General features: G+C 38.4%; 3 protein-coding genes and 1 long non-coding RNA gene across 5 annotated transcripts in view; 2 read left to right on the top strand and 2 right to left on the bottom strand.

The window, feature by feature from the left end:
• Positions 1 to 47,076: 47,076 nt before the first annotated feature.
• On the bottom strand, positions 47,077 to 82,106 carry LOC137651354 (uncharacterized). The gene is given in 12 exon segments (XM_068384651.1): positions 47,077 to 47,838; positions 48,378 to 48,638; positions 50,344 to 50,476; positions 51,283 to 51,381; positions 53,147 to 53,208; positions 55,808 to 55,970; positions 57,822 to 57,980; positions 60,225 to 60,398; positions 64,147 to 64,446; positions 76,560 to 76,705; positions 76,708 to 76,865; positions 81,716 to 82,106. Coding segments are annotated over 12 exon segments (2,088 nt in total). The 5' UTR covers positions 81,868 to 82,106; the 3' UTR covers positions 47,077 to 47,557.
• A 4,087-nt stretch (positions 82,107 to 86,193) lies between these two features.
• RanGAP (Ran GTPase activating protein) lies at positions 86,194 to 133,836 on the top strand. Its single transcript, XM_068384650.1, has 12 exons — positions 86,194 to 86,355; positions 89,401 to 89,588; positions 90,280 to 90,414; positions 90,823 to 90,936; positions 91,392 to 91,579; positions 102,125 to 102,275; positions 102,454 to 102,565; positions 104,178 to 104,422; positions 108,350 to 108,535; positions 127,846 to 127,974; positions 129,292 to 129,410; positions 130,707 to 133,836. Exons 1-12 carry the CDS (start codon positions 86,298 to 86,300, stop codon positions 130,771 to 130,773), a joined length of 1,692 nt encoding a protein of 563 aa, XP_068240751.1. The 5' UTR covers positions 86,194 to 86,297; the 3' UTR covers positions 130,774 to 133,836.
• Positions 133,837 to 137,032: 3,196 nt separating this feature from the next.
• The window catches only part of LOC137651351 (uncharacterized), a 17,909-nt gene continuing 10,762 nt past the window's right edge, over positions 137,033 to 144,179 (bottom strand). The window contains exons 2-4 of one of the 2 annotated variants that reach the window (XM_068384648.1): positions 139,484 to 139,693; positions 138,915 to 139,069; positions 137,033 to 138,212 (exon numbers count right to left, since the gene is read on the bottom strand). In XM_068384648.1, coding sequence (XP_068240749.1) covers positions 138,090 to 138,212; positions 138,915 to 139,069; positions 139,484 to 139,693 — 488 coding nt within the window. In that variant the 3' untranslated portion in view covers positions 137,033 to 138,089. The remainder of the gene's footprint in view (positions 138,213 to 138,914; positions 139,070 to 139,483; positions 139,694 to 144,179) is intronic. The other variant, XM_068384649.1, reaches the window with a different exon arrangement.
• Positions 142,019 to 144,179, top strand: part of LOC137651352 (uncharacterized) — a 114,322-nt gene continuing 112,161 nt past the window's right edge. The window contains exon 1 of the long non-coding RNA XR_011046091.1: positions 142,019 to 142,083. This is a non-coding gene — a long non-coding RNA (uncharacterized lncRNA). The remainder of the gene's footprint in view (positions 142,084 to 144,179) is intronic.

Genomic DNA, 144,179 nt, shown 5'->3' with positions numbered 1-144,179 from the left:
TCTTTATAACTCAGTATGTTCATAAGGTACCACTTATTCAAAAGGGGATCCTAATTAATTTGAAATATGGTAAAGTAAGTTTAATAACATTAATTCTATTAAGGGAATCTTAATCACATGAAATGTGGCCCAAGCGAAGTTTAATCATCCATGATTTGACAAGAGAAGATCTAGCTTCTCTTATCTAACAATAGGTTCGATCACTCATCACAAATTAATTAAATGAACCAATATATATATATATATATATAGTATATATATATAGTATATAGTATATATATATATATATACATACATACATATATATACATATATATTAATATATATGTATGTATGTACAGTATATATATATATATATATACTATATATATATATATATATATATATATATATATATATATATATATATATATATATATATATATACTGTATATATATATATATATATATATATATATATATATATGTATTATATATATATATACATATACAGTATATATATATATATATATATATATATATATATATATATATATATATATATGTATATATATATATATATATATATATATATATATATATAATATACTATATATATATATATATATATATATTAAGAGACTCCGGCTCAACCCAAATACACCACTAACGAGTTTCAATAACCCAAAACGTAACAAGAACAGCTGTCACTCTACATAAAACAACAACAGTACTCAAAATCAACAACAAAAATAAAATATAAAAACAATACTTTAAATCAACAACCAGAACAACCTTACCACCCCAACATACAATAACAACAACAAATAGAAAGACAATCAAAATCCACAAGCAAATCCAAAAAAAAAAAGAAAAAAAAAAAACTCTATAAACAGAAAGGTAAGTTCAAAGTCCTCCTACGAGAGAGACCCTTTCTACATCTGGGCGAATGTCCAAGTTACCCTTCAACGGGGCGCGTGGCTCTACTGCTTAGAAAGTGTGGCATCGTCCTATTTTATTGTAGGAGTCACTTACGTAGATTAACGCTTCGCAGGGGAGATGCGTCTGGTGAAGGTCATGGTTTAATAATAATATTACTATTATTATTATTATTAATAATAACTATATATTTATAATAATAATAAAAATGATAACAATATATATTTATAATAATAATAAAAATAATAACAATATATAATATTAATAAAAATAATAATATAATATATATTATTAATAATAAAAATAATAACAATATATATTGATAATAATAAAAATAATAACAATATATATTAATAATCATAATAACAATAATATATAATAATAATCTCAAAAGTATTTCTAATAATAATTGAGAGAGAGAGAGAGAGAGAGAGAGAGAGAGAGAGAGAGAGAGAGAGAGAGAGAGAGAGAGAGAGAGGGGAGAGAGAGAGAGAGAGAGAGAGAGAGAGAGGGGGGGGGGGGATTTTCAATCTATGATCAAGTTCACATTTTGAACAGTAAACAAATTAAATATATTTGAATATAAATTGCCTATGAAAACATAATAACATTTTAAAATTTTGAAAAAAATAAATTCATTTTGAATATAAAATTAAAAATTAATTAAAATTGTGAAATACGATTTACTCAGTATTCTGAAATGTAATTGAAAAGTAACTAAGTTCAGAATGTAATCAAACTGAGCTCATTAATAATTAAAAGATCAACTAAACAAGTTTTAATAAATCAAAATTGTGAAATAAGATTTACTCAGTAAACTGAAATGTAATTGAAACGTAACTAAGTTCAGAATGTAATTAAACTGAACCAATTAATAAGTAAACTGAACTAATTAATAATTAAACTGAACTAATTAATAATTAAACTGAACTGATTAATAATAAAACTGAACTAATTAATAATTAAAAGATCAAGAAAACAAGTTTTAATAAATTAAAATTGTGAAATACGATTAACTCAGTATTCTGAAATGTAATTGAAACGTAACTAAGTCCAGAATGTAATTAAAATTAACTAATTAATAATTAAACTGAACTAATTAATAATTAAAAGATCAAGTAAACAAGTTTTAATAAATCAAAATTGTGAAATAAGATTTACTCTGTATTCTGAAATGTAATTGAAACGTAACTAAGTTCAGAATGTAATTAAACTGAACTAATTAATAAGTAATTAAAAGATCAAGTAAACAAAAGAATTTACACCTTTCCTTTTCCCAAGATTATTCCAAGATCTTGAGAACACGAAGCAATGTTCTGAACAGACTTTCCTATTCCCTCAAGAAATCCTCAAAAAGGTAGGAGGGGGGGGGGGACATCACAGACCCACCCTCTTTCTACATGTCGCCCATCCTTCAACTCGTGATCTGTCAGTGACCATGATATTTGTCACGCCAGGTAACTTACAATGGGCTTGTTTTTACTAATAATCAATTTACTTTTCATACTTATAATAATGTAGATTTAATCATCATATTTATAATCAATTTAATAATCATATTTATAATCAATTTAATAATCATATTTATAATCAATTTACTATTCATACTTACAACAATTTACTTTTCGTACTTAAAATCAATTTACTATTCATACTTAGTCAATTTACTTGTCATACTTAGAGTCTGTTTACTTTTCATACTTACAACCACTTTACTAAGCATGCTTACAATGAATTTAATATTCATACTTTATATCAATTTACTATTTATACTTAAAATAAATTTACTATTCATACATACAATGATTTTACTAATCATATTCAGCATAAACTTACTATTCACATTTATAATCAATTTACTTTTCATACTTACAATCAATTTACTATTCATACTTACAATGATTTTACTATTCATACTTACAATCAATTTACTATCCACATTTATAATAAAATTACTTGTATTTCATACTTACGGTCAATTTACTATTCATACATTGAATTTACTATTCATACTTACGAAGATTTTACTATTCTTACTTACAATCAATCTACCATTCACAATTATAATCAATTTACTATTCACATTTATAATCCATTTTTCTATTCACACTTATAATCAATTTACTTTTCACATTTACAATCAATTCGCTATTCATACTTATAAACAATTTAATATTCATGAGTAAACCACTATCGATTCCCCCCACCCAACCCCCCTTCTGTTAGTAGAAACAATCTCCCCCCCCCCCCTCCCACAGAGGAAAGAAGATACCTGCAAATTAGTGCTGAAGTCTTCCTATATCAGTAGATTACTAGACTAACAGATAAGTAGATACCCCCTAAGTACAATAAGAGAACGAACATTAATCCCTTTTTTTCTCCCTGCCATCACATTGATAATCTTTTCCTTTCCTCTTCAGATGGAAATTTGCAGGAAGAGAAATGAGAAATGATGAGTTTGGAAGATTTCGCTCCAGAATTTCTAATTGGTTTAGAATAGAGACGAAAAGGAATTTTTGGTCGGACAGCTAGCAGTTGTTGGCTGAGTTGAAGTAGCTTCGGTTAAATCTCTCTTTATCTACTTTGTAACTTTTAACTCTTTGAGTGTGTAACTGTAAATGAAATGGAGATGAGAGAGAGAGAGAGAGAGAGAGAGAGAGAGAGAGAGAGAGAGAGAGAGAGAGAGAGAGAGAGAGAGAGAGAGAGAAATATACACGTCTGAATATTTGCTACTAGTGTCTTGTCTTCGCAAAATATAAGAGAGAGAGAGAGAGAGAGAGAGAGAGAGAGAGAGAGAGAGAGAGAGAGAGAGAGAGAGATATATGAACTGCATAACAACTGTAGTACGATTTCTAAATAAACAAATCCATGATGGACAATCTGAAACTGAACAAAATCAAGCATCGTGATTTCAGACTAAAATTACCCAATTTGGGATTTATTTAGTTTGATATAAAGCTGCTTAGAATTTGTTCAGTTTGATATGGTATCATTCGAGCTTTGTTCCATTTCAGCTTCCCAAACACGACGAGATAAAATCTGAACAAACTCCAACTTAGAGGATTACTAAACGAACAAATTTCAGGGCTGAACAATATTCAATTAGATAAGAACAAGGATTTTTAAATGAACAAATTTCAGTGCTGAACAATATTCAATTAGATAAGAACTACAACCTGAACAATCTACAAAAAAAATAAATATAAACCCAGTACAATCTCAAACTGAACAATCACACACCGCCTTCGATTGAACAAAACTGAACAATCACAAATCAAAAATGAACTAACCCACAAAATGAAAACGAATATAAAATCATAGTTCAAGGAAATAATCAATTACGAACAATATCAAATGCAATATGAACAAACATCCAACACCTGCAACAAAACGAAATATGAACAAAATCCCATAACTGAACAAATCCAGAAAGTTAAACAGCAATACACACACGCACACACACACACACACACACATATATATATATATATATATATATATATATATATATATATATATATATATATATATATATGTGTGTGTGTGTGTGTGTGTGTGCATATGTATGTATAGATCTATAAGCCCAAGGGCTCCTAAAAGGAAAGTAGCCCAGTGAGGAAAGGAAATAAGGGAATAGCAAATAAACTATATATAAGTAATGAATAAAAATAAGAATTATTTCAAGATGAGTAACAACGTTAAAATAGATCAGTCAAATACAAACTATAAAACGAGACTTATGTCAAACTAATCAACAGAAAAGCATCTACAAAAAGTTTTAACTTCTGAAGTTCCACTGATTCAACTGCCTGATTAGGGAGAGCATTACACAATCTGGTCACAGCTGGAATAAAACTCCAAGAATAATGTATATTATTGAGTCTTATGATGTAGAATGCATAACTATTAGAATTAACTGCATACCAAGTCCTACTCAAAGGATGTACTGTACAGTCCTAGAAGACCAAGTATAATGGATGAAATGGATTATGAATTTTTTTTAATCAACATGCATAAAGAACTAAATGAATGACGGTGCCAGAGTTTAATATCCAGGTTAAGAATATTTAATTTAATATACAAGTTCTTGATCAAAACATTAAGAAGAGAATTAGCAGCTGAAGAACAGACAGGAAAACAATGCTTAACACAAGGTTCAAAGGTTCAAAGGCCGCTCATGAATGGCAGAGACAAGGGACAGTGACATAGCCCTATCAAGCAGGACAATGCCGTAGAGACTGACCATATTACACATAATCAGCGCCCAAGCCCCCTCTCCACCCACGCTAAAACCAAGGAGGGACAGGCAGTGGCTGCTGATGACTCAACAGATAGACCTATAGGCTCCCCCCAAACCCCCCATCCTTACCTCATAAGGATGGTTAGGATGCAGCGACTAAAGGAACTAACGAGTCTGAGCGGGACTCGAACCCCAGTCTGGCAATCACCAGGCAAGGACGCTACCTCCAGGCCACCACATGAATTAAAGCATTTCCTAAGGATAGACTGATCACAGAAAAAAGTTAAGACTGTCTCAATGAACCAGTTTTTTGTGCTATTGAAGAAGAAACAGTCTGTTTTTCAAAAGTAAATTTCCAATCAAGAATCACGCCTAGAATTTTCCATGGGTTATATATAGTTTGAGAAACATTATCAATGCTGAGATCTAGATGTTGAGGAGATATTGTCCTTGAGTTACAATCATACTTTGAGTTTTTGGGGGGTTCAACTTCATGTCCCATAATTTGCACCATGCACTAAGTCTTAGCTATGTATCTATTAAGGGATTCAGCAACCCCTGATCTACATTCAGGCGATGGAATTGATGCAAAGAGAGTAGCATCAACTACATATGCAACGAGCTTGAGAATAGCATCATCTACATATGCAACGATCTTGTTTTCAAGGTTAAACCACATACCAAACGTATATAGCATGAAAAGTAATGGGCCAAGAACACTACCCTGAGGAACACCAGGTATCACATTCCTATACTCACTACGGTGTCCATCAACAGTCCCGCTTTGCAACGATTTACTAAAAAACCAATTAAGATTTTATGCAAAAACCCACCTATTCCCATCTGTTTAAGTTTGAAAAAAAAAGACCTCGTGATTAACACGGTCAAAGGCAGCACTTAAATCAAGGCCAATCATATGAACTTCCTTACCACAATTGGAGATTGTAAGAAGGGCATCACATGCTCCGAGGCCTTTAATAAAGCCAAACTGCAAATTAGGTGAAGGATGATTATCTTCAGCAAACCTATTTAGACGTTTTACCAAACGACGTTCAAAAGAGTTATACAAACTAAATGATAATCAGCTGGACAAAATCTACCACAAACACATTTGCCTAAGAGAGTAACCTTACAAATTCTCCAACAATTCAAACAGAACCTCTTCTTGCATACTTGCGAAAAATAACAGAGGACTTGGGAGTTAAGAAATCAGTAGTCTTTAAAAAAAGGAAAAAACCAAACATATTCAAGGGGCTTATGCGTGAGGAAAACATCTATTTTTTCTGGGTGGTCACACAACCAAGAACTGACCAGAGAGAGAGAGAGAGAGAGAGAGAGAGAGAGAGAGAGAGAGAATTATTAGTTACAAAAAAGAATATGTAAAGTTAAAGGTCATTGTGAAACTAGACACACTCGCACCACATTTAATTTCTCCTATTTGAAAATAATCTATTATAGATTATACGGAAAGCAAAACGTGACGTATATAATGTGCGGGAATGCAACAGCAAGTTTTCCTTACTTTAAAATACCTCGTTATGGGAAAAGGCTCATTCCTGAAAGTACTGTGTATGTATGTGTGTATATATATATATATATATATATATATATATATATATATATATATATATATATATATATATATATATATATGTATGTGTGTGTGTCTGTGTGTATACATATACATACATATATATATCATATATATATATATATACATATATATATAAAATATTGTTTATACATATATGTATAAATACTATATAATATATATACATATGTGTGAACATACATACATATACGATATATCTGCAGATATTCAGCCACGTATTTTTATCCTCAGTGGCTCGTCAGTTTACTTAAGATAACTAATGTCACTATAACATCGAGCTGACTTGTACACAGAACGTGGAGGGATGACGTGCTGTTAATAAGCAATTGCATAAGGTATGAAACACCTGACCTTTATGCTTGATCCGTCAGAAAGCGTGAATACACCAGTAACAACTGTCTTTTAAGTTTTCTTAAGCCATCCATTCCGCTCTAAATGTTTGAAGATATTCATGTTTCGATTGCATCAAGACCTTTACGCTTGATCCGTCAAAAAGCGTGAATACATCAGTAACAACTGTCTTGTAGTTTGCTCAAGCCACCCATTATGCTCTAAAAATTTGAACATATTCATGCCTCGAGTGTATTAAGATATCATTACCCAACATGACAACATAATCAGCTGTCATATTATCTTAACAGCAGTGATATCAACATGAGAGAGAGAGAGAGAGAGAGAGAGAGAGAGAGAGAGAGAGAGAGAGAGAGAGAGAGAGAGAGAGAGAGAGATGGTCATAAGTAAATGTGTAAATATATCATCTTCTCGTAAAAAAAAAATTCATGAAAAAATTATTCAATACAAACTTAAATATCTAACTTAAACTTTGGTACAGGATAAGACCACAAACAACAACAACAACAACAATAATAATAATAATAATAATAATAATAATAATAATATCACGAGATTATGTCGTAAGTAAATATATCTTCTCTTAAAAGAAACTCATGGAAAAATTATTCAATAAAAACTGACTGAAGTATCTGTCTAACTGAAAATTTGGTAGAGAATAAGACCCCAAATAATAATAATAATAATAATAATAATAATAATAATAATAATAATAATAATAATAATAATAATAATAACAATAACACAACTTGAAAAGAACACTGCGCTATCACCGGCCCAGCTAAAACACTCCTTTAAATCTAGCACTTAATGCCCCGTGCAGCTCATGAGGGCAGCCTTGCACGATGCACACGGTATTGCACGTCGAAAAAAAAGGGTGGAGGACCCACAAAAGCCCACCCTTTCCCTCCCCCCTCACGCCCGCCCACCCCCACCCACCCTTACACTCACCACTTCCCTGTCCTCATTCACTGTAAATGTTCCTCTCTCACTCACTCTCTCCACTCAATACCTATCAACATCCGTTGAATGTTTTCAACATTATTCATTTTCTTATTATATCGAGCGTTTTGCTTTCATATAATAAGGACACTGATCATTCTCTCTCTCTCTCTCTCTCTCTCTCTCTCTCTCTCTCTCTCTCTCTCTCTCTCAGGAAAGAATACTGACCCTACATGCATCTGGCAACCGCACCCAGTCCCCACCACACATCCCAATTAGCTCGAGATAATATGTTAAACTCTCGAATATTCACACACTGAATGACCTTGGAAGCAAAATAAGAAGCCATTCATCTCATATTCATCGGACTTTTTCATTCATAAAATCCCACGATGAAGAATAAACTCGAAAAGAAACTGCTCTAATTATGTGTAATGGCGATATCTAGCATCTTAAGCATCCCACCAGGTTTACCCCCGACACACGTCCAACATCTCTCTCTCTCTCACACACACACAACTACATTTAGATGAAAATCCGAAAACAAGATGCTGGTGTATACTACTTTTCACAACTCATATTGACCTCTGAGACACTTCACGCAACTCTTTCATTCAAGAAGAGGCGTGTGTGGGAAGAATGAAGAAAAAATTCCCACGCTAACCCATATTTTCCCAGGACTTTCAACTCGCGCTGAATGAGGCCGCCTGCCCTGCCCTCTAGTGGGTGGCTCCTAAGTTTCCCAACTTATTTCCTCAGATATCACTGAAAATAAGGGGTTTATGGTTGATTTTACTGCACCAAACTATGTAAAACACTTTTATTTACCCGTATACACCAACAGCCAAGCGATAGAAATCCACTAGACAAAATCAGAGGCGAAATTCCCACCACAAAGCCCCGCGTTCACACGGGAAGTTTGAAAACTTTTTGTTTACGCTCGGGATCAGGGCAGCCTCCCTTACGATTATATGCTCCCATTTAACAACGCCGCGTAACTTACCGCTTAATATCCAGTGCGAAATCATCCAACGTTTATAAAATCACTTAAATTCCACGACACAAACACACAACACAAGCCTACAACTGTAATTCAACCCGATTGTTGAGGGGACCTCACTCATAGGACCGTCCACGACGGAGGTTGAGTGACTGCGTTCCATGTGCTGGGTACGGCGGGGGGGGAGGGTAAGGAGGGACACAGCGAGGGGGAGGAGGGATGTGCTAGTGAGGGAGAGAGGGCACGGGAAGTGGCGACATGGGGGAGATGTGAGAGATAGTCTGGGGGAGTAGAGGAGGATGGGGATGGAGATACGAGGAGTGTCACAGCTACTGTTTGGTGTATACGCATACCTCATTAATACAATTCTACGGCATAATACTAACAGTGTATGACGATGGGACCGGAGAGCCAAGCCACAAGGCCACTCGTCCTGCCATGCCCGGACACGCCAACTGTACATGACATATGCCCATGCGTAAAATTACCAAGAGTTATGGCCCCAAATATTGCTGGCCGCAAGGTATCAGCTCTCGAGCTGCCTCGTCCCGTTCCTTCCCTTTTGGCACGGGCATCGACTTCGCCATCCGTTCGAAACTTTATACTTATCCTAAAGAGAAGCGATAAAACGACATGATATTCAAAATGACTTTACCAAATGCATATATAAGAAAATAATTCCAATTCTGATTCATTCACCTCCATAGAAAAAAGAAAAGAAGAACGAAGTATTCTCAAGCCATTGAGCGTCTGAAGTTTGACAGAAATGCGAGCAATAGCCCGGGAGGAGGAGGGGGTGGAGGGGCCCGCCAGAGAAATTAAAAGAGAAGCAAAGACAATCATGTGCCGTGCATGAGAGACACTCGCATTCCTGAGCAATGAATAACGGAGAGAAAGACACAAATGAATGACAAGACAGTCTGGTAGAAAGAGACATGTCTTTTTCGCCTCCCAGTCTTCAAACAATCGACCACAAAAGCACTGTTCTTTGAAGACAGCGTTTAAGTTCTTAAACAGTTTGAACGAGAGAGAGAGAGAGAGAGAGAGAGAGAGAGAGAGAGAGAGAGAGAGAGAGAGAGAGAGAGAGAGAGAGAGAGAGAGAGAGTTAGAGAGAGAGGAAATCCAATGCTAGTTAAGTGCATTTCAGACAACGCTGCTCGGTTGGCAGTACAGACCTGACTTGAGGTCAGATCATTGCACAGCCGGTAAAGAGTAACATGGGTTTGACAGTAATCATACAAGCCACGCGTGCGCACGCACACATACATACATACACACACACACACACACACACACATATATATATATATATATATATATATACATACATATATATACTGTATATATGTATACATAATTTATATATGCATAATATATATATATATATACATAATATATATATATATGCATATGTATATATATATGTATGTGTATATATATCCAGAATTAACACGAAGAAAGAGAGAAAAAGAGCAACATGGATACGAGAGCCAAGTAAAGTAGAGGATATCCTAACGTAAGAAAAAGAAATAGGCGTGGTCTGGACATGTACTGAGAATGACAGACAAAAGATGGACATTAAGAATAAGAGAATGGGTCCCTAGAGATTGCAAACGAAGAAGGGGAAGGAAGAGAAGACGATGGATTGACGAATTAAGAAAGTTTGCGGGTGTGGACTGGAATAGAAAGACCATAAACAGACGCATGTGGAAGGATATGTCTGAGGCCTTTGTCCTGTAGTGGACTAGTAACGGCTAATGAATACTCTATATATTGTGTGTGTATATATATATATATATATATATATATATATATATATACAGTATATATATATATATATATATACATATATACACACACATATATATATATATATATATATATATATATATATGTGTGTGTGTGTGTGTGTAATAGGTATTATTGTACTGTATTACATGGCAATGTAACCTAGGAAAAAAACTACTTTTTCTTATAAAAAAAAATTACGCTCTCTTCGAAAATGTAAAACTTTACCATATAATATATATATATATATATATATATATATATATATATATATGTGTGTGTGTGTGTGTGTGTGTGTGTGTGTGTGTGTGGGTGTATTTATATTAGTTACCCAATAAACAATAACAAAAACCTTATTCTTCTTCCCACTCCTATAATCAATTACTCTACAATCTGTCAACCAGTACACAACACGTGCCACATCTTTTACCAACTAATATAACTAACTAATCATAAGCCTGAAAAACGTCAGACGGGCCACTAAAAACCTAAGATACCAAAACGTTTAACAAAGCCATCATAAACGTTCAAGAAACTCAATATTTACTAATGTAAAGAACCACGTGTTATCAACAGAGGCGAACAGCTGATGGAAAATATTGACACCTTTCGCAAGTCATCTAATAACATGCGTTGAACTATTGCGGCAGATGTAACACGATATCGTCTAGCTAAGGACTTTTTTAAGTTTCTCTTCTTAGTTTTTTGCGACATTTTATTCAGTTAGTGTGTTTATAATCATTATCTTTGTTATTATTACTCTTACAATTACTGTACTATTAAAATCCTATTATCATTAGTATTCGTATTATTTTTATGAATGTTATCTTAACATTGACATTACTGTATTATCAATACTGTTGTTGATGTTCTATATCTATCTATATATATATATATATATATATATATATATATATATATATATATATATATATATATATATATACAGTATATGTATATATAAATATATATATACACATATATATAACGAATATATATATATATACACATATATAATATATACACATATATATATAACGAATATATATATATATATATATATATATATATATATATATATATTTGTGTGTGTGTGTGAGTGGGTGTACATATAAACATCATCACCATCTTCAGCCGTTGCTAGTTCACTACAGGACAAAGTCCCCAGACATGACCTTCCACTTGCATCTATGCCAGTCCATACACGAAAACTTCCTTAGTTTGTCAACCATCGTCTTCTCTTCCCCCCCCCCCCCCCGCTTCTTTTGCAATCTCTAGGGACCAATTCTGTTATCCCTAATGTTCATCTATTGCCTGTCATTCTCATTATATATATATATATATATATATATATATATATATATATATATATATATATATATATATATATATATATATATATATATATATATGTATATATACACACATATATATAATATATATATACATATATATAATATATATACATAAATACATATATATAATATACATATACATATATATAATATATATATATATATATATATATATATATATATATATATATATATACATATATATATGTATATATGTATATAAAATATTCATGTCGTAAAATCCACAATGACATCTCAATTCCCAAGAAAAATTCACATAACATTAAACATAAAAATGTAATATAGGGAAACCCAAAAAGACTAACACAGTATTATTATTATTTCTTGCTAAGCTACAACCCTAGTTGGAAAAGCAGGATGCTATAAGCCCAGGGGCCCCAACAGGGAAAATAGCCCAGTGAGGAAAGGAAACAAGGAAAAATAAAATACTTTAAGAACAGTAACAACATTAAAATAGACGTTTCCTATACAAACTATAAATAATTAAACAAAACACGAGGAATAGAACCTAAATAGAATAGCGTGGCCGAGTGTACCCTCATGCAAGAGAACTCTAACCCAAGACAGTGGAAGACCATAGTAAAGAGGCTATGGCACTACCCAAGACTTGAGAACAATGGTTTGATTTTGGAGTGTCCTTCTAGAAGAGCTGCTTAATATAGCTAAAGAGTATCTTCTACCCTTACCAAGAGGAAATTTGCCATTGGACAATTACAATGCAGTAGTTAACCCCTTGGGTGAAGAAGAATTGTTTAGTAGTTTCAGTGTTGTCACGTGTATGAGGACAGAGCAGAATCTGTAAAGAATATGCCAGACTATTCGGTGTATGTGTAGGCAATGGTGAAATGAACCGTAACCAGAGAGAATGATCCTATGTAGTGCTGTTTGGCCAGTCAAAGGACCCCATAACTCTCTCTAGTGGTAGTATCTCAACGGGTGGCTGGTGCCCTGGCCAACCTACCACCTATAAACTGCAGTCAACCACTGCAAAATGCTTAAGATAACATGGCAACTTCCCAGGTTCCATTCTTTGAAGTTATAAAGATTGCTCGTGAGCGGCTCTACCGAGAGAATGTTCATTGCATGTCACAAAATGTTCTCGAGATCGAACATACACGCATTTATGCAGGGTACTGAAACGCCCTTTGCAACCATGTTAGGACCAGGGTGAAACAGACGCTAGGTGCTGAGGACTCAGCGGGTAGACTAAAGGCAACCCCTTATGAAGAGAACATGAAATTCAAGAAAACGTGGATAAAATAAACAGAATAAAAGGAAAGGGCGAAAAGAATTCATAGACTTAAAAAATAATGATAATAATTTAAAAGCCATAGAAATTAAGAAAGCATGCATATAATGAAAACATTGAAAAGCACAGAATTGAAGAAAACTTTGAAAAAGAAACAATATTCAAGAAACAATTTTAAAAAGAATGCGTGCATTTAAAATTGCTTGAAAAAAAAAGAAAGAAAATATGTATTAAAAGGAAGGAAAAAAATGCGATAGTTATGTGCAAAAAAAGAAAAAAAGAACCAAACGAAGGGAATGAATTTCATTTTTTTTTTTGCCAAACTCGTATTACATGAAGCCTTAATTGGTATGTATGAGAGACCTAGTGTGAGCCTCCAAACTCATCCCGTTTAAAACATTAAACATTACAGTGAAAACTGATTAAAAAAGATGGTTACTTGATAAAGAAAACGTAAAGAAAAAAAAGTTTGGAATCAAAGACAATATATGGAATTTGGAATAAAAAACAATACACACACACACACACACACACACACATATATATATATATATATATATATATATATATATGTGTATATATATAATATATATATGTATATATATATATATATATACATATATAATATATATATATATATATATATATATATATATATATATATAAATATACATATATATGTGTACATATGTATATATACAGTATATATATATATATATATATATATATATATATACATGTATATATATATATATATATACATATATATATATATATATATATATATATATATATATATATATATATATATATATATATATATATATATATATATATATATATATATATATATATATATATATATATATATATACGGAATTTAGAATCAAAGACAATGTATGCAATTTGGAATCAAAGACAATATATGGAACTTGGAATCAAAGACAATATATGCCACTTGGAGCCATATATAATATATATAACTTGGAATCAAAGACAATATATGGAACTTGGAATAAAAGACAATATATGAAACCCGGAATCATATATAATATATACAACTTGGAATCAAAGAAAATATATTGAACTTGAAATCAAAGACAATATATGGAATATATAACTTTGAATGAAAGGAAACAAAATATAATAAAAATCTTAAAACCACAGCATTTATTCTTATCAATTTCGTTTCCTTACAACCTGCCTATACATTCTTACGTTATTGTTAACATGTAACAAAGACATATTGGCAGGGGTGAAAGATAATAAAAAGAGTGCAGGATTTAAAAGAAATATGATAAAGAGGAAGGATGGAATCATTGACAAATTATAAACCAAAGAGAAAATAGGAGAAAATTAAGTAAAAAAAAGGGGGGGAGGAAATTTGAAGAAGGAAGCATAAGAGAAGAAAAAAAAGATACACAATGAAAACGAAGATAAGTTTGAATTCAAGGGATTTGTACCAGCGATAGGACCCAGGAGGCCATTCATTGTACAGGTGCAACTGGATTGGATTAAATTTATGGATTTTGGTTATATAGCTCAGCGCTCGGCCTTGTGAGGCCATTCAGCTCCCAAGTGCATCTATTTTCCTTGTTGGAACACTTGGGCTTATAGCATCCTGCTTTTCAAACTAGGGTTGTAACTTAGCTATTATTAATAATAATAATAATAATAATAATAATAATAATAATAATAATGCTAATAATAATAGTAATAATAATAATAATAATAATAATAATAATAATAATAATAATAATAATAAAATAATAAAAATAATAATAATAATAATAATAATAATAATAATAATAATAATAATAGGGTCAAATCTTAACGGAGGTGAAGAAGGCTAAAAGGTGAGTGCAGGTAGGACGCTTTGGGTAATGCCTAAAGTGCACCCCTTGAGGATCACTGTAAACACGATTCCATACGGGAGCCGAAAGAACATGGGAAAAGAAAGTATACTTGATGAAAAGGTTGGAGTTTAAGGAAGCATAAGAAAGCAAAGGAAATATAAAAACGAGAAAGTACATTTTAAAACTGAAAGCAATAGAGAGAAATGAAAGAAGACAGTCGAAGAATGCAGACGTGTTGAACATCACAGTTGAAATAAAAATAAGTTTGATTAATAATAATAATAATAATAATAATAATAATAATAATAATAATAATAATAATAATAATGTTTATTGGACAAAAAATATTTACATAGAAAGATTTACAAAAAGAAAAAAAGACTCAGTCCAAGCGCATGTGGAGCAGACCTCTTCGGGCAATAATACAACTGATTGATTGATTTGAGGTTTTCTGGCAATAAAATAAGAAGTTTAGAAAATAATCGTAATAGTTGACTCTAACGATACCTACAGAGAAGAGGGAACACATTACAGAAAACATAAAAACGCCTGAGATGAAGGAATCATTTAGGGTGGAAATTGAATTTTCAGATCGTGGGCCAACTTTAGGCAGGGAAAATCATTTAGCCACCGTAGAAAATCCACCGATTATTTTATATGGTTTGAAATTTACTGTTTTCGTTTTATCAACATCTAAACATGTCGAAATGTTTATCATCCGTTATTCTCTCTCTCTCTCTCTCTCTCTCTCTCTCTCTCTCTCTCTCTCTCTCTCTCTCTCTCTCTCTCTCTCTCTCTCTATTTATAACCCATTAAATCCCTTCTCCTTTAATACACCGTTCGTGACCACCACTCTGATCACTAATACAAAATCTGACATCTGCTTATTTTAGCATTATTATCAAATCGTTATTTTGGGTTTTACATAGTAAACAAAGTCAAGAACAACAGAAAGATAACGGAGGAAATTATAAGAGTAAAAAAAAAAATTTCATGAAAGAACACTTGAAGTAATATTCACATAAATGTATGAAACAGAAGTAAACATTGCTTTTGTATGTTTGTTTCTACGCATTACTTTTTTTTCATTTATCTCTATAATTTCTCTTCTGTAAGTTTTCCTCGACAACAAACGTTATCATTCATATTGTTTTATCTACTCATTTTTCCCTTTGAAAATATATACACTAGAAATAAACTATGGAATCGAAATAAACATACAGAAATAAACACATTGAAACAATGGAAAATGAAAGTGAATTTTGACAAATAGGTAAGTAATCTTTTTATTTGACATTTTAGTAATTTTTCTCCAGTGTTCTTCGTCCTTCAGTTAAAAAAAAATATTTTTTTCTTTTTTTAGACTATAAAATGTAATTATAAAGGAGATTAAGGAATTTATATTTCTCTTAGACAATAAGATATTCTAAAGTTTACAGAATGCATATTTCTCTTTTTAGACGGTAAAATATAATTCTAAAGAAGTTTACAGAATGTATATTTCTCTTTTTAGACGGTAAAATATAATTCTCAAGAAGTTTACAAAATGTATATTTCTCTTTTTAGACGGTAAAATATAATTCTCAAGAAGTTTACAAAATGTATATTTCTCTTTTTAGACGGTAAAATATAATTCTCAAGAACTTTACAGAATGTATATTTCTCTTTTTAGACGGTAAAATATAATTCTAAAGGAGTTAAAATTGTATATTTTTCATTTCAGAATGTAAAACGTCAATCTAAAGGAGTCTAAATTGTATATTTTTCGTTCTGAAGGGGTCTAAATTGTATATATATTTTTTGTTTTACTTAAATTTCATTCGAAAGGAGTTTGAATTGCATAGTTTGCTTTTTAGACTGTAAAATGTTCTAAAGTAGTATAAATTTTAATTTTTTAAAACGGTAAAATGTAGTTCTGAATGTTTTTTAAATTGCACTTTTTTTTCTTTTTAAACAGTAAAATTTTCTAAGAGGTTAAATAATTTTTTTTCTTTTTAGACAGTAAAATTTTCTAAAAGAAGTTAAATAAAAAATTTTCTTTTTAGACTAAAATTTTCTAAAAAAGGTTGTATAAAAAAAAAATTCTTTTTAGACTGTAAAATTTCGTAATGTTAGACTGCACATTGCTATATCAAAGCCATCTCCTAAAAGCTGTGTTGCACTTATACATATATGTCTGTTAATATCAAACTTCCTTTATATAACTTTAACATGATATAGACCACTTTATCGTTTTAAATCATTACAAGATGACTATTTATACTATTTATACTGGCAAATCAAATAAACCTCATATATTATAAGACTTAATAAATGAAATGATCATTAGAATTAATTACAAATCTTGATAAATAATCCCGAGAAATTTAATTCTTCGGATCAAGATTTTTCGAAATCTTGACACAATATTTCGACAACATATTCGTAGTGGACAGGAAAAGAGAGAGAGAGAGAGAGAGAGAGAGAGAGAGAGAGAGAGAGAGAGAGAGAGAGAGAGAGAGAGAGAGAGAGAGTTTTATCATTATACACTCATTTTATTTGAATGTGCTTTCAGAAATCTAGTAATTATTATCAGAGAGAGAGAGAGAGAGAGAGAGAGAGAGAGAGAGAGAGAGAGAGAGAGAGAGAGAGAGAGAGAGAGAGAGAGAGAGAGAGAGAGAGAGAGTTTTGTCATTATTCACTCATTCTATTTGAATGTACTTTAAAAAATCTAGTAATCATTATGAGAGAGAGAGAGAGAGAGAGAGAGAGAGAGAGAGAGAGAGAGAGAGAGAGAGAGAGAGAGAGAGAGAATATTAATCCACAACCCACCCCCCCAACAAAAAAAAATAAAACACTGAGAAGAGATGCAGCTGGAAGTATACTCGACAATTATTTAATTGAAACGATGTTTGTATAAGATTAAAGTTTACACTGCAGAGGAAATGGTGTAAATACAACCGCAAATGTATTTCAGACAAGTCAGTTTGATAAACAAGAAATGGGGAAATAACATAAAAGAGGGAATGAATGAAACGTGATCAAAGACGGAAGAGGGAAGGAGTAAAGATTGGTCATAGGATTTATGAAGATAAAAGATTGGACTTTTGAAGTAAAAAAATTAATTTATGCAGTTAAAAGATTAGATGTATGAAGTTAAAAGATTAGATGTATGAAGTTAAAAGATTAGATGTATGAAGTTGACAAATGAAATGAATGAAGTTAAAAAAAATATGAAGTTAAAAGATTGGACTTTTGAAGTAAAAAAATGGATTTATGAAGTTAAAAGATTAGATGTATGAAGTTAACAAATGAAACGTATGAAGTTAATAAATTTATGAAGTTAAAAAATGACTTAAGAAGTTAAAAGATTAGATGTATGAAGTTAGAAAATTGGATTTATGAAGCAAAAAGATTAAACTTTTGAAGTAAAGAAGTGATTCATGAAGTTAAAGGATTGGATTTATGAAGTTAAAAACTGGATTTATGAAATTAAAAAAATTGGATTTATGAAGTTAAAAGATTGGATTTATGAAGTTAAAAACTGGATTTATGAAATAGAAAAAAAAATTGGATTTATGAAATAGAAAAAAAAATTGGATTTATGAAGTTAAAATATTGAATTTTATGAAGTTAAAAATTGGATTTATGAAATAAAAAGATTGGCTTTATGAAGTTAAAATTAGATTTATGAAATTAAAAACTGAATTTATGAAGTTAAAAGATTGGATTTATTAAGTTAAAAATTGGATTTATGAAGTTAAAAACTGGAATTATACAATTGAAAGATTGAATTTATGAAGTTAAAAATAAGATTTAAGAAGTTAAAAATTAGATTCATGAAGTTAAAAACTGGATTTATGAAGTTAAAAGATTGGATATATGAAATTAAAAATTTAATTTATGAAGTTAAAAACTGGATTTATAAAGTTAAAATCTGGATAAATGAAGTTAAAATATTGGATTTATGAAATTACAAAATTGGATTTCACATAAAAATTGGATTTATGAAGTTAAAAAAAACGTGTAGCAGATAGCTAAAAAGAGGGTGCAGCTAAGGGTCTAAGGGAAGATATAATAATAGGAGAGAGAGAGAGAGAGAGAGAGAGAGAGAGAGAGAGAGAGAGAGAGAGAGAGAGAGAGAGCCCGGATTGCTGCCAAGACGGGTGGCATCTGATTTAATCCTATTAAGTACAAAAAAAAAATAAAAATTCATAATTACGAGAGCCTTCTTGCAAACGGTGACTAACGAGGCTTTAATTAATTACTGTGCTGATAAAAATAACCTAAGGTATTAATGTGATACCCTGCTTTTACACACACACACATACACACACACATATATATATATATATATATATATATATATATATATATATATATATATATATTCACACACACACACACACACACATATATATATATATATATATATATATATATATATATATATATATATATATAAACTTCAGCCGTTGCTATTCCACTTCAGGACAAATGCCTCGGACATGTTATTCCAGTTGCGTCTGTTAATGGTCTTCTACTCCAGTCTATACCTGCAAATTTGCTTAGTTCGTCAATCCATCGTCTTCTCTTCCTTTCCTGCTTCTTTTGTTATTTCTGGGGACCCATTCAGTCATTCTTAATGTACATCTATTATATCATTCTTCTTATATGTCCTGCCCTGTTCATTTCTTCTTCTTACATGTTAGAATATCCTCTACTTTGGTTTGCTCTCGTATCCATGTTGCTCTTTTTCTGTCTCTTAGTGTTATTCACATCGTTATTCTCTCCACAGGTCTTTGAGTTTTAACTAACTTAAGTTTTAAGGCTTTAGTATGGCTCCAAGTTTTTGATGCACAAATTAATACAGGTACGGCCATCTGTTTAAATTCTTTTCTTTTTAGAGAAAGTGGCATTTTACATTTCATAATCTCATTTTGTGTAAAAGCAGATCTAGCAATCAGGAACCATTGACTCTCAAATAAAAAAAAGGTTGAAGTAACCCTTACATCCAAAGTACTGACATGAAATAACAAAGCTAGATTGATATATGGACAGAGAAATGCGTGAATACAGGAAGGACCATCCAATTTTCAACATAGATTTCGAAACAAGCGGTGAGTTTGGTTCATTTTTATTTTTTTTTAAATGAAAAGCACTGATGTGGCCCAAATTCCAATTAAATTAGGGTGTAGAAGCCGTAAAGATATTAATATATAAAAGCCTTTATAGTATATTTTTGGGGTAATACATTACACTGATAGCAAGGAGTGCTCAGATTTGTAAAATATTGCTCAAGGCAATGCCTTAGGAAACACAGATTTCCGTTCGCCAATTTGGATTATATTTTCTTGAATTCACTGGATAATATCATTTTATTCACACCTCAAAGCTGAATGCTACCATACGTATCATGAGTATATTGCAATATATATATATATATATATATATATATATATATATATATATATATATATATATATATATATATCCGCCGTAAGTAGCTCACTGCAGGACAAAGGTCTCAGACATGGCATGCTACTCCCGTCTGTTTATGGTCTTTCTATGCCAGTTTATACCAGCAAATTTTCTTAGCTCGTCAATCCATCGTCTTCTTTTCCTTCCCTTACTTCCTTTGCAATCTCTAGATACCCATTCCGTTATTCTTCTTGTGTATATACATTTATGCATACATATGATACTCTTTTCTATTTTTATTCACGATATCCTATACGAAACAAATCATGCAAACTATGATGATGATGATGATGATGATAATAATAATAAAAACAACCAGATATTTTGTGAACTCTCTACTCAAATAGATAAATAGTAAATAGGCAGAACTTCAGAAGTTCCAACCTAAGTTGATGAGATTGACTCAATTCACGTTTTATAGTTTATATATTTCTTATCTTATTCGCTTTCCTTTCTCTTATTGAATTTATCATTTACTTCTACTCTTTACCCTATTGGGCCACTTTCTCTTTTAAGGCCCTCAGGCTTATAATATTCAGCTTTCCAAAGCAGCATATCTTGAAATAATACTAACAAACCTAAATACAGATATACTACGAAAGTCTTCCATTCGCTATTATGTATAAGAGACAGCTACTTGAAGAAATGGGTTGGTAATTCCCAAACATTACTTTGACTCTTAACCGGGTTTCACTATAAGATTTATTGCATTGCAACATCCGTTGAAAAAAGAAAATTCTTATTTCGAGGTAAATTTGAGTTTTCTGAAAACAAGAATGAAAGATTTTCCGGACCCTTCTCTAAATGACTGGAATTTACGTGAAGGTATATTTTTTATACTTAGAGATTTAGTGTCTTCGTGGTTGAATTATTTTAGATAAATATGTCTTTGAGCTTTGTTTTGGATTTGCTATGATTTATTCGAGTTGTTTTATACTTAATGCTTATATATATTTATATATATATATATATATATATATATATATATATATATATATATATATATATATATATATATATATGTATATATATAATATATATATATATATTATATATATAATATATATATTATATATAATATATACAATATATATATATATATATAAAAGTATATTTATATACTGTATATACATACATACATACATATATATATATATATATATATATATATATATATATATATATATATATATATATATATATATATATATATTTGTGGAGGGGCTCAAGTACAACACTTAACCTGCTATCTATCAAATATATTTAACTCTCTAAAGCGATATTCTCTCTTTCACGAAGACAACGAAAACCTCAAAACAACACTCACTACAGAACGAAAACTTTAACAGCACTAAACAACAAACAACAAACAACAAAACGCTGGATAAAACAAACAATCGACTCGAACCAAAACATCTGATCAAGGACATTTTCTTAATCACGTGTCTCTTCATCCTAATCAGTGTTAACGGGGCGAGTGATAAATGGTAACTCAAATACCAATGCCTCCTTTTTAATCAGATTACGTACCTTGTCAGGCTTTCCCCACTTGACATAATCTAGTATATCACGAAAGTACTTACTTACAGTTCACACACACACACACACACATACATACATACAGTACGTATACTATTCTATCTTATTTCTCTTTCCTCTTGTTTTGTTGAAGTTTTTAATAGTTTATATATGAAAGATTTATTTTATTGTTGTTACTGTTCTTAGAATATTCTATTTTAATGTTGATTAATTCTCTTGTAGTTTATTCATTTCCTTATTTCCTTTCCTCACTGGGCTATTTTCCCTGTTGGAGCCCTTGGGCCAATAGCTTCCTGCTTTTCCAATTAGGGTGTAGCTTGGCATATAATAATAATAATAATAATAATAATAATAATAATAATAATAATAATAATAATAATAACCATCATCATCATCATCTCCTACGCCTATTGACGCAAAGTGCCTCAATAATAATAATAATAATAATAATAATAATAATAATAATAATAACTAATACATCTGGATTTACGAACTTAGATCATATGTCCTAGTGTTAGGACCTGGAGGCCATTCACCACCATACCGTCACAAGATCAAAACCACGCCGTTGTATTGCAAATTAAAAGAGGTTGGACAGCGAGAGGGAATGGAGATATTGAAGGGTAAAAAGTGGGTGCATTTAGGAACAGAAGAATTACAATATATCCCAAACCCCAGATTATGCTTCTTTTGTCACAACAGATTTCTGTAATTATTACTTGTAGTAAATTTTTACCTCCGCCAACTAAGGAGGTTGTTTTCACCCCTGTTTGTGTTCTTGTAATTTGCGTGTTTGTTTGTGAACAGCTTGCTGGCCACAATTTTAATCGCAGAGTAATCAAACTTGCGGGGATTAACTGATATGTAAAAAGCTCGAATTAATTAAATTTTGTAAGGTCATATTCAAAGGTCAAGGTCAAGCAAAATGTCCAATTCACATAATCACCCATAAGTTTGGACATCGTTGTCACAGAGACTTCAAACTTAGTTCATATTTGAGTGTATGAAAATCCACGCCAATTAATATAAATGTTAAGGTCAAAGGTCAAGGTCGAGCAAAAGGTCGAGAAATATGCTGCCGTGGCGGAGGTCTGCACTCTACTGAGTGCCCCTCTAGTTCTTTATATTTTTCTTAATATACCAAAGACAGAAGATAAAGCAATGATGAAATCCTTTCCAGAATTAAAGTCCTAGAACTTTTAAAAGATTACGCAATCACTCCATGGACATACACCACATACAAGCGCTGAAATATACTATATTCTTACTCAATCATACCTAGCAGAAATCCAACGCTAAATACAATGCATAAACTCGTAATCATATCAATACCCCTTCTTCTTCTTCCAAGCTTTATCCTCATTCGAGGTCAGCATTTTAATTAGTCTTTTTTTTATCTCCCTCAATAACGTGTCATTTTTCCCAAACCTCATTTCTCCTTCATATCATCACCAATGTAATCTTTCCATTCAGTCTTAGGTCTTCCTCTCCTTTGTGTTCCATTCACCTCCACATCCACCACTTCTCTTGCCACGTGTTTCTCATCTCTTTACATCAGGTGGTCATACTATTTTAACCTTATCTATTGTATTTTCTTTGATGTACAATTATTGTACCCCTGATATGTTCTTTTCTTTGTACTTTCTTTGACGTTTCATTTACTTTTACTGTACTCCTATTATGTTCATTTCTAACCCTTTCTATTTTAGTTACTCCATTCATCCACCTACAGTAAGCATCCTCATCTCATTTTCGTCCTAATTTCTTCCCTCTACTTTCAGTGGTGCCCTTCCCATCCATATGGCACTGTTGGTCTGCCAGTTACTTCAAACTGCAAACAAATGAATTTTAATAGCTTGAATGAATGCTAGAATGATGTAATAGAACTGGGCCATACAGATAGGCGCTGGAACCGGGGAGGTCCTTCAGCACCAAGGTGCAACTAGGGAAAAGTCCCACGTTGCACTATTTAGGTTTACTAGAAGAGGTTGGCCAGCAAGATAGAGGAAACACTGACGGCACTGTCCACTTATGAAATAACTCTGCACTTGTTTGAACAAGTACAAAGGTATAACAAATTTGACAATTAGATATATTTAAAAATTTTGTTTTTAATGTGCATCAGCGGCAAATAATACATCTCAAAGATTAAATCACCTAAGGACATTGTTCATTTTACTTGAATTTCTTTATTCTATAGAAAATGAGCTTTGTGTAAAGGTGTGAAATTATTACTGGTGTGGAAGTTTCACTGCACAGGAGGTACATCCATGATTCAGTACCTAATTATTATTACTAGCTAAGCTATAACCCTAGTTGGAAAAGAAAAATGCTATAATCCCAGGGGCTCCAACAGGAAATAATAGCCCAGTGAGTAAAGGAATCAAGGAAATAGATACACTATAAGAGAAGTAATGAACAATGAAAATAAAATATTCTAAGAAGAGTTACAACATTAAAACTGACCTTTCATATATAAACTATAAAAACTTCAAACAGGAGGAAGAGAAATAAGATAAAAAAAATGTGCCCGAATGTACCCTCAAGCAAGAGAACTCTAACTCAAGACAGTGAAAGACCATGGTACAGAGGCTATGGCACTACCCAAGACGAGAGAACAATGGTTTGATTTTGGAGTGTTCGTTTCCTAGAAGAGCTGCTTACTATAGCTAAAGTGTCTCTTCTACCCTTACCATGAGGAAAGTAGCCCCTAAACAATTACATTGCAGTAGTTAACTCCTTCAGCGAAGAAGAAACGTTTGGTAATATCGGTGTTGTCAGATGAATGAGGACAGAGGAGAATATGGAAAGAATACAGTAGGTCACACTATTTGGTGAATGTGTAGGCAAAGGAAAATTGAGCGTAACCAGAGAGAGGGATCCAATGTAGTACAGTCTGGCCAGTCAAAGGACCCAATAACTCTCTAGCATGGTAGAGCACCCTGTCACACCCTTACTGAGTGGAAAGTTCTTATACATAACCCCTCCCACCATCTCGCCCTGTACTAGCTGTTTGGTTATTCAATGCTCGTACTAGCTGTTTGGTTATTCAATGCTCAGTAAGGGTGTGACAGGGTCCACTTCCTTAGAGCAAGGTGTGCCAGGAATTCCGGTGTTCAACTATACCACTATGGCTGTATTTATGGATGGTTAGATTGACATCATCCTGTACAGTACGTGGCTTTTCAGGATTAGCACCTCAAAGTTCTATCACAGTTGAATGATCAATGTGAATGTAATACAGTAAACCTTCACCATATCTCGGTTCACTTATCGCCTCCTCAGTACAACGCGGATCTATAAATATGTTATACGTAAATCTATATCGCGGATTCCTCTTACTGTACTGTATATTGCGGGTTTCTGAGGGCAGACAGGTTTTATATTTTTCATAATTTAATCATTCTTTGTTAAATATAGTCCTTTCCGGGCCTAAAAATTATCAAAATAATTACAGCAATAAATAAAAATACAGAAATTCGTTATGGTAGCATGGATGCAATATAAAGAGTTTGTTTAGTTTGTTGGGAAGAAGAAAATGTATAGTGCCGTAGTAAAACAAACAATTGTGCATCCATATTGAAAACGAAACTAAGAAGTGTGAAGAGTAGCGTAGTTTGCCAAGATCATTTCGTATAATGCACACTATTAGCTAGTAGAGGAGGCATGACTGATCAGTATAGGGTAATGGCTGCCAAACCCCAGAATCATTCGCAAGTATCACACGTGATATAGGTCTGCATATCTATGTGTTGTTTAAAGTTTTCATTTTTTTTCATTTCTGGTTAAACTTGTCAATTTCTTTCAAGTTTTATGATGCGAGATAAACGTTTTACACCTTCTTAGGTTCCTGGCTTTGAACCCAAGCATTATGGAAAGATACATACTACAGTGGAGAAGATGAAACTCCTCGACATACTTAAGAAAGGGAGAAGGGCGCCATCAACAAATCTACCATTCGCTAAACCCAGAAGGACCAAATGACTATGTATAAGGACAACAGCAAATGTAACTTTTAACAAGACAGTGAAAATGATGGTGCAGTATCTTCCAGCAATAAGGCCATTATAAGGAAGGAATTTATGTATCTTCAATGATGAGTGGTCCGATTTTAAGTTTTTCATTTATGCCTATGTAAGGATGTGTCAAATGTAGAGTAAAAGTAAGTTTTAGCTTACAATGCGTTTAAGAGAATTCAACAGGTTTAAAAGAGTGTTGGAATGGTTTATAAAAGCTTAAATTTACAATGATAAAAAGAATATGAAAAATTATGAAAAAATATACCTTAGATTTCTTCATCTACTTTGTGGTTTTTTAGTTATCAGAAGGGTGGGGTTGGCGCAGAAGATTCGCGATAGCCGAGGGATTATTATAATACCCTCTGCTAAGGTGCCCATCTTATGGGATGCCACTGTACAGTTGGGATAGTACATGCACATTTTTTTCTGAAACTCAAATCATAATTACCTTAACTCTATAATTTTCCATTTTTCTTTTACAAAAGCTTTCGACCATTTTGCTTTCTGCAAACTACTTAATATCTTTCATCTGTCCCCTCCACTATATGAAAACGATAAAAAAATAATGATACCAAGGACTCAAGTCCAATTTCTTTTACACACAGTCTCAATTTAAAACTGAATACACACATAAAAGTAATGTATTTGAAATAATTCATCATTCAACAGCTGAAATTTTCGACCATAGTATAACTACAGTCCTGTAAACAACTACGTACCTAAGGCACAGGAAGTACCAACCCAGTAGTGACTAATTTATATTTGTCCGTAAAATTTTATGCAAACCAGACGATACTTTTAAACAAATTGCAAATTACTGTTTCAATAGATGAAATACCAGTAATTCAAACAGTTGCATAGCATAGAACCTATCAGTTAAAATAACTTATGCGATAAATAATTCATCATTAAAATGCTTAGACTAAAATTAATGTCTTTATAATGTTAACAAAAATATAAATAGGCTAACCTAATGTCTTTATAACATGTAAGAAGAATTTGGACCTAAAATAGGTTAAGCTTCATTAAGAGTTTCATAATCACAGTATTCTAAACTAGAACTAACCTCTACAATTCTAAAGTCTACACTTCTCAATGTAGCTAAATAAGCCTCACATAATCAACGTTCGGGCAGATATGATTATCTTTGCCATAATCGACAAAGTAAACCAAGTATTAAAATCATCGAATACTTTTTCATGTTATGCAAGAGAAACTACTTGTCTAAAAGTCAAAGAAGCACTGTATGATATACAATACTTTAGATAAGGTTAGGTTGTAAGCTACAAGAGGGCCAAAGCTCCCACCCCGGAGCCTTTGTATATCAGCGGCCAGTTCCTCACGCCTTGATTAAAAATGGACATCAACTAACCTTAACTGTCCCACCTACCCTAACCTACAAGCCGTGTCCTTACCTACTTACCTAACGGGCGAGCTAACGGCCCCTGTGACCCCCCTTGAACTGCTGTATTCTAAGTTAAACATAATACATACAGGTGGCCGCTATCATACATACAACCCCCCACCCAACAGATATGGATCTGGCATCCTATATTAGGTTATGCCAATTGAAACGTGATAGTACCACAATTGATAGAGGTCTATGGTATTTATCTAACACAACATGCACAACTATTCTGCAGGTACACCTGGGAAACCGATTAATACGATAACCAAGGAAGAAAATAACCCAGTATTCGAGACTTCAGAAATTATAAAAGAGCTAGGATAGCCTATAGTAAGACTGGTCAGCCATAAGCATGCAATACATAGCCTATATGCCAAAACTAATCTTTTCTAGTTTGAACTACGAAAGTCAACGAAATCATCGCAATTATAACATAACATACAACGAAAAAGGAAGACAATCATACGAGAATTAACAAGCATGGAATAGGAATACCTGATGAAACTGACAAGGGTCGAATGTACACTAAAGCCTACGTCAAGTTAAGTTTAGGCCTACGCTAGGACAGACGATAAGATACTTACGTTATTTCACGACGATTTCTCAGTTTTATCCCCTTAGCCTTACAACTAAAACACTAATTCACTTATAACGCGACGAAAACTATTCGATAAAATACATCTTTAAACCCCACACAATTAGTGGGAAAGCAATTTACATTAAGTTCGTTTGTTTAGGATGGCGACCTGGCGGGTTTGGTGTCAAATTCTGTTTTCATTCGATAGTTCCTTGTTTACATCGTAGGTGGCAGCACCAGACGAAAGTGGGTGGTAAAGTAAAGGAAAAGAATCTTGACAGAATTGCAATCACTATACAACACCAATTGTGTATATTCATGTGAATTTCTTTATCTTATTTTTAATATTTTTTGTTAGTGTTTTTTTCTCTAGATAGGAGGAAGGATGGGTAATAATAAAATGCCAAAAAATATGCTATATAAAATGGTTTAACTTACCCATACATTATATATACTGTACACACACACACACACACACACACACACACACACATATATATATATATATATATATATATATATATATATATATATATATATATATATATATATATATATATATATATATACTGTATATATATATATATATATATATATATATATATATATATATATAAATATATATATATATATAATATATATATATATATATATATATATATATATATATATATATATCAAAGCTAGCTAAGTTATATATCAAAGTTAGCTAAGTTTACTCATGTTCAGTAAGTAAATTAACAATGTAAAATTTCAATATAAACAAGAAATTCAATAACTTGTATTAACACGTGGAAAACTGAGAAATACTCAAGAGTGATATTTCTGCTTAAACAGTCTATTAGAATAATCATATGATAGAAAGCAATAGAACTAAAACAAATATTTGCAAACTTTAATATTGCCTGCATGAAGTTTCCATGTCATGGTTATAATGTGTTCATTGCAATATGCTAATTTGATTTTTAGATATTATGGAAAATACAACCTCACACTGGGACTAAGGAGGCCATTCAATCCTGAGATAAGACTGCGGGAAAATCTCACAGGGATCCTTTAATAATGCCCACAGTGGATCGTGTTAAATGCACTGTTGACATTATCCTTCACAGCAATTGAACTTATGAGTTGGGGCCTGGGAGGACATTCAGTGGCAATAAGCTACTGAGGAAAACCTCGCAGGTTTATCTTTAGTTATCCTCATATAATCAATCAGGCCGACCAACTGTTAGTCAGTTTGAGATTTTTTTCCTAAACTACATTTTCAATCTCACCCGTTTTAAATCCATATTCAGTATTTTCAGTATTCATTTATTTTCAAGTTTTCTACCCTTTCTGAGGCATCTTATTGTAAACTTAAGTTATTTTCTGCCGATTTCACATTGCTTTTGTACCTTTGTGTAGTAAAACTTAATTTTATTTGCTCCAAAGAGGGTTTCTTGAAGATTTTGACTACATGTTCCATAAATATATCCTATAATTGTGCACTGTACATCCTTAATGTCATCACTTGGGTAGAAATAGCAATTAACAGTTCATAATCTTCTATACTTTCTAATGCAGACTTTGCAATGGTTTTTTGTTGACAGTATCTTTTTTATTTCTATTTCTTGAGGTCTAGATGGAAGATCTTATCTTTAATGTGAGGTTTACATGCGACATTTTACAGTAAACTGTGGGTATATTAATATTCAGAGATCTTGTGTGCAACATAGGGTATATTAAGTTATACAGCATACCTTGAATGTATTTTTGTCATAAAATCTTTAAATATACTGTATCTATATCTTGCCTGTCTATCTCACTCTTGACTATAATATTGTTTTAGAGTAAAAAATAAACTAATAGCAGAGAAAATATCATTAAGCATAGAATGCAGATTGCTTACTCATTTGAAAAAAAATTCTAGAGGAAGAAGATCCTATTTCTTCCACTCAATACTTTAAAATATGTACATTCAAAATGTATAGGGAATAATTTTGATTTTTGAATTGAAGAAGTGTACTCGACAAAGGCAAAAAACTTTACAAACTCCATTACTCACCGATGATCGAAAGCAATGCAAGATCTTCAACCACAAGTGAGACTTGGTAAACAGTGCATACTTATATGACCAGAAGACCGAGAAAGACTGACCAACCATAATCCCTTACTCTTACTCTCACTAAAGCATCATACTATGATGATTGGCTCGAAATAAAAAAATTCAAATGATTGCTAGTCATGTCTTGTAATTGGAGAATGTTAAGCTACATTTCCCTAAGCCTGATCAAAGTATGGCACCAATCTCCAACTAGAGTATGTTTGAATAAGTGGAAAATAATCAAAAGCTTATGCTCTTAGATCTTCAATTGTGATAATTCTCATGGGACGTCTCAATGTCTCTTATAATAATTTGACAGGGACATAAAGCAAACATGTTTATAAATACTAATAATTTGGGCTATAAAGCCTGGTGCCGGTGTAACGGTCTGAACGATAATGTCAAGGAGAATTCTGAGACCGAGGGATCGTTCAGACCGTCACACTGGGCCATGAAGCCCTTTATCATCCAGGTGTAACAGTGGGAAAATCTTGCAGTTACACTACAAAGTAAAATTCAAGAGGTTGGACAGCAAGATGGAAGAGAGGAAGTGGAAATGAAAGGAAAGTAGGATCTAGAGCAAGTGCAGCTAGGGGCAGAAGGAACGCTGTAAAGACCCCCAAGCATGCAGTGCACTGACAGCACTACCCCTAACAAGACTTACATATATACATTAGTTTTTTCCTCATCAGTTTACAACAAACATGACAAGAGGGCAATGGCCACATACTGTGGTCTGTCACTGGTAACATCTTAATGCTCTGACGGCATAAGAGATCATCCTCCTCTGACGAAGTACATAATATTGAAATATTATTATTTACAGAGATAATCCATATAACTACGTTTACTGAATGAGTATGTGATTAAGAATGGTAAACACATTGGAAGAGACCAAAGCTGCTGTAAGCACGAGTCACAGTGAAATCCTGTAAATATTTATTCATAGGGAGCCATGGGGCTTGGCTCAGACAATACTAACCATAGCATGACTACTCTTCTCTAAAATTCTGGTAATGTGGTAACTATTAAGTTTTACCAATTATTTTTTTTCTTAAATAATATCTTCAATCTTTATCTCATAACAATGGACATCTCAGTTTATTTTCAGTATTATAATTTGAAAAGCTGTGACTGTAGCTTAGGATTACACTTACAGAGAAGTTTAAAATTAAACTTTACACTTTGCCTTACAATTTTCATACCTTTCAAATTCATTCTAAGGAGAACTATCATAATCTCCAACAAACTCATGCTTGAAAATTTTGTGGCAGGCAACCTACATGAAAACCAAATTCTTTCTATGATGAATTCCTTTTGGATGGATGAAAAACAGTGATGAAATGCACTATGGAGCAGTATAAAAATTGTCAAAATTAGAAAAAAGGAATGAAAAGAATAACTCAATCTTACCTTTGGTGGACAAAGTTTGTTTTACATCTCTGGATCTGTTAAACCTCTTGATCATTATTTCATGATGGAAAACCTTCGTTAGAATCTATCGTCACTTCACAAAGGCTCCCAGGTTAAACAGTCTTTGATCGTCCTGCAACTTCCTGATATTTTTTATTCTGAGCCATATGCAACTTTTCCCATTTTTTGGCTTAATGAAAATTAAAACGATATGACAAAACTAGTGCCTTCCAAGTTCAGACATTCTACATATAGATTTACAGTATTTGAAAATGCATTTACCCCAATGTGTGGATATTACGGTATATAACCTTTTTAGAAGAACTGTACCTGTACACTAAAAGTGCTGATTGCAATAGCTATAAAACCATTTCCATTTCCAAAATTCCTGAATGAAAATTTATCTTCATATAATAACTTGAATCTAAACATTTCCTTACTGATAGGAAAATCTTCCTAAGAGGAAGCCTTTTTATATGATTATGTAGACTATCTAAACTCCATAATTTGACATGCTGCATTGACCTGTGAAAAAAATAAAAAAGGTGTATATTTTAACCCTTTTACCCCCATAGGACGTACTGGAACGTTTCACAAAAGCCATCCCTTTACCTCCATGGACGTACCGGTACGTCCTTGCAAAAAAATGCTATAAAATTTGTTTTTTTCATATTTTTGATCATTTTTTGAAAAAATTCAGGCCTTTTCCAAGAGAATGAGACCAACCTGACCTCTCTATAACAAAAAATTAAGGTTGTTAGAGCAATTTAAAAAAAAAATATACAGCAAAATATGCTGGGAAAAAAATAACCCCCGGGGGTTAAGGGTTGGAAATTTTCAAATAGCCTGGGGGTAAAAGGGTTAATATAAATACATGATAACCTTCAACTTGAATATGATATTCCCCCTTCTCGTCCCTACCAAATATCAAAGTCCTGGCTAGTACAGTGGTAACATGTTTGCCTAGTATTCGCATGGCAGCAGATCGATCCCCGTCCGGGACCGTGAGTTTAAGCTGGGGAGGCCACTGCTGTGGTTGGGCACCACAGTGGGGGGTTGGACTTGCCCGGCTGACATTCTGGTGAGCATCTATTCTGATGGAACTGAAACCAGACACCTTTAACTTGTAAGTGGAAAAGAAGAGTCTGTACAAATTCAATATGCAATTTATTTTGTTCCTCTACAGTTATACACCTACGGACATCAAAATATCAACATATCACAAATAAAAGCTCTGAGCTTTTAAAACAAAAATGCTCTTATACCTGAAAGAGTTAAAACCTATTTGCATTTTGATGCAGAAAATTAATCACATATATTCAAATTCCTTATGTCAACTGTATATTTGTTGACAATCAAACAAAACAAAGTAATTCGAAGCATTACAAAATGCATAATACCTGAAAGCATTTCTCATTAATAAGACAAAGCATTTCCATTTTCATATTGGCATTTTTCTATAATGTTAGTTCAAATCAAAATGATACTTCAGTATTTTGGTTATATTTAAGTGCTAATCTATGCAGAAATACACTCTCACAGTTATTTATGTACGTTAATACATCTAGCATTCACACCAAAACTTTCTGCTCTTCTCCATCAGCTTTACAGTTGACGAGAAAGAAACAAGAATAAGCAAATTGAGTTAATAACTAGAATTTCATTCCAAAATAAAAATTATTTTATTTCTCAAACAAAAGTGCATGAGGCAGATTTTCCCTAAACTTCTGAGTATACTAACTCATAAGCATAGAAGGTTTTCTTTAAATATACTTTTTCTTACTGTGTTTAAGCTAGATCTGTCTATTTCAGGCTTATACTCGGCATGCAAAAATGAATATCAATCGCATATCCATCAGAAGCTTTTCCGCGCACCAAGTGGGATATGAATCCAGAACTTTTAAGAAAATTCGACCACTGAACTACCAAGAGCCAGTGGCAAATCTTTCATCATCAAATTAAACAAATTAAAGTCGATATAAGTTTTCAAAGATGGAACTTACTCCTTTAAACCAATTCACATTCAAATTTAAACTATTCATTTTCGCATAGCATCAAATATCGAATTATCTCGGATACTCAATACAGAGAAACCACAAAAATTACCATTCATCTACCAAGATATACGAGGGAAGTAAAATTTACCCAAAAACTAATCAAACTACAAGAGCCTCTACAAAAGAAGAAAAAGCACAAGGAACATACAGTATATAGTGTGTTTTTATTTCTTATGGTTAAGAAAAGGACAAGAAAACAATAATATACAACATCATGAATACAGAAAAAAAATCAAGAAATAAATATGAAATAAATAAATAAGTTCTTAAGACATTGGATACCACTACCCAAGGAAAACGTAATAAATAATTACAAAGTACCTTAACCTACACTGCAAGTTCTGAAATCAATAACCCTACTAGGAACATACACAACCAGCAGTTAATAATGAGTTTTAACTGTACACACGCAATACCAAACTACACTAAAATTCAACTTGTATAAAAATACCATACAATCATTTATGATATACAACACCATAGGAAACTGCTGATCCATTGACACTAAGTTATGAAAATTGTTATGCAAAATAAATGAAACGAATTAATTCCTCACTACCAATCTTACAATGACAATAGCACTGGTGAAGCTCACAATGGCCTCAAAAACTTCAAATGATGAAATAATGAAAATGAAGATTGAAAACCTAAATATATCTTTGCTTTCTTTTTTATCATGTCTTTTTCCCATATACCTGTACTGTAGACCTTTCTACAGTGTTAGGCAAAATTTTTTCAGTCATTTCTTTCATCTCCAATAACAACTTCCATGCTTTTTTTCCTATTTACGACTGGATTCAACTAAAGTATTTGGTTCTCATTCAGTTCATTGTTGTTAACCAATACTTGGACCAACTTGGTAGACTTCACACTAACCTTAGGCAGAGTCAAATTTCCAAGCTTCAAATCTAGTTCATATACAGCTGGCTTAAAGGATACTGTACTTATATTTCTAAATCGCACTAAACTGTGTTTATAAAACTAGCAACCTTAAAGAACCAAATATTTAAGATAACTATTACATTCTATATAAAAATGCTTCATTTTTAATCTTCCTGTCTTGCAAGAATTCCTCCCTAAATAGCACATACCAATGCCTCATAAACAGAATGCTGTCTTAGTAAATTGAGTATCCAAAGATAGAGAGGCTGAGAGAAAAGTGTTCTTAGTACGGTAAAATGTCTGCATTTACAATATAAGCCTCTTACCTTCCTATTCTTCAGAACAATTCTTATGCTTTGCAATTACAAAGCGAGAGGTGCAGTTGCAGCTCTTTGGTATTTTTATAATATCGGCCATTTATACAGGTGGCAAGAAATACGATTAACTGCAGAGATGTCCCTTGTATCATGGACCTCACTCGACAAGAATAGTAGAATATGTAATGTGATTTGTCGCTGGCATCGAGTTATAAAACAAAGGCTTATATTTCTTTAAGGGAATCAGACTAGCATACCTTCAATTTGTAAAGTCCACAACTGTGTTTCTTTTAAAGACTCAATTGAGATAGAGTACAGCATATAATTTTACAACTGTAGCAAACAGCATAGAATAAATGAGATATTTAAGGTAGGAAAATACTGTAGGTGTAAATTCAGTAACCAATCCTGCAAATTAATCATAAAGCCTTAGTACAGGAAACTTTATATTAAGCAAATAACTATATTTCAAAGTTACCTTACAGATTATACTTATGCAATAACTTTATTATACTGTGATGGTTACAAAATTACCCAAAATGCTGCCATTACAACAACAAACGCACAACTGTATGGTATGTCAACAGTATTGGAGGCAAGAAGAATACAGAGAAATAATAATAGGAAAATTATAGAAAAATAAGGGAAAATTCTAATAATTCACTGGGAAAAAATCGATTTGGAAAATTTTCATACTGTAAAAAATTTTGATTTAGAACTGTTTCTAAAGCAAGCCTATTTTCTGCATCGCTCTACATTTACCAAGAAAAGTACAAGGAGAAAATCATGAAAATTACATGCATGTGATAATGAGTTCAGGGTAACTCTATTATAGATTCCACATTTGCCTTAAATGAAAAATTAAAGTAAATATAAATCAAAGTTGACAGAAAAGTAATCAGATATGGCAAAGTATCAAAATAACATGAGCCAATGAAAATATGCAAAACAAGTTATTTAAACCCATAATACATAAAATTGACTATCAATATTATTGTTCTAATGAACTGATGATTACCAGGATTATTTAATTTTTTATATTTTCACAAAAAAAAAGGAGTGTTACCAAGACTTCAATGCCCCGACCAGTGTTAATCGTAAAACTTTCCATAGAAATGAGTCAAACAAATTAAAATAAAATCAATTAATTGATTAAATCCTACAGAAGCTAACTGTACTCTACAAAAATTTGACTAAACAGAATATTGTCCTTTCATTTACAGTGTTGACTACACTCGCGGCTCCATTTCCGAAACTATGATGTCAGCTACCCCCCAAAAGTTGGAGGAAGTGCCGTGGTAAATAGAATAGGATGAACTAGAAAAGTTTTTTATAATATGAAAGTTTTATTAATGGGACATTAATAGACAGCCAATGAGGATTGTAATAATTAATGGCTTTTGATTAATCATGACCTCAAAATCACATCATTATTTTAATGACCCTACTTTCATTACTGTCAATATTCTAACATTATCCTTTATTTAATTGCTTCATAGATCTCAGGCCTCATTGAGATGTACTGAAACTAGCACCATACTCACAAGGTTTACTTAAGTTTTAGTAACTACATCATAGGGCTCAACCTACTCTTTTATCTGGACTGGGATAAAACTACTCGCGTAAGTAGCCACTCGTCAGTCTCATCCGATCAACACAAAACGGTTTGCTTAAGTTTTAGTAACTACATCATAGAGCTCAACCTACTCTTCTATCTGGACTGGGATAAAACTACTCGCCTAAGTAGCCAGGCGTCAGTATCATCTGATCAACACACAATAATTCATAATTGTTCTTATGAGCAACTCTTGGAAGTTTGTTTCCATATGCAATATACATACTATAATGTGATTATTAACTGCAGTTACAATGCTGTTGAAACAACAGGCACAAGAATCTAATACGTTTATTTTACACACATCACAGTCACGTGATTCCAATTTGATTCTTCATTAGAGAATTATTTCCAATAGGATCACATTCACCTTCAAGAATCCTTAACAATGCATTTCTGCCATAAAGAGAGATCCTCGGCTGGCTGGAAAGCCACATGCACATGTGCCCCATGAATCCTGTTTAGATTCAGGAATCTGATGAGATTGAAACTCAGTAAGTTCTATTTGAGGTCACAAGAAACTAAGAAAACTACATCTGTACAGAGTTTTTGCTAAAAGGTCTGAGCGAACATGAGATTTGCCCTTAAAGTGAGTACAACTACTAAAAAGTACAGAAGTAGAATGATCTTTAACGCAAGGATTCACCCATGTGTTGAAGTACAGTTCTTGTTGGTGGTAGACTTACATCTGAGATTAGAAACTAAAGACATAGCATTGGTTAACACGGCTCTTATACTTGCATTACTCTTGATGAAGGTTGAAGTTGACTGTGATAATCCCTGGTGCTTGCTAACAAGCCTGTCATTGGCTCTTTTCTCTGTTAATATGGCCCTGTGCAGGATTCTACCGCTGGTCATTGCAACCTCCTGTTATTCTCATCACTTGAAATGATGCTAATTAAGTTTAGGCCAGTCTCAGAAAGGGGTCCTTTAGACAGTTAACAGCATAACATGAAATCATAAGACTTGGTAGCAAAGAAAATATCATGAGGGAAACCAAAGAATGCATGAGGTTCCATAGCTTTTAAGAGTATTTTGACCAAGTTTGAGAAAAGCATCCAATTGCAATACAGATGCTTTCATTGTCTCAACAATAAAAATTGCTTCAAGCTGTTTAGAAACACTCACAGCAGCTAATGCTGATTAAATAAAAATCCCATAAAATAGAAAACTTCCATGGGTAAAGTTGTGAAATACATAGAACAACTTGGTAGGTTGCATTATAAGTTACGACTGACCTTTCTTAAATTCATTCCAATCCTCCAATCCATACCAGAAAGCCTAATCTTCAATAGAATCTCCCTCAACGTCTTTTTCTGTTGTCAGCAAGCTTGTCATTAGTGTTTTTGGCTATCCAGGATCAATGGTAAAGAGTTATCACTTGGAGATTTTCCACTTTTTTTACTAAAACATCTTGGAGGACTGGTCTTAGACCCTTCACTGAAGGTATTTTGTCTTAAAAATTTGAATGCCAGGACAGAATAACTTGAGTCATTCCATAAATTTGGAAAATTGGAACATTAATAATCCAATCTATTATCTTTATACTCACCTGAGGTTTATAAGGCTTCTTACTTGAAGCTTACTACATGTCGATGTCTACCACAAAACTATAAGTTTCCTGCTTTCCCTCACTTCAATAGCACTGAGACCCCACTTTAGTATACTCCTGTGCCTATTTGGCAGCGTATGGTAATGATAAACGCATCAGTATGTATTCCAGTATACGAAATCGAAACGCGTTTGTACACCTCTTGGCATCACTAATCAGTGGAGAGGTGAAGGAAAATGATATGAACATGAGCTGAGTATAGAAATAAGCAAATTTATCAAAATTCCACATTAAAGGTGAGGGGAGGAAGTGAGGGAAAGAGAATACTAAAACAAAATACTCTTGCCTAAATACTTAGATACAACAACAAGCCAAGTCACCTCAAATCACAAGCAGCTTCATGGTTCCCCCTGAAAGCTACACAGAACTCACACAATACTGCACGAATCCAGATTGAGAAACAAAAAATAATTAATTATGACAGCCTATGTACCAATACGAATTTATAAGGCATTTTAATAAGTATGAATTACTCCAAAATACAGACCGTAAATACTACTCACACGAGGACATCACCTGCAGCTCCCATTGGGCCCAGTGTCAAGTATCTCATATAAGAAAACCAGGCTTTAAATAATGCTTGGTAAAAATAGATTTGGTATGCAACAGAGCTGCTGCCAAACCCTTTCCAAAGAAAGATACCTACATAAATTAAGGGACATAGCCGCACACCTAATATCATGAATCCGAACCTTCAAGTCCCTCACCTGACAGGAATCCAACTCCATGTGAGCTATGGTCACTAAACACTCATAAAAATAGGACATACCATTCTTGAAGAGAAGATACTCTAACCCCCAAAAAACAACTAGAAACCCTTTCTCTAATGGTCTCAGCAGTCTCAATAAAACTTAACTGTCATATTCAGACAAATAAACCCATCCTATTATATATACCACTGCAAACTTGACAGAGAGCCAGAAGGAAACTAGCTTCTAATCATTTAATCAAGAATAACAAGCCGGATGGCAAGTTATTTTGCTTATGTCACCCACTATCGACCGAGTAAAACAAAGTTAAGAGTAAAGGTAGGCATTTAATATTAGCCCTTCAAACACTGAATGTGTAATGAATAAAAAAAAAAATACTTATGGAAGACAGGCAACAGATCAAAGCTACCCGACATTTGAACGACATTAAAAGGAAACCAAGTGACGAGTATAGTACTGGTAATATTTCAGTGGCTGGATGAAGGCAACATATTTCATTTGTGAAACATATAAACATCTAGTGTAGCAGAGCAAGACTGAAAACCACCAACTAGAATCAAAATCTATAAATGAATTTCCATCATAATTTTCAATGTTTTCTCAATGTACGAAACAAAAGAATATGATACAACAGGATAAAATGATGGAATGAATATAGATAGGCCATTTGAACAATGAATTATTCTTGGCCTCGGAATACAACACATACTGCCAACAAGCTAAACAGAACTGAAATAAAGACCCATGGGATACCTGCACAGCGTGACTGTCTGGCCAGCCGAGAATCATCTTTTAAATAGAGAATGAGGCGTCTACGATTCGTGAAGACGAAAAGTCCGTATTTCTTCCAATACAAACAATAACATTACTAAAACATATACATAAACAGTTAATGTAAAAGATAAATGCCATAAATATTAGCTGCACTACTACCATTGGATCAAAAACACATGAAAGTGCGCAGCCTTGAGTTTGAAGTGCTAAACTGTAATCTACATAATTTTGAACAAAAATATGTGGTTACCAATATGTCGAGAACAATTACCGATTTAGCATCAATATAATCTGCACTACTGTATACAGCATGTAATCTAATACTATGCCTCTCTTTATATGCAGTTTTATTGCAGTGCCTAGCTACTATCACTTGGTAGTTACAGAAACAAGTGAGTTTAAATAAGGTCTTTAAGTCTTTTTTCAATAAAGTATGCTGTATACTGTGCAGATTTTCTAACATATACAGGCAAGCATCTACAAACATACATATTATATCATCTTATAAGGTCATTCAACTAGACTATCTAGTTATAGTTCAAGTAGTTGTGTGTAATAAAAATTAGTACGAAATAAGGTTCATTACAAACATTAAAACTTGATAACTAGATGAAGTGAAAATGAAGATTGACAACATTTTCAAAATCTATTCTCCAATGTTTATTTAACATTTTGAAAATAACAAAAAAATTAAATGTTTTGCTAAAATTGTGAAACAATTCCTAGAGAAGCATGACTCAATTGATGACTAGCCAAAACAACTCTCGATACGACCAAACCCGTGTGGGAAAAATTGACGTCGCTCCTAATCCTCAATTTCCAATCCTTCTTGCCCTAAATACATATCTCTAAAAGGTATGAATCTAACAGAATATTGTAACCTCTTCAATGTAATCATACCTATACATTAGCAATTGACATCACAGCTACAATCCTGACAATCTTTTATCATGTACAGTAAAGATTTATCATTTACTGAACCTTGGACAAATACATAAAATTTGTTTAGCTTGTTTTAACTGTAGGAGTGTATTTCATTCTAACCATTTATGTAATGAGTTAAATGACATAGTCAGGATATAACCCTGAGTATAAGGTGCATGAGAATTGGCTCAATATGAAAAGTCTTTGAAATGAAAAATACTAAAATTGAATGAGTGATGTAATTTTCCTTTACTTTCTTGCCAACAAATTCTATATATTGAGTTGGCATTTAAATCACGATAGAGGGTTTCAGTGATGTTTAAAATTGCCATCATTTTTACAATGGCAATATTTATGATCACACCAGATCAAGCCTTATTAATGCCAACATAAGGCAGGATGCTTGAAAATGAATTTGTATCTCCTTTAAAAGTGCAAACAAATAGGCAACAGTGATCAGAGTTTCTAAGTAATGCCGAGAAGATAAGTCAAAGCAGTACACAGTACAATGTACAGTATTTGATATGCATACTTTCAGTTGTCTAGCTAAATGGATACACGCCACCCCATAATGAACAGCATGAGTGGCCTAAATGCATTTACAATTTACCTAAAAAAGAAACTTGGCCATTTCCTGTCTTTCGTGAAGTATTTAACCGGCCTCTTCTGTAAAAGCAGTTTTGTTACTATTTAAGAAGAGATTTCAATAACCAGTTTCCTCCATTGCAGTAACCAAACTTGACTTAGGTACCTATGCTTTTCGGTGTTTTTAGTACATCAAAAACTTTGTAATTACAGTACCATAAAATGTAAAGCTCATACAATGGTTATGGAAACAATAAGAGCTTACTTTAGATCTACAACAAAAACTGAGGCACAGTAGTCAAAATATTACATTAATAATGCAACAGACCTTAACTACAGACAATCTAGTAAATGAAAATCAAACATTTTTTCAAATCTTATGTGAAATAGTTTTGCATTTCGCGTGACTAAAAATGTAACTTTGAAAGATTACGGTAATCAAAATCCTGTCAAATCCCAAAAAAGTTGCTGATTTGAGTTTGGAGTTTAACTAATCAAACAAATATATAATACCAAATTCAAGGAGCACGAGGTATATATCTCCCTCTGAAAAGCATAATAAACTGTGAGCTGGTAAAAGCAAAGACTTGCCCACAACTGGATGACCTAAAAACTATTTGGCATATCATATTTCTAAGGATATTTCTACAATTCAAGACTGTGTGTATCTACCAAGAAAAAAAGTATCTTCGATTATTTTCAAAATCTAAAGCCATAACTGGTTGCGGTAGCTCACTTGGGAGCACATTCAGAGAATTTCAAGTTCTTGGGATGTGTTGTACGCAAGAGAAGCTTTACCATCTACAATTTCTTGCATTAAAAAGAATTTATCATGTCAAAGGATACAGATTAAAAGTTTAGTTCAACATCAACACTATACAATTAACTTGCAAAAAGATTGAGACGCCACGAAAATAACATTGTAAAAGCATTACTAGACGGAATCCAGGACCATTTGAAAAAAAGCTTTAAAATACTACCTCTTCACATAACACAAAATAACAGTATAATATTTCAAAAATAAATTTTATATTTTTAAGAACAGAAACAGGTATAAAAAAAAACTGTTTGTAATCATTCCCTCTCTAAAAAAAAAGTTAATGACATAGATGTTTAAATTCTTGCTGAAACAGGCAATCTAAACTGTTCTGTAAATGGCACTTCTATTTCCTTTTACTATACTGAATATAATATTGCAGGAAAATTCCTTCTTTGCATCCTGAAATATTGCAACGTAAATAAACGAAATAGCAATGGATATGCAATTCAATGCTATCAACATAATCAGCTGTCCCATTTATTCACTTAAATGTAGAATCAAACTGAAAAGGTGAAAGGTAAAAAAAAGGGTAATTCCTTAACTGAACTAAGCAAAAAAAAAAGAAAGTAATTCCTTAAATGGAAAAAAAAAGGGTAATTCCTTGACATATCTCAACACCAACTATACCCAAATCCTATATCAGGTTGCTAAGCTATTAATGACACTACCCTTCTCCCTGAGTGACAAAACCAGAATACAGATATGCTGTATAAGAGAGGCACTCAAATACACTGAGTGTGGTTTGTGTTGTAACACTTAAAGACATGCAATGCCACTGTACAGGAGGTCCTCCACTTACGACTTTAATCAGTTCTAAGAAGCTTCGTAAGCTGAATTGTTTGTATGTCAATTTTTTTTTTCTTTTACATTTTGGCCAAGAGTAGGCCTAATTCAACTACCACGCCTACAATTTCCAGAATCAAAATTAAACAATTATGAAATAAATAAGTTTGTATGTCGAATTTTTTTTTTTTTTTTACATTTTGGCCAAGAGAATTTTTTTTTTACATTTTGGCCAAGAGATAAATTTTTTTTTTTACATTTTGGACAAGATATAAATTTTTTTTTACATTTTGGACAAGAGATAAATTTTCTCTTACATTTTGGTCAAGAGATGAATTATTTTTTACATTTTGGACAAGAGTAGGCCTAATTCTATGCCTACGATTTCCAGCATCAAAAGTAAACAATTATGAAATAAATAAGTTTATAAGTCAAATTTCTTTTTATATTTTGGCCAAGAGTAGGCCTAATTCTATGCCTACGATTTCCAACATCAAAATTAAACAATTATGAAATAAGTAAGTTTGTAAAGTAAAATTTTTTGTTTTCATATTTTGGCCAAGAGTAGGCCTAATTCAACCTACATGCCTACGATTTCCAGCATCAAAAGTAAACAATTATGAAATAAATAAGTTTGTAAGTAAAATTTTTTTTCCACATCTTGGCCAAGAGTAGGCCTAATTCAACTCCCATCAACTATTTCCAGCATCAAAAGTAAACAATTATGAAATAAATAAGTTTGTATGTCAAATTTTTTTTTTTATTTTGGACAAGAGTAGGGCTAATTCAACTCCCATCTACGATTTCCAGCATCAAAACTAAACAATTATGAAATAAATAAGTTTATAAGTCAAATTTCTTTTTATATTTTGGCCAAGAGTAGGCCTAATTCAACCCGCATGCCTACGATTTCCAGCATCAAAAGTAAACAATTATGAAATAAATAAGTTTGCATGTCAAATTTTTCTTTTTTTAATTTTGGACAAGAGTAGGCCTAATTTAACCCGCAAGCCTAAAATTTTCAGCATCAAAAGTAAACAATTATGAAATAAATAAGTTTGTAAAGTCAAATTTTTTTTTACATTTTGGCCAAGAGTAGGCCTAATCCAACCCGCATGCCTACAATTTCCATCATCAAAATTAAACAATTATAAAATAAATAAGTTTGTATGTCAAATTTTCTTTTTATATTTTGGTCAAGAGTAGGCCTAATTCAACTCCCGTGACTACAATATCCAGCATCAAAAGTAAACAAATATGAAATAAATATCAGGTTATAGCAAATGTCATTTTACATACTATATCATTACATTACTGCATTATCCTATTACAGTGTACAAACTTTTGATATATCTGAGATATACGATCTCAGTTGAGTTTGTTTGTATCTCCAAAGGCTTCTAAGCCAATTGTTTTAATCTCCAAATGCTTCTAAGCCAATTGTTTTTATCTCCAAATGCTTCTAAGCCAATTGTTTTAATCTCCAAAGGCTTCTAAGCCAATTGTTTTAATCTCCAAAGGCTTCTAAGCCAATTGTTTTAATCTCTAAATGCTTCTAAGCCAATTGTTTTTATCTCCAAATGCTTCTAAGCCAATTGTTTTAATCTCCAAAGGCTTCTAAGCCAATTGTTTTAATCTCTAAATGCTTCTAAGCCAATTGTTTGTATCTCCAAATGCTTCTAAGCCAATTGTTTTAATCTCCAAATGCTTCTAAGCCAATTGTTTATATCTCCAAATGCTTCTAAGCAAATTGTTTTTATCTCCAAATGCTTCTAAGCCAATTGTTTTTATCTCCAAATGCTTCTAAGCCAATTGTTTATATCTCCAAATGCTTCTAAGCAAATTTTTTTTATCTCCAAATGCTTCTAAGCCAATTGTTTTTATCTCCAAATGCTTCTAAACCAATTGTTTTTATCTCCAAATGCATCTAAGCCAATTGTTTTTATCTCCAAATGCTTCTAAGCCAATTGTTTATATCTCCAAATGCTTCTAAGCCAATTGTTTTTATCTCCAAATGCTTCTAAGCCAATTGTTTTTATCTCCAAATGCTTCTAAGCCAATTGTTTGTATCTCCAAATGCTTCTAAGCCAATTGTTTGTATCTCCAAATGCTTCTAAGCCAATTGTCTGTATCTCCAAATGCTTCTAAGCCAATTATTTTTATCTCCAAATGCTTCTAAGCCAATTGTTTGTATCTCCAAATGCTTCTAAGCCAATTGTCTGTATCTCCAAATGCTTCTAAGCCAATTGTTTATATCTCCAAATGCTTCTAAGCCAATTGTTTTTATCTCCAAATGCTTCTAAGCCAATTGTTTGTATCTCCAAATGCTTCTAAGCCAATTGTTTGTATCTCCAAATGCTTCTAAGCCAATTGTCTGTATCTCCAAATGCTTCTAAGCCAATTGTTTTTATCTCCAAATGCTTCTAAACCAATTGTTTTTATCTCCAAATGCATCTAAGCCAATTGTTTTTATCTCCAAATGCTTCTAAGCCAATTGTTTATATCTCCAAATGCTTCTAAGCCAATTGTTTTTATCTCCAAATGCTTCTAAGCCAATTGTTTGTATCTCCAAATGCTTCTAAGCCAATTGTTTGTATCTCCAAATGCTTCTAAGCCAATTGTCTGTATCTCCAAATGCTTCTAAGCCAATTGTTTATATCTCCAAATGCTTCTAAGCCAATTGTTTGTAAGTCGAGGACCTTCTGTATACGAAAAATTCCCGCAAATGCAACGTACATCATAAGCGAATGCAAAGGTGAAAGTCAGTGCAGTTCATGATCCGGTTAGAATATTCAGTTTTTTTAGGTCACGTGCGGAACTACGAGTAAACTGAAGGAGCGGTATTTCTACTGTCAGGTACACTATAAAAACTGCATTCTACAATTATGAACAACACCTGTCAAATTTGCATTAATCAATGAGCAATTAATTAGGTATTTGGCATATTAATACCACTAAAATGCCTCACAATTTCTATTAAGTATAATACCATGTAATCAAAATACTATACGATAAAAAGTAACTAAAATATTTCTTACGAAAAAATAATACTCGATACCTTTTATACATTTCTTCCCTCGATTTACGAAAGCAAAAGAATCGACCGATTCCTCCCTTTCTTAAGAAAATCCTTGAACTGGCATACAGTATTTCAGTCTTGAGTTTACTGAACCTATTTCAGAAATAAAACATAACTATTCCTCACATAATTACATTCTTAATGCTTTAGGGAAGATGTAGCATTAACCAAAAAAAAAAAAAACTTTTTTTATTTTGAATATATACTATCAACTACAGATTCAATTTTGCCTCGGTGATCTTCAGCTGTATTACAAGGCGAAAAATATTTCGGATGAAGGAAAGTATCTTTCGAACACCCTTTGCTGCTTCCATGTCGTCAACTGAATACATAGTAATAAACAAAATGAACACTCACAGCACATATCACTATGAAAACTTTGCGTACTGTAATCACAAAGGCCTGGCAATATTATTGCACATGCTAAGAGACGAATCACGTGATTATTTGGAAAATCAGCCACCCATTAGCAGATCACAGAATACATTAGATTCACACCAGAGTATTTCAAAAACGAGAGAAACCTGGGCAACGAATAACATATAATCAGCGTGACGTAATACTTAGGTACTGCCACTTATGGAGCTACACGACTACAGCAAACGGGAGCAAACGGGACTCATCATATGAGCGGTAACAATAACATACAAATGCACATCTAAATTCATAAAAGTTTCCTTAATTTTAAATCGTCCTAAATCCCTTTCAACATCCAGGACTGATTGATCACTTCGTTTTTCTATATCATAGCAGCAGGTTTCAAATGTAATCACAGGTAATAATAATCAAATTATCAATAGCATTGGCACAAATGACAATATCCCTAGTTTTCTTAACATTCATACATACTGTAAGAAGGTCTTTTGTATAAACTACCAATTACGATAATCATCCACTGTCATCCAAGTTACTAGAAAGGATAAATTAAATAAACTCATAGACAATGTTCTCCTCAAACAAGCAAAGCACTACGGCCAATCACAATGATCATAATCTTAATTGTCTATGATATGGTAGAACCTAATCACACATTCATATGTACACTATTTCTTGGAAATTATTCCGATTTCTTTGGATGAAATGTTGAAAAAAAAATCCAAATACCTTCTAATGAGTAGTTCATTCTAAGTATTAATGGTCAAACATTTCAATATCAACTTCATATATTCACAAAACTCCATTCAAGCTCAATCGTTCTATCCGCCCCATAATCATTTGACAAAACCTTTCCAAGTCTTACAATCTTCACAAGAGGGTAACAATCGGAGATCTTGATTCACAAAATATGTGTTCGTCTCCTCATAGACCTTCAGAGGCACATCATACCAATAACAATCCAAACCAAATGATACTGATCACGCAATCATGCATCTTTATATCTCATTAAACATATCATGAAAACATTCGTTACCCCATGTCAACCTACTGTAGCTGTAAACAGACAATGGAGGTATGCAGCTTCACATTTAACATAAACTTTCCTTTCCACAAGTACATCATACTTGCATCGTACATTCTGAAATTCCCGAATCAGAAAATCACAACTAAATACAAAAGAAAAGCTCATCTTACGTTACTTCAACAACCGATTCCTCCTCGCTTTGCGGGTTGTCTTGACCTAAAGTTATATTTACCATATCCAGTGGCGTAACTCCAAATACGGCAGGTAGCATCCAAAGGGTGTCGGCTTCGCTTTTCAGCTGATCATTTTCACTTTGCAACTCTTCCTGTTCTTTAAACAGTTCCAGTTTTTGCTCACGTAGCTGCAGAAGTGTAGTTGCAAGTTGCAAGTTATGACTTCTGGCAATCTCACTACTTTCTTTCAGCGACTTTATTTCCCGTTCTCGTTCTGAGGAGAGTGAGAGAAAGCTTAGAAATCATACTGCACATATAAATATGGCATACAGTATACATAACAGTAACATATATTGATAAACATACTTATTGTACAAACAATCCTGTATGCTCTATGATCAAATTCACATTTCAACATCTTTTTTGCTAAAACAAATAGCTCTTGTAAAAATCTCTGATTACCAGCATATACCTCAAAAATATTAGATCCCTTTGGCCAGCAAGTAAACTGTGGCATAATGAGAGAGAGAGAGAGAGAGAGAGAGAGAGAGAGAGAGAGAGAGAGAGAGAGAGAGAGAAAGAGAGAGAGAATATTGATTCCTTATCTCTATTCCTTTGCAGAGGGCAAAACTGAAGTTGTGGAAAGCTATGTAGGGACTAATCAAACAGGACTAAATTTCACTTCAAGACATTATTACTTACATTCCTTGTAAACTGGGATTCTTCTTCTATTTTTCCCCTCTATCTTCAAAGGAAGGATATGTCCAAGAAATTAAAAGAAAAGAAAAGAAAATAAACGTTCACTTGTCTTACCTAACATTTTAGCCATAACACCTTCCAAAGCATCAGCCATGCTACTCATGGCACATGTAGGGCCAATCTGTTCCCCCCTTTCATCAAGTGTGTCTTTTGCTTTTTCTTCTTCCTCTTCCTCCTCTTCTTCATCTTCTTCATCTCCATCGTGGTCGTCTTCTTCATTATGTGTAGGTGGGGACTGTTTGATGCGTGCCAAAATGGACAGCGAATCTTCTGTGGAACACGTTGGGCATACCCCAGGGGGTAAATGCTTGACTCCTGCAAATTATCACAAGAAATAAGTCACTCAACATCAAACTATAGCCTTCAAATATTTAAACAGTTTTTCCCTGTTCAATACCTTAAAACCAAAGTGGGCACTGACATCATACGTTTTGTAATCATATTTAAAAGGGGACTATAATAAATCCAATTCAACTGTACACATAATCTACGCAAAATACAACACTGAAGGTACGGCTTACGGTATATCAGAATGGAATATCTAATATTTTTCAAAACCAGATATAACAGGCTAGGAAAGAAATGTCAATATCTTTTATACACTAAAAAAATGGCCAATACAAATACCACTGTTCATTTTTGTTTCTTTATTTCTCTTTTATTAGAGTTGAGAAAGTCTACTTCATTGATTCATGTTATTAGTCATTATAATCTTTACATTGCTCATTCATAAGTATTAAATCAAAATCAAAATCCACTTTATCTTGTTTTTTTCCGACCTTGCGTCAGTTTCTGCATCAAAAAATAACCATTAAGAGCTGTACTGTACAAAATTATATTTTATTTGGAAGCTTATTAATGTGGATATATGGTTTTTGTAATATGATAGCAAGTTGTAAGTACTTTTTTTGTGTTCAGTACATGTATAGGGAACAACATACAAGTCACTTTATAACGAAAATATCCAACCTAAGTTGAAAATTGTCTCAAGTTGGGTCCAATTAATGACGCAAGGCGGGGTATTACTGTACAATTATTTCTACTTTATTTCCATAATCTTCTCATATTCTGTACAGGTATTTGGTTCTTACAACATATACATGATTTACTGTTGGGGCCCCTGGCCTTATAGCATCCTGCTTTTCCAACTAGGGTTGTAGCTTAGCAAGTAATAATAATAAGAATACAGTAATACATTTTTGTAACAGGCCATTCTTTCCCCCTTTGATAGTTAGTATATTAACATTGCATCTTAACACTTATTTTCTCATTCAAGTTTTTTCTATTCACGTACCTAGTTTCTACCTATTTCTGCATTTTAAAAGGCATTCACTGTACCTGCATAATTCACAATACCCAATCTCATCATTACAAAGCTAGCAGCCATTTAATTCAAGAAGTTTCGATCATAAAATTCTTAATTACAAATATACTGTTTTGTATACAAATACAATTCATCTAAGGATTCAAATACGACAAATAGGACCCTTCTCTCTGGTTACGTTTCTTTCCCTTTGCCTACACAGACACCGAATAGTCTAGCCTATTCTTTACAGATTCTCCTGTCCTCATACACCTGACAACACTGAAATTGCCAAACAATTCTTCTTCACCCAAGGGGTTAACTACTGTACAGTAGTTGTTCAGTGGCTACTTTCCTCTTGGTAAGGGTAGAAAAGACTCGTCAAATATGGTAAGCAGCTCTTCTAGGAGAAGGACTCCAAAATCAAACCATTGTTCTCTAGTTTTGGGTAGTGCCATAGCCTCTGTACCATGGTCTTCCACTGTCTAGTTTCTCTTCCTCTTGTTTTGTTAAGGTTTTTATAGTTTATATAGGAGATGTTTATTTTAATGTTGTTACTAAAAATATTCTATTTTTCTTTATTTCCTTTCCTCACTGGGCTATTTTCCCTGTTGGGGCCCCTGGGCTTATAGCATCCTGCTTTTCCAACTAGGATTGTAGCTTAGCATTTAATAATAATAATAATAATAATAATAATAATAATAAAATGGAACAAACCTTGTCTTGAGCACCGAGTCTGCGATGTAACGGTACAACCACAATTGTTACCATTTCCACTCCTACCAGCAGCTGCAGCCTTCTGCCGCTCTTCTTCGGCCAGTCGCTCGCGCTGATACTCTCCAGTTATAGCCTGAAATGTCATAGAATTTACGATATTTCATTTAAAGGTAATGAAGGCACCAAACAACTAAGCCAGTCAAACTATATAAAAGTAATTTCTCTTTAACTTGGATGAATACTCTGGACCTTAAAATAAAACCCATGGCTTTTGAAATCAATTGGTCAATAAAATTATTACTTCGTTATCAATGATATTCAGCATTCAGATCTTTGTTTCGGATAGTTTAGGTAACTCAAAATCTATTGCTTTAAATCTTGTTTCATCTGTTGGAGTACTGTATCAGGTAAAGCATAAAAAATGGCCTTACTGTATAAAGGGTGGTGATTAAATGACCAATTTATTCAAATTTTTAATTGTGATGTAGTCTGTAACTTCCAGTCTCGAATTTGAACTTTCAAATTTTGAATTGTGATGTAGTCTGTAACTTCCAGTCTCGGGTTTGAACTTTCAAATTTTGAATTGTGATGTAGTCTGTAACTTCCAGTCTCGGGTTTGAACTTTCAAATTTTGAATTGTGATGTAGTCTGTAAATTCCAGTCTCGGGTTTGAACTTTCAAATTTTGAATTGTGATGTAGTCTGTAACTTCCAGTCTCGGGTTTGAACTTTCAAATTTTGAATTGTGATGTAGTCTGTAACTTCTGGGTTTGAACTTTCAAATTTTGAATTGTGATGTAGTCTGTAACTTCCAGTCTCGGGTTTGAACTTTCATGTACCACACCTATCGGTTTTTTAGTTCTTATTTGTTGTCTGCAGGATTAAAATAATGTGATAAACCTAAAATAATATATATACTAGAAACCATTGAATAACTTACCTGCAAATGCTGTTTCCCATATAAATGTCCACGCTTATTATGAAGGGAGCTAAACAGCTGATCACATATTCTGCAGTATAGTTCTTCACTTTCATCATCCTATAAGAAAATAGTATATATAATTATCTAAAACTTTTGGAATATATTTAAACATCTATTATTACTGGTATGCACTTAAAATTTTCATACATAACTGCAAACTTTATAAAAGTATAATACACTTTGGTTTAGGTTTGAATATGCAGACAGAGAAGTAAATCATTAGTGACTGATAATAATACTGCTGAAGCACAAGCAGGCTATATCTAAGATGGGGAAGATCAACTCTTCAATCGCTGGAAGATTGGGAGGAACATCTTTATGCAAAACAATGTCTTTTTAAGTACAGTAATTAGTATTTTACCCTAATTATACAAACCTATGTCCTTTAATTGATCGGATATGTCTGACTAAGTGCGCCTAAACCTGGGATGGTACTTTCATTTTCTTGCCTGCGGGAAAGCATATCTGACTATCTGACGATGCCGGAAAGAAAGTGTTCTAGGATCTCATCTCTATTCCTTCCACTGCTTTAGTAAGGGTCATAGTGTCCTCCCAGAACAGGAAGGCAAGTCATACTGGTCCCCACTAGACATGTCTTGTAAGGATGCACTGAAGGAGGACTTGAAGAATAAACAAGTGGATTCTAGGTCTTGACCACGAACTCCTATAACAAGGTGATGGAGATCTTATATCCTTCTAAAAGGACTTCTGGCACTGGCAAGTAATGCTGTTCCTACTTGCTTTACTCTACAGTACTGTATACCCAAACCATCATTGGCATCTAACAATCTACAGACTAATCATATTTTATCAGGTAATAAAAATCAACCACGTACTATACTATGAGTGATCGCCAGCTGATTAACAGTAAGAAGCCAGCCAAACCTTCAACATGAAAACCGTGCCAGCTCATCAATCAGAGCAAGATAAACTAAGCAAACACCATAAGTAATAGTTTCAATCCTTTGTGTATGATAAAAAAGGGATTTTGACGAAGGAAAAATCTATTTCTGGGCGAGGGACCTGTGTCGCTCCGTGAAATGCTCCTTAAAGCACCATTTCTAAGGTATAATTACTGCTAAATATACCAGAGAAAAAAGTTGCATGGAATGCCAGGAATATACCCAGCTCGCTCATCCCTAGTGAAACCACTTCCAGAGGTCCCTTTCCAATTAGACTTCTCCCTCCTCAAAATCCCCCGTTACTACGAGGTGTCGTTCATTACAGCTACTGCCCCCCCCCCCCCCCCCACCCCAACCAAATAAGAAATAACATCAGAATCATTAACTTGTTAACTGCCAACCCAATTTGAGACCAATGAAATTTAGAAACATTCAAGTCAACTAAAAAAAGAAAGGAAAAAATATACAGTAAGCCAAATGCTGCACTAAGTGTATTCAAAGACAAAGGTTAAATACTTAAAAAGCCAATAGAAAATAAGCTGGTAACTCAATGAGACTGAAATCACATCTGTTAAGGCACAGATTTCAAATAGTCACGATTACAATAAAAATGGTAAAAAAGATGAAATATAAAGAAATAAGTAGATTAAAAATAATGGAAAAAAAGATTAGGTCAGTTGTGCAGTAATGATTAAGAATCCAGAAATTCTACCAGCTCAGCTACTACTATTCACTCTTCCTCCATCTCTTAAACAAAAGACAGCAGTGTCTTGGACATTCGAAGACCACGAGTGCAGGCTGTTCTATACATGAGTTATGGGTTTGTGGTCAACCAATTCTTCACAACAGTATTTCTTGCTATTCTTAAGATGATATAAATTACAATGCTACATTTTCACAATAAATCAGGTAGTACTTACATCAATCTCATCAGTGAAATCAGATGACTCTTCAGTTGTGGTCCCTCCTTTTTTGGTAACATCTGTATCAAATTATAAGTGAGGGAGAACAATCAAACATTTTACACGAACTGACATACACAAGGTCCCACACATGTAGCTGATGAATATTCTCACACAAACCCACCAAGCCATAATAAAGATAAAGGTAACAGCTGGGTAAAAGCACAATGGTAGCTACTAGCACAAAATCTCAAGAATCTTTGGTTGTACTGCTGAAAAACAGTGATTTTATGTGGTCTGAGTAATCAACTGTTTATTAAAAATCTGCCCTGAAAACTACACTGAAGAGAATATATTACACTAGCCACATCTTATTTATGTGTGTACATTTGGTACATGTACCATATATTAGTGTATGTGTATTTGAGGAAAGGGGGTCTCCACTAGTTAGTTAATAACCTTGAAATATCACAAATTTTTAGTAATTTGTATTTTTCCTAACATACTTACCGAGAAACACTTTCTTAGGAGTTACCTGGAACCTCCTCTCAAACGACCAGAGTTTTGTGTAGTTTACCCTACTCCCATTTTCTATAGTGGTAGGCCTAGCTGGGGAAAACGTGCCCTGAGGGCAAACCAAGGTAGGCCACCTGCTTCCCAGGTCGCACCTCTTCAGTAAGTTTTCTGGTCGCGTCGTGTTATACTCTGGTCGTTTGAGAGGAGGTTCCAGGTAACTCCTAAGAAAGTGTTTTGAGGTAAGTCTCTGTGTTGGAACAAATAATGATTATGTCCTTAAGATACATAGTTGCTAAGAAAATTATTGCTGAAAGCCTATACTTATACATACCGAAGTCTATTCAATCAATCTCTAGAAAATAACTTTGAAGAACACTTTCACAGAACTTGAAATTTTCTGTGAAAAATTGTATATCCTTTATATATTGACGGACACTTTACATTCAAACATGAAAAAATTGGGAATTTCATTGCCTACAATATGAAATCAAAGCAGGAATTCTTACTCCAGACAGAGAGGGAGAGAGAGAAAAAAGGAAAGAGCACGTACAATCCTCGTTAGAATTAGCTAGCAAGGGTGAAAATGTTAATACCTTGCGAATAGAGAGAGAGAGAGAGAGAGAGAGAGAGAGAGAGAGAGAGAGAGAGAGAGAGAGAGAGAGAGAGAGAGAGAGAGAGAGAGAGAGAGAGAGAGTAATGTGCATTGGGCACAAGTACATGAACATTATTTATGATTAGATTTTACTTATGAATTTGGGCCTTGGGACTGGGAGGCCATTTAGCAGCCACATGCAACTGGGGAAAACCCCCCACTTGAAGTATGAGTGAAAGTTAATAGGATGGACAGCAAGATGGAAGAAAGGAAGTAGGAATGGGTGTATAAAAGGCTAAAAATGGAGTGTTGCTAATGGAGGAAAGGAATGCCTACAGTGTTTGGCTTGAGGTACACTGAAGGCACTACAACCCCCCCCCCCCCCCTCACCCCTGCACGATAGAAAAATATGAAGTGGCTAGTCGAGTGCTTCAGAAATGAGGCTCCAAAAGTGCTTGAATAAACCTACTTGGATCACTTGCTTGACTGCTTGTATTCTCTTTTAAACAATTCAGGTGTGTTTCTGAGAAAATTCATCAGCTTTGAATGTAAGAAATGGATTTGTTGTGAAAAATAAATAAGATTAAATAATACTGCACTGAAACACACAAAAACCTTTCCATTATCATTACTGAACCAAAATCCTATTTAAAAAAAAAAATAAAAAAAAAATATAAAATTTGATTAGAGCATTTTATATAATCACATGTGACCGATAAGAATTCTTAAATCTTTTAAGTTTCATTACACTTCATACTACTCAAGGATGAGCAGTAGCCTTTCACCACTGAGACTGAACAGTTTTCCTCCCTAAAGTATGACAAAAACTTTGCTTAATTTTATCAATTTAATTATTTTCTCAGGAGATAATGGTAAAGCATGCTTTATTGATTCATCAGAAAACAATGTCAATAAATTATCAACTGGAACGTTCGTAAACAAAAATGCTACATCAAAACTTTCAATTTTAAATTCCAAATTAATGTGAGCACTAAACACCCTAAAAAAAAAATTATTTTCAATGGAGTATGGAAAAGGAATCAAACGCAAAATTACCTAGCATGATATTCTTCCAATTAATGGATAAAAAATTCAACAAGGATGTCCTCTGATATGTCACTTTGCTTTTAACATGAAACTCCAAAAGTTGCCAGGTATAAGATGCTTTATTATTTGACAAATGGTGTAATATATTAAATGGGATAAATACAAAACTACTTGATGTATACAAATAAAATGGATACACTTTTGTCCAGCCTACTAAATGATAAATGTCAAAACTATAATTTCATTACTTGGCTGTCGTCTAAACATGGTATATTCATCAGCTAACTTTTCAAGGCAAGTAGCAACCCTGAAAAACTACCTCTACAGTAGACTAATAAACAGAAACTAAAGTCCTTCTGATTCAATAAAAAATCAATATTACAGGTACGTCTATCAGAACATCTTTTTTACCTTCGCAAAAAGTGAGATAAATGTTCAGCTTCAGAGAAATTCATACAAACAGAAGGTCATCCCAAAGTTCTTTATGATCCATCTGCAATGGGGAAGCACAAAAGTATACTTACTCTTCATACGTTTCTTTCTTAATAAGAGCTGGTAATCGTGGGACTGTCTGTAAGCCTGAAGTTCATTACGATATCGTCGTTTCTCTTGCTCTGATCTTGAAACAAATGCTGCTTTTTGTTCTGCAGTCATAGATGACCATTCAGCTCCAAGGAGTTTTGTAACCTAAGATAAACAGGTAATTACAAAATTTTCCACATGAAAGACATCTTTACATCTAAATTTAAAAATCACTTCATACATACAAGATCAACATCATCAGATAAATAGAAATTCAATCACAAAAATATCACAAATTATTGAATAATTTGTTCAGTACAGTACTAGTAATTTTCCAAACTACAAACTTAAGCCCTAAAAATAGAAGTAAAATATGTCTTCACAGCAAAGGAGGTAGATTTGTTGCTTCTACGTAAGGCCTAACCAGCTAAAAAGGTGCTCTGTTGCATAACTGACCAGGATCAGTTATCCAACCTCCATATACAGTTGTGAATGCTTCATTTCTTTATGAGGAGAACAAGAAAAGGTAGGAGGGATAGTCATTCCCACTTTCCTCAAGGCTTATGCCGAGTATATTACCTTAAACAAGATTCATACTTGTCCCACAGGGGAGCTAGGAGTTACACAACTACAATGTAGCCACCACAGGATCAAAGGAATGAGATCCATATGTTTGTGAACAATATCATAAAAGTACATAGGCAAAGATGGTCTGAAATTCTCAGACACAATCTTTGGTTCAAAATACACTGACTGGTGATAGATGGATACAGAAAGGACTAAACACTCATGAATTCCTCCTCAATATGGCAAAGGCAAGCACTGACCTCTTAGAGCCTCTTTCATTAGATGACTCACAGAGCTAGAAGGAACAAAATCTAAGCACTTCTTTCATTCAAGAAAAGTCAAATAAGGTTTACAATAATGTAGTTTGACCAGTTGAAGGATGAGAACTGATAATACCTCCACAAGAGGAAGATCAACTTCTTACTACCCAGGGTGTTTGTCCTATGCTACAATAGGAATGATGAATATAGGAGCAATGCTCAATATAAACTGGCCAACAACCTCACCTGACCGAACCATAAAGTAACAGTCACTCTCTCCTGAAGGAGTAAATTGCATGTTAAAAAGTCCAAAGGAGCTCTTGTAAAAGGCCTCCTGTGCAATTGCTACTAACTCATACTTCTGAAAAGAAAGTAGGGAAAAGAAAACCTGGAAGAGGAGGAAGACAGCAAAATTTTCTCTACATAACTTCCTTGCTATCACAAGTTGTTCAAAGGTTCCAATTGATCAGAAACAGATGACCTATTTCTCCGAGTTTGCCGATACAAGTACAAGGAAATTCCCAATCAAAGAGTATTCCTAAGCATTTGTCATTTGCTTGGGAGTGATCTGATTTTCCTGATCGTAAAATAATCAAATGATAGTCTTGATTTGTTCTGGAAAGACTAAGAAGAGGCATTTCAGGAAGCCCCAAGCTTAACAATCAGGTGGACACATGTCAGCACTTGAGGTACAAAAAGAGGTGCTTTGGAATGACTAAAATTTAAAGATACAATAATTCCTTTCTAAACTACCCCTGGGAACTCAAAATAGCTTTTCGGGTGCCGTCTTGCCGAGTTGTCTAGTTTACCATTTATATTATGATAACCATAGTTCAATCAACTCCTATATATAAATTGATTTTGCTAATTATGCACCTTTAAGCTCAGACTCACAAAGATATATCATCATTTGTTTCACACAGTATCTAAAATCCAAAAAAAAGACAAGTTTTCTAAGTCAAATTGGAAACTTTAACATAAAAAAAAGAGCTGACATGAGAAAAGAAACTTATTTACAGAGTAAATTACATTAAATCTTGTATTAATATAATCTTGTCAAATACCTCTGCTACCAAAACAAATAAGACTATTGCACACTCATTTCTATTTAGTAGTGCAACATACTCTCCCATCCCTAAAAACAAAATTTGACAATACGGTACTAGGAAATAGCTAAGAATATACTTACAGCTCCAAAACTGAGATCTGGTAAAATTTCTTTGTAGCATTTTCTCCTCTCATTGAGAAACAGGACATAAGCTGTTAATGGGGCCTTTGGGGGTTTTGCTGCTGGTCCAGGAACTTCCGGTTTCCTTTTCCTCCCTTTAGGCCACCCACCTCTGCGTTTCTGTGGGTGAATGTAACGTAAGGCACAAATACAGTACAGGAATCAATGTCAAAAGTTTAAAGTGTACTATTATTATTATTACTAACTAAACTACAACCCTATTCAGAAAGGCTGGATGCTACAAGCCCAAGAGCTCCAACAGGGAAAATAGCCCAGTGAGGAGAGGAAATGAAGAAATAGATAATGTACAAGAGAAGTATTGAACAGTAATAACATTAAAATAGATCTTATATATATAAACTATAAAAAAGAGACTTGTGTCAGTCTGTTCAACATAAAAACGTTTACTGCAAGTTGGAACTTTTAAAGGATAACTTAAACAGCGCAACATACTATTGGCCAATAAACAATGCTGAGATGGTTCCATCTATATTTAATTACGAACCATAACACTAAAATAGTGGTTAATTTATAAAAACTGCAGTGGAAAGAAAAATGAATACAGTACACAACTGCATGCAGCAATGATATTATGCAAGACAAAATGAGAAGGTAATTTTATAATACATCAGGTTCCATAAAAATCAAATCACAGTACTATGTGAAACAAATATGGCAATTCTTGTGACCACAAGAAAAATCTACAATGTCTTAATTTGTTAGTGAAAACTCATGATTCAAATTTCTCTGGAGCTATGATACCTTTTTTCTTTTGGATAATTTCATTCATGTCACTTGAGCCTTCCTTCAATGGATGCACCTTCTATATCTTCATGTCACACTAGTCAGGGTAACTAGGCTTTCTTGCAACACTACCTCACCGACCAACTAACTTCAAAGCACATCCCTAAATTTTGTTCAAGTAATCCTCCAAATTCTAGGATTTTCCAAAGTCTTTAGTCACTTTAACATGACTTATACCACTACTGTAGCGTTTGCATTGTAATAAACTTTAGCTGTACTGCTAATACATCCTTTTACACATTTCTTTTAGATATTATAAGGCACATCTGCTTTCCCTTAAAATAATGAAAGATCAGCAAATAAAAAAGAACTTAAAACTCTCTTAAAAGAATTGTGGAGAAAAACAATTGAAATAGCTAAATGTTAGAGAGCCCTAAGTGTTTACTACTGCCGTAGTCTAGACTTTGCTATATATATAGGTAGTCTAACATAAATTGTTATCTTACACTCTACTCAGCTTACCGGATCCTCAGTAAACTTCCCCATTTCAGTGAGTTTACCAATAATCCTTTAGACTAAATGATACAGTCAGTTTTCCTATCTATATTTCTGTAGTCATTATTAAGAAGTTTCACCAGACCACCAAGTTCTACAAATTGGCCAGCTTCTGAAAGAGCTTTCCTACAACCATCTGATCCTAAATGTCCTTTCAACCTGAGCTACAGCACTTCCTGTAACTTTTTATGATGATCTCTTTGGTCTTTTCCTACATAATCCTAGAACATTTATAATGTTACATAGCTCCAAGTTTCTCCTATGTCAAGAAAAATCATTTGGAGAATCCCACAAACCCATATATGAGACTTGCTGGTTTTGTTACAAGAAAAGTTTAATAACAATAATACAATAGAGTAAAATATTATTGAAGCTAACTTCGGCATAAAATCTATTCAAATTTTGACTTGTCTTCTCTATTATCCTTTTATTTCAATTTTCCTGAAAAAGGTTAGATAGTATATCTAGTTTCAATAAAAAAAAAAAAAAAAAGAATGATGCTCATGCTGTCATGGATGATATTTCACGAGTTTCCTTACAGAAGTTTAACCTTAACAAAACAGGGATTACTGTATATATTTAATTACTGTAACCTTAACCCTTTTACCCCCAATGGACGTACTGGTATGTTTCACAAAACTCATCCCTTTACCCCCATGGACGTACCGGTACGTCCTTGCAAAAAACTTTTTATTTTTTTACATTTTTTTGCATATTTTTGATAACTTTATGAGAAACTTCAGGTCTTTTCCAAAATAATGAGACCAACCTGACCTCTCTATGATGAAAATTAAGGCTGTTAGAGCAATTCAAAAAAAATATATTGCAAAATATGCTTGAAAAAATAAAAACCCCAGGGGGTTAAGGGTTGGAAAGTTCCAAATAGCGTTGGGGGTAAAAGGGTTAATAACTAAAAAGATGTGTTAAAGATGCCTAAAGAAACTGATGACCATAAGTCTAACATCTCAAAACGCAAAAAAATAACAGTATTACCTTCGTTCAAATTGCTCAAAGAGATGGGTTAACTAGTTGTATGAAAGGATATAAACTGCTCATAGGACTCACCTTTAAAGCGGTAGGAGAAGCCGACGGACATCGTGAAGTCGAGCAGCGTGGCGGTACAAAGGGTGCAGTTACGGCAGGAGCTTCCGAAGCAGATTCAGTTGAGGACTCCACGGGTTCATCTACAGATGATCCCATACCACTGGTTTCTCCATCTGTGTCAATTCTCTGAGGCACCTGAAGTATTGCAACAAACATTAAAATAATACTTATGTGATATATTGTAGTAATTTAGTTATGTAAGAAGATACAGTGCATGACTTTATGAATACCTTTAATCCTATCTTGTCAATTCAATAAGATGACAGAAGCACGAAAAAAAAGAAAATGTGTTGTAAATTTACTAAGCCCTGGGCATTATAAATATGGTAAAGTAAATTAATATAATTTCCAACATTTTGTTATTCCACCTATGGAGAAATGGCAAAATATTTTCTCCTTTATCATTTTCAAGACCTCTTACCCTTAACCCTGGATAGTATCTGATTTGTGAACATTCATCATAATATAAAAAAATCCCAAATTTTAAGTTATCTGTATTTTTCCTAACTATACAAATGTGAGTCCTTTAATATACCGACCCAACAAGGGAATCGGAGATAGGGGGAACTACGCAAAATTCTTGGTCGGATGGGGGAGATCCCAGATACTCCTAAGAAAGTAGTTCGAGCTAAGTACTCCATGTTGGAACAAATAAGTTTTATTGTACAGTAAAGAAATTGACATTACATAATCACATAATGCCTCTAGATATGACAAACTTGGAAATAATTTGTATTTTTCCTCACCATACAAACCTTCCAGCTCTTTACTATGGAGTTATATTTTGGCGACAGATGAAACTAACCGTAAATCTTTTAGTGAGGTGCTACTCCCCTCCCTTAATTAACAGGGGTAGAGGGGGATAGAGCAACCAACCCGCTTACACTCGCAGTAGCTAACACAAGCCACTTTGCAATTGCCAGCAGGACTTCCTGGGGGTTAGATGATGGCAGGCCAGTATGTGTAAAGAGCTTCAGGTTCATATGATTAGGAAAAATACAAATTACAGTATTTCCAAAGTTATCATTTGTTCTGGCACCAAATACAAACATTTCAGCTCTTTACTATGGAGACTCACGTTTAGGTGGGTGGAAATCCAAGACCAACTGGCTGGTCACTGACCCGGGGTGTGACTCTTATGCTTCACTAGAGCTGTGGAAGTGCGCAACCTATCACCTCGTTAACTCCCAATGAGAGATAACGGCCTGAGCAATTGTGCGAAGCTGTGAAAACTAAGCAATGTGACTCATCAAGGTAAGACTTCAGTTGGAGCTATACATTTTCTTACCTGGACATTACCCAACTCCTACCTCGCTGGGAGATCCGAGACGTAATAATATAGATGCATGAGTTAGGAAACACAAGTGCCGATGATACACATCTACAGTCAGAGGAGGTCAGCTTGCAGAGTTCCTCGGCTTACTCAAGCCCAAAAGAGGGGAGAATGAAAAACGAAAAGGTGAGTCATACGTAAACTCACACTAAACTTACAACCGCATAACATCTGCCCTCAACTGACTGCTAATTGTCCTATGAGGGATTTCTTATTGATCACGTTCTATGCATCCATCACAGGACCTTTGGAGAATGTGCCAAGGCTCCTGTGGGTTACATCTTGCAGATACTGTAAAGGGTGGTGAACGTAGACTGACGTTTCCACACGCCCACCTGCAAGACCTGCGTCACATAAAAGTTCTTTCTAAACGCCAGAGATGTGCTAATAGCCCTGATGTCATGAGCTCTAGATCTAGAGTCAAACGAGGACAAGTCTGCTTGGAGGGCTCGTTAGATCCCCTTTCCTGATCCAGTAAGAGATTGAGTTCCTTGTAACACTTCTCTTGAGACTACCTGCACTGACAAACAGTCTATTGATCTGTCAAGCTCGAACCACAGGTCATTTGTGACAGTACGGAAACTCACAATTCAGAAGGTTCTGCATCTAGGATACGCTACAGCCGGTTTTTGAGTCTAGCAAAAACTCAAAAATGCAGTCGAGTGCCATTTTCCCCCATCCCATAGAAAAGATGATGTTATACGACAGACCATTTAGCTCAGTGATTTCCTTCTGCTACAAGAAAAACGTATTCAGCCTCCGGTCATAGTCTGAGGACCAATTAAGGGGTTCATTAGGCGTATTTCCCGGGATTGTACAAATTCTACATTTCACGGAGGCGGTCCAACTTCCAACTGAGGGCATGTATGCTCAAAACTGAGTATGAGGAGAGAGAATCCCTTCAAGGAGGAAATGTCAACTTCATTTAATTTAAAGGTGAAGCTTCCGGGTAACCGATAGTCTTTCACCGCCGACACTGAACAGAGTTTGTCCTCACAGAGGTATAACAAAACTCCACTATTGTTGGAGTAGTGACACTGTGAGGCGGGATACCCCTTCCACAACACCAACCAAAGAACATTGACTACTTTGCTTGGTAGATAGCGGTAGAAGACTCTCGGGGTGATCTAGTCATTATTTTTCACAACTGGTTGCGAAAACCTCTAAGCATGAAGACATAGAGAAGCTACTGTTCTGTTGGATATTTGCACATGTGGTTGTTTGAGAAGATTGGGGAGTGGAGGGAGCTCTCTTGGTGTTTCTGTGAGCAGATGTAGAAGGTCCGGCACCCATTCTGCATGCTGCCGCATTGAAGCTAGAGTCATCGAAAGGTCTTGCAATGTCCGTACTTTGTTCAGTTCTTCCTTACTAGGTAGAAAGGGGAAGGAACGTATAGACGTCTAGATTGAACCCGGTGTGTTGAGAAGCGTCTCCTCTGAACACCTGGGGATTTGGTACTGGTGAGCAGTACCCAGGAAAGTTCCGGTCAAGAGATGTCGCAAATTGGTCTATTGTCGGCAAATCTTACAAAGTCAAGCCTTTGATAGCTATCTGTTGATTCCAAGACAGCTCGGAGACAACTATCTGAGTCTTCCTGCTCCGTTTATCCGCTAAGAGGTTTCTCTTGCTGAGAGGACTAACGAGTTATCTTCCATCCATCTGATTATCTCTACAGACAAATGACCCAGAGGCTGTGAAAAGTAACTCCTTGCATGTATAGGTAAGCCTCTACTTTCATTCATATGTTGAAGCTATAGGAATGATGGTGAGCAGAAGTGAAGTGTTACAGTAAAATGTAACACTACCATTCCGTATGAAGAAAAAGGAAAATCTAAAATTTTGGGCCAGTTTGTTCTTCATTATGGTTGTTAAACCAAATAAAGTGGTGGAGAAGCGACAACCTGTACTCTCCTCCGAGCCAAAATAAAAAAGTGGCTTGTGTTAGCTACTGCGAGTGTGAGCAGGGTGGTTGGTCTACCCCTGGATAACTAGTGGAAGGGAGTAGCACCTCGCTTAAAAGTTTTACGGCTAGTCCCAGCTGTCACTGAAATATATCTCCATAGAAAAGAGCTGAAAGGTTTGTATTCTGTGCTGGTAAAAACATACAGTAATTTTACAGTATTCATTTTGCATTTACAAAACTGTACCTACATCAAATATCTTTTCCAATTTAGTTAGCCATTTCCATAGCAGACTTTGTTCTGCTGTACTGGTTACATGACATTTCTACAGCCTGCTTTATATTTCTCTTGCATAAGTAACTTTCAAGTATCACACAGTATAATTTTCCACTATTTAGATGCTGTTGTTTCATAACCGTAATGAGTCAAAACTATTTTTCTTTCCATTAACTGTGAAAGCAGAGTGAACTTGGTTCCAATGGAAATAAGAGTTCAAATAAAATACCTTAGGAATGGTATGAACATTTTGATGCTTGATTCAAATGAACTTCGAGATTTAATCTCATTGCAGTTAAGTAGATGTATATTTCATTTCTGCAAAAAAAAAAAAAGTCATTTGACTAAAGATTAAGCATATTTACAAAATTACCTTTCTGAGATTTTTCCTGACACCAGGTCCTTCCCTTTGCTTTGCACCTCTATAGCTCCTAGGTTGAGTGGGCCAACGAAGAGAGGGTCCAACGAATGACTCCTCTGAGGGATCATCTTCATCAATTGACGACTTGGAACAGGCAGACAACTTCAGTTTGACCGGCGCAGCTTTTCCAGCTTTACGCGACTTTTGCTGTCGAGGTACAGACACAATTTCTGTAACGTAGTTAACTTTCTTCAGCTCGCATGTAGTGTTCTTTAGCAGCAGATCAGACTGATAATTCTTGGAAGACTGAATCTGTGGAATGAGGAATAATTGCATGCTTAATTCTTCAGAGAAGCTTTGCCTCTATATTGTACTTCTCGCATTATCATGTCCTCAACAGGGAAAAAATATCCCAGTGAGGAAAGAAAATAAAGAAATACATAATCGATATAAGAAGTAATGATCAATTAAAATAAAATATCTTAAGAACATTAAAAACATTAAAACACATTTCACATATACAGTAAACTAAAAAAAGACTTATGTCAGCCTGTTCAACATAAAAATATCTGCTGCAAGTTTGAACTTTTGAAGTTCTACTGATTCAACTACCCGATTAGGAAGATCATTCTACAACTTGATCACAGCTGGAATAAAACTTCTAGAATATTGTGTAGCATTGAGCCTCATGATGGAGAAGGCCTGACTATTAGAATTAACTGCATGCCTAGTATTACGAATATGATGGAACTGTCCGGGATGATCTGAATGTAAAGAATGGTCAGCATTATAAAAAATCTTATGCTACATGCACAATGAACTAATTGAATGGCAGTGCCAGAGATTAATATCTAGATCAGGAATTTATTAGACCGTAAGTTCCTGTCCAACAAATTAAGATGAGAATCAGCAGGTGAAGACCAGACAGGAGAAAAATACTCGAAACAAGGTAAAATGAAAGAATTAAAATGACAAATTCGGAGATAATTTGTACTTTTCCTAACCATACAAACCTTAGCTATTTACATTGGGTTTACCTTTCGGCGTAGCCGAAATGACAAGCCAATAGTTTTTAACGAGGGTTAACTACCCCCACGCTAGTTAGCGGGGGTAGGGGAAGGGATAGCTTGCTACCCCTCCCCCCCACACACCGGTGATTTGCTTCACTTCACTTAGAGGTAGGACTTGACTTGGGGGCCAGGGCTGGCGGGCAAATATGTGTAAATAGCTAAGGTTTGTATGGTTAGGAAAAATACAAGTTATCTCCGAATTTGTCACTTGTTCCGTAACCGAAATACAAACCACGCTATTTACATTGGGTGACTTACCCCTTAGGAAGGGTGGAAATTCCCCAGCCTTACTGACTTCGGCTTTGCCCGGGGGCTCCGCCCCTAAGTGAGTAGCACTTGAGAGAAGGAGCCCCTACACCTCACAAGTTCCTTGCTTCGCTAGGAACGAGTGGCCTACATAAGTTGTGTGTGGAGGAAAGTGTGACTCGTCCTATGAAGTTGACCTTGAGATCTTTAGATAGGAATCTAGGATAGGATGTTCCCAATACCACCTCGTCAGGATATGGGGAACGCAACAGTATTAAGCTTAATACTAGGAGCACAAGGAAGCATGGGTTACCTGCAGAGGTCGAGGTCAGCTATGCGAAGACCAGGATGCTGCTTCCCCAAGAGAGGGGAGAATGAAGAAAGAAGTAAGGGTCAGACATACTCTTTCATTCACGCAGACTAAAACCGGGTAACAACGCCCTCAACCTACTGCTACTTGTCCATAAAGGGCCCTGAGGTTAGACCAGCTGTTGTGCAGCCACCACAGGGCCGATAGAAAAGGTATCGAGGCTCCTGTGGGTCACGTCCTGCAGGTAGTGGGCTGTGAAGGTCGTCTGACGCTTCCAGACACCAGCTTCAAGCACCTGCGTCACAGAGAAGTTTCTCTTGAAGGCCAGGGACGTAGCAACACCCCTGACATCGTGTGCCCTAGGGCAACGTGACGGAGGAGGGTCTGGATTCAAGGCGTGGTGGATAACCCTTCGAATCCAAGCTGAGATGGTGTTCCTGATGACCCTCCTCTTCGTCCTGCCTGTGCTTACAAACAATGCTCGCACTTGAGGACGGACTGCAGCTGTTCTCTTCAAGTAGTACCTCAGACACCTCACTGGACATAGTAGCAGCTGGTCTGGGTCGCTTGTTACAGAGCGGAGACTCAAGATCCTGAAAGAGTCAAACCGAGGATCCGGCACCCCAGGATTCTGAGTCTTGGCAACAAACTCAGGGACGAACCTGAACGTTACCTCCCCCCATCCCCTTGAATGGGCAATGTCGTACGAGAGACCATGAAGTTCACTAACCCGCTTGGCCGAAGCCAAAGCGAGCAGGAAAGCCGTCTTCCAAGACATGTGGCGATAGGAGGCCTGGCGTAATGGTTCGAAGGGAGGTCTCTTAAGAGCCCTGAGGTCCCGAACCACGTTCCAAGGAGGAGGTCTCACTTCCGACTGGGGGCAGGTAAGCTCATAGCTATGTATGAGTAGAGAGCGTTCCAGCGAGGAAGAAATGTCCACGCCTTTCAGCCTGAAAGCCAAGCTTAAGGCTGAGCGATAGCCTTTCACTGCCGAGACAGAAAGGCGCATTTCCTCCCGCAGATATACGAGGAACTCCGCTATTGCTGGAATAGTGGCATTGAGTGGAGAGATACCCCTCCCACGACACCAACCACAAAAGATTCTCCACTTCGCCTGGTAGACTCCCTCAGAGGACTTTTACAGGTGCCGAGACATTCTCTCCGCAACCTGTTGCGAAAAGCCTCTCTCCGTGAGGAGACGCTGGACAGTCTCCAGGCGTGATGCAGAAGCGAGGCCACGGCCTTGTGAGGGATGTTGGAGTGGGGTTGTCTGAGAAGCTCGTGTCATGGAAGAAGTTCTCTCGGGAGCTCCGTCAGGAGCTGCAGAAGGTCCGGGAACCATTCCACGTGATGCCATAGCGGAGCTACCAGAGTCATCGAACAGTTGACCGATAGTCTGGTCCTGTTGAGCACCCTTCTCATCAGACAGAACGGTGGGAAGGCGTACACGTCGATGTTGTCCCACCGTTGCTGGAAAACATCTTGCCAGAGAGCCTTGGGGTCCGGGACTGGGGAGCAGTACAGAGGCAGCTTGAAATTTAACGCTGTCGCGAACAGGTCCACGGTCGGGGAACCCCACAAAGTCAGGACTTTGTTGGCTATCTGAGGATCCAAAGACCACTCGGTACTCACTATCTGCGAGGCCCTGCTCAGACTGTCGGCGAGCACATTCCTCTTGCCAGGAATGAAGCGAGCTGATAGTGTTATCGAGTGGACTTCGGTCCACCTCAGAATCTCTACTGCAAGATGGGATAGCTGCTGCGAAAAAGTGCCTCCCTGCTTGTTGACATAAGCCACTACCGTGGTGTTGTCGCTCATCACCACCACGGAATGACCCACCAGGGTCCGTTGGAACTGTTGAAGAGCCAGAAAGACGGCCTTCAACTCTAGCAGGTTGATGTGCAGGCACTTTTCTGATTCTGACCAAAGGCCTGAGGTCCTCTGGTTCAGAACGTGCGCCCCCCACCCTTCTTTTGACGCGTCCGAAAACAGTGTCAATTCCGGGGGGAGGACGAGAAGACTCACTCCCTTTCGCAGGTTCTCGTCGACCAGCCACCACCGCAGGTTCTTGTCGACCAGCCACCACCGCAGGTCCGTCCGTTCCAAAGATCCTATCGGGACCTGAACGTCCGGGGAATCGGATCCTTGATTCTACCGGGACTTGAGCCGCCACTGCAAGGATCTCATCCTGAGGCGGCCGTTTGGAACCAGACGAGCCAGGGAGGACAGGTGACCTAAGAGAATCAACCACGATTGGGCGGGGAGCTCTTCTCGCCTCAGGAAGGGTTCCGCCACCCTCCTCAGCCTTGCTATCCTGTCGTCTGATGGAAAGGCTTTGTGGAGATTGGTGTCTATCAGCATGCCTAGATAAACCAGTCTTTGGGACGGCTGCAGAGAGGACTTCTCGAGGTTTACCACGATCCCCAGATCCTGGCAAAGACCTAGAAGCCTGTCTCGGTGCCGAAGAAGGATCGACTCCGAGTCTGCTAGGATCAGCCAGTCGTCCAGATAACGAAGGAGACGGTTGCTGTTCCTGTGCGCCCAAGATGAAATCAGGGTGAACACTCTGGTGAACACCTGAGGTGCTGTGGAGAGACCGAAACACAGCACCTTGAACTGGTAGATCTTGTCGTCTAGGCAGAATCTCAAGTACTTCCTGGAAGACGGATGGATTGGGATCTGGAAGTACGCGTCCTTTAGATCCAGTGTGCACATGAAGTCTAGAGGTCTCACCGCAAGTCTGACCGTGTCCGCTGTCTCCATGCTGAACCGAGTTTGCTTGACAAACCTGTACAGAGCCGAGAGGTCGATAACAGGTCTCCAGCCTCCAGACGCCTTCTTTACAAGAAAGAGTCGACTGAAGAAGCCTGGGGAGCCGTCGACGACCTCCTGGAGAGCATCCTTCTTGAGCATGGTCTCGACTTCTGCCCGAAGGGCTAGCCCCTTTACCGATCCCATGGCATAGGAGCTCAACGACACTGGATTCGCTGTCAGGGGAGGTTGAGATGTTATGAACGGGATGCGATAGCCTTGGCCGATCACCGAAACCGTCCAAGCATCGGCCTCGTGTTGCTGCCACCTGTGCACGCAACGTCGAAGGCATCCCCCCACAGGGGGGATTGCCACTCCTAGTGTTTGCGGCCGCGGCCGCTCCCTCTAGGAGTCTTGCCTCCCCTGGAGGACTTACCGCCCCTCTTGTCCTTGGCTGGAAAGGGCTGGGACTTAGACACCACTTTCTTAGCTGCTGGCGCCTGCTTTGGTGTCTTGCGAGGCTGCTGCTGCGGTTGCTGCGGAGCTGGAGGCTTGTAGGGCCGAGATGCAAGGGCCCTTTGGAGGAGGGAGTCTTGGCTAGACTTCCTCCACCTCTCAGCTGTACGTTCCATGTCCTGCGGCTCGAACAGATTCATCCCAAGGAGGGAAGCTTGCCTGAGCCTGCAGACATCCACGGCGGGGACCTTCGGGTGGATCTTCTCGGTCACCACATCATGACGCTTCAACACCGAGTTGGCCCAAAGGTTGGTAACCTGATGTGCCAGGAACTCGATGGAGCGAGTGCCCGAGAGGAAGAAGGGCTCCAGAGCCTTCCTATTGGTCTCCTTAGACAAGTCCTCGGAGCGCAATAGGATGCCCAGAGTTCCTAGCCATATATCCAGCCACGAAGTGGCCTGCATGGCGCACTTCGCGACCTTCGCATGGCTCAGGATCTCCGACACCGAGAACGATACCTGCCGGGCGGAGAGCTTCTCGAGGGGAACTCCCTTAGCCAGCTCTTCTACGGAGTGATGGAGAGGAAGAGCGAGACTAGACTCACCCAAGATCTCAAAATACCTCCTCTGCTGGAGACGAGGAGGTGGGATGAGTTTGTTCCCGGCAGAGGAATGACTGGAGGAGGCATTGGCCCTGGCTCTGGCACTCTTCAATCCCTGACACCAGGGCAGAGCCGCACTGGTCTTAGGGGCCTTCTGAACATTGAACACTTGGTCCAGGACCGTGTCCTTGCCTTCTTGGAGGGCGATCACGGGATCCATGAACCCGTTGAGTTGCCTCATCAGGCTCAGGACCTGCCAGAAGGCATGTTCAGATTCCTGCTGGTCTCCTCCTTGCGGGCTGGCAGCTAAGTCTCCCGTCCCCGGAATCTCTTCCTGGGGCGAAGCGTGGACGTTCTCCCGGGGAGCAGCGGGTTCCTGGCGAATCCTTGAAGATGATTTCGGGATAGTCTTGGAGTCCTTGGGTTCCCTCCTGGGAGGGATACAGGATCCCAACAAAGAGGTTCGGAGAGCACCTTCCACGCGAGACGATTCTCCTCCATGAAGAGAAGGCTCCCCCCTTGGTGCCGAGGGGGAGACTATCACCTCACTGGACTCACCCGAGGACGGAAAAGCCTCGTCCACGGGAGAAGGAGAAAACGCCTGCAAAGGGGATGGGGCCTTCCCGACAGACCTCTTAGGGACCAACTTCTCCCTGGGGGAAGTCACCACGAAGTCCACTCCTCTCCTTCTCTTCAGCGGAGGTGAGGCAGTCGTTGGCTTGTGACCCTGATCGGCGAGTGCTGGCTTCATAGCCTTCACTAACGCCCGCATCAGAGGACCAAACCAAGTCTGTCGCTCCACGGACACAGAGTCCGAAATCCCCGCTGGAGGGAAGGGGATCGGGCGATCCTTTGGAGTGGACACCACTGGACCTGCCTGAAAAGGAAAAGGGGAAGAAAGACGCACTGACCTCTCTGAAGTGTCTTCCCTGTCCTGCACAAGAGCCCTGCGCTTTGGTGGAGGCGATCCTGAGCGCGGTCTGGTGACACGAGTTCCTGCTGCTGTCACGGGCTGCGAAATTCGGCGCGAACGGTCGCGCAGGCGCGCAAGCGAGTGGTCGCGCGGGCACGCAGGCGAGCGGTCGCGCAGGCGAGCGGTCGCGCAGGCGACTGGGCATACAAGCTAACGAGCGCGTGGGCGAGCCGGTGAACGAACGCGTTGGTGCGTCGGCGAGCGAGCGTGTTGACGCGCGGGCGAGCGCGAACGCTCCGAAGATCGCTGACGACATTGGTCAGGAGACCTGTAGCGCGTGGGAGAGCGATTGCGAGCAGGCGATCGGTGGTGCGCTGGTGAACGCTGGCGCGCAGGCGAGCGATGGCGCGTTGGCGCATGGTGACACGTTGGCGAGCGATAGCGCGTAGATCGCATAGGCGAACGACCGCGCGAGGGCGAGCTAACAGAGGGCGACCCATGTCCTTCCAGATCTTCTGGGCGAAGGCGCGTTGGAGAACGCTTGCGTGCAGGCGATAGGTCATGCGGGCGGTCTGGAGATCGCCGCTGTACAGGTGATCGCTGACGCGCAGGAGAACGCTAACGAGCAGGCGATTGTTGAATCGTCTGTGATCGCTGGCGAGCTGGTGATCGCTGGCGAGCAAGAGGGCGACGCGTGGAATCCTGTGAGGGAACAGTCGGCGCGGGGCGCAAAGGCGAACGTTCACGAACAGGAACAGGAGGCGTGTGGGCGTACGTGCGTTTTAGAAACGCGCTGGAGAACGCGTGCGATGTTGTGCAAGAACAAGCTGAGGATCGCGAGGGCGCTCAGGAGACTGATGGCGCGCGGGGCGCACAACAGGAACTGCAGGAAAATCGGAGACCACAGGGGAGCGATGGTCCTCAGAAGAGCGCTGACGAACAGGAGAGCGCTGACGGTCAGAAGAGCGCTGACGAGCAGGAGAGCGCCTGTGCGCTAACACTGCAGAAGGGCGAGCAGGGGAACGCTGGCGCGCTGGGCGCTTAACAGGAACAACAGGTTGAAGGATGTCCTCAGGAGAGCGCTGGCAAGAAGAGGGGCGATCATCAGGAGAGCGCTGGCGAACAGGAGATCGCTGACGAACAGGAGAGCACTGACGAGCAGGAGAGCGCCTGTGCGCTAACACTGCACGCGCAAGGGAAGAATCCCTTTGCCCCGAAGGGACCGTTGCCCGTCGGGTGACAAGGTCAGGTTGCTGAACATCTGCCCCAGAAGTAGAAGGTCTGGATGGAAGGCGTAGGAGACCAATCCCCAGAGAGGTCTAAGGAAGCTGGAGCTGCAGGCTGTTTATGGCGAGGAGAGTCCCCTTCGGAGGAAGGAGGAGAAGATCCAAAAAGGCACCTCTTAACACCCGTATAAGGAGATGGGAGGTCCTTGCGACGCAGCGGACGGTGAGCCTTACGGCGAAGGCGGCCACGAGGAAGATCGTCAGGACCATCAGTCCGCCGAAGGGGAGTCTCAGTCAAAGCACTCCCCTTAGAAGGAGGCTGGACAGCAGAAGAGCCCGCGGGACTCACTTCCCCCTTCGAAGGATGTACGGAAGGGGGAGGAGAGCCGTCAGCACCAACATCCACAACTGCACCTGCAGAGGATCGACCCGCCCCGTCGGAAGCCTCTGTCACCACGACGTCGACGATAGACAGAGGGTCTACCTCTGCTATCACCGGCGACTGCTTAACAGCGGCCCCTAACTGGACAAGGTCAATCAGGGCTACCCTGGAGGACAGGCCCTTAAGCCCCAGGGAAGCCCAAATCTGAAAAAGATCATCGTTAGACAAAGATTCATCAATAACCTCCCCCGGAGGAGGAGGAGGAACCGCCCCGCTATGGGAGGTGACGCCCTCTCCCCCAACCCAAGGTCAGGAAACAGAACTAGGGCCTGCGCTCCCACTCGGCCGACTCTCCTTAGGAACCGAACGAGGGGGAGATTCGGAGGAGGTTTGGGCGGCGAAAGAAGAGTCCCGAGAACCTTCCTCCTTCAAGGCAACCCCGGAAGGAGAACGGTCTCTCTTGGATTTCTTCTTACGCCGGCGGCCAAACCTCTCCCACTGGGAGGCAGACCACTCCCTGCACTCACTACACGTATTTTCCTGATCACACCGTCGGCCTCGACACTGCGGGCAAAGGGTGTGAGGATCAGTGTCCACGGCCGACATAAAAGTACCACAAGGGCGGCTGGCAATTCCAGGGCACTTGCGCATAGCAAACAATAAAGGTGGTCAACTTATAAAGGTGGTCAACTTCTAACACACACACACAAACTGAAAGAAAAAGCAGAAAAAGATTAAAGGCTGTCAACGAGGACGATGGACAGACACGTCTGTTCATCGCCGGAGCCAAAAGTGAAGTGAAGCAAATCACCGGTGTGTGGGAGGGGGGAGGAGTAGCAAGCTATCCCTTCCCCTACCCCCGCTAACTAGCGCGGGGGTAGTTAACCCTCGTTAAAAACTATTGGCTCGTCATTTCAGCTACGCCGAAAGGTAAACCCAATGTAAATAGCATGGTTTGTATTTCGGTTACGGAACAAACACTTCTTCTGAATAGTTAGATCACCAAAAATCTTAAAAGATTTTCTCAATAAGCCATTTTTTGTGCAATTGAAGACACAGACCTAAAGTGAGTAAATTTGTTGTTGAGAATCACACCTAAAATTTTAAAAGTCATACAAAAAAGAAACATCATCAATGCTGAGATCAGGATATTGAGGAGCCACTGTCCTTGACCTACTTACAATCATACTTTGAGTTTTGTTAGGATTTAAGTTAATGCACCATAATTTGCACCATGCACTAATTCAAGTGTTTGTTCTTGGATGCAGAGGATCTCTGATGACAATTACGAGAGCATGATGTGGTGCCTCAGTGTTTGCATGAGCGCTAAGATCAAACTTGAGACCTTACCTCTTCCAATCGAAATCATATGAACAAATTGGAAGATCTTGGCACTTGAGTTTGGAAAGACCTAGGTCATTGAATAGTTTCGGTGTGTAGGAAGATTTCAAGCGTTGAAGGATTCCGGTGTTTCTGGGTTGGGAGCGCTGGGAAGGAACAAGTAACAGTTGACAGGTATACTAGTTCACTAGTGACTCGAAAGAAAAGGATCACTCAAAGAACGAGAACAAGTTTCCAATCGTGTGGTTTACGATCAGGTGGCTTCTGATCACAAGGTTCCAATTGAGTGGAGTTGATCCTATGGAAAATGATCATGTGGTAATTAATCCTGGAGTGAGACCGAGCGAGTGAAGACCGGTCTTGCAAAGAGCAATCACAACCAAAACATTACCCTAAAGACAAAATACGAAGGGAAATATTTTCAGGAAACCACAGGTGCTCATTATTATTATTATTACTTCTAATGGTAACACTGCTAGAGCCATAGTTGGGAAAGTGATGAGAATAATCATGGGTTCCTCCACCATGGTATTATACAGTAGACTGGAAAAGCTGAATCAAAGCAGATAACAGAAAGTCTGTGACACAAAAGTCATTAAAGAATAAGTGCGAGGAGTCCAATCACGTAGTGTTCGATCGCGTGGTGACCAAAAATGCAAGATGGCCAAGCACGTAGCAGACTGGTCACACCGAGACTGCTTAAGTGGTGACAGAATGCAAGGAGACCCTGAGCTTGGAGACCAGGCTAGTTGGGATTGGGTCCTAATGGGGCTGGTGACACAGGGCTGGTGTCTTCTTGAAGGATATCCTGTTTACTTCAAATGAATGTGAAAGAGAACAGGCACGGAAGTACCGGGACCTCTTCCACCGACGGTGTGCAAGTGTTTGTTTCGGTTCACCACGACCAAGCGTTGTCAGCAGGCGCACTAATGTCAATATTGAAAAGTATTCTCAGGGATGAAAACATTCCTGATACCCAACCTAGAACCTACGAGGATCACTTCCTTGAGAGAGAGAGAGAGAGAGAGAGAGGAGAGAGAGAGAGAGAGAGAGAGGAGAGAGAGAGAGAGAGAGAGAGAGAGAGAGAGAGAGAGAGAGAGAGAGAGAGAGAGAGAGAGAGAGAGAGAGAGAGTAGAGAGAGAGAGAGAGAGAGAGAGAGAGAGAGAGAGAGAGAGAGAGAGAGAGAGGAGAGAGAGAGAGAGAGAGAGAGGAGAGAGAGAGAGAGAGAGAGAGAGAGAGAGAGAGAGAGAGAGAGAGAGAGAGGAGAGAGAGAGAGAAGAGAGAGAGAGAGAGAGAGAGAGAGAGAGAGAGAGAGAATTGATCATCCTACCGGCAGCGGGTATGCTCATTCCTGTAAGGAATTGAGCAGAGGTAACAGTGCTGCATACCGATACATTTCCTTGGGGATGGATATGATCCTGATACATATTGTACTATCTACCCTCTCTAACAAGGTGGGAATATACAGTATTATGATCACTTCCCCTAGCAGAATTTTCTCAATACTGCACTGTCTCTCCCACGGTGAGAAAAATGGTAGAACGCCACACATATGGAACTCCGGTACGACTGGTCTTCCTGGATTTCTTAAATGACGCCTTCTACTCTTTCTTTTCATAAAAGCTTCGGCAAAGACTTTAACAAAGATGAGGCACATGATTAGAAAAAGCTTGGAGTTCATACTCTACGTTGTCCTGCGGGCCAATGACAATGCTCTCAGGGGGAAATGACTATAGGTACACTCTTGAAGAGACAAACATTATTAGTACCTTTCAGGGTTTCGGGAAGACATCGAAAGAAAGAAGAAAGATGATGCCCCTCCCATCCACATTCGGCAGCAGCAGAACTCTTTCCTCAGACTGAGCGCCATTAATATCAAAAGTATACCAAATTCCTGATTTCATTTTATCGTAGTCATTGCAAGGCCATTCGAGAGGGATAGCTCAGCAAAGCAAAAGACGTGATGCCTGACAGGAAAAAGTATGTTAGATAATGACAGGCAGCAGAGAAAACTATCTCATTTACAGTTACAGTATCAGGAAATACTGCATATCCTTGGCATCTTCCATTAATATTCCTCACACACAGCGACCTGCCAGCACATTTTTTCAATCTGGTAGTAGGTTGGCAAGGGCACCAGCCACCCCTTTGAGATACTACAACTAGAGAGTTTATGGCGTCTTTTGACTGGCCAGACAGTACTACATTGGATCCTTCTCTCAGGTTACGGTTCATTTACCCTTTGCCTACGCATACACCGAATAGTCTGGCCTATTCTTTACATATTCTCTTTCGTCCTTGTACACCTGACAACACTGAGATTACCAAACAATTCTTCTTCACACAAGGGGTTACTGCACTGTAATTGTTCAGTGGCCACTTTCCACTTGCTAAGGGTAGGAGAGACTCTTAAGCTACGGTAAGCAGCTCTTCTAGAAGGACACTCCAAAATCAAACCATTGTTCTCTAGTCTTGGATAGTGCCATAGCCTCTGTACCATGGTCTTCCACTGTCTTGGGTTAGAGTTCTCTTGCTTGATGGTACACTTGGGCACACTCTTCTACCTAATTTCTCTTCTTCTTGTTTTGTTAAAGTTTATATAATTTATATAGGAGATATTTAATGTTGTTACTCTAAAAATATTTTATTTTTCCATTTTTCCTTTCCTCACTGGGCTATTTTCCCTGTTGGAGCCCCTGGGCTTGTAGCATCCTGCTTTTCCAACTAGGGTTGTAGCCTAGCAAGTAATAATAATAATAATAATAATAATAATAATAATAATAATAATAATAATAATAATAATAACAATAATAATAATAATCTGACAGAAAAGACAGAAGATTAAAACAGCCAGATTAAGAGGCAGCAAAACAAGGTGTGTGAACTGAATTATGGCTGAAGTCAAAGTGTAAGTCGATCCACCTGGTGAGTGGGCGGAGCCTACCCTCCACCCACCCGCACATATAACTACCTCGTTAAAGTTCAATAGTTTGTACTCATACGGGAACAAATGCAGCACTTTAAATAATGAGAGAGAGAGGAGAGAGAGAGAGAGAGAGAGAGAGAGAGAGAGAGAGAGAGAGAGAGAGAGAGAGAGAGAGAGAGAGAGAGAGCGATTTTTCTACTAACCACTGGTGGGTCAGGTGATGGGATGTCTGAAGGAACTGGAATGAGCTGCGTTGCTTCATCTAAAATAATCTGAGGCTCGGGTTCTAGTGGCTTACTTTTCACACACACATCTTGCAATACCTGACCATTTCCTAAGAGGGTTTTTCATCGTTTGCCTCCGTGAAGACCTGAACGTTCTGTATTAACGTATCGGTCCCATCTTCTTCTGTCAGTATGTGAGCTTCTCCAAATATGCTCGTGCCGTCAGCTTGTCCATCGTGGAGGCTTAATTGGATAGTGTCGCCAACAATCCAAACAGGATCTTCACTGGAAATATAACTTAAATTAAATTAAAAACTATCAGGAAAATTTACATTACGACTATAAACAAAAATGCAATGAAAAGAGCTTTGTGGCTGATTAAGAGATACACGTCATAGAAATTTAATATGAATATCCATTTCAATCCCCTCTAGCATTAACACATTAAAAAGAAGTCACAGTTTTTTCTCCTAAACAATGCTTAACATGTAACTACATAAAGAATATGAAAAAATTCTTGGGACTATATCAATGTTCCTTTGTACACAAAGTATGTTTCTAAAAAAAAGTATACAATAACCTAGCTCAATGGCTACTAGTTTGTTTTAGCTTAAACATAAGTTAAAATGAAGGTGCATAATATGTATTTCATTCCATTACTTTATTATTTACATTGAAGCATTGTATTGTCACCATTATTAATAAAATAACTATAAATGATAAATCTAAAATAATTTATATTTTTCCTAAGGATACAAACCTTGAGCTCTTTATTAGGGGATATTCTTTCAGCAAAGCTGGAAGACTAGCCTAAAGACTTTTAGCAAGGTGTAACTACCCTACCGCTAGTTAGCGAGGGGGGTAGTACCGATTACCCCGCTCTCACACACACACACATACCGGTGTTGTTCGTCACTTTTGATTGCAGACAGGACTTGCAGGAGGATAGGTGATAGCAGGCCAAATTTGTATAAAGAACTCAAAGCTTGTATCATTAGGAAAAATACAAATTACTTTAAATTTGTCATTTGTTCTGTCACTAAAAACAAGCCCTTTCACTCTTTATTAGGGAAGACTCGCCCCTAAAGTAAATGGAAGTCCTAACAAACTGGCTGGGTTTTGATCCGGGGTTTCCCCCAGTGCTACGCATGCATAAGGAGGAACACTCTAACACCTCGCTAAAACTCTGTGCAATAGCACGCTTTTAGCAACGTGAGCAATCCATATGACTGTGTGATAATAGCAATGTGACTTGTCAAGGTAAGAATTCTCAGAAATCGTAGGATTCTTTGAACCAACCTTAGGCGTTACCCAATCCCACCTCGCCCGATGGTACGGGAATACAACAAGTATAGTACAGTATATATTTTTATACAGGTTACACAAGGGAAAGGGTTATTACCTGCAGACAGAGGATGCCTACTTGTGGAGTAATGTAGGTGCTGTTCCCCAATAGAGGCGAAGATAAAAGAAAGTAAAAGCCAGTCATTCTTATCATTCACCCCACACTTAATCCCGGGTAACCCATGGCCTCTACCATCTGCTACTTGTCCATCAAGGAGCTTGAGGTGTTTAAACCACTTGTTGTGCAGCCACCACAGGACCAATGGAGAATGTTTCCATGTTCCTGTGGGTCACGTCTTTCAGGTAGCCTAGTGGGCAGTGAAGGTTGTTTGATGCTTCCACACACCCGTTTGAAGAACATGCGCCATAGAGTAGTTCTTCTTAAACACTATGGACGTACCAATACCCATAACATCGTGAACACCTGGACTCCTTGTCTGCAGAGAATGATCAGGACTCAAGGCCGGTCTATGACCTAGCAAATCCACACTGAGATAATGTTCTTGATGATCCTTCCCGACTTCTTCGTGCTGACAAAGAGTGCTCTCATTCGGGGGCGAGCTCCTGCAGTTCTATTAAGGTAGCACCTCAAGGCCCTCAATAGACAATGTAGCAGTTGATCCGGTTACATTACGGAGACTCTCAATCCGGGAGGGCTCTAGGATCCGCTACTCCTGAATTTTGAGTCTTGGCGATAAACTCAGGGTTCCCATTCCCTTGAATGGGAGACGTCATAGGAAAGCGTGAAGTTCACTTACTCTCTTGGCTAAGGCCAAAACAAGAAGGAAAATTGTCTTTAAGGTCAGGTGAAGATCTCGGGCCTGGTGTAATGGTTCGTAAGACAAGAACTCCATTTCATGGAGGTGGTCTAACTTCCGTCTGAGGACAGGTAAGCTCAAAACTCCATATGAGGAGAGACAATTTCAACAAGGAGGAAATGTTAACACCCTTCAATCTAAAGGCACGGCTCAAGGCTGAGCGATAACCTTTCACTACTGAGACCGAGAGGAGCTTTTCCTTCCGAAGGTACACAAGGAAATCTGCTATTGCTGGAATAGTGGCATTGAAATGAGAAATACCCCTTCCATGACACCAACCACAGAAGACTGTCCACTTAGCCTTGTACACCGCAGGTGAAGATTCTCGGAGGTATCCGGACATCATCTTCGTAACGTGTTGCGAAAATCTTCTCTGCCTGAGGAGATGCTGGACAACCTCCAGACGTGAAGACATAGGGACTCTACAGCTTTGTGGTAGATGCTCACGTGTGGTTGTCTGAGTAGATCGTGGCGTGGAAGGAGTTCTCTGGGAACCATTCCGCATGATGCCATAGCGGAGCTATGAGGGTCCCAGCCAAGTTGGTGGGTGATCTTGCCTTGCTGAGCACCCTTCTCATCAGACAAAAGGGGGGAAAGGCGTAGATGTCGATGTTGTCCCTCCGTTGTTGGAATGCATCTTAACAAGGAGCCTGGGGCTCCGGTACCAGAGAACAAGACAGCCAGAGCTTGTTTTTTAGAGACGTTGCAAACAGGTCCACCATCGGGGATTGATTGATTGAGTTTGCGGGCATCCAGACATCTAAGGTCATTGGCACCAATATCATTTGTTATAAGGAATAAAAGGAAATTTTAATTTAAAACAATAAAAGTGAAGATGTCCTTGAAAAAGTTAAATAGCTTTCAGAAACCTGCTTCCGAAATAAATCTAAAAATTCCACTAGCATGGCGCGACACATCATGTCCACGAATCTTTGCAAGGATGAACCTGCCATCCTCACCTCGAGCCTCAAACAGATATCTATTTCTTAAGGTTCTGAAAGTAAGGCATTTGGTCAACAAGTGCCACACTTGTCAAGGGTACAACTGTTATTCACTTGTCAAGGGTACCAAACAGTTTCGTCGCAACAGCTGGTGTTGCCCATTCATCAAAAACTCGTGTGTTAACCAAGTATGACCTATGTGGACAAGACAAAGAGTAGTCTCCAGTCTTGGGGCATCATGCTATACCTCCAAAGAGATATAAATTTTGTTATTTCTCTTATCTTATTTCCATCCAAACTATTCCAATGCTGTTGCCAATTATTATAACACAAACTCTTAATGCTCTGTAAAAAAATCCTTTACTGTATAAACTATAAAAACTTTAACAAAACAAGAGGAAGAGAAATTAGATAGAATACTGTGTCCAAGTGTACCCTCAAGCAAGAGAACTCTAAAACCAAGACAGTGGAATACCAGAGAACAATGGTTTGAATTTGGAGTGCCCTCCTAGAAGAGCTGCTTACTAGAGCTAAATTCTCTCTTCTACCCTTACCAAAAGGAAAGTAGCCACTGACTAACGGCAGTGCAATAGTTAACCTCTTGAGAAGAATTGTTTCGTAATTTCAGTGTCATCAAGTGTATGAGGAAAGAGGAGAATGTGTAAAGAATTGGCCAGACTATTCGGTGTATGTGTAGGCAAAGGGAAAGTGAACCATAACCAGAGAGAAGGATCCAATGTAGTACTGTCTGGCCAGTCAAAGGACCTCATAACTCTCTAGCGGTAGTATCTCAACGGGTGGCTGGTGCCCTGGCCAACCTACTACCTACAAGAATACAGATATTAACTAAAATATGTACGAGGGAGGCCCTATAGACCGCTGCACCAGCAGCAGAGTCAAGCCTTGAATCACTGGAATGGCCTCCCTGTAAATATTAGTGCTCCTTCAATAACTGCCTTCAAGAGTATAGTAAATGATCAATCAAGTTCGGGCAACTAGCTTAGTCATAATTTGTGATAAAATTGTGGTATTAAAATTAATGCAAGGCTTTATTTTAATTTCTGGATAAAAATTATTCAATTCATTGTGATATATTTTATAATAACTGGAATGGAGACACCAAAGAAACGATTTTATTATAGTTCCGGTGTGACGGTCTGAATGATCCCCCGGTCTCAGAATTCTCCTTGACATTGTATAATGGTTCTTTTCTGCCATTAGCTCGCTTCGCTCGCATGAAAATAAGACATCAAGCTTGTATGTACTGGCAAGCAATAATGTTGAGCTGCGCAAGCTAACATTAAAGGAAAATAAAACATCAACCTCGTATGCACTGGTAAACGGTAATGTTCGCGCATGCGCAGATTATCAAGGAGAATTCTGAGACCGGGGGATCATTCAGACCGTCACACCGGTCAGAGACGGAAATTCTGTATTCAATTGAATACGTTACTTGAATTATAGTGTCAAACTGGTTACAAGCACAAATATGAAGTAGCCAAGTCCCACACTTAGTAATATAAGTTGAGAATCCAAACAATACAATCTTATTCTCCCACTGATATCAAATAGGTAAGGAAAATGTCTAATAGGTAAGGAAAATGACAAATATGTAAGGAAAATGTCAAATAGGTAAGGAAAATGAAAAATACATAAGGAAAATGTAAAAGAAGTAAGGAAATTATGTCAAATAGGTAAGGAAAATATGTCAAATAGGTAAGGAAAATATGTTAAATAGGTAAGGAAAATATGTCAAATAAGTGAGGAAAATGCCAAATAGGTAAGGAAAATGTAAAAATAGATAAGGAAAATGTCAAACAAGAAAGGTGAATGTCAAATAGGTAACACCAGCCTGACTCTAAGGCTAAGATTGCATAGAGAACATTAAAAAAATTGGGCTTTGATAAAAATTCATACAATTTCATTAAATAAGAATTGCATGGAAATAAAACAAGCATATATGGATGATATATCCTCAAGAAATCATTATACAATATATAAAAAACTCATTATGCAAATAAGGCTTATCTACCTCTCACTATCACTGGCTGCCACCTCCAGGGTCTCAGTCAGCTGTTCTTCGTACTGGCCATGCTGAGGATCAGCTGTCCTGCAGATCAAAAGGAGAGGCCCTCCCGGTTGGAGGTCGCTTAAAATAATAGAGGATTCTTCCACACCTTCCATTTAACCAAAATCACCGGGAGAAAAAAATTAACTAAACAGACATTAGGTTCCTAGAGTTGGGGCAGCAGTAGACGGATGTGTGTATCGTTCGCAATGGTAAAATTTGCTCTCTTTAGGTACGACTCTTCAATTGCACCTAGTTATTTCGGTTTTCGTTTTTAAAATATTCTATTAAAAATTATATAATTATAATCTGGTTTAATTCACATAAATAGATTTTAAGAAGAAGGATTGCCGGATCATCTTGGTTATGAGAATGTATTTCAGGTCAGACAACATCGTTCGCCTTGAACGGTGAGGTTCTGTTCTATTTGCGTTTTAAATGGAGCCTTTGTTTCAATTTTATTATTTATATCTTATAGGAAGACTTAAAAATAATCTTAATAGATTTTTCTATCATTTACATTCGGTTAATGATTTTGTCGATTCAGCAAGTACTTATGCAATGTGATTTTCTGAATGACCATGAGAAATTGGATGATTACTGCTTAATAACTGGAGCATTCATTTGTATGATTTCTTATTTTTGTCGTAAAATATAAATTAGAGATAAATCTATAAATATATCTTGCATCTTTTACATTTCAATCAATAAATTTACCAAATCCCCGATGAAAATAACATGGAAAATTATTTTCTTTATATCAAAACGAACGGTCCCAATACAAACAATGGCAATGAAAATTTGAGGGAAAATTTTCATTCATTGAAGGTATTGAAAATTTTGACCAAATGAAACACATTATATGCTTAAAATAATAAGAAAAATATAATGAAATAAATAACAACACACGAGTGCCGCCCATATCATCTGAACGTTGCTCAAATCTCGCTTAAAGAATTAGGCAACTCCTATGTTAAGGAATCAAAGTATAATGGTTGGTCTGGGGTTATGTACAAAATTTATAAAAGGCAATTGAACTAAATGAGTACAGTAGTTTGTAATACCACATCGGGTTGTCAGAACTAGGAACAATATATTTTTTGTAAGTGAAGATGCACGGTAGAAAATGGAAACAATAAAACTTGGCTGTTTATCAGTACTAACCAAACTCGGCTGAATCCATAAAATAAGTTATCTTAAAAGCAGTAACATTGAAATATATCTTTCATATATACACTATAAAAACTTAAAACACAAGATTAAAATAAATAAAATAGAATAGTGTGCTTAAGTGTATCCTCGCGCTAGAGAACTCTACTCCAAGGTAGTGGAACTTCCACTATCTTGGAGTAGACAATAATAATAGTAGTAATAATAATGATAATAATAGTAATAATAATGATAATAATAATAATAATAATAATAATAATAATAATAATAATAATAATAATAATAATAATAATAATAATAATAAAGGAAATGTATTTATATTAGGAAAGAATTGTTGAAATCATCTCTCCTGTTTTAATAATTATCTTTAAAGTTAAAAGGTGTCTTTTATCGTTATCAGTTCTAGTTTCATCAGCATAGATATATACTCACCAGAACGTCAGCTGGGCAAGCCCAAACCCCAGCAGTGGCATCTCCAGTAAACAGCTTAAACTCCGGTCCCTGACTGGAATCAATCTGCTGCCACAGAAATGCTAGACGAGCTCGTTACCACTGTACTAGCCAGGATGCTGGTACAGTTGAATTTGAATGAAAGATAAAGGGTTGAACTTATTTGGATGAACTGTTTCCTAAACCATATTTAAGCTCTGGAGATACGTGGACGTGATGAAGAAGCCAGGGAAAGTGAAAACATGGACTCGACTATTTTGTAGTGGTTCGGTCATGTGGGAAGAATGGACAATAAAGGATTGGTGAGAATGGTACAATAGGCTTAAAATATGTGTGATAGATTATTCATGTCAAAGTGTGCGAGGGGTTCAACGCATTGTTGATTACTTCGGTGTAGGTAGATGAAATTACCTTTATGGAAGTTTATCTATATGGGATTTATTTGCAGTTCTGGTGGTGTGAACTGCATTATATATATATATATATATATATATATATATATATATATATATATATATATACTGTCATAGAAAGACCATAAACAGACAGACGTGAGTGGAAGGACATGTGTCAGGCCTATATATATATATATATATATATATATATATATATATATATATATATATATATATATATATATACATGTATATATATGTATATATATACATGTATATATATATATATATATATATATATATATATATATATACTGTATATGTATATATATATATATATATATATATATATATATATATGTATATATGCATATATATTTATATATATATTTATATAATATATATATATATATATATATATATATATATATATATATATATATATATATATATATATGTGTGTGTGTGTGTGTGTGTGTGTGTGCCTGACACATGTCCTTCCACTCGTGTCTATTTATGATCTTCCTATGACACTCTATACCCACAAATTTTCTTAGTTCGGCAATCCACTGTCTTCTCTTCCTTTCCCTACTTTTACAATCTCTATAGACCCATTCTGTTATCCTTAATATCCATCTATTATCTGTCATTCTCATTATATGTCTTGCCCATGTTCCTTACTTTTTAAAGGTTAAAGGTGTCTGGTTCCAGTTCCATCAGAATAGATGCTCACCAGAACGTCAGCCGTGCAAGCCCAAACCCCCACGTGGTGCCCTACCACAGCAGTAGCCTCCCCAGTAAACAGCTTAAACTCACGGCCTTTCTTGCATGTTATTAGATTGACCTCCACTTTAGTTTGCTCTGGTATCCATGTTGCTTCTGTTTTGTTGCTTAGTGTTATTACCATCATTTTTCCATAGCTCTTTGAATTTTAAACCTACTTGTATTCTAAGGCTTTAGTAAAACTCAAAGATTCCGATGCATAAGTTAAACACTGTTGGGACCTTCTGATTGAATGCTTTCATTGGAGAAAGGGGCATGTTAGGTTTTCTAATACATTACTTTTACAGGTTTATTTCTCGCCCTCCATCAGACACTAAAAGTCTGTTCAGGCGGGCCTTGGTGTGTGAAAAATAATTTCTTTCCAGTTAATATTTTGCTCTGTATCTTATCAGTTATTTCGCTAGCATCTATATTCAGGCTTAATAGTTTTCAGGTCACTATTATAACACTTTCTAAAAAGATAAGTCTTCAGGTTTTTCTTGAAAGCTGCTACATTTTTGCTTTTCTTGACGTCAAGTGGAAGGTCGTTGAAGAGTCTCGGTGCAGCATAACTAAACGTTCTTCCTCCTATTTCATGATTCACACTAATTTCGAATAGTCTATGTGGGTCATCAGCATGTCTAACTCTTACAGCAGCGCTGGTAGCTAGTTTGCCAAAAGCTCTCCATCCCATGCCTATTTTTTTTCTTTTAATGTCGGTCTCTTTACCATGGGAAACATTTACTGTCTGTTTTGATTATGCATATTCAATAACAATCTCCAGAGATTTACCCATAACCCTTATTTGCTGTCTCTGCATTTCATTGATCATTATCTTAATTTTACTAATGTTCATTTTCAGTACTGCATTTCTGCTTTCTTTATTCATATCTTTTATCATATTTTGCAATTCCTCCCATGATCCACTAACCAGACCTATGTCATCTGCAAAGCTTAAGTTGTTAAGGTATAACCCCATTAATTAATAGCAATTCCAACATTTTCCCAATATAAATTCTTAAAAACTTCTTCTGGGTGTGCAATGAATAACTGAGGAGATAGGGTCTCCCTGTCTAACTCCTTTCTCATGGGAATTCTCTCACTATCTTTATGTAGTTTCAGGATTGTTGTACTTCCTGTATAGATGATATCTTAAGGTGTTCTAACATGTTTCATGCTTCGATTAAATTGAATAAGAGAGCTCTTCTCTCTCTCTCTCTCTCTCTCTCTCTCTCTCTCTCTCTCTCTCTCTCTCTCTCTCTCTCTCTCTCTCTCTCTCTCTCATATATATCACATATATATTATATATATATATATATATATATATATATATATATATATATATATATATATATATATATATATATATATATATATATATATAATGAGAGAGAGAGAGAGAGAGAGAGAGAGAGAGAGAGAGAGAGAGAGAGAGAGAGAGAGAGAGAGAGAGAGAGAGAGAGAGAGAATAGCTCTCCTGTTCAATTTAATCAAAGCATAAAACATTTTATTAGATGGAGAGAGAGAGAGAGAGAGAGAGAGAGAGAGAGAGAGAGAGAGAGAGAGAGAGAGAGAGAGAGAGAGAGAGAGAGAGAGAGAGAGAGAGAGAGAGAGAGAGAGAACATTACCAAAAGTGTTCATCACTAAGGCCATGTGGTGACTTTTCTTTTGTTGTCATTTGAAATTCGGTGCTAATCTTCCTCCCGCCGCCAACAATAATCTTCATTTAAGCAAAATTTACCTGTGTTTTCTGACAAAATTTAGGAAGGATGTCCTCTACCTTGAGCTTTGCCGGTCAGAGTAACAAGTGGAACACGGCAGAAGATGGTAAGATATCTAAAAGGATATAAAAGAGGATGGGTAACATGTGACTTAAGGACATGCCATCATCCTAGCCCGGTGTGACGGTCTGCGTAGTTGTTCAAGAAATAGTGGTGTTAGGTTAGGTGGTGTTCTTGTTAGTTTCCTTATTGAAATATGGTTTTAAAGTCATAACTTTTGACATATTGGGTAGTTTAGTTTGTAGCGCTTCGGCGAAGCGTCCTAATTTGCTTATTATCGCTCCGACTGTTATCTTGTATAGAATAAAAACGTTTGGAAATGGTCTAGGGATCTTAAATATGTTGTGTAAGGGGGGTGTGGGGGGCGCAGGCCCCCTGGGTAAGGACACGGCTTTTAGCATAGGTTAGGTGGGTTTTTTAAGTTAGCTTCTCCCGTCGAACTCGTAGTTAAGGAAACTGTTGTGTAAGGGGGGGTCCGGGGGGCGCAGCCTCCCTGGTTAAGGATACGGCTTTTAGCATAGGTTAGGTGGGTATTTGAAGTTAGCTTCTCTCGTCAAAACCGTTTTTAGAACGACGGCCACAGTTCAGAATAATCCCGTTTTCTACGGGATCTGGCCGTCACCCTACAAAGGCTCCTGACATTTTACACCTGATCTGTCCCAACGAAATACAAAGGCTTAGAAACCCATATTTTTTAAATTTTTATAATTCCTAGTTATGAATAAAACGACCTATCCCAAGATTCCCTCCTAACCTTACCTAGGAGCCATATCCTTAGCTTACCTTATGACTGTCAACCTCGTGGTTGCTTTCCAAACGGCTTCACTTCTGGCAAAGTAATGCTAAATCATATTTCTTAAATCATAAAAGTAGTTTCATAGTATTATATAGCAGACGAAGACAAAAATTTTCCCCATAAAAATTTTGGTAGGCTTTTGTATATTAGCGGCCAGACCCTCCCAATTAAATAGAAAATGGGAATTTGGGTGTATGTATGATAATGGCCACCTGTATATATTGTTATGTCTAACTTAGAATAGGGCAGTGTAAGGGGGTTCGCAGGCGGGTGTTACCCTCCCCATTAGGTAAGTAGGTAAGGACACGGCTTGTAGGTTAGATTAGGGGGGAAAGTTTATATTAGTTGATGTCAGGTTTTAATCAGTGCATGAGGAACAGGCCGCTGAAGTACAAAAGCTCTGGGAATTTTCTACCCATTGTTTAGCCGTTTGTTTTTTTACAACAAAAATCTTATGTTCTGCAAGACCCCTACACAAGAACACCATTGACCAAACTTCCTCACCTAACCTACAATTTGTGTCTTTACCTAACATGGGGGCGTTCCCTTAGACTGCTGTATTCTTAGGCTTTGTAACCCGTTTCACTCCTAGCAAGTTAACACAATCATATTACTTAAAGGAAAAATATTTTAGAAGTAATAAGAAAGTTTACATATGCCCCATAGAACTACATTTACTCCCATATATTAACAGAAGCAAATATAGCTGTTATTACATTACTTCAGGTTCAGCTTCAGTTTGAGGGATGATTCATAGCTTGAAGTCACTGAAGTCGCAGTCTTCGCGTGGAACCTTTAAAACACATTTCACCAATACAACACTTTAACCCTTTTACCCCCAGGCTATTTGGAACTTTCCAACCCTTGACCCCCAGGGGTTATTTTCTTTCAAGCACTTTTTGCAGTATATTTTTTTAAAATTGGTCTAACAGCCTTAATATTCGTCATAGAGAGGTCAGGGTGGTCTTATTCTCTTGGAAAATGCCTGAAGTTTCTCAAAAAATTATCAAAAATATGCAAAAAAAAATGTAATTAGCAGTTTTTTGCAAGGACGTACCGGTACGTCCATGGGGGTAAAGGGATGAGTTTTATGAAATGTACCAGTACGTCCTTTGGGCGTAAAAGGGTTAAACAATCATTGTAATAATTACCCAGGAGTCCCTTTCTATACAAATAAGGAGTAAATTCATTACTCTTGGTAAAAGTCGCAATCCTTACAATATTTGAATTGATCAAATTGAAAATTGATTCACAAGTATCTTTGCACTGATATGTTGCCATCTTCGTGTCTCTAGGGTTAAGGATAAGCATCTCTGACCCAAGCTTGATGCTCCCATTACCCTGTTTGAATTTGGAAATATGGGATTTAAAATATGATTGGATTAACCCTTTTACCCCCAAAGGACGTACTAGTACGTTTCACAAAAGCCATCCCTTTACCCCCATGGACGTACCGGTACGTCCTTGCAAATAAATGCTAGAAATTTTTTTTTTTTCATGTTTTTGATATTTTTTTTGAGAAAATTCAGGCATTTTCCAAGAGAATGAGACCAACCTGACCTCTATGACAAAAATTAATCCTGTTAGAGCAATTTAAAAAAAAATATACTGCAAAATATGCTGGGGAAAAAATAACCCCCTGCGGGTTAAGGGTTGGAAATTTCCAAATAGCCTGGGGGTAAAAGGGTTAATATCAATGACTGTCAGAAAAGGTGATTGAATTTAATGTCAGTGCAGTATGAATAAATAGGAAGTTAGGGGAGAATCAAAGGGAAACCAACTTTGGGACTGTTAAGCTATTGTACAGCATCACATTTTAGTGTTACTACTGACGCAGTATAGACTTACTCTAGCTAAAGGAATTATGAAGTCTCTTAAAATAGAAACCACTTGAAGTGCTTTCAAGTCTTCTTCACTAATTTACATCCAGTATGGCAGAGATATGACTGAAAATCCCCTGGCTAGCAATGAATATCTCCACCTGGGGTACTAAGGAAACTAAGGAAAAAAGATGAAGGACAGAACTATATGCTTATGTCATTCAAGTAAAAAAGAAATAAATCCTATAGAAACAATTGGTAACAATCTGGGAAATTTGAGAACTTTTACTAGCAAGTCGGGATTATGATAAATAAGGCTCTTACCTGCTTGAAAGATTTGGATCTGTGAGACAATTTAAATGCATGTAGGCTTGGTGTATGTAAGGTGCTTGTTCAGAGGTAAAAACTATTTGATAATTTGTATTTTGAAATATTCAAATTTTTAAAAAATTCCTTTATGCTTTCTCTTGTACAGTCAAAGATGCTGCTGAAGCAATACGCAATCACAAGGATTTGCGATGTTTGGTTTTGGAAGCGAACACTTTGGGCGTGGAAGCAGCTAAAGTGATGGGAGATGCTTTGGCCTCGCATCCCGAGTTCGAACGGGCACATTGGAAGGATCTTTTTACTGGTAGATTGAAAACAGAGATTCCAGAAGCTCTCGTAAGTTTTTCCTTTGTGTTCAAATTGCTGTATATTTTATTAGGGTATTGTTGCTTACAGTGCATGTTCTGTAATTATTAAAGAAACGAATAGGTATTCTATTTATAAATAAGTAGTAATAATTTAGCATTTGCTGTTTTCAAATTTCATCATTTTCGGGAAAGGCCTGGCATTCCATGAAGCAATAGTTTTGGGTTTTCAATCAGAATTCTGCTATACACAAGTTTTGAAAAGTCCCTTACCTGATAGGCAATCTCAATTTTGCTGTCTCGTTTATCTTCTCAGTATTATATGAGTCTTTCAGTCGAGAAGCATGCCAAGCGCCATTTTTAAAAAGTGTCAGAAATCGCGATTGAAAAATAATAATAATAATAATAATAATAATAATAATAATAAAATTAATAATAATAATGATAATGATATTACCAATAATAATAATAATAGTAATAATAATATAAATAATAATAATAATAATAATTATTAATATATTGATAATAATAATGATAATAATAATAATATAAATACAGTAATTTGAAAATTGGCAATTTTCAATCGCGATTTCTGACACTTTTTAAAAATGGCGCTTGGCATGTTTCTCGACAAAGACTCATATACTGTACTGTTTTTGTTTCCTTGCTAGTTTTTAAAATTTTATAATGCAAATCTGATGTTTATCCTTTTATCTTTCCAGCGCCACTTGTTCTCCGGCCTAATACGCGCTGGAGCAAAACTAAAAGAATTGGATCTAAGTGACAATGCCTTAGGCCCCGTTGGTGTCGAGGGTATGATCGACTTCATGCATTCACCTGTATGTTACTCCTTAGAGGTAAGGCTGGTTTATTATTAGTGCATTGTATCAATTGCTGTGTTTTTGTTAAGCAATTCTTAACCCTTTTACCCCCAGGCTATTTGGAAATTTCCAACCCTTAACCCCAGAGGGTTATTTTTTTTCCCAGCACATTGTGCAGTATATTTTTTTTTAAATTGCTCTAAAAGCCTTAATTTTTGTCATAGAGAGGTCAGGTTGGTCTCATTGTCTTGGAAAATGCCTGAATTTTCTAAAATAAATTATCCAAAATATGAAAAAAAATTTTGTATAGCATTTTTTTGCAAGGACGTACCGCTACGTCCATGTGGGTAAAGGGATGGCTTTTGTGAAACGTACCAGTACGTCCTTTGGGGGTAAAAGGGTTAAAAGAAAAAAAAAAACTGACCGTTATGTTTTGGTTTGCAGGAACTTCGTTTAAACAACAACGGCTTAGGTATTAAGGGAGGAACCATGCTGGCCGGATCACTAATGAAGCTTGTTGATAATGCAAAAGCAGCTGGAACACCTCTTCAGTTAAAGGTATAGTTTGTATATACAGTACATTTTTGTATGTAGAGTATTTGTTACCTTGAAAAGTCTCTTACAGCATCTTGTACAAATACGGTCTTTTGTCCATTTATTTAGCATTGGTGCTGAATTATATTGGGCTTCTATGAACACTATCAAGGGTATTTCCAAGTTAATTAGATATATATTTCTCTATTAGTGATGTCTACTCTCATGGCTGAATAATGAAAAAGGGAATTGTATCCCTCCAATAGAAATACTTGGAAACTAGTAGGCAGTAATTTCTTTTGTTGCTTAAACAAGAATTACATATTGTTTAAAGGCAGCTGCCATAAATATTCAGTGCTATTTGATATACGTCAGAAGGGATACTTAAATTTGATTGACCCGCTAGACCAGTTTTAAGAGGTGTAAAGTTGAACAGAATTTATTTGATTTCATTTTAATTGTGAATAATACAACCACAGGTTTTCATCGCTGGCCGCAATCGTTTGGAAAAGGATGGAGCTAAGATTTATGCGCAGTTATTTAAAGCAATTGGCACCTTGGAACACGTGGCTATGCCCCAAAATGGTATATTCCACGAAGGTATCGCAGCCTTAGCAGAAGCTTTCAGTCAAAATCCTAATCTACGGATCATTAATCTTAATGACAAGTAAGTGCTGTTTTAGCTGTATCATGATCTTTATAGAATTTTTACTTACTCTCTACTGGTAGAGTGAATACGGTACAGTATACTGTATAGTAAATTTACTTTATGATTCAGCATTGAGAAGCTGTAACTTTCCAGTAGAAAGGAATATAGGTCTTGATACTAGATACAGGAGATAGAAAAGAATACTTTCCTGACTTTCCTGAAATTCATGTAAGTTCTCATTCCCCTCCTATATACAGGAGGTCGTTGAGTTACGAACGAGATCCGTTTGTACAATGTCGTAAGTCAGATTTATATATACTTTATATATAGTATGAATGAGTAATTATACATTTTTATGAATAGTACTTACTTGGCAGTTATATATATATAGCTTCGAATATATATACAGTGATACCTCGGTACTCGACCATAATCCGTTCGAGATCCGTGTTCGACCTCCGATTTGTTCGAGTACCGAATTTTTTTTCCCCATAAGAAATAATGGTATATATTCTATTCCGTTCCCAAGCACTCGAACAGGCCCAAAATATTAATAAAACGTGTACCTAAACAACAATAATTATCTAAATGTGTATGAAATTGGTCAGAAAATCCTATAAAACAATTTTAAACCATTTACTGTACTAAAATAAAACAATTTTAAACCATTTTCTGTACTGTAGTGAACATACCTTTGAGCAGCGGTTCGATGGCATACAGGGATGGATGTGGAGAGGATGGAAGGGGGAGGTTACTGCTTGGAAGGAGAGTCCCCTTCCATGATGTGGCGGGGTAGTTCTCCTTCAGGAGTTGTTTCTCTCTCCAATGAAAGGGTGGGCAGATCTATTTCAGGGGTTTCTTCTCTTCTTTGTCTCTTCTTTGGAGGAGAAACAGGCTTTGATGTAGCAGCTTTCTTTTCTTTTGTGAAAAACTGGTCTATTGTTAATTGTTTCTTCCTCCTCTGCAGTATTCTTCGAAAATGATACATGACACTATCATTAAACATATGCACTGCCCGGTTTGCTACTGCAATTTCTGGGTGGTATTTTTCAGCAAAAGCCTGCACATCTGCCCACTTGGAACAAATTTCATTGATGAGAGAACTTGGAACATCCTCCCTTACCTCATCCTCTTCTGAAGATTCCTGCTCCACAATCAGATCCTGCTGCTGTTGTTGTTGCAGGTGCAACAATTCCTCCACAGTCAACTCGGTAGAATGGCTTTCTACAAGCTCATCAATATCATCCTTGTCGACCTCAAGCCCCAAACTCCTGCCCATGACAACAATTTCCTCAACGACATCAGTGTCATCAGAAATTACAGGGGTAGCAGTGCTTGGACCCGCCTCTGGTTGGAAACCTTCAAACTCCCTCTCTGTGACACATGATGGCCACAGCTTACGCCAGGCAGAGTTCAATGTCCTATAGGTCACACCTCGCCAAGCTTGGTCAATCATGTTAACAGAGTTGAGGATGCTGAAGTGTTCCTTCCAGAATTCCTTTAGGGTCAACTTCGTGTCACTGGTCACTTCAAAACACTTTCTGAAAAGGGCCTTGGTATAGAGTTTTTTGAAGTTTGAAATGACCTGTTGGTCCATGGGCTGGAGTATGGGAGTAGTATTGGGGGGCAAGAATTTGATTTTGATAAAGCTGTATTCTTCTTTCAAGTCATCCTCGAGACCTGGAGGATGTGCAGGAGCATTGTCCATAACCAGAAGACATTTCATTGGCAAGCTCTTTTCAATGAGGTAAGCCTTAACCTGGGGGGCAAACACTTCGTTTATCCACTCAGTAAAGAATTGTCTTGTGACCCAAGATTTAGTGTTCGAGCGCCACATAACTGGTAGTGCACTTTTACAAATATTATTTCGTTTGAACACCCGGGGGTTGTCCGAGTGGTACACTAACAAGGGTTTGATCTTGCAATCGCCACTTGCATTTGCACACAGCAACAATGTTAGCCTATCTTTCATTGGCTTGTGACCTGGCATCTTCGTCTCGTCCTTGGTAATGTACGTATTGGCTGGCATTTTCTTCCAAAATAACCCAGTCTCATCACAATTAAAGACTTGTTGTGCGATCAAATTTTGTTCATTTATGTACCGATCGAATTCCCCCACGTATTTATCGGCTGCAATTTGATCCGAACTAGCTGCCTCCCCATGCCTAGTAACACGATGAATACCTGTTCTATTACGAAACTTTTCAAACCAACCCCTGCTCGCTTTAAATGTAAATGAATCACTTTCACTGGTACTCGGACTTTTCTTCACTAATTCTTCATAGATATGCAACGCTTTTTCACAAATGAACGCTTCACTAACACTTTCCCCGGCCAACTGTTTTTCTTTAATAAATATTAAAAGCAACTTTTCCATCTCCTCAATCACTTGTGGCCTTTGCTTAGTTACCGCCGTAACTCCCGTTGCAACATTCGCCTTCTTAATCATTTCTTTATGCTTTAAAAACGTAGAAATGGTCGACTTCGCCATTCCGTATTCTACCGCTAAATCGGACACTCGTACACCATTCTCATATTTCGCTATAATTTCCTTCTTCAACTCGATCGTTGTTCGCACTGTTTTCCTCTTCTCCTTCCCCTTAACACTCATTACTTTCTTGGGACTCATTATGAAAGCTAAAAAAGCAATTAAAAGCACTGAAAATCACTAAATCACAACGAATGCTGATCGCGCGTTGTCTGAGTGACGCTCTCGAGAGAACTGATGCTTCCCGAACAAGCGAGAGTGGCCGAGATGGCGCGATCATCACAAAGCCCATGCGGTCGTCACGTGTTCGGCTGGTCGAGTACCGAATTTTTGGTCGAGCACCGCAGCAAAAATTTCTCGAAAATTTTGGTCGAACTCCGAATTGTTCGAGTATAGAGTCGTTCGACTACCGAGGTATCACTGTATAACTGCCAGGTAAGTATTCATAAAACTTTGTTTTATCATAAAAACTCCATTTTTATGAATACTTACCTGGCAGTTATAAATATATATTCGAAGCTATATATATATAACTGCCAGGTAAGTATTCATAAAACTTTGTTTTATCATAAAAACTCCATATTTCTAATTCTTTTCATCAAGGTTTGGTATCTTATCCAATTATTTGAGTAAACATTTGGGAAAGTTTTTCCCCTTGAACTCATTAAGTGGCGAAAGACATAGCCTGGTTTTATTGCAACGACCTTTGTAGGTTTATGACTTTGTTAGGATGTAGTGCTTGTTGTAACTAGGGTCTGGGAACAATGTGATAACAATTAAAGTTAGCTTGACAGAAATGATGAACATTTAACAATTTTGTGGGCAGGAATATGCTTTATTGATTAATTTTTAATGAGCAGGGTCAGAACAGTTATGGTCATTGATACTGTACTTGGCTGAAATATTTGATAGCCTCTCTTGTTGTTGACTGGAACTGATTTATTTTTGGGTGCTGACAAAAGTTATTCTTACGAATAAAAGGATTTGTAAGAACTTTTAAGGACTTATAAAGCACTTGGAAACTTGTAGAGTTATGGAACTGTCATAGTTACATAATGCTAAGCTACCTGGCTTGATCTTGTGAAAACCCATTGCAAATAAAGACATATTATGAAGCTGGAAAGTAAAGTAACATCTCAGAACATTTCATGGTATAAAAATGTGCTAAGGTTAAAGTACTGTTAATTTAGAAATACAGTAGGTAAGGAAATAACAATGAAAACACATGAAAGTTCAGTAATTTATAGAGAAAACATAGATAAAGATATGATCTAGATGGAAATTCCAAACTACCTGGGAAAAAATTTCGTTTAACCCATTAATGCGTGAGATGTAATATAAAAATATTAGTGAGGATTATTGTAAATCAACTTTCTTCCTGTTTTCTGGCAGTTTAATTATGTAAAACCATTTATATAATGTAAAGGTAAAATTTAAAAATGTTCTTTTTAAATATTAAACTTAGCCGGTGAATATATAATAGCTGACGTCTCGGACGGCTCGACAGAAACACAAAAACTCGCGAGCGATCGCCATGAAGGTTGCGGGTGTGCCCACCAGCGCCGACTATCGGCCAGATACCGCATATACATGTAAACAGCTCCAGTTCTTCTCTGTCTGTCTTGTCGACAAGTTGATTCCGCTCGCTGTTGACCTGGAGTTTTCGTCATTTTTGGTGAAGTACTTCTTTTTGGTTGTTTTGAGCTTTCGCAGTGACAGGTGTTTTTCTCTTCAATTAAAACTCTTGAACCCTTTTTTGGATAGTGTTTATTGTTGATGACTTTGGATTTGTTTTGGATTTTCTTTGACTGTTCAATATGGCTGACCCTTCTCCTATCCCTGGACCTAAATTTCGCAAATGTAATGCTAGGGATTGTAACAAACGTCTTCCCAAGGCCTCTCTCGACCCACATACCATGTGTTCTAATTGCCGGGGTAAAACCTGCCAATTAGGAGATCGGTGTGATGAGTGCGTGGTCTTGTCGGAATTCGACTGGCTAGAGTTTGATGAATATTCTCGTAAGCTTGAGAGAGATAGGGTGAGGAGAAGCTCCTCTAGGTCGTTGGAATTTTCCTCCTCCCATGCCCCTGAACCTAATCCTTCCCCTGTAGTAGTTGTTCCTGAACCCTCTACTAGCACTCATGAACCGTCCATGCGGGATATGTTGCTTGCCATTCAAGCTTTGGGCGAGAGAGTTGAGTCCTTAGCATCGGACCGTAATCAACTCATGTCGGATGTGAAATTATTAAAGTGTCAGAGTGCCAAATCAGAAAATCGTGGGGATAAAGTGATAAGTGCGCAAAGTGTTTTTAGTGTTGCGACCGAGGGTTCGTCTGTTCGTGCTTGTCGTTCTCCTAGTCCGAGACCTCTTTCAGGCTCCCCTGCACCAGGGAGAAGTAATGTCGTAGGACTTAAGGGGACGAGAGGCTTTAACCAACGTACAGACGTTCCCTCTTTGGTATCGGGCGTGTCTCGTCAAGATCGCCCCTACCATAAGACGAGCGAGGCGGTTTTCTCCTCGTCATCCGAAGGCTTCTCGCAAAAGAAACCTTGGCGCAAGGTTTCTAGACCCTTGAAGCGGAAGTCAGTCCCTTCAGGACAGGTCCAGCGTCCTGGCTGTAGCCATTGGGACAGCTCTGACCCTTTGCAGTCGTCGGAAGACTGTTCGCCGATTAAACGTAAGCGTAACACGGGCTCCGAGAGTCTCAGTAAAGGCAATGTTTTGCCGACACAGACGTTACCATCGTCTCGGCCCGTCCCGACTCCCGTTGATCCTAAATGGGTTGTCCTGCAGGATATGCAGACTAAGCTTGCCTCCCTTATGGAGGAGTATACCGTTGAGCAGGTTCACGATGATCCTTGCCGTTACGCTGATCGAGACTCTGGCCGTCAGCCGCCCAAACGAGCTTTTACTCGTCCTTTTGACGTTATGAAACGTGATGTCGGTAGTTTGTCACGTCAGTCACGTGACTTGGATCCTCACTCGTTGCAGTCCCGTGTTGACTTTCAGCCGCTGCCGCAGCCTCGTGTTGACGTTCAGCCGCTGCCGCAGTCTCGTGTTGACGTTCAGGACGTACGCCAACCAGCTCAGTTGCCTTGTTTTGACGTTGAGCGTCAAGCACCGCAGTCAAGGGTTGTTTTGACTGCTCAGTCTAGGCAGTCAAGGCAGTCTCGACTTGACGTCGAGCGTCCATCAACTCCTGTTGTTGTTGCTGGTCAGTCCTTTCAGCAGCAACATGACGTCGCTTCCTTGACTGCTACTGCTGCTCCTTTACGTGTGGACTTTGCCTGTCAAGCATTGCCACCGCGGCAGGTCTCTCCTTTTCTTGAGACTCGTCAATTGTCGGACAAGGTTCCTTCAGATGAGGATGTTGCTGATCCTCCGCCTACTGATATTCCTTTGGGTGTTTTATCAGACGGAGAAGAGCCTAAGGCTGCTCAACCCTCTATGGACTTTAAGAAAATCATGATGATTTTTAAGGATCTTTTCCCAGACCATTTTGTAACTTCTGCTCCTCGTTCGCCTCCGTCAGAGTTTGCGCTAGGCCTAGCTACTTCGAAGCCTTCTTTTACTAAGGTAGTGCTCTCTCGCTCTTCTAAGAGGGCTTTACGTTTGCTAGGCGACTGGTTGGTTACCAGGAGGAGTTTGGGGAAGACGGCCTTTGCTTTCCCTCCTTTTAAACTAGCTTCTAGAGCGAGCGTCTGGTATGACACGGGAGAAGTTCTCGGCTTGGGAGTCCCTGCCTCTGCCCAGGGAGACTTCTCAAGCCTCGTAGACTCTCCCCGTCGCCTGGCCATGAGACGCTCTAAAGTTTGTTGGTCCTCCTCGGACCTTGACCATCTCCTTAAAGGGGTTTACAGGGCCTTCGAAGTTTTTAACTTTTTAGATTGGTCTCTAGGAGCATTAAGCAGGAAGATCTCGTCGGCCGACCAGGATGTTTCCGTGCTTATTATGTCTTGCATGGACAAAGCCATCCGTGATGGCTCCAATGAGCTCGCCGCTACCTTTACGGCTGGAGTCCTGAAGAAAAGGGAGACTCTTTGCTCGTTCCTTTCGGCAGGAGTTACTCCCTGTCAAAGGTCGGAGCTTCTCTTTGCCCCCTTATCAGATGCCTTGTTTCCTCAACAGCTGATCAAGGACATTGCGGCTTCGCTGGTGCAGAAGGATACACACGACCTGATGGCGACTTCTGCTCGCAAGGGTGCTCCTTCATCGTCTTATGTCGTGAGACCCAAGATCGATACCCCAGCGACTAGGTTTATCCCGCCCTTTCGTGGCAGAGCCCCCAGCAGGGGAGGCGCTCGTGCCGACGGTAAAAGAGGCAAGAGGAGAGGATCCAAGTCCTCCCGTGGCAGAGTCTGACTGCCCACGTCCTCAGACAGCGGTAGGGGCCAGACTGAACAGCTTCTGGCAGGCCTGGGAGAAGAGGGGTGCAGACCAAGAGTCTGTGTTGTTGCTCAAGGAGGGGTACAAAATACTTTTTGTACGCAGACCTCCTCTAGTAACAGTTCCTTTAGACCTCTCTCCCAGGTATCGAGAGGAGTCAAGGAGACAAGCTCTACATCAGCAGGTTTCTCTGTTGCTAGAGAAGGGAGCGGTGGTGAAAGTCTCGGACCTTCAATCACCGGGATTTTACAACCGTCTCTTCCTAGTCCCAAAGCATACGGGAGGTTGGAGGCCAGTGCTGGACGTCAGTGCGCTCAACGTTTTTGTTGTAAAAACAAAATTTACGATGGAGACCACGAAGTCCGTCCTAGCAGCGGTCAGAGAGGGAGACTGGATGGTCTCTCTCGACCTGCAGGATGCGTACTTCCACATTCCTATACACCCAGATTCTCAACCGTATCTGAGGTTTGTTTACAGGAATGTGGTGTACCAGTTCCGAGCACTGTGCTTCGGCCTCAGCCCTGCTCCTCTCGTGTTTACGAGGCTCATGAGGAATGTGGCAAAATTCCTTCATTTATCGGGAATTCGAGCCTCCCTGTACTTGGACAACTGGCTTCTCAGAGCATCGTCCCGTCATCGCTGTCTGCAGGACCTTCAATGGACGTTGGGTCTGGCAAAGGAGTTGGGACTGTTGGTGAACTTAGAAAAGTCTCAACTGAATCCCTCCCAGACGATTCTCTATTTGGGGATGGAGATTCGCAGTCTAGTTATTCGGGCTTTTCCGTCTGCCATCAGGATAGAGCAAGCCCTGCTCAAAGTCCGCCTCATGCTGAAAAAAGACCGTTGCTCAGTGAGAAGTTGGATGAGCCTCTTAGGGACTCTGTCATCCCTGGAGCAATTTGTCTCACTAGGGAGACGTCACCTTCGCCCTCTCCAGTTCCATCTAGACTCACACTGGAACAAGAGCAAGACTTTGGAAGCTGTGTCAATCCCGGTCTCCGAGCCAGTAAAAACGTGCCTGAACTGGTGGGACAGCAACATAAGTCTGCGAGAGGGTCTGTCCCTGGCGGTCAAGAACCCAAACCACGTGTTGTTCTCAGACGCGTCGGATTTGGGTTGGGGAGCGACTCTGGACGGTCTGGAATGTTCGGGTCTTTGGACGTCGGATCAGAAGAGCATGCACATCAACTGCAAGGAGCTGTTAGCGGTTCACTTGGCCTTGACGAGTTTCGAGAGCATTCTTCGAAACAAAGTGGTAGAAGTCAATTCGGACAACACCACAGCCTTGGCGTACATCTCCAAGCAAGGAGGCACTCACTCCCACACACTGTTCGTCATCGCAAGGGACCTCCTCATCTGGTCAAAAAATCGAGGCATCTCCCTGTTGACAAGATTCATCCAGGGGGACTTGAACGTCTTGGCGGACTGCCTCAGTCGGAGAGGTCAGGTGATCCCCACAGAATAGACCCTCCACAAGGACGTGTGCAAGAGTCTTTGGGTGACTTGGGGTCAACCCACCATAGACCTCTTTGCCACCTCGTTGACCAAAAGGCTCCCGACCTATTGCTCTCCAGTCCCAGATCCAGAGGCGGCCCACATAGATGCGTTTCTACTGGACTGGTCTTACCTGGACGCGTACGCATTCCCGCCGTTCAAGATCATCAACAAGGTACTGCAGAAGTTCGCCTCTCACGAAGGGATAAGGTTGACGTTGGTTGCTCCCCTCTGGCCCGCGAGAGTGGTTCACAGAGGTACTTCAATGGCTGGTAGACGTTCCAAGGAGTCTTCCTTTAAGGATGGATCTCTTACGGCAGCCCCACGTAAGGAGTCTTCATCAAAGCCTCCCCGCGCTTCGTCTGACTGCCTTCAGACTATCGAAAGACTCTCAAGAGCTCGAGGTTTTTCGAAGGAGGCAGCCAGAGCGATTGCGAGAGCTAGGAGAGCTTCTACCATCAAGGTCTAGCAGTCGAAGTGGGAAGTCTTTAGAGACTGGTGCAAGTCATCATCCATTTCCTCTTCCAGTACCTCTGTAGCCCAAATTGCAGACTTTCTCCTTCATCTGAGAAATGTTCGCTCCCTCTCGGCTCCCACTATTAAGGGCTACAGGAGCATGTTGGCTTCTGTGTTCAGACATAGAGGCTTAGATCTGTCCAATAATAAAGATCTCCAAGATCTCCTTAAGTCCTTCGAGACCTCTAAGGAGCGTCGTATGGCAACTCCTGGATGGAACTTAGACGTGGTCCTAAGGTTCCTAATGTCCGACAGGTTTGAGCCATTACATTCAGCCTCCCTGAAGGATCTCACCCTCAAGACGCTTTTCTTAGTGTGCTTGGCTTCGGCTAAAAGGGTCAGTGAGATCCATGCCTTCAGTAAGAACATCGGCTTTTCTACAGATAAAGCCACATGTTCGCTTCAGCTTGGTTTCTTGGCCAAAAATGAACTGCCTTCTCGTCCTTGGCCTAAGTCGTTTGATATACCTTGCCTTTCAGAGATCGTAGGCAACGAGCTTGAAAGAGTACTGTGCCCAGTTAGAGCTCTTAAGTTATATTTAGCTCGTACCAAATCCTTACGAGGTGGATCTGAGGCCTTGTGGTGCTCAGTTAAGAAGCCCTCATTGCCTATGTCTAAAAATGCTTTATCGTATTTTATTGGATTTTTAATCCGAGAGGCTCATTCTCACTTGAGTGAAAAAGATCGTTGCTTGCTTAAGGTCAAGACGCACGAAGTAAGAGCGATAGCAACTTCCGTGGCCTTTAAGCAAAACAGATCTCTACGAAGTATTATGGACGTGACCTTTTGGAGGAGCAAGTCGGTGTTCGCTTCATTTTACTTAAAAGACGTCCAGACTCTTTATGAGGACTGCTACACACTGGGTCCATTCGTTGCAGCGAGTGCAGTAGTGGGTGAGGGTTCTACCACTACATTCCCTTAATTCCAATATCCTTTTAATCTTCTCTTGAAATGTTTTTAATCTTGTTTTGGGTTGTACGGAAGGCTAAGAAGCCTTTCGCATCCTTTTTGATTTGGCGGGTGGTCAAATGTCGTTTCTTGAGAGCGCCCAGATTAAGGGTTTTGATGAGGTCCTGTTGTATGGGTTGTCGCCCTGGATATAACAGCTCCTGGGAGTCTTTCAGCATCCTGAGAGGATGGCTGGGCTTCGTGAGGAAAGCGGACTAACAAGGCAGAGTAATCGTCAGAGTCAGCTTCCTTACCAGGTACCTATATTTATTTGGGTTTTGTTATGATATAACTGTCAAAAACTCTAAGCATATACGCCTTTATTGTATTAATACTGGTCTCTACCCACCACCATGGGTGTGAATCAGCTATTATATATTCACCGGCTAAGTTTAATATTTAAAAATGATATTTTGATTATAAAATAAATTTTTGAATATACTTACCCGGTGAATATATAAATTAAAGGCCCTCCCTTCCTCCCCGATAGAGACCCAGCGGAATGAGAAGAACTGGAGCTGTTTAAATGTATATGCGGTATCTGGCCGATAGTCGGCGCTGGTGGGCACACCCGCAACCTTCATGGCGATCGCTCGCGAGTTTTTGTGTTTCTGTTGAGCCGTCCGAGACGTCAGCTATTATATATTCACCGGGTAAGTATATTCAAAAATTTATTTTATAATCAAAATATCATTTTTATTACTGTATTTTTTTTTTTCATCTTTTCAGCACTTTCACTCCAAAAGGAGCAAAGGCAATGGCTCTACATTTGCCATCAATGCAAAATCTAGAAATAATTGATTTTGGAGATTGCCTTACAAAAACTGCTGGTGCCATATCCATAGCAAAGGCCATTTCTTCAAGTCACTCCAAACTCAGGGTGAGTAAATGGTTTCATAAGCATACCTGTGGGAATTTAAGGTTTTGACATTTTGTTGCAGTATCTGTTTTATATTAATGTATCCTATATTTTGTAAATATTTAATTTTGTATAGGAGAATTTTGTTTTTGTTTTTGTGGAAGTATTTCCATTAAAATACTTTTTTTTTTATTTACAGGAACTGCACTTGGACAGTAACGAAATAACCATTGAAGGAGGTCTGGAAGTTGTCAATGCCATTGCAAACAAAGAAAATCTTGAATCCCTTATGCTTGACTGCAATCAGTTTGGTAAGGTTAACTACAATTTTACTCTTGTTTAAGACTCAATTTCATAAACTGATGCATTAGTACCATGAATTTTTCGTTGATAACATCCATAGTGCCGTGAATGGCAGAGACTTCGACAAAGTTTTTAAGAACTAAGACTCCTAAAATAGAGACACAAGTGCGATTTTGATGAAATTCTCACAAATAAAAGAATTATTTAAGGTTTATGTTTCTTTTCAAGATTGTTTTTTTTTTTTATTAGATATGTAACACTTTTTCTATTACAAACCAACCAATTACGAAGAGCATTCATATCATTATTATTATTATTACTATCCAAGCTACAACCCTAGTTAGAAAAGCAAGATGCTATAAGCCCAGGGGCTCCAACAGGGAAAAATAGTCCAGTGAAGAAAGGAAACAAGGAAATGAATAAATGAAGAAAACAAATTAACAATAAATCATTCTAAAAAAAGTAACAACATCAAAACAGACATGTCATATATAAACTATTAACAACATCAAAAACAAATATGTCATAAATAAACTTTAAAAAGACTCATATCTGCCTGGTCAACAAAAAAACATTTGCTCCAACTTTGAACTTTTGAAGTTCTGATTCAACTACCCGATTAGGAAGATCATTCCACAACTTGCAGTGTAGATGTTTCCAGACACGTATTCATTTGTAAAAGTAAATGAAGCAAAGATAACCTAGAGTTAACTGGTAATCTTGTGTAAATATAGAAAAAAAGAACTTTTAGCTATAAAACAAATTATCTTTAAAAACATTATTTAAAACGTGAGATGTTCTCCTAGCCGTAAATGCAATGATCTTAATTTCCAAAATCCCAATTAGAGAATGTGAGTGGCATTCCGTAATTCATTTGTTACATATTCGGTATTTGTGATTTATGTATCTGACATTTGTTGATTTAACTTTATTGAACTTCATTTTGACGGCTTTGGTTATGCATTTACCCTATGTTATTGTTGACCACCTTCCTATTGTACTGTACTTCTATAGTCGTAGACCTCCAATTAATTTAAGATCACCTTGCTATACATAGGAGGCTTTTAAGATATTTTTGTTGGAAAATAATCAACATACATTGGAGGCTTTTAAGTTATTTCTGTTGGAAAATAGGCAACATACATTGGAGGTTTTTAAGATATTTCTGTTGGAAAATAGGCAACATACATTGGAGGCTTTTAAGTTATTTCTGTTGGAAAATAGGCAACATACATTAGAGGCTTTTGTTGGAAAATAGGCAATACACATTGGAGGCTTTTAAGATAATTTTGTTGGAAAATAAGCAACATACATTGGAGGCTTTTGTTGGAAAATAGGCAACATACATTGGAGGCTTTTATTGGAAAATAGGCAACATACATTGGAGGCTTTTAAGATATTTTATTTGTAAATAGGCAACATACATTGGAGGCTTTTGTTGGAAAATAGGCAACATACATTGGAGGCTTTTGTTGGAAAATAGTCAATATACATTGGAGGCTTTTGTTGGAAATTAGGCAACATACATTGGAGGCTTTTAAGTTATTTCTGTTGGAAAAAGGCTTATTTAGAAGTATTTATGATCATTGTAATGAAAGTCATTGTGTCTTTTTTTTTCAGGGGAAGAAGGTCAAGAACTTTTGATTAAGGCCTTGGAGGATGCTGGTCGTCTAGAAACCCTAGATTCTCTCGAAAACAACGAAGAGCCTGATAGTGATGAGGAGGAAGATGGTGAAGATGAAGAGGATGACGATGAAGATGATGATGATGATGACGATGTGGACCAGGAGGACGAAGTGCAAGAAGTGGAGGCGTCTGGAATTAGTCCTTTACTAAGAAATAAAGATCAGGTGCAGCATGTAAAGGTAAATTCTAAGCATATATTAACCCTTTTACCCCCAAGCTATTTGGAACTTTCCCACCCTTAACCCCCACGCGTTTTCTTTTTCAAGCACATTTTGCAACATATTTTTTTTTAAATTGCTCTAACAGCGTTAATTTTCGTCATAGAGAGGTCAGGTTGGTCTCATTCTTTTGGAAAAGACCTGAAGTTTCTCATAAATTAACAAAAATATGCAAAAAAAAAATTTAAATAGTTTTTTGCAAGGACTTACCAGTACATCCATGGGGGTAAAGGGATGGCTTTTGTGAAACGTACCAGTACGTCTTTTGGGGGTAAAAGGGTTAAATGATTTTGTCTTCCAACTTTTGTTTTTTTATTAAATGATTTTAAAGCTGTAGTTCTTTTCTAATTTTAAAGCTGATAATGGACATGTAGAGAAGATTCTTCTTAGGTTATAGAGTTGTTAAAAAGATAAACAAGGTTTTTTTCACACAAACCCATCACTTAAGATTAATGCATTGGCTTTTTATGGAATTTTCATGCATGTGTAGGAAGATCACGTGGTACAAGGTAGCTGCCATTTATTCTCCATCCTGCTGCTCCCCCTAACTTTAGAGAAAGTGTGATTAAGACGGGAATTTATATCACGAGTTGTTTGTATGAGAAAAAAGTTAATTTTGCTCACAAAGATATTGTTCCCATCAAATCTATGATATATAGTTAGCCCAATGTACAATTTAATTGGGCTAATTATATATCAAGGTTTGATAGAACCGTTGATTAAAAGGGAGAGTTGTATGCCCTCTAGAATGAACTGAATTCCTGTTTGAAACAACTGCAACTATCCACCTTTCACTCAGGCTTTAGGGAATGCTCTGGCCTGGGAGATCTATACTAGCTTCTCCTTGGGGAGGACTTACTATGGAATTATGTCCTAAATGAGAAATTAAAAGGAAGATGAAAGAATGAGAGTCAGAACTATTTCTTGTAGCAGGCTTTTTAATGCATAACCATAGAGGCTGCAGTGTCGGGAAAGATAAAGATGAAACTTATAGATATTTTGAGGACGAGCACCATATTTCAAAGATATCAACAATTAATATACAATATTTAGGGAAGAATTAAAAAGAAACCTAACAACCTTATATGTCTCCTTAAGAAGCAAATCTTGAAATAGCTTTCTGAACCTCCTTATTTACAAAGATGCCAAAGGAGAGAATTCTCTAAGTACTACCATTGTAGGAGAAGGACCCAAAAGGCCCAGTGGTAGTAGGTACTTGATATTTCATGGATCGATGTCTATAATGAGGACATGACCAGGCTTAAATGTAGAGCATCGGATCTGTTATAAGTTGAAATTTCAGGAGAAAAACTTTTTTCAGGGGAGAAAGACTGCTGACATAATTACAACTCTTATGACTGAAAATAAAAGGTACTTCTGTAATGTGAGAACAAAGATCAGCTTCCAAGAAGTATTAGATGGTAGCACAATTCTTTCTTTACGACATAGTGTTGTAGTAGCCTATTGGAAACATCCCTGCCTGGCGATCTGCTGGACTGGTGTACGAAACCCGCTCAAGTTCAATAGTTTCTTGTAGTGTGTGCAACCTCACCATCCTTGTTAGATGGGAGGAGTCATTAGCAGCCATTGCCTGGCCCTCCTTGGTTCTAGCTTGGGTGCTGATCATTGTTATACAGTATATGGTCAGACTAGGGCATTGTCACTATCCCTTGCCCTCTACCATTCATGAGCAACCTTTAAACCTTTATACTTTCCTGAGAATGAGTTGTACATAGCCATGTACAGGTGGTGTCAGAAATCTTGCATGGCCTAATGAATATTCCCGAATGCTCGTGGGTCTCAAATTCCAGGCAGCAGGATCTGTAAGAGTGAGGCAGAGTTACCGATAAAACCTACCGTGAGTATTCCATTCCTACTACAAAGATCTGAATATGTTGGGTTTGTGAGACCATTCCTAAGGTTTCAGTTGTTGGCCTTAAAAGTTATTGCCAATAATAGAATAAAAAAACTTCCTTCCTTAACCTACCCTGGAAGTTGAAGCCTTGAAATACCTTTCTTAGCTTCTTGGTTTTTGTGGGTGTTACTGAAATGTTCTGTAGTGGCAAAGGAAGGAAACCTCTATGAATTGGTGTTGGTATGAGAATGACCAAGAGGGAGAGGTCTCAAAGGTGAATTTGGTGTTTTGGACAACATTAGTTAATAATTATTACTACTACTACTGCTTATTCAATCCAAGCTGCAACTCTGGTTTAAAAATGAAAATTCTGTAAGACTAGAGACCCCCCAAAAAAGCAGGACAGTACAGAAGTGATATGCTGAAGTTCTGTATTGATTGAAATAAAAAGGATGAATAACAAAGTAAAGCAAATAAAGATGTATAACAATATTAGATAAGTATATTATCCAATAAACTTTAAGATAAGACCTATGCAACACTCGAGTGAAATGCCTTTCCACCAACTTTGAATGAGTTTCACAATTTCAACTATATTAGGAAGATCATTCCCCAATTTGGTCATAGGTAGAATAAAAGCTTTAGCATACATTATTATCTAGCATTGAGTCCTATGATGTCATGCTGGGAGGAATGTAGAGAGGAGAGGTCCCCTTTTCTATTTCATTTGTTTGATGTCTGCTACCCCCCCAAAATTGGGGGAAGTGCCTTGGTATATGTATGTATGTATATATGTATGTATTAAGTCTTATGAAAGAAAGGAATACTATGACATGTCAAATACTATCAGCGTTATGAACAAAGCCGAATACAGAAAAAAAAACTATGTATTGTCATCTCACTGCTGTTGCTGATTTTTAAATATATTGAAACTGAAAGACCATTCCAAGGAAGGTTTTCGTTGATTTTGTTATTCCTTCCGAGAACAAACCTCAAGATGAATTTTACCTTTCTGCTGCTCCTCATGGGAAAAGTATAGAGCCAAGTGATGACCCTTGTCTGACTTTACATACATACATCATACATATACCAAGGCACTTCCCCCAATTTTGGGGGGTAGCCGACATCAACAAAAGAAACAAAACAAAAAAAGGGGACCTCTACTCTTTACGTTCCTCCAGCCTAACAAGGGACTCAACTGAGTTCAGCTGGTACTGCTAGTCAATTACAGGTCTGTGAATTGTGAGATATGTTCCCTTGGTTGCATTTGGGCATGATACTGACCTCTTCTGAAAGACAACTTGGATGTTGTATAAGTTACTGTAGTGTTAGTAATACTTCCAATGATGTAGAAAAAGTCCTAAAATACAGGGTGGTATCCAGATTTTTTTTTTTTTTTTTTTTATTTTTATACAAATAAGGGAGTTTAACATTCTGGTACATGACAAAGATTTAAAGGAAAAGGTTACTATTCTCACATCCTTTTCCAGCCTGGCTGCAACACCACCTCATTAATTAACTACTAGATTTAGAATTATATTTGTAGGTTAACAGAGGGACAACTATTCTCTCCTAAATTGCATCTCCCTTGCTTGGATTGATCACTGGATTGACATTTTATTTTTTATTTTGGCTGAGGGTCTCCAATTAATGAGTGAACAGCACATGAATTCCAGGTAGTTTAATTGAAATAATAAAGTTATTTAATGAGGCAATGGAGCGGTATGGACTTCTATCACGTTCAGAGAGCTCCTCTGATACAAGATTGGATATTCCTTGTGTACGTATTTACATGTGTACATGTGCGTACATGCATGTGAATTAAGGCAGATAAGAAATGCTTGACCAAGTTCCATTGAGTGATTATATTCTGCCTATTTCACCTCCTCATGGATAAAAATAAATTAGATAAAACCATTGCAATTTTATTAGATTTTACAATTCAATATCTTGACCTTCTTTATTTAGAAATAAGATGTTATCTTAAGTAAAACCATACATATATTTTCTTTCACGTTTCTTCCAATTTACAGTGTACAGCATCTGAGTTTTGCGAGCAACCGACAGCAGGTCGATTATTGGGCTTGGGAAATGCCGGCCCAACGCTGCTAGTGGAAGAAGCCCGTCGATTGTCTGGTGATTCCGAAGAAGCTTTCATAACTATGTGTATGACTATTTTCATGAAGGCAGCATCTTTTGCCATCGTTAACAATCCAGAAGTAAGTCATGTGTTTGTTTTAATTTGTTTATGAATGCCATGTATCATGTTAAAGTGGTAGTAGAGTTGTGTCATCTGAACTCTTAGGAAACGAATCGGTTCATGTACACCTTAGTTAATTTGTTTACTTTTTTCATAAAAGACTGTCGGTAAGTGTTGGATATTTAGTCAAGAAACTAAGAAGTTGACTTAGGGTCAATCTTAAATTATCTTAAGTACAAAAGGTTTCCTTCTGTGGATAGCTGCAGTCTATACCTTCGATGTCAATGCCACTGAGAGATTATTTAAGAATAATGACTAGAACTGAAAGATTGGAATGACTGTAGGGGGAAAAAGAGCATTGGGAAAGGCCAGAAAGTCATGGATGAGGGACATGGGTAAAGATGTGGAGATTGGAAATGGGGCAGAAAGGGCATGAAACAGGAGAGAGGTGGGAGAACCTGAGTTTACGTCCACCCTACAAATGGTAAAGGGAACACGTCCACCCTACAAATGGTAAAGGGAACACGTCCACCCTACAAATGGTAAAGGGAACACGTCCACCCTACAAATGGTAAAGGGAACACGTCCACCCTACAAATGGTAAAGGGAACACGTCCACCCTACAAATGGTAAAGGGAAAACCATACGTTGAAATGTTACTGATGATTACTGTTATTGTGTGGAATGGATCAAAGCTAAATAAAACGTTATAATGGAAAGCACTGATTGGGAACAGTATATTAACCCTTTTACCCCCAGGCTATTTGGAACTTTCCAGCCCTTAACCCCCAGGGTTTATTTTTTTTCAAGCACATTTTGCAGTATATTTTTTTAAAATTGCTCTAACAGCCTTGATTTTCATCATAGAGAGGTCAGGTTGGTCTCATTCTCTTGGAAAATGCCTGAAGTTTCTCAAAAAAATTATCAAAATTATAAAAAAAAAATGTAAAGAGCAGTTTTTTACAAGGACGTACCGGTACGTCCATGGGGGTAAAGGGATGAGTTTTGTGAAACGTACCAGTACGTCCTTTGGGAGTAAAAGGGTTAATATAAAACATAATAAAATAATAAGTAGCATCACCAGCTTTGTTAAATAATTTTGTCATCTGTAGAGACTGAGAACAACAAAGGTTGGACTATGCTTTGTAGAATGCAAGTAAAACTAGGGCTAGGTTTACTCAAAACTTCATGAACATCAAGTTTTTGTTGTCAAATATTGATAACTTTAAATGCAGTAGAGTCTGTCACTTGAATTGGCAAGTTCAAATATAAGAGCCATATGGAAGTTCCAGTAAAAGAAAGTGTATAGAGGGACATCTATTGTCAAGGTGCTTATGACTGTAATAGGTGACATTTGAAAAGGTATTGCAAGTGTAATATTGGATTATGAAGAGCCTTACAAAAGTTTTCTGTTTGAAAGAGGAGAATGAAAGGCAAGTTGTTCCAACACAGAGTACTTACCTAGAACTACTTTCTTAGGAGTTACTGGTAACTCTTTCCCAACCGACCAGAATTTTGTGTAGTTTACCCTATTCCCATTTTCTATGGGTGACCTCAGGCGGAGTGATACGCGCCCTGAGGCGACCCGGGGTCGGAGAGTGTGCTAGCTCAGGTCGTGTTCCTCAGTAAGTTTCTGGTCGCGACGTGATTCACATCTCGCCGCGCTCTGTCTTACCCAGTGCGACCCTTTGTGTCCACCACGTGGCCCCGTGTCCTTATCCTTACCCTTTCCTCTGTGTCCCTGTGTCTCTTGGTGTGTTAGTGTTTCAATATGGAGCATCCCCGCCGTTGCCCTGGGCCTATGGCCGGTAAGTCTTGTGGGGCTTTCCTTTTTTACTAAACTTTAATATATTTTACATGACATTTGTAATGCTGTTATGCTTGACAGAAATTGATGTAATTAGAAAGGTACTGCATCTGCTGGACATTTATTGTGTGAAAAAGGAGGGAGATATGCACTGTTCATGTATTTGCATAACTTTATGGTTCTTAGGTACCTTATCAGCTGATCTCTAAGTCCAGTTAGATTGGCATTACAAAGTATATCTAAAATGAAGACCATATTCATCCTGTCTGAATTTTTTTTAGATGACCTATTATTCATCATGAGAAGTCAATTGCAAAGAAAAATTCTGGAAGACATTAACATGCAAGTATGTTTTCACAGAACAGAATTTACAGCAAAAAGATATGTTATCAAGTAAACATTTACTTACTGTATAAAGACAGCCCCCTGTGGCCACGGGGGCATAAAAACAATTAGAATAGCGCCAACGTATCCCTGCCTGTCATAAGAGGCGACTAAAAGGGACGGGATGAGGCAACTGGGAACCCCCTCTCCTGTATTATAGTCCTGTGAGACATCAAAAGGTGGACCGGGGGGGAGAGTGACTGCTCCCCGCACTCTAGTTTTGGGGTGTTTGAATGTGCGTGGATGTAGTACGATAGAGAGTAAAAGATGTGAGATTGGAAGTATGTTTAGGAATAGAAGGATGCATATATTGGCCTTGTGTGAGACAAAGATAAAAGGGAAGGGTGAAGTGATGTTTGGTGAAATGTCTGGTAGAGTGTCTGGGATTGAAAGGGGAAGAGCAAGAAAGGGTATTGCTTTATTGCTGAGTGAATGGATGACAGGTAAAGTAGTGGAATGGAAGAAGATATCATCTAGGTTAGTTAGGTTGGGTAGGGAACGTTGGGCTTTTGTCAGTGCGTATGGGCCTGGTTGTGAGAAAAGTGAAGAAGAGCGGAATGAGTTCTGGAATGAATTAACTAGGTGTGTAGAAGGACTGGGTAGAAGGAATTATGTAGTTGTCATGGGTGACTTAAATGCTAGAGTGGGAGCAGGAGAGGTAGAAGGTGTCATTGGGAAGTATGGCGTACCAGGTGAAAATGAGAGTGGTGAGAGACTGGTAGATATGTGTGTTGAGCAAGAGATGGTGATAAAAGAAAGATAAAAACAAGTATACATGGGTAAGAGTGGCAAATGGAAGAGTGGTAGAAAGGGCATTAATGGATTATGTGTTGATAACTAAAAGAAGGTTTGGAAGATTGAAAGACGTGCACGTGTTTAGGGGTATGGCTAACGGTTTGTCTGATCATTTTTTGGTGGAAGGAAAATTAGTTGTAGCAAAAGAGGGGGGGAAATAGAGTAGGTGGATGTAAAAGGGAGCTAGTGAGGGTTGAAGAGCTAATAAAACTGTGGGTAAAAAGTAAATATCAAGAAAGGTTGGAAATAGCATATGATGAAGGGAAAGTAAGAGAAACGGGCAATTTAGAGGAAGAGTGGAAGTTAGTAAAAGAAAATTTTAAATATTTAACTTAGCCGGTGAATATATAATAGCTGCTGCTCAGCGGCTCGACAGAAAACACACACAAAAACTCGCGAGCGATCGCTATGAAGGTTGCGGGTGTGCCCACCAGCGCCAACTATCGGCCAGATACCACACATGCATGTAAACAAGCCTTCAATTCTTCTCTGTCGACCTTGACGACAAGACGTATCAATACTCGCTGTATAACCTGGAGTTTTCTCAACATATTTGGTGAAGTACTTCATTTTGGTTTGAGCTTCCGCAGTGCAGGTGTTTTTCCTCAACTTAAACTCTTGGACTCTTTATTGGACAGATTTAATTGTTGATGACTTGGATTATTTTTTTTTTTTGGACTTTCTTTGACTAATTCAAAATGGCTGACGCTTCACAAGCCCCTAGATTTCGTAAGTGTAATGCTAGGGACTGTAATAGGCGTCTTCCAAAGGCCTCTCTCGACCCACATACTGTGTGTTCTAATTGTCGGGGTAAAACCTGTCAATTAGGAGATCGGTGTGAGGAATGCGTGGGCCTTTCGGAATTCGATTGGCTCGAATAAGATAAGTATTCTCGTAGGCTAGAGAGAGATAGGGTAAGGAGGAGTTCCTCTAGGTCAGTAGATTTTTCCTCTCCACATGCCCCTGACCCTAATCCTTCCCCTGTAGTGGTTGTACCTAACCCCCCTTCTGGCACTCAGGAACCATCTATGCAAGACATGTTACGTGCTATTCATGCCTTGGGTGAAAGAGTTGAAGCGTTAGCAACTGATCGTAATCAACTCATGGCTGACGTTAAAGAGCTTAAGTGTCAGAGTGCCACAGCGGAAAATAGTGGGAAAGTGATTAGTGCGCAAAGTGTTGTGAACAGTGTTGCGACCGAGGGTTCGTCTGTTCGTGCCTGTCGTTCACCTAGTCCGAGACCTCTTGCAAGCTCCCAAGCCCAGGGGAGAAGTAATGTCGTACGACTTATGGGTTCGAGAGGCCTTGATCAGCGAACAGATCACCAAGATCGCCCCTACCATAAGACGAGAGAGCCCATTTTCTCCTCGTCATCCGAAGGCTTTTCGCATAAGAAACCGTGGAGCAAGGTTTCTAGGCCCCTTAAGCGAAAGTCGGTCCCTTCAGGACAGGTCCAGCGTCCTGGATGTAGTCATTGGGACAGTTCTGACCCATTGCAGTCATCGGATGACTGCTCGCCGCCTAAGCAACAACGTTACACAGGCTCAGAGAGTCTTGGTGTAGGCAAGGTTGTGCCGTCTCAGACGTTAACCCCGTCGTTTACCGCACCCATTCCCGTGGACCCTAAATGGGTTATACTGCAGGACATGCAGACTAAGCTCGCCTCCCTTATGGAAGACTATTCTGCCGATAAGGTTCACGTTGATCCTAGCCGTTTATCTCATCGAGATCCTGGCCTTCAGCCGCCCAAACGAACCTTTGTGCGTCCTGTTGACGTTAGCGTAGCTAAGTCACGTCAGTCACGATATGTAGAGCCTCACTCGATGCGGTCACGTGTTGACTTTCAGCCGCATTTGGACGTTAGGCCACTTCCTAATGCTCCTGTTGACGTTCAGGACGTTCGCCAACCAGCGGAGTTGACTTGTTTTGACGCTGAGCGTCAACCACCGCAGTCTAGAGTTGTTTTGACTGCTCAGACTAGGCAGTCAAAACAGTCTCGAGTGGACGCCGAGCGTCCTCCCGCACCTGTTGTTGTTGACAGTTCACAGACTGTTAAGCAGTTACATGACGTTGCGTCCTGGTCCGCTACTAATGCACCAGTGCGTGTGGACGCTGCGTGTCAAGCATTGCCAACCCCTTTGCTTGTTACTCAGCAGTTGTCAGATGAGGATCCTTCAGATGAGGACGTTGCTGACCCTCAGCATGATGATCAGCCTTCGGATGTAGACGAACCCAGAACAGTTCCTCCATCAATGGACTTTAAGAAAGTCATGTTAATTTTTAAGGAGTTGTTTCCCGATCACTTCGTCGCTGTTGCTCCTCGTTCGCCGCCGTCTGAGTTTGCTCTAGGCTTACCTGCTAACATGCCAGCCTTTACAAAACTTGTGCTCTCTCGCTCTTCCAAGAGAGCTTTACGGCTTTTAGGCGACTGGTTGGAAACCAAGAGGAGTTTGGGGAAGACGGCCTTTGCCTTCCCTCCGTCTAAACTCTCGTCTAGATCGAGCGTCTGGTATGCCACGGGAGAAGTTCTCGGCTTGGGAGTCCCTGCCTCTGCCCAGGGTGACTTCTCAAGCTTTGTAGACTCTCCCCGCCGCCTAGCCATGAGACGCTCGAAGATTAGTTGGTCGTCCTCGGACCTTGACCATCTGCTGAAAGGCATTTACAGAGCCTTTGAAGTTTTCAACTTCCTTGACTGGTGTTTGGGAGCCTTAAGTAGGAAAATCTCATCGGCTGATAGAGATGTCTCCTTACTGATTATGTCCTGTATGGATAAAGCCATCCGCGATGGTTCCAATGAGCTCTCCTCCTCTTTTACGTCGGGAGTCTTAAAGAAGCGAGAGTCCCTTTGCTCTTTTCTTTCGGCAGGAGTTACTCCCTGTCAGAGATCTGAACTGCTCTTTGCTCCCTTATCAAAGTTTTTGTTCCCGCAACAATTGGTTAAGGACATAGCTTCTTCACTCGTGCAGAAGGACACCCATGACTTGGTGGCGTCCTCTGCTCGCAAAGGGACTCCTTCTACATCCTTTTCAGCTAGACCTAGGATAGACACTCCGGCATCCAGATTTATTCCGCCCTTTCGTGGCAGAGCTCCCAGCAGGGGAAGTACTCGTGCCGAGGGAAAGAGAGGAGCCAAGTCCTCACGTGGCAGAGTCTGACTGCCCACAGCCTCAGACAGCAGTAGGAGCCAGATTGAAGAACTTCTGGCAGGCCTGGGAGAAGAGGGGCGCAGACCAACAATCTGTGAGGTTGCTCCGAGAGGGGTACAAAATTCCATTTGTACGCAAACCTCCTCTAGCGACTTCCCCCATCGACCTCTCTCCCAGGTACCGAGAGGAGTCAAAGAGACAAGCCCTAAACCTAGAAGTGTCTCTATTGCTAGAGAAGGGAGCGGTGGTGAAAGTCTCGGACCTTCAATCACCGGGGTTTTACAACCGTCTCTTCCTAGTACCGAAGAAGACAGGAGGTTGGAGACCGGTGCTAGACGTCAGTGCACTCAACGTCTTTGTTACGAAGACAAAGTTCACCATGGAGACCACGAAATCAGTCTTAGCAGCGGTCAGAAAGGGAGACTGGATGGTCTCTCTCGACCTAAGAGACGCGTACTTCCACATCCCCATACACCCAGATTCCCAACCGTTTCTGAGGTTTGTTTTCAACAATGTGGTATACCAGTTTCGGGCCTTGTGCTTTGGCCTAAGTCCTGCTCCTCTCGTGTTTACGAGGCTTATGAGGAATGTTGCAAAATTCCTCCATTTATCGGGAATCCGAGCCTCCCTTTACTTGGACGACTGGCTTCTCAGAGCCTCGTCCAGTCATCGCTGTCTGCAGGATCTTCATTGGACATTGGATTTGACCAAGGAATTGGGACTTTTGGTCAACCTCGAAAAGTCCCAGCTGATTCCATCCCAAACTATACTGTATTTAGGGATGGAGATTCGCAGTCCAGTTTTTCGGGCTTTTCCGTCTGCCACCCGAATAGAGCAAGCCCTGCTCAAAGTCCAACTGATGTTGAAGAGAGAACGGTGCTCAATCAGGAATTGGATGAGTCTAGTAGGAACTCTATCATCCCTGGAGCAGTTTTTCTCGCTAGGAAGGCTACACCTTCGACCTCTCCAGTTCCATCTAGCCTTTCACTGGAAAAAGGACAAGACATTAGAGACGGTCTCAATCCCGGTCTCCGAACCAGTAAAGGCATGCCTGAATTGGTGGAACGACAATATCAGTCTGAGAGAGGGACTTTCTCTAGCAGTTCAGAACCCAAACCACGTACTATTCTCAGACGCGTCGGATATGGGTTGGGGTGCGACCCTGGACGGTCGGGAATGCTCAGGTCTGTGGACCTCAAGTCAGAGGAGCATGCACATCAACGGCAAGGAGCTTTTGGCAGTCCACCTGGCCTTGATGAAATTCGAGAGTCTCCTTCTAAACAAAGTGGTAGAGATCAACTCCGACAATACCACAGCCTTGGCATACATTTCCAAGCAAGGAGGCACCCACTGTACGAGATCGCAAGGGACCTGCTCATTTGGTCAAGAGATCGAGGCATCTCCCTGTTAACGAGGTTTATCCAGGGCGACTTGAACGTCTTAGCAGACTGCCTCAGTCGGAGGGGTCAGGTAATTCCTACGGAATGGACCCTCCACAAGGACGTGTGCAAGAGTCTTTGGGCGACTTGGGGTCAACCCACCATAGACCTCTTTGCAACCTCGATGACCAAGAGACTTCCAATCTATTGCTCTCCAGTCCCAGACCCAGCAGCAATGCACATAGACGCATTTCTTCTAGATTGGTCTCATCTGGACCTATATGCATTCCCACCATTCAAGATTGTCAACAAGGTACTGCAGAAGTTCGCCTCTCACGAAGGGACAAGGTTGACGTTGGTTGCTCACCTCTGGCCCGCGAGAGAACGGTTCACCGAGGTACTTCGATGGCTGGTAGACTTTCCAAGGAGTCTTCCTCTAAGGGTAGATCTGTTACGTCAGCCCCACGTAAAGAATGTACACCAAAGCCTCCCCGCTCTTCGTCTGACTGCCTTCAGACTATCGAAAGACTCTCTAGAGCTCGAGGCTTTTCGAAGGAGGCAGCCAGTGCGATTGCAAGAGCGAGGAGAGCTTCTACCATTAGAGTATACCAGTCGAAGTGGGAAGTCTTTCGAGACTGGTGCAAGTCAGCATCTGTGTCCTCGTCCAGTACCTCTGTAGCCCAAATCGCTGATTTTCTCTTACACCTGAGAAAAGTTCGCTCCCTTTCAGCTACCACGATCAAGGGCTACAGGAGCATGTTGGCTTCGGTCTTTCGGCATAGAGGCTTAGATCTTTCCAACAATAAAGACCTACAAGATCTCCTTAAGTCTTTTGAAACCTCTAAGGAACGTCGTTTGGCAACTCCTGGATGGAACTTAGACGTGGTCCTAAGGTTCCTCATGTCAGACAGGTTTGAGCCATTACATTCAGCCTCCCTGAAGGATCTCACTCTCAAGACACTTTTCCTAGTGTGCTTGGCATCGGCTAAAAGAGTCAGTGAACTGCATGCCTTCAGTAAGAACATCGGCTTTTCTACAGAAAAAGTCACTTGTTCTCTTCAACTTGGTTTCCTGGCCAAAAATGAACTGCCTTCTCGTCCTTGGCCTAAATCTTTTGATATTCCTTGCTTATCAGAGATCGTAGGCAACGAACTGGAAAGAGTGTTATGTCCTGTTAGAGCTCTTAAGTTCTATTTAGCTCGTACTAAGTCATTACGAGGTAAATCTGAGGCATTATGGTGCTCAGTCAAGAAACCATCATTGCCTATGTCAAAGAATGCTTTGTCATATTTTATCAGATTTTTAATACGAGAAGCTCATTCCCACTTGAATGAGAAAGACCGATGTTTGCTTAAGGTTAAGACGCACGAAGTTAGAGCTATAGCAACCTCCGTGGCCTTCAAGCAAAATAGATCTCTGCAAAGTATCATGGACGCGACTTTTTGGAGAAGCAAGTCAGTGTTCGCGTCATTTTACTTAAAAGATGTCCAGACTCTTTACGAGGACTGCTACACACTGGGTCCATTCGTTGCAGCGAGTGCAGTAGTGGGTGAGGGTTCTACCACTACAATTCCCTAATTCCAATATCCTTTTTTAATCTGTCTCTTGAAATGTTTTTTAATATTGTTTTTTGGGTTGTACGGAAGGCTAAGAAGCCTTTCGCATCCTGGTTGATTTGGCGGGTGGTCAAAGTCATTTCTTGAGAGCGCCCAGATTAGGGGTTTGATGAGGTCCTGTTGGTATGGGTTGCAGCCCTTCATACTTCAGCTCCTGGGAGTCCTTCAGCATCCTAAGAGGATCGCTGGGCTTCGTGAGGAAGACAGACTTACAAGGCAGAGTAATCGTCTAAGTCAACTTCCTTACCAGGTACCTATATATTTGGGTTTTGTTATATTGATAACTGTCAAAAACTCTAAGCATATACGCTGTAAACTTAATTAACTCTGGTCTCTACCCACCGCCTTGGGTGTGAATCAGCTATTATATATTCACCGGCTAAGTTAGATATTTAAAAATTATATTTTAATTATAAAATAAATTTTTGAATATACTTACCCGGTGAATATATAAATTAAAGGCCCTCCCTTCCTCCCCAATAGAGACGCAGCGGGACGAGAAGAATTGAAGGCTTGTTTACATGCATGTGTGGTATCTGGCCGATAGTTGGCGCTGGTGGGCACACCCGCAACCTTCATAGCGATCGCTCGCGAGTTTTTTGTGTGTGTTTTCTGTCGAGCCGCTGAGCAGCAGCTATTATATATTCACCGGGTAAGTATATTCAAAAATTTATTTTATAATTAAAATATCATTTTTGTTGGGATTGCAAGTGATGTGTGTGGCAACAAGGTTGTTGGAGGCAGCATGAGGAAGGGCAGTGAATGGTGGAATGAAGGAGTGAAGGTAAAAGTGGAAGAGAAAAAGAGGGCTTTTGAGGAATGGCTGCAGAGAAATAGTATAGAGAAGTATGAAAAATATAGAGAGAAAAATGTGGAAGTAAAGCGCAAGGTAAGTGAGGCAAAGAGGGCAGCTGACCTGAGGTGGGGTCAGGGATTGGGTCATTCATTTGAAGAGAATAAGAAGAAGTTTTGGAAAGAAGTGAAGAGATTAAGGAAGGCTGGCTCAAGAATTGAAGAGACAGTGAAAGATGGAAATGGAAGGTTGTTGAAAGGAGAGGAGGCAAGGAAAAGGTGGGCAGAATATTTTGAAAGTTTACTGAATGTTGAGGATAATAGGGAGGCAGATATAATTGCTGTTGCAGGTGTTGAGGTGCCAGTGATGGAAGATGAGAATGAGAGAGATTACAAGAGAGGAAGTGAGGAGAGCACTAGATGAAACGAGAGTAGGAAAAGCATCTGGTATGGATGGTGTGAGAGCTGTGATGTTGAAGGAAGGGGGTGTGACTGTACTTGAATGGTTGGTGAGATTATTTAATATGTGTTTGTTCCGGCGTAGATACAAACCCTCTGCTATTTATAGGGTATACTTTCGGTGTAGCTGAAAGATGAGCCATGATAATATTAGTGAAGCACAACTACCCCATCCGCTAGTTAGTGGGTGGGGGGTGGGGTAGACTGGCTACCCTGCTCACTCACACCTCTCGGCTGAGTAACCACTTTACTTTATGGCTCGGTAGAGGTCGGACCTGCTGCCTTTCTCTCCCGCAAAGACTTGCCTTGATTGTTTTTCTGTGTTTTATTTTTTTTTCTCTTGTGTGTTTTCATTTATCTTACATATATATGAGTGTATATATGTATAAATGGAAATATAGGTTTATGTTGTTAGATACTTGTAACTTTAATTACTGTTGACAACGTATCCGACTGCCTCCGCCGTAAGGGAGTTGTCATTGCCGCCCTACCCTGCGCTGATGGTCGGCAGGTTCTCAACACTGCTGTGTTTGTTTCATTACTGAATTAAAGTGTATAACAGTTCAGCTCCCTTTCGAGGAATTATCTTACAAGGAAGGTGACTTATTCCCCGAATAGTGTATTTTGTGCACCGGAGCATGAATTGTAATTGATCACAAAGGAATGAATGGCGAGCGATTGTGACGTAGTTCTGGTAGGCCCTGCTGCTTCCTCTGTTGCCTTGGATGACCGCGGGGGGTAGCAGCAGTAGGGGATTCAGCGTTGTGAAGCTTCATCTGTGGTGGATAGCGGGGGAGGGTGGGATGTGGCTCCCTGGCAGTACCAGACGAACTCAGTTGAGTCCCTTGTCAGGCTGGAAGGAACGCAGAGAGGAGAGGTCCTCTTTTTTGTTTGATTTGTTTAATGTCGGCTACCCCCCAAAATTGGGGAAAGTGCCTTGGTATATGTATTTATGATAAAGACAGCTATATAAGTCATAAAAACTAAGATTCTAGTGCGTGATACTTCAAGCATAATTGTATGCTCTCTTTGACTAGTGAGGATCACCAAAGATTACAAGTTAACCAAAATCATATGGTGACTGGAAAGGAAGGAATTAGTTTTTGTAGATGGTAAATCAAGTTTGTTCCGACACAATATACTCACCGAGAACTACTTTCTATAGGAGAGTCACTTGACCTCTCAATCTCGACCAAGATTTTCCCGCGTTACCCCCCATCCCGCTCCATATAGTTTCTACCCCCGCCGCCAGGATACGCCCTGAGGGCAGGATCAGGGCAGGTCACTGCCTTCCCGGGTCAGCATCCTCATTAAGTTCTTGGTTGTGAGATGTGAAACATCTCACTCTCTCGCTCTCTCGATCCTTTGGCGCGTTGTGATTCCACGTGTTTCCAGTGTGGGGACTTGTGTTTTTTTTTTTCTGCGTAGTGCTTTTTTCGCAAGTGTTTTCAGTACGTCCCCCTTGCGTATATCCAATGTTCTTGTAACTCGATAGTGTTGGCCCTTCGTGTGCGAACGATGGAGCATGTGCGTCGTTGCCCTGGTCCTAGAGCCGGAAAGTCGTGTGGGGCTTTCCTCTCTAAGCCAGAAGTGGACCCTCATTCCCTTTGTTCCACGTGCAGGGGTAAAGTTTGCTCCTCCTCGGACACGTGTCCGGAGTGCGTAAGTTGGGACGGCATACAGTGGGTACGATACAGTACCAAGAAGTCGTCGTCTAAGCGTTCCCCCAAGAAAGTGAGTGGCGTGTCCTCTTTACCGTCGGTCAGTGATCGGTCCGACGAAGCCTCGGCCTCTCCGTCTCCTTCGCAGAGGAGTGGGCAACAAGCCCCCAGTGTTATAGTTAGCCATAGTGTTCTCCCCGGTGAACCCAGTGTGAGGGAGGAACCAAGGGCTGGCCCCTCTGGAGAGAACGGAAGGGCCGCTAGTGCTTCGGGTGAATCGGGCCACTTGGCAGGGGATCACGCTTCCTCGGAAGACCCAGTGTGGGGCAGTGTTGCTATTTCGGAGTCCCCCCCGCCCTCGTGGGCCGGTGCGTCGGGCTCTCCCCCTCCAGAGGACAACCACGCTAGAGTTCGCCGCCCGAGTAGCGATGCTTTTGGGTGGAAATTGCCGAAGACTCCGGGGAGGTCACCGCTAAGGATGGACGTGTCCCTGGGCCCCTGGCCTCCTAGCAGGGATAGAGTAGACACAGTGCCCTCGATCTCTACAGCAGTTCCCGAAGACTTCCTTCAACATCCTGTCTCGGACGATCGACGGCGAAGAGCTTCCCCCGCGCATCACTCGAGCAGCCGTTACGCGAAGAACGTGGCGCCCTCAGACTCTTCGGAGGCGGATTCATCCTCCGGAGGAGAACTCAGGGAGAAACGACACCGGAAGAGAGAGCGGGCCGAAAGCGATCGTTCCCGCTCCAGGTCAAGGTCGCGGCACAGCAGGAAGCGCCCCCGCTCTCACTCCCGTAAGTACAGGAGGGATGTCTCTCCCGGCGGCGAATGGGTCTACGTCCCTTCAGGAGAGTCCAGAAGGCACCGCTCTCCAGACTCTCGGTCCAGTGAACGAGCCTCTAGGTTGTCGCTACCTACGCACAGCCTAGAACCGCTCGATCTGCCACGCAGGAAGGACCTCGCTCTTAGGCATAAGTCCTCGAGGCCTCCGGTTCACCCCGCCCAGCGGGGGGAAACGCGCTTCCGAGAAGGCAGCCCGACCGAACCAGCCCAGCTGGGGCGGTCGTCGAGCAGGAAGGACCGGTTCCCGTGGTCAGGTCATCCCACCGGGACCGTGTCCTCCTCTTCCAGAGCCTTGGGGCAGTCGAAGGCCCTCCCGGAGCCGGTGACTCCCGCCCTACGGCGAGACCCACCCGCGTACGGAGCGCCCTACGGTTACGGGTCGACCTCCCTGGAACCAAGAGGAGAACGCCCTGTCTACCGTCCAAGCACGGCGCCCCCACGCCAAGCCGAGGCCTCGGCCGACGGAGGCGAGGCTTCCCCGTCGGAGGACTCCGCCTACAGAAGGGTGGTAGGTCTCATCAGGAGGCTCCATGGGATTCCAGAACCCTCGGCGCCTAAGGTGAATGCCTGGAGGTCGAGCCTCCTGAGATACACTCACCGTGACGCCCTGCCGAAGTCCTCCCTGGCCCTTCCGCTCGCCCCAGACCTAGTACTGGGACAAGAATACATTGATAACTTGGTGGCCAGCAGTGCGGAGGCCCCCAAGTCCCAGAGTGCCTCCAAACTCCTCCAAGGTCTCAAGCCACAGGGCAAGGTTTATATTCCGGAAGGACGGCGCCCAGGTCCCTGTAGGGTGGACCCAGCCTTGGACATCCTGGGACAAGGCGGCTCGGACGAAAGGGCCTCTTCAGCCCCTGTGTCCTTCTTACCCACTGAAGCCGCCATGATGGAGGAGATGTCAAGAGATCTTGTGAACGTCTCCTCATGGCTGGACTGGTGGGCCTCCACGTTGGTGAACGTACGAGCCTCCACAGACCCCGACGATCCTGAGCAGCAAGGTCTCCTGACGGACCTTCTCACCTCCGGGGGGAAAGCCCTCAAGTTTATGGCTTACCAAGCACTCTCCTTGACGGCCAACTGGGTCCTTAGAAAACGGGACACAGTGCTTTCTAAGTTGGCAAGGAAAATCCCGGACAGAGAGGCCCGAGTGGTTCGTAGCCTACCCCTAGGGGGTGAGTCGCTGTTTCCTCTGAAGGAGCTAGAAGTGCTAATGGAGAAGGTGTCCAAGAGGAGAGAGACCAACGCCCCCAGACAAACATCCTCCAGGAGGCCTCCTTACAGGAGATCAGTCTCGGATAGTGCCGTGACTCCTCAGGCCACCCCCAGCTCTTCGAGGAGGGACGCCCCCTCCTCCTCCTGGACAACAACCCCTCAGCCCTCCCGCAGGGGAGCTCCAGCTCCTGCCAGCTCCTTCAGGTCGGGTTACTCCGCCTCGAAGAGAGGCAGATCAGGCCGCCCCTCTAGGAGAAGGTAGAGGGAGAGGCCCCCTACTCCCGCCCAAGCCTCGGGTTGGGGGATGCCTCAGACCTCATTGGCAAGCATGGAAAACGCATGGGGCGGATGCTTGGACGGTGTCCGTCCTGAAAGAAGGCTACAGGGTCCCCTTCATAGCGGATCCACCCCCTCTTATTCCAGCCACCCAGACAGAATGGTTGGCCCCCAGGGACCTGTTGAAAAGGGCCACCCTGCAAAAAGAAGTTTCCTCCATGTTAGAGAAGGGAGCCATGGAAGAAGTCCTTCTCCCAGGGCCAGGCTTCTACAGCCGCCTGTTCCTGGTGGAGAAAGCAACGGGGGGGTGGAGACCAGTGATAGACCTGTCGGCCCTCAACAAGTTCGTCAAGAAGACGAACTTCAAGATGGACACCCCAAAATCCGTCCTGATGTCCTTGAGGGAGAAGGATTTCATGATGACGATCGACCTCAAGGACGCGTACTTCCAGATCCCGGTCCACCCGTCGAGTCGGAAGTTCCTCCGGGTAAAATGGGGCTCCCAGATCCTGCAGTTCAGGACCCTCTGCTTCGGCCTGTCGACGGCCCCTCAAGTGTTCACGAGGGTCTTCGCGACGGTCTCAGTATGGGCTCACGAACGAGGTATCCATCTCATCAGATACCTGGACGACTGGTTGCTCCTTTCCAGCTCAAAGGCCCTCTTGGAAGAGCAAGGGAAGGACCTCCTCCAATTCTGCAGGAGTCTGGGAATCATTATCAACCTGGAAAAATCGAACCTAACTCCATCCAACAGAATGGGGTACTTGGGTATGACGTTGGACACCGTGCAGGGGAAGGCCTTCCCCTCGGAAGACAGGATACAGAACCTCATCAATATCATTCAGCCATTCCTGTCGGAGCATTCCAGGAGGGCGAAAGACTGGCAGAGGCTGATAGGTCACCTGGTCTCATTAGAGAAACTGGTTCCCCAAGGGAAGATACGGCTCAGACCCGTACAATGGAACCTCAAGGTCCTATGGTCCCAGACAGGCTCTCAGAAAGCGTTGATTCCGGTCCTTCCGGACACGAGAGCAGCCTTAGAATGGTGGCGATGCCAGTCGAACTCCCTCAAGGGGATGCCCCTCGGGTCCTGTCCCCCCGAGTTTCTCCTGTTCACAGACGCCTCCAGCCTAGGGTGGGGAGCCCACCTGCGGGAGGAAACAGCAAGCGGTACCTGGTCGGAGACCGAAAGGCATCTCCACATCAACGTCCTGGAGCTAAAAGCAGTGCAGAAGGCATGTCTGCACTTTGCAAGTCGGTTGAAGGGAAACACCGTGGCCCTAATGTGCGACAACGCCACGGTGGTAGCCTACATAAAGAAGCAAGGTGGCATGAAGTCGAAAGAACTGTGCGACCTCACCATAAACATCCTGCATTGGGCGGACGAGCACCAGGTGGTACTTCTAGCAAGGTTCATCCCCGGGAAAAGAAACGTGCTAGCCGACGGCCTCAGCAGAATGGGTCAGATAGTAGGGACGGAGTGGTCCCTACACCCGGAAGTGGCCAGACTCATCGTTCAACGCTGGGGCTCCCCGGTGATGGACCTCTTCGCAACAAAGCTCAACGCCAAGCTACCGTTCTATTGCTCCCCGGTACCAGACGAAGGAGCAGCCCTAGAAGACGCCTTCCAGCACAAGTGGGACAACCTGGACGTATATGCCTTTCCCCCCTTCACGTTGTTAAGGCAGGTGCTCAACAGAGTAAGAGCCTCCCAAAACCTAAGGATGACTTTGGTAGCGCCCTGGTGGCCGGAGAGAGAGTGGTTCGCGGATCTAAAAGACCTGGCAAGCCATCCGCCTTGGCATCTGCCCCCCAGGCCAGATCTGCTGAGTCAACCTCACTTCCTCAAGTTCCACGACAACCCTCTCTCTCTTCGCCTTCACGCCTGGAGACTATCGAGCGGCTCCTGAAGAAGGAGGGGTACTCCTCCTCCACAGCTAAGAGGATGTCCCTATACCTAAGAAAATCCTCTACCGTGGTCTACCAGGCGAAGTGGGCCGCCTTTACGAAGTGGTGCTCGGCAAAACACATAAGACCTCTTAAAGCTTCGGTCCCTGACATAGCTGACTTTCTCGTGTACCTTAGGGATGAAATAGGGATGTCAATCCCAGCTATTAAAGGAGTACGGGGAGCCTTAGGCCAAGTCTTTCTCCTAAAAGGCATCGACCTGGGGACCTCGAGACACATAGCGATGCTGATTAGAAGTTTCGAGCAGTCCTGTCCTCCTCAAGCCAGGAGAGTGCCCAGATGGGACCTGGCCAAGGTTCTGAAAATGCTGTGTCGTCCTCCCTTTGAACCCCTCAAAGATATTGGGGACAAAGACCTCACCCTCAAGACAGTCTTCTTGCTAGCCTTGGCTTCAGCTAAGAGAGTCGGTGAGATCCATGGTCTGTCCTACGACGTGGCACACTCCAAAGGGTGGAGGGAGGTATCCTTCAAGTTCGTACCCTCCTTTGTAGCGAAGACTCAGAACCCAGCAGTCTGGGACCCGAGGTTTGAAGGTTTCTCAATTCCGGCCATTCCCAAGACAGGCAATACGGAAGACCTGAAGTTATGCCCAGTCAGGACGCTCAGGAAGTACCTGGAAAGGACGGCTCATCTCCGTCCAGGTGCCAAGAACCTCTTCGTCTCCTCAGGTGTTAATAAGAAGCAAGTCTCCAAGAACACTATTTCCTTCTGGCTGAGACAAGTCATCACTAGGACTTATGAAGAGGACAAGGTGGCAGTACCAGGCACTCCCCGCCCCCATGACATCAGAGGCCTGAGCACTTCCTTGGCCTTAGAGAGAAACATGGCAGTGGGGCAGATCCTACAGGCCGGCACTTGGTCGCACCAGTCGACCTTCACTGCCCACTATCTCAAAGACTATTCAAGAAAGTCTTTAGATGGATTCTCAATTGGGACAGTCATCGCCGCCCTTCAAGCTGTGTAGCGGCAGGCTAGAAGACGTCCCCAACGGTGAATAGACTCGTCCCTACTTCTTCAGGAGAAGATTCAGTAGAGAAGATGTTAAGAGGTGAGTCTTAAAATAATAAGTGTAAGGTTTCCGCAGTTACCCTCTATCCGCTCTCTGATAAGCCCCGCATTCCTTAGCCCTCCAGGCACTATGTGCCAGACCAAGTGGCAGAATGGCTCTCCCGCCTCCTAAGGTGTAAGTCTCCTATAGAAAGTAGTTCTCGGTGAGTATATTGTGTCGGAACAAATCAAAAATTTTAAACAATTTTTATTTTTCCTAACATACTCACCGAGAACTACTTTCGGGTAATGGCCCTCCCGTCCGTCCCCGAGTGCCATTCTTCCATTGCCGAGTTGGGCTAAACATCGAACTTAATGAGGATGCTGACCCGGGAAGGCAGTGACCTGCCCTGATCCTGCCCTCAGGGCGTATCCTGGCGGCGGGGGTAGAAACTATATGGAGCGGGATAGGGGGGTAACGCGGGAATATCTTGGTCGAGATTGAGAGGTCAAGTGACTCTCCTATAGAAAGTAGTTCTCGGTGAGTATGTTAGGAAAAATAAAAATTGTTTAAAATTTTTGATTTTTAGATGGTGTGACTAAATAACAAAATTGATGGTTGAATTACGTTGGGAAAATTGTACCACAAATTAGGAAATATCGTATAAGTGTGAATTTTAGAGATGAGGAAAAGAGACGGAGATTGTCGGAGTAGGTGATGAAATGGACAAGAAACAATCTGTTTGGGAATCTGTAGGTATGTTAGTAGTAGGATTAAGCCAACAAAAACAGAATCAGGTGTTCAACCATAAAAATAATGTAATTTAGAAACAGTTTATCTCAGTGGTTCCCAACCTGGGGGAAATTTGAAGCTTCCAGGGGGGAAATAATTACACTACCTACTAACTAAAACAAGCGGAAAATGTCCACATAGTACGTGCGGCAATTTGTTGTTAGCCATTCAATTGTGATATGATCATATCATTTCTCACTGACATGATATTCAAGGGGAGAATTGGAGTGTCATGCCCATTTCTGAGGCAGGTGAGTGGGCATGAGGGCTGGGTGGGGCATGAAGGGGCAAATCTGGATGGTTGAACTGGGTGCAGGGGGAAATGACAGAAAAATGGTTGGGAACCACTGGTTTATCTGATTGGTGGTGATATGAATTTTATGCTGTGTTGGTATTTTTCATAAATTACTACCCCTTGGTATGTAGAATTTGTGTACTGAACACTTCATGAGAATTAATGATACCCTATAGAATCTTAAAACAGTTAATCAGATATCGAGTTTATAAATATCCAGAGGTTGTCTTACAATACCTTTACCATTTTCTGGGTAGTTATTGATATGCCTCTCCTTCTTCCTGTGATTGTAGTTTTCTCTTCTTAGTTTTACTTTCACTCTTATTACTTTCTCTTCTGGGTTTGTATCTACGCCGGAACAAATAACAAATTTGTTAGTAATTTGTATTTGTCCTAATATACAAACCTGGAGCTATTTATACAAATTGGCCCGCCACCCTGTCCCTCAAGAAGTCCTGCCATAAAGCAAAGTGGTTACTCAGCCGAGAGGTGTGAGTGAGCGGGGTAGCCAGTCTACCTGGTGAGAGTGGGGCTGAGGTCAAGTGGAAGTCATATAATTCCCTTTCCAGTTTTCCTTCCCGATATAAATAATCATGAGTTGCTTGATTGCTTTTATTTTCTTTAGTATGTTGCAATTGTAGCCTGTACAGTGTTTAATTTGAATAATATTCTGTATTCCATGTTTATATTTGCTTCTTCAATAATTTGTGTTTAAAGGATTGGTATAGGCTAGGAAATGTGTCAATGATATGAAATTTGTCTTTTGTTTAAAAGGTAAACAATATTGGTAATTGGTAATCAAATTTCACAGGAATATTTAAAGGGAGAAAAAGTAGTAATATTTTTGTTGAACATTTTTGGTGATGAGTTTTGTATGATGAAGATTATACTTAAATTGTTACTTCGTATGATGCAGGTCGAAAAAGCTGTCTTTTCTGCCACCGAGAAATTAGCTAGCGCTGCTTTCCTTGCTGCTCAGAAAGAGGACCTGATGTCGGTTGCAACAAACAACTTCTTAGTTTATTTAGGACTTATCAAATGTGAGGTAAGGTTACTACATTGATTAAGATTTTCATTTGATTGATTTGTATGTAATTATGCATTAGGAACTGCCATTTTATTTTTCTGAAAGGGTTCTTTATAAACGTATATTTCTGGCAGTGCTCATACTCCAACAGTACTGTATACATTTTGAATTGAATTTATGAGTAGAGTGAATGAAAAATATCAATAAGGCTTCAGCTTATATACTGTTTAATTCCAACATTATTTAATTTAAGCATATCACAGTTGATTGTGATCATGAAAGAATTAACTTATAATGTATGAATACAATCGGAGAAAGATTTTTTTTAGAGCTTTAAGCTGATTTGGCAACATGAAAGGAGGCCAATATCAGAGTTATTTGGGATACATAATCATTAACATAAAAATTGATACTCTACTAAGTTACATTACTTTGAGAAATAAGTAAAATTTAGAGATTTTGATGGACCTGTGACCTAGAAAAAGGTCAAAGTTAGGAATTCTCGTAGCCAGCAATCACTCTCTTTAAAAGGTACAGTTGGACACAAGAGACCCTGGCACACTTCACTCTGAAGAAGTGCACCATGTCACACCTTCACCTCACGGTGAGTAACCAAATAGATAGTGTAGGGAGAAATGGAACAGGTTGTGGGCAGGGCTGAACGCAGTGAGGGTGTGGCTGGATGCACTTCTTCAGAGCAGGATATAACAGGAATTCCTCCAAAATCAAACCATTGTTCTCTAGTCTTGGGTAGTGCTATAGCCTCTGTACCATGGTCTTCCACTGTCTGGGGTTAGAGTTCTGTTGCTTGAGGGTACACTCAGGCACACTGTTCTGTCTAGTTTCTCTTCCTCTTGTTTCACTAAAGCTTTTATAGTTTATATAGAAAATATTTATTTTAATGTTATTACTATTCTTAAAATATTTTATTTTCCCTTGTTTCCTTTCCTCACTGGGCTATTTTCCCTGTTGGGACCCCTGGGCTTATAGCATCCTGCTTTTCCAACTAGGGTTGTAGCTTAGCATTTAATAATAATAATACCTGTGTCCAACTGTACCTACAAACCATGTTTCATCAAAATTAGAGAAAAGATAAGTTTTGACCATTAAAATGACTTGTATCATTAAGAAAAGCTTTCAGATATTTTTATAAGTGAATAAATATATGTTGAGTCCCTTGTTAGGCTGGGAGGAACGTATAGAGTAGAGGTCCCCCTTTTTGATTTTGTTTCTTTGTTGATGTCGGCTACCCCCCAAAATTGGGGGAAGTGCCATGGTATATGTATGTATGTATATTTTACTTGTAACCCTTTTACTGTTTTTTTTTTTATGTAGGATAAGAAATTCAAGTTGGACTGGGATCTGAAAGGATGTCTATTGGCAGTGACTAATCTAGTAAAGCAACCAATGTTTCCAGTACAAACAAAATCAACATTGCAGCTTTTCCTGTCCAAGTAAGTACTGGTATACAATCTTGTTGTGCATTTGTGGACTGGCAATGATTAATTGTACTCTATTTAACCTCAAACTTGTCTTATTGCTGTTTTTTTTTCTTTTATGATTTTATGTAGTAATTTTATTTTTTATGGATTTAGAAAAGAATTTGTATTACGTATTAACCCTTTTACCACCAAAGGACGTACTGGTACGTTTCACAAAACTCATCCCTTTACCCCCATGGATGTACTGGTACGTCCTTGCAAAAAACTGCTATTTACATTTTTTTTGGCATTGGTTTGATAATTTTTTGAGAAATTTCAGGCATTTTCCAAAAGAATGAGACCAACCTGACCTCTCTATGACAAAAATTAAGGCTGTTAGAGCAATTTAAAAAAAATATACTGCAAAATGTGCTGGGAAAAAAATAAGCCACTGGGGGTTAAGGGTTGGAAATTTCCAAAGAGCCTGGGGGTAAAAGGGTTAATTGTACTATACTTAACATCAAACTTGTCTTATTGCTGTTTTTTTTTTCTTTTATGATTTTATGTAGTAATTTTATGTGAACGACACCTCGTAGTAACGGGGGATTTTGAGGAGGGAGAAGTCTGATTGGAAAGGGATCTCTGGTAGTGGTATCACTCGCCCCAGTTTTAATACCGACAGCCTTTAGGGGTGAGCGAGCTAGATATATTCCTAGCATTCCATGCAACTTTTTTCTCTGGTATATTTACCAGTATTTATACCTTTGAAATGGTGCTTTAAGGAGCATTTATGGAGCGACACAGGTTGAGCCCAGAAATAGATTTTTCCTTCGTCAAAATCCCTTTTTATTGATTAAGAAAAGAATTTGTATTACGTATTAAGGAAACATGTTATGACTAAGCATTGAACTGATTTAGCTCAGATTTCATCCAAAGTTGGCTCATTAGTTCCCCCCAAAATAACCTAAAAAGTTATCTCATGCATGGGACATTTTACTTAATTCATCTTAGCAAAAAAAGATTAATACTAAGAATTTGAAAAACATTTAACTGACTAATCTTCCTTTCCATGGATATGTATGTATACATATTATGCTAAATTCTCATTTGCATAGATAATGAAAAATAAAATTGAATTTTGGTGTAGTTTTTACCAATAAATTGGTGTTATTTTTAATTTATCATCTTATGACGTTCATGTAGTTGGAGGTATGAAATATTTTGTGCTAGTTTTTTCTCTTGTATAGATTGAAGAAAAATTTTAAGCATAAATTATACATTGAAATAATAAGAAAATATTAACATGTTTGGCCTTCTTTACTTTTTCAGACCCAACCCGAAGATTGACGATTTTAACCAGGAGAAGCATAAACTTATGATTGCGTTGTTTCAGTAAGGATTTTGTTCATTAGGTTATCCGTAGATCGTATGATTGTTTTTCTGAGGACATCACCTTCCTTCAAACTTGAAGAAAATATTTCTGCATTGTAACTTCATTGGTATTGAAAATAAGTGCAGATTTGATAAGATCAGTTTTTAGTTTTGTAGGTTTTATCGATGCAGGAGGCCCCCCTGTTGTTGAATATACAGTGTTTGAAATTAATCTTTGAAAAATATGGCATTCATCATAAAAGAAGAGTGGAATTGGATACCTTTAGATAGAATATGAAATTCTTCTTGAGAGAGAGAGAAAGTTTAATATTTGTTGACGAGATTATCCAAAAAATATGTAACAATTTTGACAGAAAATATGGGATTGTAATTTAAAGAAATAATGTAATGAGGACAAACTTGTTTATAATAAGTTCAGTAAGTTTATATATATTTTGAAAATGTGAATTTGTTGTTTAGTATTGATATGGTCAAGGACTAAATATCCTGGGGATTTAAGATAATAGTTATTTCCTTTTGTGTTGGTTCACTCTAGTTACTGAAGTATGGTAAAGCAATATAACCTCACCTAAAAATTAGATTAGCAACTTACTTAAAGGTATGTGGAGTGTTATATGTATGGCATTATTTGTAATGCACGACTTCAGAATAGAACCATTTTGATATGAGGGAAATGATGAATATTTTTCCCATGTAAAAACATTGAAAATATGTAGTTCCATGAAAGACTTCACTCTAAGAAATTTCAACACATATTTGCGTGTTGAAATTTAGGATTGTTGTTTGTAAAGAAATCCTACGTTGGTTTGCTGAATTTTGTTCAAGTAATTTTGTGTGTAAATTTTGATCTCGGCAAGCTTTTTATTTTATTAGAACTGCACATGAACCACTTTTTTGTTTCTAAGAGTTGAAGAGTTGTTTTGATGATGAGGGTCCCTTCAAAGATGAGTTTAATCCGTTCCAGGAGCAAGCTCGTAACCAAAAATGCTTTTAAACCGAAATAATTTTCTCATAAAGAATGAAGGGAATTCACTTGATAGTTCCACACATCTATAAGTACACATAAATGCTCATCATTAAAAGTTTGTAATGTTACATAAAGAGAAAATTACAGTATACCCCTAACATCAGAAATTAATATAAGTTATCAATTTACAAGGAATAGAAAGTATTCACAAATTAACTTTCACTTTGAGGAAAGTATCTGCTGACGTACAGGAGATGAGAGAGGAGGAGGAGTTACTGCTTAGTGGGAGAATCTCCTTCCATGAGAATTTTGGGTAAAATATCGACTCTTTCTTTCTTGAACAGTTTTCTCTATCACTAACTGAATCACTTACTTTATGTTTTACGTAAACTCGGTCATCTTTATTTTTGCACTTACATTAAGTTATGTCAAAGAACCCACAGAATAAAGAGAGGACTGCATTTTCCTTTTCTTTAGAATAGCATGAAAATGGGGTAAAAATCACATAAATATTGTGTGAATGCTGGGTGTGTGGCATATGGGCACCAATTGACTAATATCGTGCCATTCTTATTAGTAATTGGCCACAAAAAATATGCATACATAGGGAAATTTCTGCTTGTAGAATGCTCGTATACCAAATTGACATTTCATGCTCATGTACAGAAATGATCATACAGTATTCCGAGCTACTTGCAATCCAAGGTATTACCGTTCTCGATTTTTATTAACCAAGGTTATGAAATATATATTTTGTGTAATTACCCAATTATCTTTAGTTCCTACATATCATAGCTACTGCATTCAATCAGGTAATGATCAGGTACATTGAAGAATGATTTCCTTCCTCTTAAGCAGCATATTTTAAAAAAAGAAGAGCATCTCATCCCACATATACTTTGAAATAGATCAGCAATCCTGGGGTTGCCATATTCAATGACAATGCTTTTTCATCGACTAAAGTTTTAGAAATTCTCTTGCGTCATCTATTTTTCCTTGCCTCTTATTGGGTCCCACTTCTTTCCTTTTCCTCCTCAGGTATGAGCCAGGAAATGGGTTTAAGCCACCCATTCCTGTGGCCACCGCATAAAAAGACTTCATTTATGATACAAAGTGTATAGCCAAGTAACCTTTGATGTACTTTAGGTTTTATTGGCGTGATAAAAAGTTATTTCTTTGTACAGAATTCACAACTTTCACAAGTTTGAATGTTTTTAGCTTTTTAGAGAAATTTAGGTACAGTTTATAGTAACTGACTGCTTTGTAATTTCTGTTATTTTTATCAGCCTTAAAGTAATTTTTATTTCTTTACTTGAGCTCAGGAAAACCATAGTAATAAATTTTTGTTTTTGTTTTTTATTTGAAATGCTACATATTCCCTACTTAATAGTGGAAAATTAAGAAATCTTGCTTGTTTTTACTGGGTAAAGTAAAGTCTTGCTTATTTATCATAGAATTTAGGTACAAAGGCTTCAACAACAAGGTTCTGTCTACAATTATTATTTACAAAAGGAAAATTTCTTTAAATGCTGTAGAAAAGCATATAAAATGGGTACGATTGGACCCAAAAGGATTTTTTTTTCAATTATTGCAGAGCTCGGTTTTTGTATACAAAGTGTTATCAACCTTTTTAGGATGTATTTAATTTCAAGGCTGCCTTTAGATCTAAGCCAAATCTTTTAATTCTGCTTCAGAAACAGAGATTGTCACCCGAGGTTGCCGTGATATTACTACAATTAATACTTTTTAAGCAAGCATAGTGTTTGCAGTGCCCATGTGGCAAGTATGTTGCCATGTTAGTGATATTAATGATGCCAATAGGATTTTTGCATCTGTCCTAAGTACCTGTTATCCATTAGGTTCTTGTATTCCAATTTGACAATATTAATTTGTGACAGGTAAGCTGTCCCATCGGATGTTCTTTGAACATTCTCAGCTACCTTGGTTTATTATGATGGACCATGAAAAATTTTGGTGTTGATTAAAAATATTTTTGTTTTCATTCATTTTGTAAACCTTTTCCTAACCAAAGAACAGGAAGCCTTGTTCAGTGTTTTGTTAACCAAAGATACAGTATTTCATCATAATAAAATGAGGTATAAGGTTTTGTTTTATTTTCATAATAATTTAAAAGGGAATAGAAATTAATATATTGATATCTATCACTGTTCTCACCAATTATCATCATTATATTATGCATTTTTATGCCTGCTCTTCTTTTAGACATAATTATCTTATGCATTTTTATGTCTGTTCTTCTTAAGACATTTTGATGTCCTCTTTTGTTAAATATTGAAGAACATTTTATAGTTGAGTTTCAATGATATTGCTGTTGTGAAATTCTGTTGAATATATTATCCATTTGTTTTTTCTTTTTGTCCAAACTGTTGAACCTTGTGTCTTGCCTTAAAAGAAATCTAGTTTCTAGGCTTGGAAAGACCTTTTAAATGAAAGGTGATCAGTACATTAGAGAAAGATAAAGTTTAATGGTTTGGAAAGTACGTAGGAAAGACACCAAAGGAAACAACAGAAAAATTGAAAGTAGGAGGCAAGGAAGGTGGTACCAAAAGAAAACTGCAAAGTTGAGTCCCTTGTTAGGCTGGGAGGAACGTAGAGAGTAGAGGTCCCCTTTTTTGTTTTGTTTCAATTGTTGATGTCGGCTACCCCCCAAAATTGGGGGAAGTGCCTTGGTATATGTATGTATGTAATGATGTTTTGTTCCATTTACAGTTTTCTGTCAATAGGCCTCCTTACATTCCCACTGTATAAGTAGGCTTCTGGCTGTATGAGGAAGGAGTTGTCATTGATAATGTGCACATTCTTGCTGTACAGATTATAGGGCAAGGATATCCCTGCCCTTGCATTTACTATTCACTCTTATTAATCTCTTGATATAAAAAGCTGACCATTATTTTGAGTAAATGAAATAGGGAACATTATGCGCTCTGTTAAATTTCAAGTTCTAGTCCAGATCTTGAGTTCTTGTTCTTTTTATATTGTAGTTAATCAATAATGGCATTCTTTAATGAATGTAACATTTCTTATTTATGTATTCCTTACATACTATTTTGCATGAAGTATTTGTTCCAATGCTTTATACAAACCTTTCATCATTTTAAGATAGGTATGTCTTAAGCTATGCTAAAACAGCTATTGAATCATTAACAAGACAGTTGGTTAATTGAAGGTGGTGCCAGGGAAAGCCTTGTTCATCAGCATGTCATATTATAGCTACTTTTGTCTCTGGCTGTAACGTGTACAGACATATTGTTGTGCTGTTTGTTCAACTGTTGGATTTCGCCTTGTATGCCTTTGTGGTGTGTTGCATATTTTTGTGAGTGGAAGTGCACCAAGAGGTAAACATGTGGTGAAGTGAATTTTGTTTTCATGACAATACAATCCTTTGAAACCTATGTGTTGTGTACCTTTGTGAAGGGTGACTGTAGCCAGCTCCCACCCCACGAGTGTTATTATGGTAGTTTTTCTGCCTTAGGAGGGAACTCAAACTCAAAACAGTGTCACTTGCATCCACAATAGTTAAGTGGAGCGTGAACTTGCTGTGACAGCTACCACTGTGGTACTGGTTGTAGGTGAGCAATCCCACAAGCACCAATTGCCAGAACCCTAGGTTAGGTAAGGGTAGGGTAACACTGCCCTTGAAGTCGCCCTTCTTCTTTTGAAGGTAATGACGAATCTTGCCTGTTGACATTTTCACCCAGACTTGGTCAGCTGGACAGGGAGCCCAGTATGACAGATAACAGTCCCTCCAAAGAACGACATCAACTACCCATACTGTTCAGATTGAGTGGAAAGTGTTCGTTCATCTCCCTGTCCCTTTCGTTTGGTTCTAGGTGACTTCCTCCCAATAACCGAGTCTCACTATTTTAAAGGACTAAAGGTTTTTATATTCAAAGGAATAAATAACAAACTTGAAAGTAATTGGTAGTTTTCCTAGCTATACAACCTACCGTCCTTTAGATTAAATTTCCCACCTCAACTGTCCTCGGTCCTAAGCCTAAAGAAAAGTGGGTCATTTGTGAGAGATTTATGGGCAGTGCGATTCCCCCTCATGCCACTTCTTTTTAACAAACCGCCTTGTTAATGATTCAATGGTTGTTCCAGTGCTGCTGAAGACATATTCCTATCTTAAAGGACTTATGTTTGTAAGAAAAGTATAAATTACTTAAAGTATTTCTATATATTCTATATAAGAGATCTTCCAGCAAAATATATTCTAAAAAGCTTTACATAAAAAAACACATCTTGATAATGTAGTAGATGAATAGAGAAAGAATTATTGTACTTTATTACACATTCAGCGAAGTATTTGGTTATAATGTACAGTACTGTTTAGAGAATTTTCATTTTACTTAAGTACTTACTGTATTGAAGTATTTTTGTATTTTCATCTGTAATTATCATTACAGTATATACCCAAACAAGAAAGGAAAATAAATTTTGCTCAGGGCACAGGGGTGGCCTAGCAAATTACATGCGAGTAGTGTAACGTACGAGAATAGATTGTTCCTGATGAGTATTTTTTTATTGATAGTTCATTAATGGTATGTAGGGTTATGTGAAAGTGACTTGGTTCTTTATGCACGCTTTGACTACCTATTATTAAGAAAAATGGCCAATTGGTTTTTAAGACGATGCAGTTCGAGTAAAGAAATTGGAATTTAATGCTGACAAGAATTTTGTGAGTTCTGGGAAACAGTGTTGGCAAAGATGTGCAAATAACCAAGAGCTCTAAATCCCTTTTTATCTTGTAAAACTTACATTTAAAACATTTTAATTTCATTGTCCTGAATTTTCCACTGCATAAAGATAATTCATATAAAATCCACAATTAAGCATTTCTTTCAGTAGCAAAATATTCAAATAAATTTTTACAAATTTCTTAGTTTTCTCTGTAAGTAGAACTTAGATTGATTTGACGGAATGTCTCGGAGTAAATTTTAAGTATTATTACTTCTACGGTCTTTGGTTAGAGTTTTCTTGCTTGGGGGTGCTCTCGGGCAAGCTGTTCTGTCTTGGTTCTCTTCCTCTTGTTTTTTTCAAGTTTTTATACTTTATATCGAAGATGTTTATTGTGATGTTGCTCTTCTTAGAATATTTTATTTTTCTTTGTTTCCTTTCCTCACTGAGCTATTTTCCCTGTTGGAGCCCCTGGGCTTATAGCATCCTGCTTTTCCAACTAGGGTTGTAGTTTAGCAAATAATAATAATAATGATAAGGATGATAATATAATTCAATTGAAATGTTGAAGGGTTAAGGATGAAAAGAAAGTTCCAAACAAGTTTTGAATAAATGTTAGATTTTATTTAAAAAGGAAGCTTACATTCTTTGTAATGCCCATTAAATGTATTGATAAATGAATGAAACTAAGAATTCTATATATGTAAACAAAATATGATATGTGTGATAAACTGATTTCTCTGTTATGTAACTCAGGCATTCACAGTCTTTCAAATTAAGCTTCCTAAGTTCAACGGGTATTTTCGTGAAATGTATAACCGTGTTTTTCAATAGGTGGTTTAATGTTTTAGATACTGTATACTGTATTTAACTTTTTTTTTTTCTTGTACAATACAAAATGAAGAGTCGGGTGTGAATTTGAAGTGTAACGTGGAATGTTATAAGCTAAAATAAGATCCAGGTTTTAACAAAACTTAGCCATGTTTCGCTGTCTTATCCGTGCTTACAGAATAGTTTATCCCTTTGACACGTGGAGTACTGTATACAATGTGGATAAGAAATTAAGTAGGATTAAGTTTTCAGTAACCTTTATCTTAGAAAGTCATTGTGGTATTTTTAAAAGCAACAGAATACATTTGGATATCTATTTTTTTTATTGACTTTCTTTAAGGCTTAGTTTTTGAAGAGAGCTACTGGAAAGCCAAAAGGAATTTTTGTTCTGCCTTAATTGGTAAATTATTTATGTATATCACAACTCACCAGCTTGTTTAAAAATGCCTTCTATTAATACTGCTTTCAATCAAACAAAATGCCCATTAAGGAGACCCACATCATGGATATTTTCTGGAAAATTGGTCTCATTTGAAGATCAGTGAAAAAATACTGTAATTTTCTTTACGATCTGTTATTAAATGCCCATGCATATACTTCTCTAAATTGAAACAGTTATATCAAAGTTATATTTGGTACAGAGGTCATATCAGTTCTTGAGTTAACTTCCAATTCTTTGTAGGAAATTTTTTAAGGTTTTATCTACTCGTGAATGGTTGCGACGATTAAGGAAAACTGCCTTGACTGGTAATAAAGTCTTTTGGGAAGAAATTTAAATAAAAATAATATATTTGACTAAAATCTAGCTGATGGTAATAGATGGCTTAGTCATCGTCGTCGTCCGTCGGAGTCGTCTGCTGTGGTGGAAGTGAAGTTGCTTGTGCAGGTGGCGGCCTTGGCCGGCCTCTTCCTCGGCCTTTCCGTCTGAGTTGTCGAGACTGACCCACCTGACGAACCAGAACAACGATGTAGCAATAATTCAGATTTGATTTATATTAGATTCAATATTGTGAAAACTTTAATTTGTTTAGTCAGTTTGAAAGAAAAGTATATTTTCTGAGAATATACTTTATATATTATCTTAATAAACTACTGTGCATACTATTATTATACATAAAGCTATGAGAAGAAAAATTGAAAAACCTACCCGTAGGTAAAATGTTAATAGTGCCACCAGTTAAAGGACCTTGTGTATTTGTAACTTTTTTGTTAAAAACTTAATTTTGTGATACAGTACTACAATGGTGAATTTTACAGCTTATAGCTATTGCCTGTATGAGGTACTGTACCTATACTACTTATAGTAAGATGCATAAAATTGATTTTGATGTGGAGTAATGAATGGCAAATGTTTTTTATATAAATACAGTACACAAGTTTACTTTCAAGTATTGAGTTTTCAGGGATATGATTTGACTGCTGGTCCAAGAGCTTCTAAAATTGAAGAGAAGTCCCGGGTAATCTTTGTGTGTCAAGTGTAAGACTTTTTATTAATGATTAACAGTCGGTGAGCACTGTCAACTTTTTCCTGTACTGAAATGACGGTTCTATGTTAAATATACCGTACAGTATGTGGTTATCACATAGATGTACGATAAATGACTTTCAGTTGAAGTTAAGAATAATTTACCACAAACACAGACTTTTACCATTGTTACCTGAAGTCCCATGTAGAACTGTACATCGCCTTTGAAATTTTCAGGTGTAAACGAGAAAAAGGGATTTGGTCCGTAGCTGAATTTCAAACGACAAACATCGTTTATGTCTCTGCGGTATCCATTCGGACAGGACTCTTTTGGTACAGCTGTAGAGAAAAAGAAAATTTAATAGATGAAAGCAAAGGTATTCATTATACAAAAAAGTAATGATTTTACTGGTGCGTGAATGTTCGTCTTTTGTCGTACGAAAATATTTGAGAGAATACTTTTAATCATTTCTATCTTTAATATATCAGGAACCAAACATAGTTGTGAATATTCATCTTTTACCTTAGGAAAATATTCGAGAGAATGATTTAGATGGTTTCTATCTCTAATATGCTGGGAACTTAAAATAGAATGCTGTTATAAGTTAATAAATTTTGGTTAGGTAATGTAGTAGATAATCTTTTTAAGTGAGCCATGTATGTAATAGGGAAACTTTTAAGTAAGCCATATACTCTTAAGTTCAAATAGTACATACTGTACTGTAAAAAGAAAACAATTGGTGGTTCACTCACTTATGATGGCAGCGTTGAGACCTGGATCGGGGCCGTCAAATACTGTCCCTCTTGGCGCCGGCAATCCAGTGTGGAAAGGTAAGGCTGGTATTAATGGGAAAGTTGCCTCTTGCCATACTGTCAAGGGAGACAGAGAGCCAAAACTCATCACATCTGGCCCCAGTAAAGGCCCAGCCATTACTTCGCTGATGAAGGTGTACATGCAGATTACTGAAATATAAAAGGGTAAAGTATTAAAGTACGTCAAAATCGACATGCTTGCTCTGCTTACCCCAATGATAAAGAGTTCCATATGAACGTTTGATAAATAATGGTGATGCAGATGAATACTATATAATTGTTATTTTTTTTATTATTATTTATTTTTACATTGCTATAATTCATGTGGCATTAAGTTCCTCAAAATCTGATGTATGATTGTTAATTCCTTACACAACTCATTCCCTAAGGTAAGGATTTGTCAGTTTTTTGGCTTATTTTATAAAAAATCATTATTATGTAAATAAAATGATAAATGTTCACGTGGTGCAAACAGAAATGAAAATTTCCAACTAGAAGTTTGTCAAAGTTGCTAACAACGTTAGAATACAGTATCGTCAATTTTCAAACGCGATTTCCTGCATTTAATTTTTTTTATTTACCAAAATGTTCAAACTCTGCATTTGAGGTAGAGCCAAGGATGAGCAGGCAATGACAAATTCAGGACTCTCTGATTGCAAGTTGCCAACGACCCACTTGGCTATCATCCCCTGGGAATGGTTAATGCTGTCAGTACACTTAATGCGAAGCTCCGTAGGCGTTCCTTAACGGTATTTATTGTGCACCCATTTTTTACCCTTTTGCTTCACCCCTAACACTTTCATCTCGGTGTCCAATTTTTTTTTTTTTATTTCATTATGCAACTTTTCGGTTTCCCCCATTCGTATCTTGGCACTGGATGACCTCCCTGTCCGCAGAAACAAGCTACATCATTCAAATTCGACTAACATACGCTACTGGGGTCTGAGCTATGTCAGGCAGGGCAGCCGGTCAGGACTATGGTCCACACCAAAAAGCCAAAGCAAAGTCCTTCGAAAGAAGGCAACCGTGTTACCCCATACGAATGGGAAAAAAACACGCTAATAGAAGAAGATTCGGTGGTTAGATAATAAAAAGCCCTAATTTTTAGCAAATGATTGGGGATACCGTAATGTGGTGAAAGGGTTTGAGTATCGTCATGATCAGCAAAGCTGTGAGTCAGGGCCACCTATACTAGGTTGGTTTGCTGTGTGCGATCAGACAAAAGTCTCCCACCATCACCAATCTGCACTGACCAGCGTAGTGATGAAAATGGACAAACATCAGAATTTTCATTTGTCTTGCAGTAGACTAGAAACTACTGTATTTGTTGATATGTGATACAGACAGATACTGAATGTTGATAATTGAATGACATTTTAGAATTTATTTTATATCAGTGTAATGTAGGTTGTTTACTAAAGCTGACCGCGAAAAATATATATATTTTTAAAGGTTAAAACCACTAAAAACAAGTAGAAAAGACCTAAATCAGGGACTGTTACTGAAAAATATATGCATGACCATACAGTTTATGGAAAAAACGGATTATTAGACTACTGTTAATAATAATACTAAATGGCCTTTTTTTATAAGGGTTAATTAATGTAACAATCCAAAAGATACATTGCACACTTCGAGAAAAAAAATCTGCTGAAATAGTAGTTTAGTGGCATATTTTTTGCAAATATATAAGGATGTATTAGGAGTCCAGGTAAAAATATAGTATCATGAAATAATAAACGCAGAGCAACCTCATTATTATTAATCGGCCAAACTTTGGTAAACTTACAACTAACAAATATCCAAAAAATTTTGCTCCAGATATTGTCATGCAAATGAACCAAAGACATTTCGAAGTACACTTCAACAAACTTCAACTGGCCTTCATAAGGCACTAGCAGAGTTGGAAGACCTCTGGCCTATGCCTACATGGCTGAGAACTATGAAACGTGAACTAGATGATGATTGGAGAAATATTAATTTAAAAGCTGAAGATAGAGACGAGACTACTAGCGAAATGATGATGGAAGGCGAAGTGCTTAATGGATGGTATGACAAATTGACAATACAAATATGACTGGTGTGTATTAGCAAGTTGAGAAAACGTGCATTCCTTATTACAATTCATTGTTGAAAAAAAGGAAATCATAATTGGAGCAGTTTTTCCAATATCCAAAGAGCTTTTAATTGTTCATATTTAAACCAAGGATAAAATATTACGTCCGCAACCTATCAACGCCCGCAACCCCCTAAAAAGCATCAAAATTTAACGTGCATGTTTTGTTTAATTTGCAATTTAAGAAAACGTGCATTCATTATTACCATTCATTGTTGAAAAAAAAGGAAATCATAATTGGAGCAGTTTTTCCAACATGGAAAGAGCTTTTAATTATTCGTATTTGAACCAAGAATGAAATATGTCCGCAACCCCCCAAAAAGTATCAAAATTATCATGCATAAATAGTGTTTGTTTACTTTTGTTAGTGAGTGATGAATTTGACTTTTGGAACCTGCTATTTTCGTATCTTGTAGCCTAACTGGTAAGTTGAACGGGCCAAGGTAACGGCCATATCCTCTTTATATCCTCCTGAACATAATTTGGCAATATAAAAGTACATTATGATTGTGGTTGGTCATGAAAAACGTAATAACCAGTCGGTCCAAGTAACCTGTCATTAGGCCGCGGGGGGGGGGGGGGGGCAATGACGGTGCGGGATTATCCCCGAAATACGACATATTAAGACCCAACGACGTACATTACATCCCATGAAGACGCAATGACGTACGTTACATCCTATGAAGACGCAACGACGTAAGCTACATCCTAAGAAGACGCAATGACGTACGTTACATCCCACGAAGACGCAATGACGTACGTTACATCCTAAGAAGATGCAACGACGTACACTACATCCCATGAAGACGCAATGACGTACGTTACATCCTAAGAAGATGCAACGACGCACGTTACATCCCATGAAGACCCAATGACGTACGTTACATCCCATGAAGACGCAATGACGTACGTTACATCCCATGAAGACGCAACGACGCACGTTACATCCCATGAAGACGCAATGACGTACGTTACATCCTCCTTAAAACGTGTGACGTAATTCGTGCCTCAAGACTTGGCAGACACGTGACGTCATTATAGCACATCACGAACTCGCAAAACCCGTTTTTCGCGTTATCCGTTAGTTTCAGGTTGCAATGAAATATGACAGAGTAAGATTTATGGTTATTGTGTTAGGTCACGATGGTTAAGGGCTTATTAAAGTTCTATTTATAGTATATTGCACTGTACCTGCAGTATATTATATATATATGTGTGTACGCGCGTGATAATTGTAAAAAGAGAAAAAATCCTTTCTTGAATTCCTCTTATTTTGAATTCGTTTGTCAATACAAAACGTAAATAATAGATGTAAATTTGGTAATTGTGAATGCTTACTCGAGCTTTTAAATGTCATTTTAGAGATCTCGGATATGAAAGAGAGAGAGAGAGAGAGAGAGAGAGAGAGAGAGAGAGAGAGAGAGAGAGAGAGAGAGAGAGAGAGAGAGAGAGAGAGAGAGAGAGAGAGAGAGACAGCTAAAGTGTTATAGTAAGAAAGCTTTGTTGTTTGAGTCAAGTGGTTTGAGCCAGAGAGAGGGAACTAGGTTACTGGTTAAATCAAATTTGAGAGAGAGAGAGAGAGAGAGAGAGAGAGAGAGAGAGAGAGAGAGAGAGAGAGAGATAATGAATTTTAAATCATCTGGAGATTGAAGGCTGAACTCGAATGCCTGCAGTCTCATATAATTGTAGGCTAACTCACATTTAACTCATGATGGTCTACTTACTGCTTACTTAAGCCTTAATAAAATATGGCTACTCTCATTCTACAAATAAATGATATGATTCAATATTAACCGCATTTTCTCATCTGTTGTAAATTTGCAGCCCGTAAATTAGGCTTGTTTCCGTTTCCAGATAATTGCAAATTATTCATTCTTCATTTTATCCTGACCCAGGTCCCTTGTAGCATCCTGCTTTTTCAGCTATGGTTGTTGCTTAGCTAGTGATGATGATAACCTTTACTTCATAATGCAGCTTCTGATTTCAATCCTCTTTATTGCATTTTACCTCCACTCCAGGCTATTCAGCCCAAATTCATAGCTTCAATCATCTTATGATTAATAGTTACATCTTTATTCATCCCATATCTTACCAACAAAGTTGTCTTTAACACAACTGAGGCCATTTTACACCCACTTCGCAAGAGTAACCTTGTCATATTCGTATTTTCACATCCCGAAACCAACTCGAGCATGATGCTTAATTTTTGGTAACCAGCTCTTCATTTGAACTTATTCTGAATCCAATTCTACTTTTTTGTATAACTTTCATCTTGATATTCTTATTTACATTACTTTATCATTCAAAATAAGAAGCAGATATGGATTTTATAAGATTTTTTTCTCATACTTGGTAAATCGAAGATAGGCTTAGTTCTCAAACTTCGCAATTATAAATACAACACAAAAATGTAAGTCTAGTTCATATTTCTCTTTTAGGCATATACTGAACTCACTGACCCATTTACCATAGTCTCATTGTCATTATGCTTTAGATACAACCACATTTTTCTTGCCCGAA

This window comes from Palaemon carinicauda, chromosome 12 (assembly GCF_036898095.1).
Source record: "Palaemon carinicauda isolate YSFRI2023 chromosome 12, ASM3689809v2, whole genome shotgun sequence".
In the NCBI taxonomy this organism is placed as follows: Eukaryota; Metazoa; Arthropoda; class Malacostraca; order Decapoda; family Palaemonidae; genus Palaemon; species Palaemon carinicauda.
Note: the sequence above shows the minus strand (reverse complement) of the source record. Positions and strands in the feature narration are given on the sequence as shown.

Excerpts from the sequence above, each read along its gene's own strand:
- RanGAP (XM_068384650.1), top strand. The coding sequence starts at position 86,298 with ATGTCCTCTACCTTGAGCTTTGCCGGTCAGAGTAACAAGTGGAACACG. Across the intron at positions 102,276-102,453 it reads CAAGTCACTCCAAACTCAGG|GAACTGCACTTGGACAGTAA; the intron begins GTGAGTAAATGG and ends TTTTATTTACAG. Across the intron at positions 127,975-129,291 it reads TAGGACTTATCAAATGTGAG|GATAAGAAATTCAAGTTGGA; the intron begins GTAAGGTTACTA and ends TTTTTTATGTAG.